General features: G+C 34.5%; 14 protein-coding genes, 1 long non-coding RNA gene, 2 other non-coding genes and 3 pseudogenes across 18 annotated transcripts; 8 read left to right on the top strand and 12 right to left on the bottom strand.

Annotated features, from left to right (window-relative positions):
* The first annotated feature begins 16457 nt into the window (after nt 1-16457).
* On the top strand, nt 16458-17518 carry LOC132602530 (E3 ubiquitin-protein ligase APD2). The gene is made up of 3 exons (XM_060315360.1): nt 16458-16779; nt 16904-17198; nt 17286-17518. The coding sequence occupies exons 1-3, from the start codon at nt 16692-16694 to the stop codon at nt 17362-17364; spliced, it is 462 nt and encodes a 153-aa protein (XP_060171343.1). The 5' UTR covers nt 16458-16691; the 3' UTR covers nt 17365-17518.
* Nucleotides 17519-18152: 634 nt separating this feature from the next.
* Nucleotides 18153-18224, bottom strand: TRNAG-UCC (transfer RNA glycine (anticodon UCC)). The gene has a single exon. It is a non-coding gene; the product is annotated as a tRNA-Gly (tRNA).
* Nucleotides 18225-19745: 1521 nt separating this feature from the next.
* LOC132604069 (cytochrome P450 81Q32-like) lies at nt 19746-21622 on the top strand. Its single transcript, XM_060317396.1, has one exon. It carries the CDS (start codon nt 20033-20035, stop codon nt 21557-21559), a length of 1527 nt encoding a protein of 508 aa, XP_060173379.1. The 5' UTR covers nt 19746-20032; the 3' UTR covers nt 21560-21622.
* Nucleotides 21623-22768: 1146 nt separating this feature from the next.
* LOC132604074 (cytochrome P450 81Q32-like) lies at nt 22769-23970 on the top strand (annotated as a pseudogene).
* A 945-nt stretch (nt 23971-24915) lies between these two features.
* LOC132604071 (cytochrome P450 81Q32-like) lies at nt 24916-27091 on the top strand (annotated as a pseudogene).
* Nucleotides 27092-27238: 147 nt separating this feature from the next.
* On the bottom strand, nt 27239-32320 carry LOC132604072 (uncharacterized). Its single transcript, XM_060317397.1, has 4 exons — nt 32171-32320; nt 31718-31812; nt 30312-30586; nt 27239-28384 (listed from the first exon to the last, which is right to left on the bottom strand). Exons 1-4 carry the CDS (start codon nt 32198-32200, stop codon nt 27576-27578), a joined length of 1209 nt encoding a protein of 402 aa, XP_060173380.1. The 5' UTR covers nt 32201-32320; the 3' UTR covers nt 27239-27575.
* Nucleotides 32321-34203: 1883 nt separating this feature from the next.
* On the bottom strand, nt 34204-40181 carry LOC132604073 (uncharacterized). Its single transcript, XM_060317398.1, has 5 exons — nt 39781-40181; nt 38814-38928; nt 38115-38720; nt 37338-37521; nt 34204-34818 (listed from the first exon to the last, which is right to left on the bottom strand). Exons 1-5 carry the CDS (start codon nt 39855-39857, stop codon nt 34796-34798), a joined length of 1005 nt encoding a protein of 334 aa, XP_060173381.1. The 5' UTR covers nt 39858-40181; the 3' UTR covers nt 34204-34795.
* Nucleotides 40182-42768: 2587 nt separating this feature from the next.
* TRNAD-GUC (transfer RNA aspartic acid (anticodon GUC)) lies at nt 42769-42840 on the bottom strand. The gene has a single exon. It is a non-coding gene; the product is annotated as a tRNA-Asp (tRNA).
* Nucleotides 42841-46995: 4155 nt separating this feature from the next.
* Nucleotides 46996-47556, bottom strand: LOC132602529 (uncharacterized). Its single transcript, XM_060315359.1, has one exon. It carries the CDS (start codon nt 47547-47549, stop codon nt 47109-47111), a length of 441 nt encoding a protein of 146 aa, XP_060171342.1. The 5' UTR covers nt 47550-47556; the 3' UTR covers nt 46996-47108.
* A 1539-nt stretch (nt 47557-49095) lies between these two features.
* LOC132602528 (uncharacterized) lies at nt 49096-51294 on the top strand. The gene is made up of 3 exons (XM_060315358.1): nt 49096-49676; nt 49748-50496; nt 50582-51294. Exons 1-3 carry the CDS (start codon nt 49643-49645, stop codon nt 50771-50773), a joined length of 975 nt encoding a protein of 324 aa, XP_060171341.1. The 5' UTR covers nt 49096-49642; the 3' UTR covers nt 50774-51294.
* A 6402-nt stretch (nt 51295-57696) lies between these two features.
* Nucleotides 57697-61790, top strand: LOC132604068 (uncharacterized). Its single transcript, XM_060317395.1, has 4 exons — nt 57697-58227; nt 59294-59522; nt 61084-61208; nt 61439-61790. The coding sequence occupies exons 1-4, from the start codon at nt 57907-57909 to the stop codon at nt 61520-61522; spliced, it is 759 nt and encodes a 252-aa protein (XP_060173378.1). The 5' UTR covers nt 57697-57906; the 3' UTR covers nt 61523-61790.
* Nucleotides 61791-76204: 14414 nt separating this feature from the next.
* On the top strand, nt 76205-80398 carry LOC132604067 (uncharacterized). Its single transcript, XM_060317394.1, has 3 exons — nt 76205-76659; nt 79657-79718; nt 79858-80398. The coding sequence occupies exons 1-3, from the start codon at nt 76578-76580 to the stop codon at nt 80050-80052; spliced, it is 339 nt and encodes a 112-aa protein (XP_060173377.1). The 5' UTR covers nt 76205-76577; the 3' UTR covers nt 80053-80398.
* A 3412-nt stretch (nt 80399-83810) lies between these two features.
* Nucleotides 83811-84410, top strand: LOC132601860 (E3 ubiquitin-protein ligase SGR9, amyloplastic-like). The gene has a single exon (XM_060314918.1). The coding sequence runs from the start codon at nt 83811-83813 to the stop codon at nt 84408-84410; it is 600 nt and encodes a 199-aa protein (XP_060170901.1).
* A 1412-nt stretch (nt 84411-85822) lies between these two features.
* On the bottom strand, nt 85823-86881 carry LOC132602527 (zinc finger protein ZAT10-like). The gene has a single exon (XM_060315357.1). The coding sequence runs from the start codon at nt 86727-86729 to the stop codon at nt 86058-86060; it is 672 nt and encodes a 223-aa protein (XP_060171340.1). The 5' UTR covers nt 86730-86881; the 3' UTR covers nt 85823-86057.
* Nucleotides 86882-88154: 1273 nt separating this feature from the next.
* On the bottom strand, nt 88155-92739 carry LOC132602526 (uncharacterized). 2 transcript variants are annotated; one of them, XR_009567813.1, is made up of 4 exons: nt 92423-92739; nt 91221-92321; nt 90615-90704; nt 88155-89738 (listed from the first exon to the last, which is right to left on the bottom strand). It is a non-coding gene; the product is annotated as an uncharacterized LOC132602526 (long non-coding RNA). The 2 variants fall into 2 exon arrangements; XR_009567812.1 differs by having other exon boundaries at nt 88155-90704.
* Nucleotides 92740-93426: 687 nt separating this feature from the next.
* LOC132601859 (zinc finger protein ZAT10-like) lies at nt 93427-95681 on the bottom strand (annotated as a pseudogene).
* Nucleotides 95682-96159: 478 nt separating this feature from the next.
* LOC132602525 (zinc finger protein ZAT10-like) lies at nt 96160-97770 on the bottom strand. The gene has a single exon (XM_060315355.1). It carries the CDS (start codon nt 96936-96938, stop codon nt 96246-96248), a length of 693 nt encoding a protein of 230 aa, XP_060171338.1. The 5' UTR covers nt 96939-97770; the 3' UTR covers nt 96160-96245.
* Nucleotides 97771-102008: 4238 nt separating this feature from the next.
* LOC132602524 (zinc finger protein ZAT10-like) lies at nt 102009-103060 on the bottom strand. The gene has a single exon (XM_060315354.1). It carries the CDS (start codon nt 102894-102896, stop codon nt 102204-102206), a length of 693 nt encoding a protein of 230 aa, XP_060171337.1. The 5' UTR covers nt 102897-103060; the 3' UTR covers nt 102009-102203.
* Nucleotides 103061-114736: 11676 nt separating this feature from the next.
* Nucleotides 114737-115792, bottom strand: LOC132602522 (zinc finger protein ZAT10-like). Its single transcript, XM_060315353.1, has one exon. It carries the CDS (start codon nt 115643-115645, stop codon nt 114962-114964), a length of 684 nt encoding a protein of 227 aa, XP_060171336.1. The 5' UTR covers nt 115646-115792; the 3' UTR covers nt 114737-114961.
* Nucleotides 115793-118221: 2429 nt separating this feature from the next.
* LOC132604066 (zinc finger protein ZAT10-like) lies at nt 118222-119284 on the bottom strand. Its single transcript, XM_060317393.1, has one exon. It carries the CDS (start codon nt 119134-119136, stop codon nt 118414-118416), a length of 723 nt encoding a protein of 240 aa, XP_060173376.1. The 5' UTR covers nt 119137-119284; the 3' UTR covers nt 118222-118413.
* Nucleotides 119285-132079: the final 12795 nt, after the last annotated feature.

Here is a 132079-nt window from a genome sequence, read left to right as displayed (position 1 = left end):
ATCCCATTTTCAATTAATATGGGGTTTTCAGGTTCTTCCTTCCTCCCTAAAAAAATTGAAACCTTTGTTATTTGGGGAGTCAAAATGGTCATCTTTGATTTAAACTATAAAAATTGTGAATTTGTGATATATATAGAGGTAACCTATGCTTCTTACAGTTCTCAACTCAAACTTCTTTCCTATGTTGAGAAAAGACCAAAAATCATACATTATCTTTGTCCCAAGACTCAAAAATAGTACATATTCTTTCACATGGAGCACTAATAGTCCTACTTCTTTAACAAAGTCGTGCACTTTTAGTCATAATGTTGTTAGTTTGTTAACAGATCTCTCCCACGTGTGTGTCACCTAAGCAAGTTTAATGCAAATTCTGGTTGTCCCTCCGACTAATTAACTGTAACTAAGCAACGAATAATGATGTGCTGAAATTTCAAAAGCTAAAAGGAGATCAAGCTAATAATAGAAAACATAATCATAACAATATTAGAGATTCGACATGCTATAGAAGAGAAAATAGTTAATCATGTGACTTTTAAGAGGATGTGGAAGTGGCAAATTTGTCGACACGAAACTACAAAAACGATTCTGCAGAGAAGTTTCATTCTTGTGGTAGTAATGGTATATTTATCGACACCGAACTGCAGAAAAAATGAGAGAAATCAAGAAAATAGCAATGTGTATTCCTTGAATATTCATTAACACCACCTCGGCAAAATCTCGAATTTTTAAAACGTCTACAACTTGGTTTTCAAACATTAAGGGAAAATAAATTATGTGACTGCCCAAAATAAATGTTGAAATCAAGGAACTCCCAATTGAAAAGATCTTCCTCATCCATGTAAATGAACTCAAAAACTTTCTTCAATACCCTATTGTTAAAAGTTCACGTACAATATTGCATTTTCTTGTCTTTCTTAACAAAATCAATTTGATTCAGCTGATTTCCCACTTGATCTCACAAATTTGTAAAGTAGGGTTAACAAATTTGGGAGAAGAAATTGGGTAGAGAAGGAAGAGAACGTCTCAAATATGTCGTAGAAATTTGTTTGGAACTAAAGAGATCGTATGCCACACACTTAGGAAGAGGTCTGTTAAAAAACTAATGGTGTTTAGGGTTATGACTAAAAGTGCACCGTTTTATCAAAGAAGTAGGACTATTAGTGCTCCATGTGAAAGAATATATACTATGTTGAGTCTAAGGACAAAGATAATGTATGATTTTGGGCCTTTTCTCAATTTACAACGGTTAGCTTTTTGAATTTGACAACGACTAAACTTTTGTTTTAGTTTAGCAATTCTATCATTAGATGTAAATGTTAATTTTATTAGTATTAGTAAATGTAAATGTCAATTTTAGTATTAGAACTTTTTGTTAAAAAAAAATTTATAAAATCCGGCCCGAACCACTAACTAAAACTCGACCCGGTTAGCCTGCAGTGTACCCCTTATCCAAGTAGGAGCTGGGCCGGACACCCTTTTCCCTCCTCAAGCTCAGCCCCCAGTCTTTCCCCTTAACTACGGCCCGACCCGGCCTTGAACTAGCCCTCGTATGACCCACGTTTAAATGGCCCAACCCTGCCCACTTGATAGGCTTACTTCGTGATTGTTACCTAGTGAAAATCATTTGACAAGGAAATTTATCATTGTTTTTTTCTTTCCTAAAATTGACTGTTGCAACTTTGTCTTGTTGTTGAATCTTTAAAATTCTGGCAACCCATTAGGATTTTTGGCGAAATCCTAAGGACCACCATAACTTGTTGTGTATAAATTCACCAATGCGTTGTTGCTTCAAAATCGATCCAAACCAACTCTATGTGACTCCAAATTCCATATACAACCTTCTAATATCAATTATAATAATTTTCAATTGCTAGATTCAACCTAAATCTTCAAAAACCTTAAGAATACATTTGTTCAAATGTTATTAAAAATGATATAAATTTGGATAATGCTAAAAGGATGGTTGCATTTCAATTAACGTTCTGAAAAGTGACTATTTGTCAATTTCTTCCGATGATTATACAAAAGATAATACACCTTTTTCAATCTTTCCTCGTAGAAGACCGATAAAATTTTAAAACAATAACTAAAGGAATAATTTAGATCGTGTAACATTCTTCCATTAAAATAGTATTGGCGAAAACATTATTCATTGGTACAATTGATGTAGCGATGTTCTTCGACTAGCAAATCGCCCCTTCTCAATTTCAAACATCGGCTTTGATTCATTTTTATTCAAATGCACATAGTGATACTCTCTTTTATATGCTGTAGGGAAATGTACCTTCTACTTTTTTATGTTATGGATGGCATAAATGGATATAAAAATTAGAAAAATAATTTGACATGTACAAATGCTCAGCTAATAACTTGCTAACACATGATATAATATTTACCCCCAGTATCAGGAACGTCATTAACTCACAAACCTAAAGTGACATTAGACTACTAAAACAAACTTCCTAGAAAAGATCATTTAACCACTGAAACATATACTTCAAAAAATTACAAGAAAATAAACCCAACTTTCATAGTTAAATTAGAAGTAAACCACATTTAAAGAAAGCTGTTGGTTTCAAAAAAATGAGACCTTGGACAAGGAAACTGAAAATCCCTACCCAAACTAATCCTCTAGAATGGATTCTGTGAAGTACAAACCGTCAATCTCCCAAAAGCGACGTAGCAACCCAGCAGCTACCTGTTAGGGTCTTGCCCTGATTTTCTACCATAATATTCCTTTCTTGGCGGAAAAGGTTTCCTAGTTGGAAAAGATCTCTTCCATATTTGACTAATACTTTCTTGGAGGAAAAGTTTAGTATTTCTATAAATTGAGGATTCTTTCTTCACGCAAAACACACAGAAAAGCATCCACAATGTAGTCATTAAAAGAGTTTCATTTAGGGGAGATTATTCTCTCATAGTTTTAATATTTTTCTTTTTATATTAGTTTTCCAATATGTAGGTCACTTGACTAAACCATATTAAGTATTTTGCTTCTTTTAGTAGAGTTTTCTTCGTCGTCTGATTTATTGTTGTTGAAGGTTTGCAATTGTAAGTTTTTGCATGACGCCCTGATTATTTCGATCTCAACAAGTGGTATTAGAGCCAATGGTCCAACAGGTTGAACACAAGTTCAAGGCGGCGGGTTCAAATAAAGAGCAACCAATTTGACAATAATCAAGATTTTTTGTCAAAAAATAAAAAATATGAAGTACTACATGATGTGGAGACAAAACTTTCATCCATATTATCAACAATCCTGTTGTTACATCTTTAAAAATAAAAATTAGTTTTAACCCATGCTTACTTTTAACGCATAGGGCTCCAATTTTAAACCATACTTGTTTTTAACCATGTCAAACAACAGTGATGAAGATTATATATATGAAGAAGGCGGATCAAGTTTTGTCAAGAAAATCTAGGCCAAAAGGGGAGATTTGTTAGGGTTTTGCCCTGATTTTCTACAATAATTAAAATTCCTTTCTTGAAGGAAAAAGTTTCCTAGGTGGAAAAGATTTCTTCCATATTTGACTAATACTTTCTTGGAGGAAAAGTTTTGTATTTCTATAAATTGATGATTCTTCCTTCACACAAAACACACAGAAAAACATCCACAATGTAGTCATTAAAAGAGTTTCATTTAGGGGGAGATTATTCTCTCATAGTTTTAATATTTTTCTTTTTATATTAGTTTTTCAATATGTAGGTTACTTGACCAAACCATATTAAATATTATGCTTCTTTTAGTAGAGTTTTCTTTGTTGTTTGATTTATCATCGTTCAAGGTTTGCAATTGTAAGTTTCCGCATGACGTCCTGATTATTTCTATCCCAACACGACCCTCAGGTATCCCAAGTGGCCATGCGAACGCCCCAATGACTCTTGATGATGTAGTAAAGGTTGTCGTTGACATCATGACCATAACCTACAACCAACACACAATGGCCTGAAGAATTAGCAACAACATAATCTTCTTCGACACCATACACGACCTGAAATAAGATTAAAATTAAGAATCATTAGTATTAGATGTCATTTTGATAACATACATTAATCATAAAAGGACAAGCACTATGCCAATGGTGGACATTACATAATTGGAGGCGGTAGATAATTTTATTGACAAGTGTGGAATTCCATGTACACCATATACCCAAAGAAGAGACCCTACACCAAAATATGGTTCTCAACAAAAGAGATCCAATCCACTATATTAATAGGGAAAAACGAAATTAGAGACAACATACTACTTTTTCGATCAGCAAAAATTCATTAATTTTCATTAGACATAGCAGAAAAAACAAAAAAACACACAAGTCCCAAAAAATTTCGATCAAAAATACACAAATAAAGCAGCATTGACGATTCTCAAGTAAAAAAACACACAAAATAGACACAAAATACTTCAAGAAAACATCAACTCTCAGAACTTTCATCAGATACACCAGAAAAAAACACAAACACCATAATTTTTAGACTAAAAACACTCAAAATAAATCAGCATTGATCCATTTTTAAACAAAAAAACACAATACTTCTAGAAAACGCCAAAGTTTGCTGAAAAATCACATAAACTTTCATCAGAAAAAACATAAGCCCTAAAATTTTCGACCAAAACCACTCAAAATAAAGCATCATTAACCGATTCCTAGGTAGGAAAATCTCAAAATCCACTTAAAATACGTCAAGGAAACACCAATATTTGCTGAAAAATCATATTAACTTTCATCAGAAAAAACAAAGAAAAATCACAAACCCCTGAATTTTTTGACCAAACTTACCCAAAACAAAGCAAGTGTTAACTGATTCTCAACCAGGAAAACACAAAATCCACATAGTAAACTCAAGAAAGCACCAAAATTTGCTGAAAATCATATTTCTGTAAAAACCCATAACTTTCATCAGACACAGCAAGAAAGCCACAAACCCCTGAATTTTTATACCAAAAACAGTCAATCTACAGCAGTAATCAATTCTATAATTTCCAAGAAATTGCTTACCGTCGGATCGGGATGAAACCAGATACTTTGAAGGCCGGCATGACGGGTAGAGGGTAAAATAGTATGTGAATTCACCGCCTTCAGGATAGCTTCTTGTCCGATCAATTGATTGCAACGGGCGAAAGATATTTTTCTTTTTTGGAGAAGCAAAATGAATGAAACTAAAAATACATAAAAAAAAATAGAGAAACAAAATACTAATATCTTCACTTACTCCGTTAACAACTCTGCAACCAAAATGCCCGGGAACATCATTAAAATCATAATCCTTTAGATGTTTCAATATATACAAAGTAATATCTTAAAAATATATTTGGTAAAATTGGGAAAAATGTCTTACATAATCTAATTGTAACAACTTCGTGAACGATATTACATGGAAGAGATAGTGGGTGTTAAATGAAATTCTACGTATTTTGGAGTCTAGCGGCACCAGATTCTCGGATGTTTGAATGTTTTTCATTCTCTGGTCCAACTGCATCGGTTGACCCTAGGTTGATTATAAGTTTTTCTACGCTTGCCACGTGTCCGGCATATTTATCTCCTTTACAATGTGCAAATTACCTTTGTACTTCCATTTCTAAGTCTACGACTAATTTAAACATAAAATATTTTAGCAACTCCCTTTACCTAATTTACTTAAGCTTTAGGTATAATAGTAATTTTTATATATTCAGATTTCAGAGTCAATCGTTGATATAAAAAATTTCTTAAGGCTCGAAGTTGAATCTGGCATACGTTAGAGAAGTATATTATATATCATACTTAACACATATAATAAATTTGAGAAGTCAAATCCAGTAATGACACAATTTTGTAGAAATCAAATCCAGCAATGGCACAATTTTGGAGAAGTCAAATCTATAGGTCATCAAACAATGACACAATTTTGGGATTTGTTTGGAAGCATCAGTTCTTTACTTTCCAAGTTTGAACTACAAAAAATTTTGACTCAAAGATTATCTCCAATTTTCCAATCTAATGACCCTAACTACTGTTATCCCTATATTCAAACGTATAAACTGTAAATCAGAAAATATAAGAATGAAAGAGTAGTTTCGAGCCCATAGAAAACTGTGCTTCCTTAAGGAATTTAATCCCCTCACAATTGCCCAAGGTTTGGATTAATTCCTCCCAGGATAGAACGAAATTCTATTTTGTAATACTGGCAATCGAAATTGCAAAACTTCAGCGAACTGAACTAACGAATGTAATCACACGACACTTACTGTCTTGAAAACAATGCAAGAAGAGGGGATGAATTTTTTCAGAGAGTAAAATTGCGTGCCTTTGAAAATTTATAGCCATTGAAAAGGTGCAAAGGCAGTTGTTCAGGAAGAAGGTGACCGATCAGTTAAGACAGAGGGGATTTAATATTAATTTCCGTGAATTAATTAATTAATTAAATAATGCGCGATTTTTTTTTTGGTAAACAGTTTCTTTCATTAATAACCAAAAAAGTGTTACATACAAAACAATAGCAGTATTTGGACTAACTGCTAACCTCTATTTACCCTATCTCTATCTACTATACTTACATCTCTATCAAACTAGTAGACCAAGATCACTACATTCATTACAATTAAAGTATCAAATTTTTCAAGACACTATGGATATGAATTCAGTCCCTCCAGTGCATCAAACCATCTTCTGTTAGCTCTGCCTCTAATGTGCAACTGCATCACAATGTCCTTCAGTACCTTAGTTGCCAATAGACTACCATTCAGAAACCTTATCTTGTTCCTCTCCCTCCATATAGCATCAACAATCATGGCTGGCATAAATGGATGGAAAAATCAGAAAAATAATTTGATATGTACAAATGCTCAGCTAATAACTTGCTAACACTTGATATAATATTTATCCCCAAGAGGGGCACAACTTGTCCAGTATTCAGGAACGTCATTAGCGCACAATACTAAAGTGACGTTAGACTACTGAAACAAACTTCCTAGAAAAGATCATTTAACCACTAAAGCAGATACTTCAAGAAATTACAAGAAAATAAACCCAACTTTCATAGTTAAATTAGAAGAAGTAAACCACATTTAAATAAAGTTGATGGTTTCCAAAAAATGAGATCTCGAACAAGGAAACTGAAAATCCCCACCCCAACTAAGCCTCTGTAAGGGATTCTTTCCAGTACAATCCGTCAATCTCTCAAAAGCGACGCAGCAACCTGGCAGCGACTCTCAAGTATCCCAAGTGGCCATACGAACGGCCCCAGTGACTCTTGATGATGTAGTAAAGGTTGTCATTGACATTGTGACCATAACCTACAACCACCAGACAATGGCCTGAAGAATTAGTAGCAGCATAATCATCTCTGACACCATACACGACCTGAAATAAGATTAACATTACGAATCATTAGTGTTAGATGTCATTTTGACAACATACATTAATCATAAAAGGACAAGCACTAAGCCAATGGTGGACATTACATAATTGGAGGCCCATGTTTTTTTCATAAGATAAATAATTTTGTTGACAAGTGTGGAATTCCATGTACACCTTATACCAAAAGAAGAAACCCTACACCAAAATATGGTTCTCAACAAAAGAGATCCAATCCACTATACTAATAGGGACCTCATAAGTGCACCAAAACGAAACTAGAGACAACATACTACTTTGCATACCAAAATAAGAGACCCTACACCAAAATATGGTTTTCAACAAAGGAGATCCAATCCACTATACTAATAGGGACCTCATAAGTGCACCAAAACGAAACTAGAGACAACATACTACTTTGCATTTTTATAATATCTTGTTCCATCTATACAAAATATAAATATAAATCGTGACATCTTCATATTTATGACATTCATCCTGACATTCGCATATTTCCCTCCTCAAGCCCGGCCCCCAGCCCGACCCCTTAACTACGGCCCGACCCGGTCCCGAACTGACCCCCATATGACCCACGTTTAAATGGCCCAGCACTGCCCACTTGATAGACTTACTTCGAGGTTGTTACCTAAGTGAAAATCATTTGACAAGAAAATTCATCGTTGTTTTTTTCTTTCCTAAAATTGACTGTTGCAACTTTGTCTTGTTGTTGAATCTTTAAAATTCTGGCAATCCATTAGGATTTTTGGCCTAATCCTAAGGACCACCATAACTTGTTGTGTATAAATTTACCAATGCATTGTTGCTTCCAAATCGACCCAAATCAACTCTAAGTGACTCCAAGTTTGATATACAAGCTTCTAATATCAATTATAATAATTTTCAATTGCTAGATTCAACCTAAATCTTCAAAAACCTTAAGAATACATTTGTTCAAATGTTATTAAAAACGATTGAAATTTGGATAATGTTAAAATGATGGTTGCATATCAATTAACGTTCTGAAAAGTGACTATTTGTCAATTTCTTCCGATGATTATACAAAAGATAAGATACCCTTTTCAATCTTTCCTCGTAGAAGGCCAATAAAATTTTGAAAAAAATAGTAAAACAATAACTAAAGGAATAATTTAGATCATGTAACATTCTTCCATTAAAATAGTATTGGTGAAAACATTATTCATTGCTACAATTGATATAGCGATGTTCGTCGACTAGCAAATCACCCCTTCTCAATTTCAAACATCGACTTTGATTCATTTTTATTCAAATGCACATGGTGATACTCTCTTTTATATGCTGTAGGGCAATGTACTTACTACTTTTTTATGTTATGGCTGGCATAAATGGATGGAAAAATCAGAAAAATAATTTGACATGTACAAATGCTCAGCTAATAACTTGCTAACACTTGATATAATATTTATCCCCAAGAGGGGCACAACTTGTCCAGTATTCAGGAACGTCATTAACGCACAATACTAAAGTGACGTTAGACTACTGAAACAAACTTCCTAGAAAAGATAATTTAACCACTAAAACAGATACTTCAAGAAATTACAAGAAAATAAACCCAACTTTCATAGTTAAATTAGAAGAAGTAAACCACATTTAAATAAAGTTGATGGTTTCCAAAAAATGAGATCTCGAACAAGGAAACTGAAAATCCCCACCCCAACTAAGCCTCTGTAAGGGATTCTTTCCAGTACAATCCGTCAATCTCCCAAAAGCGACGCAGCAACCCGGCAGCGACTCTCAAGTATCCCAAGTGGCCATACGAACGGCCCCAATGACTCTTGATGATGTAGTAAAGGTTGTCATTGACATCGTGACCATAACCTACAACCACCAGACACTGGCCTGAAGAATTAGCAGCAGCATAATCATCTCCGACACCATACACGACCTGAAATAAGATTAACATTACGAATCATTAGTATTAGATGTCATTTTGACAACATACATTAATCATAAAAGGACAAGCACTAAGCCAATGGTGGACATTACATAATTGGAGGCCCATGTTTTTTTCTTAAGGTAAATAATTTTGTTGACAAGTGTGGAATTCCATGTACACCATATACCAAAAGAAGAGACCCTACACCAAAATATGGTTCTCAACAAAAGAGATCCAATCCACTATACTAATAGGGACCTCATAAGTGCACTAAAATGAAACTAGAGACAACATACTACTTTGCATTTTTATAATATCTTGTTCCATCTGTACAAAATATAAATATAAATCCTGACATCCGCATATTTATGACATTTATCTTGTGGATACAGTAAGCCTCAGACACCACCTAACTCCCATATGACATTATTGGTCTCACAACAGTTGTATAAATTTGCATTTGATGGTGTTAGGAATCTTTTGGCCATATAGTAGTCCTTTGCTGAGTGGAAAATGTAGAGATTCACAAACAGAATAGCACAAGTATTTCTTAAAAAAAAAATCAAACTCCACAGATCAATCCATAATACACATATGTAAGCCGATAAAATCACAAACAGAGAGAAAACCTCTGATATTTCACCCTCAAAATCAAGCTTTGTTTTTTCTTCTCCTTTTCTTTTGAACAGTTTCTGGTTCAAAACATTTCAACAGAAATTCAAAGGGTCTAGAAACTTTTCATCAAACACGCTATAAACTACAAAAACTAGACCAAGAAAGAACAAAAATCAGAAAAATACTACAAATAACAAAAATCAGAAAACCCCAGTAACAATTCAACCAATATTTGCTGAAAAATCATATTTCAGAAAAATTCATTAACTTTCATCAGAAAAAACAAAGAAAAATCACAAACCCTGAAATTTTTGACCAAAAACTCATAGTAAACTCAAAAAAGCACCAAAAATTGCTGAAAATCATATTTCACTAAAAACCCATCAACTTTCATCAGACACAGCAAGAAAACCACAAACCCCTGAATTTTTAGACCTAAAGCAGTCAAACTAAAGCAGTAATCAATTCTATAATTTCTAAGAAATTGCTTACCGTCGGATCAGGATGAAACCAGACACCTTGAAGGCTGGCATGACGGGTAGAGGCTAAAATAGTATGTGAATTCAACGCCTTCAAGATAGCTTCTTGTCCGATCAATTGATTGCAACGGGCAAAAGATATTTTTCTTTTTTGGAGAAGCAAAATGAATGAAATTAAAAATACATTAAAAAAAACAGTAGAGAAATAAAATACAAATATCTTCAGTTACTCCGTTAACAATTCTGCAACCAAAACACCCCGGAACATCATTAAAATCATAATTCTTTAGACGTTTCAATATAAACCATCATTAAAATCATAATTCTTTAGACGTTTCAATATATACTAAGTAATATCTTAAGAATATATTTGGTAAAATCGGACAAAACGTCTTGCATAATCTAATTGTAACAGCTTCATGAATGTACAGATGTTACATGGAAGAGATAGTGGGTGTTAAATGAAATTCTAGGTATTTTGGAGCGTGGTTGTTGTTGGAAAGTTGATTGTCTGTCGGTGGTGGCATATGCAAAAAATTTTGTAAGCAGTGTTGATATTTTAACAAAGGAGACGCATCGTTGTCGCACCGGTTTCATATCAACTCAGTATTTAGACGTGAAACATAAATTTATGTGTAAAATTCTGCTAAATTGGCAACAATATGTACGGGGGCAATAGGTTAGAACCCTCCCCATTTGTTATTTTCTTAATGATTGAACATATAAAATTTAAATTATGCATCTACTTAATTGTGTATTTTTAAGTATTAAACAAACAGAACAAATCATTCAAACCACATCGTATCTAAAAAAAAAAAACAGTATTCAAATCAGATTAATTAAGCATAATGCAAATACAACCACAAATACACAGTAAAATCTCAGAAAGGGTCATCTAAACAAAGTCCTTGTTTTTTTAGACGTTTCCATAATAACTCATATGAATACCAATGATAAATAAATTATTTGTTGGAATAATGCAAGGCCAGAAGGTTTTGTTTGTAGTCACAGAAAGAGGTCAAGAGTTCAATGCCTATTGACCTCTACTTTTTAGAAAATGGAGGTCTAAGTTTTAAAAAGTAGGCAGAGCTATCAGGCTCGAACCTATGATTTGGGCATCCGGCAATGTAGTGCTCAAACCGCTGTAATAAAAAGTGAATATTGTTAATCAGTGTCATCTTTATGAAGTATATTAATATTTATTTTTTGCATAGGTATATTTAGTAAAAAGATTCAACCAAATGGTGTCGGATGACGCCCCTTGGCCAAGGTAAATCTGCCCTTGTGTCCGGTCGCATTGGACCTTTCGAACGCACCTTTCCGGATCATGCTATCCGGATTAGGTAAAGTAGATTGAGCGGCACCAGCTTCTCGAATATTTGAATGTTTTTCATTCTCTGGTCCAATTGCATCGGTTGACCCTAGGTTGATCATAGGTTTTTTCTGCACTTGCCACATGTTCGGCATATTTATCTCCATTACACTAATGCAAATTATCTTTGTACTTCCATTTCTAAGTCTACTACTAATTTAAACGTAAAATATTTTAGCAACTCCCTTTACCTAATTTACTTAAGCTTTAATTATAATAGTAATTTTTATATATTCAGATTTCAGAGTCAATAGTTGATTTAAAATTTTTCCTAAGGCTCGAAGTTGAATATGGCATACGTTAGATAAGTATATTATATATCATAATTAACACGTATAATAAATTGGAGAAGTCAAATCTAGTAATGACACGATTTTGTAGAAATCAAATCCAGCAACGCACAATTTTGGAGAAGTCAAATCTATAGGTCGTCAAATAATTACACAATTTTGGGATTTGTTTGGAAGCATCAGTTCTTTACTTTCCAAGTTTGAACTACAAAGAATTTTAACTCAAAGATTATCTCAAATTTTCCAATCTAATGACCCTAACTACCATAACAACAACAAAAAAAATTTGCCAACAGCCAAAAATTTACAGAAATCCTTTGAATTTACACCCAGGGCACATATTATATTCAAGATAAAAGGGATCTTTGGTCCTCTCCCTGTCCATGAATTGCTTGCAAGTCAACTTGTGTGTTTCTCGGGAAAGAAAATGGATGATCAAGAAACCTTACTTTTGCATTTGGTTTCCTAGGTACAATTAAGTAGTGAAGGACTGGACTGGACTGCAAACTATTGTTACCTTTTATGTCCCATTTTGAATGCAATGAACCAAACATTTACCAAAAAAATGGTACAACAACAACATACCCAGTGAAGTCCCGTGAGTAGGTCTGGGAGGGTAGAGTGTACATAGGTCTTACCCCTACCTTGGAGTTAGAGAGGCTGTTTCCGATAAACCCTTAGCTCATACCAGAAAAAGGTATATCCACTAAATAATCTCATCATTGTTTAATTCATGTTATTATAATCTCCACATAGTAATCTCGGGATAACTTGTTCACAAACCAAACAACCACTAAAGATTTTGGAATCAATTTCGAGCATGGAAATACTACGGTATCATAATTACGTAATTAGAATATTTGCAGTTGGACAACTAAAATTGTTATGACTTACAATAGTATAATCACAGCAACAAAAAATTCATTGCTGCAAGAATGGCATATAGCTGTTGCAGCTACCAAAGCCTACACCTAAGTCAATCCCATAATCCTCGGGTGTAAATAACTGGTCCCTACTTTGTAAATAATAAAAAACGCTCTTTCCTTTGGACACCAGAACCAAAATACCCCTAAAAAGTGGGATTGAACCAAAATACTCCAGAAAAAAATTGTGACAAAAGTACCTTTAATGTAGTATTAAAGTTTTTTTTTCTATAACACAGTATTTTACTGCGTTATAGAACCCAGTAAAAAAAATTGGTCAACTTTTTTTTTTTTTTGCAACACTTAGTGTTTTTCCATACTTTGACCAATGATTAGTCGTGTGTCAAGATTCTGAAACGTCAATATTTTATATAGAACCTGGTATTTGTTTCTGCATACAATAATGTAGGCTCAATACATCAAGGATACGTAAACGTTCGGAACGTCATTTTAGGGGTTGAAAAGGTGCCCGAAGTAAGTTTTGTTTGAAAACTTTAGGTTTAAGTGTTCTATTTTTGTAAGGTTATTTTAGTCAACTTCATATGTCGAGAAAATTAGTCAGCTTTAATTTCGAAAATTGAAACCACAAAAGTGAAATTGACATTCACAGCTACATTACCTCGGGATTTTTACATTGAAATCTATTGCGTATCATCATATTATAAGTGAAGAAAACTAAAAACTTCACGCCAATTTGGGGGAAAATTGAATTGGATAACAGGTGTTTTTTTAAAATCAACTCGGCCAAACCACCTCGCGGCTGTTTGCCTACATAGATCTCTAAAAAATACGCATAATAAAAAAAAAATCGCGTAAAACGGACATCCGAGCGCAAAGTTATGACCATTTAAAGTTTGACCACTTTACAACTAGCATTTCTCCCTATATTTTTTAAATACGTTTTTATCTAATTGAATTAGATTTATATTCAAAATAAAGTTATGTCTTGATTAAAAAATAACACACTTAAATCAAAACCTTAATAAATAAAACACTTAAACCTAAAGTTTCCAAACAAAACTTACTTCAGATACCTTTTTAGCCCCTAAAGCGATGATCCGATCATTTACGTATCCTTGATGTATTGAGCCTACATTATAGTACGCAGAAAAAATAGCAGGTTCTATATAAAATATTGACGTTTCGGAGTCTTGATACACGACTAATCGTTGGTCAAAATATGAAAAAATACAGTAAGTGTTACAAAAAAAAGGTTTATTAAAATAAGATGTTGCGATCTTTTTATGAAAAAAAAAACACTAGGTGTTCCTTAAGTGTGTTATTTTTTAATGCGTAACTTTATTTCGAATATGTTGCAAAAAAAAAAAATCGAGTAAATCGAACGTCCGAGCTGAAAAAATCGCATATATTCGAAATAAAGTTACTCATTAAAAAATAACACACTTAAATCTAAACCCTAAAAATAAAAAACTTTAAGCTAATGACAACAAGTCTTGAAACAAAAATGGACGTCTATATATAGAACACTTAAACCTAAAGTTTTCAAACAAAACTTACTTCGGGCACCTTTTCAACCCCTAAAATGACGATCCGAATGTTTGTTTACGTATCCTTGATGTATTGAGCCTAAATTATTGTACGCAAAAAAAAAATATCAATTTCTATATAAAATATTGACGTTTCGGAGTCTTGACACACGACTAATCATTGGTCAAAGTATGAAAAAAAAAACACTAAGTGTTGTAAAAAAAAAAAAAAAAGTTGACCAAATTTTTTTTTTACTGGGTTCTATAACGCAGTGAAATACTGCGCTATAGAAAAAAAAAAATCTTTAACACAATATTTTACTGCGTTAAAGATACTTTTGCCACAATTTTTTTTTGTGGGGTATTTTGGTTCAACCCCACTTTTTTAGGGGTATTTTGATTTTGGACTCTTTCCTCTGTTATCTTTTACCTTTCGGACGACTTAAATTGGATCCATTTGTTTAGTTATAAACTTGCTTATTGAGTAGTTTGAAGTTTAAGAGCCCGTTTGTGTTAGCTGATTGTAAGTTTTCAGTCTTTTTTTTTTTTTCAAAATGATGAAATTAAATTTATAAATAAATAGTTACATGTTTGGATAAAATTATCCGAACTGATGATATTCAGTTGACTATGAAAAAGTACTAGTAAGTTACTTTTTGAATTAAAATGACAAAAATAATCTTAAAGTTTTACAAATTTAAAAGTATCTTTCTAAAGAAGAGGAGAACGGAGGAATATAAAACAACTAGAAAGTTAAAAGGTTTTGTCTTGAAAAAGATATTTTGAGAATTTAAAAAGTAATATTAAAAATAAAAGGGAAAAGGGCCTGATTTACCCCTCTACTTTGGGAAAAGGTTCATATTTACCCCTCGTTATACTATCAGGCCATTTATACCCCTACCGTTACAATAGTTGAAATATTTGCCCCTATTTTTAACAGAGGGGTAAATATGAACCTTTTCCAAAGTAGAGGGGTAAATCAGGCCCTTTTCCCTTAAATTTTTCCAGAGTATGGAAAATAACACTAAGTGTTGCAAAAAATAAAGTTGGTCAATTTTTGTTTTTTATTCATACTTTGACCAATGATTAGTGGTGTGTCAAGACTCCGAAACGTCAATATTTTATATAGAACCTGATATTTTTTTCTGCGTACAATAATGTAGGCTCAATACATCAAGGATTCGTAGACGTTCGGATCGTCATTTTAGGGGTTGAAAAGGTACCCGAAGTAAGTTTTGGTTGAAAAAATTTAGTTTTTTTTTCATACTTTGACCAATGATTAGTGGTGTGTCAAGACTCCGAAACGTCAATATTTTATATAGAACCTGATATTTTTTCTGCGTACAATAATGTAGGCTCAATACATCAAGGATATGTAGACGTTCGGATAGTCATTTTAGGGGTTGAAAATGTACCCGAAGTAAGTTTTATTTGGAAACTTTAGGGTGTTTTATTTTTTAGGGCCTGATTTACCCCTCTACTTTGGAAAAGGTTCATATTTACCCCTCCGTTAAAAATAGGGGCAAATATTTCAACTATTATAACGGTAGGGGTATAAATGACCTGATAGTATAACGAGTGGTAAATATGAACCTTTTCCCAAAGTAGAGGGGTAGATTAGGCCCTTTTCCCAAAATAAAATGTACTAAAAAACCATAAGTTAGGGGTGACTAACTTATGACTTTTAATTTGTTTTGGCTGATAAGCACTTGAGTTAGAAGCATTTTAAACATTCACTAGATGCGTAGATAAATCAAAAAATGCTTATAAGTCAATTTGACCAGCTTTATAAGCTTAGGCAAACACCATCTAATAGTTTAATTCATGAGTATGAGATGTTGACCATGTCCTTTAAATATTTAAATGTAAACTGTAGCTCTCAACAAGAACTCTGAAAAAACTACTACGTACCTAACATTCATAATACCTGCCTTTCTTACCTATAACAGTTTGTTGCACAAAAAAAGGAAAGATGAAACAGTCATATTCATTACTTACATCTACAAACTTGCCATTTTTTTTCCTTTTCTAATATGGGATTTTTCAGCATTTTAATAATTCTGTTGTTGATGTGAACATTTCATCAACAATGTACTACGACGTAAAGAAAGCAAAGAGCATGTGTTCGGCAAAAAAATGGACCCTGTCGTCTAAATCTTGCATACCCTACTAATCAATATGTCGTTCGGGCAACACCTGATACTGTAAGTCCAGGCATTTTCTTGAAAAATCAAGAATGTCAGCATAGTTTAGTGAAATTTGCTTAACGATCGATGTGTCCACTGCAGCAAGCCCTGTCTGGAACGTCGTACGTTGAGATATCTTTCATCATCCGTTTTGTCTTTTATCTTGGAGTTTTAGGTAATCTCCCAGTTAATTCAAGTCCCAAGATGACTACCATTATGTTATTAGTTATATTGAAAGTTAGAAAGATCAAGAATTTGACTAGTTCTAAAAATGTTGGCCTTACCTAAAATTGCAACAGGAGTATTAGTAATAATCATTTGCCTTATACTGAAATCTTTGGGGGCTTGTGATGATGAGAGTTATCTAGAAGAAACACCTGTATCAAGAGAAATAACCGAGACCGATCCCATTTTTCCACAGAAGGAAGTAAGATCAACTTATGGAACATATGAAGAAGAGGGAAATTCTGGCAGATCAAGCTCTTCAGAGGATTTATATGATTGCAAAATATGTGTTATTTGCTATGACAATCCAAGAAACTGCTTTTTTGTTCCTTGTGGTCATTGTGTAACTTGTCAAGAATGTGCTCAGAGGTAAACTATGCTTTTCACAAAGTCTTAATTACTTTTTACAGATAATAAAAGTTCTCTGAAGATTCTCATAAGAGCAGTTTCCTGCAGGATCATGCATGTTGAAAGTAGGGTGTGCCCAGTGTGCAGAAGGCCAATTCATAAAGTTAGAAAGCTTATCATTCCTTAAATTGGAAAACTTGACCTTGTGAATTCCTTTTTTTTTCTCGGGAAATTTTAATAAAGTTGTGAAGATGTGTAATCAGTGTATGAACTTTTAGAAACTCCATATATAGTTTTTGAGAAGATGGAGAAGGACTAGTTAATTCAAACAAAAGATTGATTGAATTGTTTTACTAGGACAATTCATGGTTTATACACTTAGTCAGAAGGAGTAACCAATGGAGTCTATGAATTTGCTTATGGGCTAATCAATAAGCGACCTCTTTACCCCTCAAATTCAAATACGTTGGTGCAATATACTATCCTCATTTATGCTTGGGTGGCGCCTTTTGGCCTTCTCTTAGCTATGGACAGGAGCACTAGTGGACAACGGGAAGGAGCATGTGAAACATGTTGTTCGTAATAGAAAGAAAGCTACTACTACTTCGCCTCTTTGTTGAACAATCGAGAGAAAGTAGTCTCTGATCAAGACTAGGAACTAATTCGAATATGAATCTTGATATTTAGATGGTTTTTAAAAACCGTAGACATTTTGCCAACTTCTATTTCTAAACTAAGATTATCTCACTTCACCCTCCGACTTACAAGTAAGTTATTGGTGGACAAAGCTAGTTTGTTGTAGCTTTTGACAAGGGGATTCAAAAGGAAAAGAGAGTGTCTTTACAAAGACTCAAACCAACAATAATGGACTAAACATTATCCCTTCGGCAACTTAATATTTATACATAATTAAACGAATTGACCTTATATGACCTGTAGTTCCAACCCAAAAAAGAATAGAATAGCAGCAAAAAGTGCGTCTGCCGGGAGTCGAACCCGGGTCTATTGCTTGGAAGGCAATTATCCTAACCGTTGGACTACAAACGCTGTTGCTGTCACTGTGCGTTCTGTAATTACTAGTTTTATGCAGGAGATAGTTTTTCTAGTTTTCATTTAAAAAGGGGAATTAGCTAGAATTTCATCGCTAATCCGTATATTTTGTAGACAACAGAATTTTATGATAATCCGCACTAAATATGATTAGCTGATGTTATTAGAAAATTCCAGTACTAGCGATCCGTTTTAGAAAACTAATTAAGGGGTTGTTTAGTTGGTGGAACAAGAGATTATATTATATTGCATAGTTGGTACGACTGAAATGAGCCGGATTGTTTCTATTATAATTGTGATCATATTTTATACAACAGTCAATGAGGGATAACTTTGAATTAAAATAATAAATCACACATTTGCAATCTCCAAATTTTGTTCAAAAAGTTTTTAAAGAAAATACTTTGTGACACTGAACATGACGCCCATAACTCACACAGTGAAATTCAACACTAAAGTAAGGGTGGTAACCGGTTTGGTCTTACCGGTTTTAACCGGTAACCGGACCGGTTAAACCGGAACCGGAACCGGTTAACCGGTTCCGGTTAACCGTTTAATGGTTTACCGGTCCGGTTCCAATATTTTGGAAATCGGAACCGGTTAAACCGGTAAAAAATTAAAAAAAAAAAAAAAAACTAAAGTATATAAGTAAGTATATATAGTATATAGTACATATATATAAGTATATATAAGTATATATAGTATATATAGTATATAAATATATATAGTATATATATAAGTTATACATATATATAAGTATATATAGTATATATATAAGTTATACATATATATACATATATATAGTATATATATTAAGTTATACATATATTTAGTATATAGTACATATATATTAAATATATGTATAACTTAATATATATACTATATATACATATCTACTATATAGTATATATAGTAGATATGTATATATAGTATATATATTAAGTTATACATATATATAAGTATATGTAAGTTATACATATATATGTATACGAAAAACACTATTCTATATTGCTGACTTGCTGTTAGGCTGTTAGTCAGTAAATATTTAAACTTTAATTATAAAGTTGTATAACATATGAAAATATAACTACAATATACAAATAAATACTATAATATATATATATAATACAAAAAACAAAAAAAAAAAAAGATTTTAATCACTCCAAACCGGAACCGGTTAGGCGGTTCCGGTTTTGGAACCGGAACCGGCCGGTTTCCTAACCGGTTCCAACCGGTTAACACCTTTACACTAAAGGACAAAATATCACTGATTGCTCTGACAAGAAAGGTATCTCAATTGATGGAGTAAGATTGTTCCCCAGGCAACTGCAGGCGAGCATAATCAATAAAGGATTTATCTTGTTTATATACACGATCGATGTAAATAATTTTTTTTTGTCAATATTATACTTTAACATGTTATAACAAATGTTTTATTTTACTTTTTTGCATTACTAAATTTGGTTAACAGTAGAGTTATTTATTATTAGATCATCTTAATCTGATAGTGCAAAAAAAATTATACAGTGTCTGTGCACAGAAATCAAACTCAATCATACATTATCATCATAACAATTGTTTATAGATAAGTGGCTCTCCTTGCAGTCCAAAGATGATAAAGTCAAATGATGCTGATAGCTACACAAACATAGTATAAGCTAAGACCTTGCACCAAATTTGCACTCATCTGCGTAACTTTTGTCTAGCCAGAATCTAAGTTGGCCTAAGAAACCATTGAAGAAGGGCTCTAGTTATTTATAGTTACTGTAGAAAGTCTATTTTGATTGATCTGCATCAAGTCAACCATGGAAATTTCATACTACATCCTCATCTTCACTTTCCTTTACTTGCTAAAGAACCATTTCTACAGAAAATTCAAAAATCTCCCACCAAGTCCCTTTATCTCTTTTCCCATAATAGGCCATTTGTATCTGTTCAAGAAACCACTTCATAAAACATTAGCCAAGATCTCAGCAAAACATGGTCCTTTGCTTTTCCTCCGATTTGGATCGCGTCCTGTCCTGCTTGTCTCTTCCCCTTCTCTTGCAGAGGAATGTTTCACCAAAAACGACGTCGTTTTTGCCAACCGTCCAAGGTTGCTTGCTGGAAAACATCTTGGTTACAATTATGCCACCCTTGTTTGGGCTTCATACGGCCAACACTGGCGCAACCTAAGACGGATTGCTACTCTTGAAATCTTGTCCACTCTGAGAGTTCAAATGTTTGCTGATATCCGTAGAGATGAGGTTCGCACTTTGATCCGACGACTTGTAAGGGGCAAAACCAGTGTTGGAGATTCTAACACGAACGTGGTGGATATGAAAGAGGCTTTCTTTGAGATGACATTGAACATCTTGATGATGATGATTGCTGGGAAGCAGTACTATGGTGATTCTGGTGATAAATTGGAGGAATCTAGGAGGTTTAAAGAGATTGTGACAGAAACTTTCCAATTGAGTGGTGCAACAAATATAGGAGATTTTGTGCCAATGCTTAACTGGATTGGAGTAAACAAACTTGAAGATAAGTTGAAGTTACTGACCGAGAAGAGGGACAAATTCATGCAAGATTTGATTGAAGAGCACAAGAACAGCAGAAAGGGATCTTCTGTTGAGCAAAGGAACAATACCATGATTGATGTTCTTCTATCACTCCAAGATTCAGAACCTGAGTATTACACAGATGAAGTGATAAGGGGCATGGCAATAGTCATGTTAACAGCAGGGACTGATACTACAGCTGGCACATTGGAATGGGCATTATCACTTCTTCTAAACAATCCCAAGACCCTAAAGAAAGCTCAAAACGAAATCGACACTCACATTGGAGAGTCATCAAGATTACTTGATGATTCAGACCTTGCTGAACTCCCTTATCTCCATGGAATCATAAACGAAACTCTCCGAATGTGCCCAGCTGCTCCGATTCTTGTGCCACACGAGTCCTCGGATGAGTGTGTCGTTGGAGGTTTCCGTGTCCCAAGAGGTACAATGTTACTAGTGAATTTGTGGGCAATACAAAATGATGCTAAGTTGTGGGAAGATCCAAATGAATTCAAGCCTGAAAGGTTCATCGATTTTAAAGGGCAACGAGATGGGTTCAGGCTAATACCATTTGGATATGGCAGGAGAGGATGTCCAGGGGAGAATTTGGCAATGCATGTGGCTGGTTTGGCATTAGGATCACTTATTCAGTGCTTTGAATTGGAGAGAGTAAGTGAAGAGCTGGTTGACATGACTGGAGGACCTGGACTCACTATGCCTAAGGCTATACCATTGCTAGCAAAATGTAGGCCACGCCAAAATATTGTCAACCTTCTTGCTCATTTGTAATCACAATTCTTCCCTGCACTTTCGCTTTTCAGACATAATTAATAAACGCAGAAAGCAATACTACATTTGTCTATTAACACCTTGCTAAATAAACACTAAAGCAAAAGTAACATGTATTTTCAAGTAGCTTGCTAATTGTTCATAGCTTGCTAGGCAAAATCAGTAATTATTGGAGAGAGCAGGCTTCCTGTTCCAGCATCTCTTTTCTTTAGCTGCTAATACAACCAGGGTGGGTCCACCCTTTTGGGTGGGGGTGGCATGGCACTGTTGCTCCCAAACGCAAACGCAAGTATACGCGGTCGTACAAGTAATATAGGATTTAAAGTCCAGATATCGTACCCACATAGACTTATAATTAACTATTTACTAAATTAAACTAGTGCTAATTATCTAAATAAGAAATAAAATCCAAAATTATTTTTATAAACTAACTAAAATAAAATAAAACAAATAATGAACTTTAACCAAGAAAGAGCGGATTTTTATCGGAAAAGAGATAGATCTAGGGCTATGACCACTAACAATCCAGTTGCGTCTTCAAATCGTTATACCTATGGGTTACTAGTTGAAGGGTTAATTATAACTTTATGAGTATCTTCCGATTTGCTCACAAGCCTGTAGATGCTACTATAACGCCTATATTCCTATGGTCACCAGAGGTAACAGGAACGCATTTACTTCTCCGTATTCAACTAAGCAAGGCTAAAGGGTATATTTCTATCCTCATTAGCGAAACGATTATATCGAACAAGCCCTATTTATTCTTATTACGCATGCAAATTCCCTATCCCTAGTTCAATTCACAAGCCACAGATAGTGCTCAACTATTTCGTCAAATAATCAAACAATTAAGACCAAGAATAAATAAATAACCCAAAGATGAAAACCGTCCAAGGTTGCTCGCTGGAAAGCATCTTGGTTACAACTATACCACCCTTGTTTGGGCTTCATATGGCCAACATTGGCGCAACCTAAGACGGATTGCTGCTCTTGAAATCCTGTCCACTCAGACAGTGGCGGAGCCAGGATTTATGCTAAGGGGGTTCAAAAATATAAAGAAGCCATAAATGAAGAAGCTAAGGGGGTTCAACGTCTATTATATATACATAAAAAATAATTTTCACCTTGTATATACAGTGCAATTTTTCGCCGAAGGGGGTTCGGATGAACCCCCTGGGCTCTTACTAGGTCCGCCCCTGCACTCAGAGAATTCAAATGTTTGCTGATATCCGTAGAGTTGAGGTTCGCGCTCTGCTTCAACGTCTTGTAAGGGGCAAAACCAATGGTGGAGAAGTGGATATGAAAGCAGCTCTCTTTGAGATGACACTGAACATCATGATGATGATGATTGCTGGGAAACAATACTATGGTGATTCTGCTGAGAAATTCGAAGAATCCAGGAGTTTTAAAGAGATTGTTACAGAAAGTTTTCAATTGAGTGGTGCAACAAATATAGGGGATTTTGTGCCAATGCTTAACTGGATTGGAGTAAACAAACTTGAAGATAAGGTGAAGTTACTGAAGGAGAAGAGGGACAAATTCATGCAAGATTTGATTGAAGAGAACAGGATCAACAGAAAGGGATCTTCTGTTGAGCAAAAGAACAATACCATGATTGATGTTCTTCTATCACTACAATATTCAGAGCCAGATTATTACACAGATGAAGTGATAAGGGGCATGGCAATAGTCATGTTAACAGCAGGGACTGATACTACAGCTGGCACAATGGAATGTGCCTTGTTCAACTCCCTTATCTCCATGGCATCATAAATGAAACTCTCCGAATGTGCCCAGCTGCTCCGCTTCTTGTGCCACACGAGTCCTCGGATGAGTGTGACATTGGAGGTTTCCGTGTCCCTCGTGGTACAATGTTGCTAGTGAATTTGTGGGCGATACAAAATGATGCTAAGTTGTGGCAAGAGCCAAATGATTTCAAGCCAAAATCAGTAATTATTGGAGAGAGCAGGCTTCCTGTTCTAGCATCTCTCTTCTTTAGTTGCTAATACAACGATTACTACATCTCAATCCAATTTCTAGTCGCGTAACATATAGTTTATGTTACGCCTTTTGCTTTAGTTTGTGCAATACTTGAATACAATTATCGCTCAATTTATGCATTCGAGTTGAAGCTCAAGCATAAGCATGCATCAAATAAATGGAGTAAGAGGATAGAAGCATCTCTTTTCCGGGAAGTCAAGTCTTCTCATGAGAGGAATTGGTGTTCCAAACCTCCTCCCGTCGAATGGAAAAAGGGAATTGTGGTCTGATGAGGGGCTCTTGAAGGATCAATGTACTATCATTTACAGTTTGGTTTTAGATCAACAGTATCTGCTGGCTGATTGTTTTATTGATGGAGGTTGTAACTTCCATTTCAGAAGGGATTTTAATGATTGGGAGTTGGACGAGTAGCTTCTCTTTTTATAGAAATGAAGATTGTAGAGATTTAAGGAGTGAAGGAGGATACAGTACACAGATATGGCCTGCAAATAACTCAGGGAACTTTACTGTGAGGTTAGGCTATGAATGGCTGCAAGAACAGAATCATAGTTCTGAGATTCTGTGGCCCTGGAAAATACCTTCGAAACCAAGGTCCCAACCAAAAGTAGTATGTTTTGGGAGCATTGCTACCTTTGGAGCTTGTATGACTCAAGATAATTCACAAAAGAGGGGAATTAGCTTGTGTAACAGGTGTTTTCTATGTAAATGCTCTGAGGAAACTGTACTGCTTGTTGCACTATAAACAAAGATGGCTTGTTATTTTAAAACAATTTTGGTGTTTATGAGGGTGATGCCACAGAGCTTTAAAGATTATCTAAATTGTTGGCAAGGTCAGAGTGTGGAAAGAAAGTGGAAGAAGATTTGGAGATTAATTCATGCACCACCTGGAGTGGACAGTATGGCAGGAGAGAACAAGAGATGCTTTGAAGGAAAAATTGAGTTGATTGCCTGTGTGTTAAATTTAGATGCTTGTAGAACTTGTTTCGTTGGCATAAAGAAAATTTTATTTTTGGTATATCTCAGTTTTGGACTCTGTAGGTTAGGCTTGTAATAGAGTTATCAATTGTTAATAAGTTATCTTGACACGATAGTGTAAACTTTACACTACCGGTGCACATAAATCAAACTCAACAATAAATTATCATCAACCACAATTGTTTAAAGATATGTGGCACCTTGCTGTCCAAAGATGATAACTACACAACATAGTATACACTAAGACCTTGCTCCAGAGCTGCACATCATAAATTATCAGCCTAACTTTGGCCTAATTCAGTTCCTGGACAATGACTAAGCCTTAAACAAGATAATAAGTTGTTCTAAAAAACCATTCAAGAAGGGAATCCAGTGAGCAAAGTTGGAGAAATTCTAGTTATTTATAGTTACTGCATTAGTCTTTCTTTGATTGTATCTGCATAAACATGGACTTCTCATACTATATCCTCATCTTCACTTTCCTTTACTTGCTAAAGAACCAAATCCTTAGAAAATTCCAAAATCTCCCACCAAGTCCCTTTATCTCTTTACCCATAATAGACCATTTACTTATATACAAGAAACCACTCCATCAAACATTAGCCAAGATATAAGAGAAGGATGGTCCTTTGCTTTTCCTCCGATTTGGATCCCGTCCTGTCCTGCTTGTCTCTTCCCCTTCTCTTGCAGAGGAATGTTTCACCAAAAACGATGTTGTTTTTGCCAACTGCCCAAGGTTGCTTGCCGGAAAACATCTTGGTTGCAATTACACCATGCTTTTTTGGACTTCATATGGCCAACATTGGCGCAACCTAAGACGGATTGCTACTCTTGAAATCTTGTCCACTCAGAGAATTCAAATGTTTGCTGATATCCATAGAGATGAGGTTCCCGCTCTGCTTCAACGACTGGTAAGGGGCAAAACCAATGGTGGAGAAGTGGATATGAAAGCAGCTTTCTTTGAGATGACACTGAACATCATGATGATGATGATTGCTGGGAAACGGTACATGGTGATTCAGCTGAGGAATTGGAGAAATCTAGGAGATTTAAAGAGATTGTGACAGAAAGTTTCCAACTGAGTGGTGCAACAAATGTAGGAGATTTTGTGCCACTACTTGAATGGATAGGAGTAAACAAACTTGAGGATAAGGTGAAGTTATTGAAGGAGAAGAGGGATAAATTCATGCCAGATTTGATTGAAGAGCACAAGAACAGCAGAAAGGGATCTTCTGTTGAGCAAAGGAACAATACCATGATTGATGTTCTTCTATCACTCCAAGATTCAGAACCTGAGTATTACACAGATGAAGTGATATGAGGCGTGGCAATAGTCATGTTAACAACTGGGACTGATACTACAGCTAGCACAATGGAATGGGCATTATCACTTCTTCTAAACAATCCCAAGGCACTAAAGAAAGCTCAAAACAAAATAGTCAAAACGAAATAGACACTCACATTAGAGAGTCATCAAGATTACTTGATGATTCAGACCTAGCTCAACTCCCATATCTCCATGGAATCATAAACGAAACTCTCCGAATGTGCCCAGCTGGTCCATTTCTTGTGCCACATGAGTCCTTGGATGAGTGTGTTGTTGGAGGCTTTCGTGTACCACGTGGGACAATGTTGCTAGTCAATTTGTGGGCAATACAACATGATGTTAAGTTATGGGAAGATCCAAATGAGTTCAAGCCTGAAAGATTTATCGATTTCAAAGGGCAATGAGACGGGTTCAGGCTAATGCCATTTGGATATGGTAGGAGAGGATGTCCGGGAGAGAATTTGGCAATGCATGTGGCTGGTTTGGCATTAGGATCACTTATTCAGTGCTTTGAATTGGAGAGAGTAAGTGAAGAGCTGGTTGACATGACTGAAGGACCTGGACTCACAATGCCTAAGGCTATACCATTGCTAGCAAAATGTAGGCCTCACCAAAATATTGTCAACCTTCTCACTCATTTGTAATCACAATTCTCCCCTGTACTTTCTCTTTTCAGACAGAACCAAACAGAGACACAGAAAAACGACGCTACATTTCTCTATTAACACTTGCTACAGAAACAAAGGCAAAGTAATATCTATTTTCAAGTAGCTGCAGCTTGTAAGGCATGATCAGCAATTATTGGAGAGGGCAAGGCTTCCAGTTCTAGCATATCTCTTCCCTAGTTGCTAATACAACTATTATTTATTTTTATTTTTATTTTTTTATTTTTTTATTTTTAATAAGGTAACATTTAGTTGCTAATACAACTATTACTATTTCTCAATCCCAAACTTCTAGTTGCTAATAAATAGTAACATCTAATCTATGTTACGCCTTTTGCCTTAGTTTGTGTAATACTTGAAACAGATATCACTCAATTTATGCATTGAAGTGGATCCTCACGTATGAGCATGCATCAGCATTCATCAAACAAGAATAACTGCTACGGTGGTTATGACTCGCCATGTATGTCATTTGATATGTCATCGAAGCTGACCATGTTTTATCAATCATAAAAGGCGGAGAAGAATATGAAAATAAAACAAAATTCTTAGTGTATGCCAAAGTTTTGATGACTGCATCAAATCAACACTGCCTTCAATTTTTGTTGGCTGTAAAGTAGATTAGGGAATTATCAATTCTTAAGAAACATGTATAAACACAGGAAGCTGGAGTAATCATTCAATAATTTACCAGAAAATGAAGGCCTCGACTTTCATAAGCAATCAGAAATAACATTTTTTATTTTGTATAACAAGGATGGATTCCTTTTCCATTTGTTATGTAACTCATGTAAAAATAATTCACGGTTAGTTTAAAGCACAGTAGCTCTGTTGTCCAGCTCAGCAAATCATTTTTCTTAACAGGTTAACTTGGCCAGCCATAATTGCTACAAGCAAACCATTCAAAAAGATGGAAACCCAAAAGTGAACCAGATTATAGTCAGCAAAATAGATGTCCTCAATGTTTTCCTGGCATCGTAATACAGAATTGCAGTTGCGCGCTTTCATGGTTGGTACACTTCAACATGCACAATTCGTCATTATCATCTTAGCTCCACCTCCTTCGATCTTCTTCCTCATCTACTGGGGTGTACCATGATGGTCTTCGCTTTGAGTTGCTCAATCTGTAGTTCAGGAGAATTTCTTCATTACTAATTGCTCTAGTTGCCACAAGAACAAGCGTTTTCAAAGCAGGGACATCTGATCCATTCTTGCCGGACTTCCATTTGAACCAAAAGGTGCCAAACCTCTTCATGTTAGCTTCTTCACCATTTCCAAATGAAATATTTGGTATATAGGCTCTCATGTGCTTCTCTGAGATAGGAAAGTCATAAGGGCATACCATTACATTTGGGACCATGTCCTTTGCTGGGTGGTTGGCAAAGTGCGCAAAGGCTAGAGGGTTTCTCCTTTCCAGCACTTCATGGTTGCCTCCTAGACGTGTTCCATCCAATGGCTTACTGAGCATTTTCCAAATTCGCTCAGAACCCTTTCCATCATCTTGCATGTTGTGCTTGGGTTCAGGAAGAGACGACCCATCCCATATTTCACGAGATTCACCACCAGCACCCCAGGGCTGTGCATTTATCACAGTTCCATCATACCGGGTGATCAAATACGAATTTTGGGCGTCAACTCTTGGATATCCAGGAATATATCGGTAGTATGCAGGGGAGTAGATTACACCAGGATAGAATGCTAACACAGCACCAACATCAGCTTCACCATGTAAGAATAAACCTTGCCCAGCATCCTCATGTGGAATTTGAGACGGTTTGACCTCGAGAGTATAGCCCATAAGATCCTTTAAATTCTGTGTAACCTCTGTGCGCTTCAATGGCTTGGTTTCAGGTATAGCTGTGCTGAAAACAGAACAGTAATCAAAATCCACACTGCAGAGAAAAAGAAAAACTTTTGTCCAAGACGACTGGAAAGCTTGAACATAAGTAATCTATGTGAGACAACCAAAAAGATATTGGAACTATGATCTTATGTCATAGCCTGTTTTTCAAGGGTTTATGTACACAATTTATAAGACCTTTCCAACTACCTATGGATCCACATTTCCAGGAAATAGACTTTTATGTCCGAAGAAAATGTTTAGATGACAAATAATTAAGTTAATAATTTTCAGAAAGTCCTAAAAAAGCATAACTAGCATTATATTTGCTTCATTTCTACTTACAGTAAGCTCAGTACTTAAATACCAAACAACTACTTACAGTAAGCTCAGTACTTAAATACCAAACAACAACAAAAATAAAAGTATGTAATCCAAAATGATTAATCCGCACCCATAGCAGACACCCGCACCCGAGTCCGAATAACTTAGTTGGGAACAGCCTCTCTACCTCCCAAGGTAGGGGTAAGGTCTGCGTACATTCTACCCTCCCCAGACCCCACTTGTGAAATTACACTGGGTACGTTGTTGTTGTTGTATCATATTTCATTAATTAAAAATTAAAGAAGCTAATACTTTATTGATAAATTCATAAATAGTTGCACTGTACCTACAAAGAATTGAACTCTCTAAAGCACATACGTATTTTAAAATTGAGCACTAAAAAATTTCAAGTTCAATGGAAGAAATCGAAAATTGTAGCTTGTTTCATAGATTCCAATCTCTTCACGGAAATAACGCTTGAATTGGCGAAAATTTTCATCAACTGATAACCTTCCCTTCCGTCAATCAGAACTAACATCATTATAGTGAAAAGCAAATTCAATCAACATTTGAGTAAGGTTGTCATTTTTGAAGTAATTTTACAAAGATTGTAGCAGTATAATGATGGCCGTTGTTGTTTATAGGTTGAATGCTGCTATAGAGGCAAAATATAACGTAAATAATCGTTCCAAAGAAAACTCGAAATATAGTTATAGAGGATGGTTGTTATAAAGAGGTTTAAATGTATAAGGATGATCATAGGCTTAAATCAAGAATTCCTAGAAAAGAAAAACCAGGGAGCTATGCAGAAAATCAAAAGAACGAGTCACTAGCAAACTGAATCCCTACCAGATCAGACAGCTAACCAAGGGATGGAGATCCTCCTTTTTTTTCTTTTTTTTTTTAAAACTGATCAGACCTTGGGATGAAGATCCTCATAACAATCTTGAGAGCTTGAGAAGAGCAAATATTTTAGATCAAAAACCTTGCATTTAACAGCATTTTGCAAGTAGCTATTCATTAGTATTATACATATCCTGATAATAACTAGCCTGGGGATTGGTCGGATCTAGAGTATCTACTCAGAAGGGATGTTCAATTACTCTTTACTTAATTAATACGACGGCATTGGAAAACTATGAAAAGCTAACAAAGTAAACACCAGCTTACATTTAGACTGTAAACGGCAACAACTGCTTCAATCTTTAGCAATTTTCACCCAGCTCTGTTTGGTAAATTGACATCAGCATATATCAGGAAGGTAAAAAGGGGAACTTCCTTCATTTCTTAGTCATACATACAGCTTTGTTTGGTGAATCTAGTATGCTAAAAGGGTTGAGCTGAGAGTTAAATTTCATCCACCTAATCTAGTCGCAAATGATCACCATGAATTTAACATCTATTTTTGGGCGTTACATGCTTTGACCAGTCTAGCCCGAATTACATTGAGCCCATTTTTTGTTTTTATGGATAGGAGTTGAAATTCGTCTTCCTAATCTGACATAACATAGCAAAAGCTGGACAGCAAAGGGCTACCGCAGTCTATGCTAAAGTTGGGCCCTCGTGAACTTTGTAAACAAACTTAGAAAGTGCTTTGAAAATTCAGCTTAAGACTCTTACCTCCATGGACTTTTAATGGAGCAGTCCTACCAATAGCAAGACTGAGCCCACTGCGACGAGTAGAAGAATTATTTTCGGAAGATGACGTGTCCTGCTTGTCCTTGACCACAAGATCAGGTTGTAATATGTGATCCATGTACTTGCAAAAGTTTGTAACCTGGGAATGCACATTTTCTTGGACCTGCTTCTGTTGATCAGCTAAGGAGGCCTTGCCAGCCATGTCAATGATCTCCTCTGCATCAGCTTCAACGGCATCCTTTCCCAAACGTTTGTAACTGAAAGGTGGAAGTTTGTCATGCAAAGTTGAAACTGTAAGTTGTGAAACTTAAAGCATAAAAGATAGTATGCAATTTTACCATCATAGGTTTCATAAAAGCAATTCAAGTCAGAAAGAAATTAGTTACAGGCAAGAGCCACAGAGGTCAATAATTTATGGCGCCCCCCCCCCCCCCCCCCCCCCCGGAAACACCCCTCTTCCTTCTTCTGGATCAGTAAATATTGCAACTAGTGTTAAAGCAACAGTTCACTAAAGAAAAAACAAAAAAAACGAAAATGTGGAATAATGCTTGTTGGGTGATGACTCAAGCAAAATCCTAGCTCTTAAAAGAATTGAAAGCAGCAAAACATTCATCAATATTTCAACCAGCTCCATACATATTTATCAGCAAGGAGAAAAGACCATACTCAACTCAAAAATAATTTAAACTTCCATGATCAAACAAAATATGAGATAACCAGGGAAAAAAAATCCTAATAACACCTTTTCCCTTTCACGAATATCAAGGTAAGCTTTCATAGCTTCATCTAGTTATAATGGAAACCTATTTATGTAACCCCCTTCCCTTTGCCTTTCACTTGTTAAAACAAATCTTATAAGGTTGCATATTTATATCTTAAATGAAAAACTGAATAGCCTGTAGAATTGTATTACATGAAAAAGAGCACATCCTGGTTGGTCAAATTAATCATAGACAAAGACGAATCAAACAGACAAACTTTTCCTTCTGCGAAAATGGTTTTACGAGGAAAAGTACAAATAATACAGCCAATAATTCTTGGTACAAACATCAATTGTAAAGGCTGAAGCTATGTTTTTGGAGTAAATTTCAAAGAGTACAGATAAAACCCAGAGCTGATTGACTTATTATGAATAAAATGCAATTAACTTGTAGTGGTCTAACCCAGCGGCGCCGGAACCCCCTTTCACGAAAATTCCTCTGTATATACAAGGTTAAAATTATTTTTTATGTATATATAGTACATGTTGAACCCCCTTAGCTTCTTCATTTGTTTACTACTTTATATTTTTAAACTCCCTTAGTGAAAACCCTGGCTCCGCCACTAGTCTCGCCAACATCTTAGATAATAACATTACTTTTCCCTTCAATATGAATTTTGATCCTTACCTAGTGTAAAGGAAGAGGCGGTTTACATCAGCTTCAAACTGAAGACTCCTTGGATCTTTAGCAAATGTTGGGCTTTTAGCAAGAACTTTGACAGCCTAAAAATCACATCATAAAACAAAAAATACTTCAATATTCAATACAATACAATAAGTACATACCACTTTTTTTTTTTTTTTTGATAACCAAAGAGGCTGCTGGTTTGGCCAATTTTTAGTACATACCATATTTTTATAATCACAAACACCAGAAAAGGTATTATATATATCACAAAATTCACAATTGTTATAGTTAAAAGTGATCAAAGATAAACTTTTTGACTCTCCAAATACAAAGCTGTCATTCTTGAGGAAGAAAGAAACTGTATACAGTATATAAAGTAAAAATGGGATTTTTATATATGAATCTTGTTGTGCTTATTAAAATTACATGTACAAGTTTGAGGAACATGGTTACCTCTTGAAATTTCTGAAAAAGGGAGGCCATGGAGGAAACTGGCTAGCTGCAACCCTGAACTGAAATTTGCGGCGCTGGATTTGATTTGATGGAAGACTTGTTGGGAGGTTTGTGTAATATACTGAAACTTGCGGGGTCAATTTGGATTATTGACACTTCTTTATGTGATACAATTTTCTTTTTAATCTGTCCAAAAAATAATGATGAGGTATTATATTTTTATATTTAGAAATAATTTAACTCAAAATTTATCTTTTACCCTCAATGAAATGATTAACATCCATACAAATATTTATGACTTATTTTAGATCATAAGTTTCAAAAGTCTTCCTTTATTTTTTAAATTTCGTGTCTACTCAAATTATATCATATAAATCAAGATGGAGGGAATATATATTTTATCAAAACCATAAATAATATGATTGGATTAACCGCAGGAACTCTATAAGATAAGAGAATACATGCGCGATCTTCGTAAAATGCATATTAAATTTTTGAGAAGGTTTAACACCTTATTTATTTTTATTAAGATTAAAACTTTCGAATCTGAATACACATTTGAAAAATAAGATAGTTTATTAACATCTGAATACTAAATATTGTTTTTTCTACGTCTGAATGTATAAAACTTGTTTTCATTTAAAAATTATTAAATATAAAGTTTAATAATATACTAAATTAATCTAATATTATATCCTCAAAAGATATTTTTTTAAAAGTTATATAGCCGTTGGTGGTTGTAATGGCTAGCAATGGTGGTTGTGGGAGCTGATAAGGCAGTGTTAGTTAATAGTAGTTTTGTGGGTAGTAGCTAGTGGTGATGGTGATTGGCAGGAGTGGTTGATGGTGGCTAGCAGTAGTGGTTGATGGTGGTAGTTGATGGTCGTGGCTGGTAGTTATGATGGATGATTATGATAGCTAATGATTGTGGAAGATGATGACGGTGGTTGACGGTATATAGTGGTGATTGTCGGTAGAGTGATTGGTGATTGTTGTGGTAATAGTGGTTGGTGGTGATTATTGTAAATGGGATCAAAGTGGTGGCGACAGTTGATTGAAGTGATTGGCAACGGTAGTAGTTGCAGTTGAGGTTGGTGGATGTAGATGATGGATAGTGATAGTTGATAATGGTGGACGATAGCATTAGCAATGAATGAATGAAATTAGTGGACTTTCATATTTGCATAAAATCCTTAAATAGAGACTAATAATTATATAACTTAATCATTCAAATCTATTCAAGCCTGTAACTATCTTATTTGGACAAAATTTAAGGTGAAAAAAGAAGTTGTGGGAGTATTGTGCTTCGATAGTTTAGTTTATCCATTTTTTTTTATTATTATTTTTTTGGAGAAAAGTTTATGGAAGTTGAAAATATATAACTTTTCACTCGAACCACACCTTCAAACAACTATTTCATCATTTTTGTTGTACAAATATTATATATAAGGGAAAGGGGAACTGGAGATGGGGAGGGTAGTAGTTATAGGGTTTCAAATACTCATGTACACTGAATGCGTGGCTCATAAACAAACTTCAACTTGCAAGTAAAGTAACTTTATTTGCCAATGTAGTGAAACAAACATTAATTTTAGTTCAGATACTGCTTTCTTGTTGTCTCTCAATGTTACTAAGTCAAAAAATAACAAAATTTGAATTAGTTGATTAAAATTGGTTGATTGGTTGAAGCATTTACCCCCCTCGCTTCTTTTTGCACAGTGGTTGAAATGTTTTGAGTAACTAGCTTTGAATTCGAATTACGGTTCAATGATTATCTTCTCATCTTATACCATGTGTAAACAAGCTTCACTTTCACCAAAAATTCTTTCTCCAGTTTGCCAAAAGCATTAACTAGAAATTACATGAATGAAAAAACACAATAACAACAACTACGCCTCAGTCTCAAGCAAGTTGAACTCAGCTGCAATCCATACTCCTCACTGACTATGCTACTCCATTTAAAACTCATCTCTGGCCATGACTAAAGAAACAGCAACCAAAATTTTGGGTGTAATAAAGACTTAACTATAGAATAGCGAAAAAACACCGAATGGAAAATATATTATAATGATGATTACAACATAAAAAATGAACTTTAACAACCAAGTGAAAGACAGGAACACAAGGCCTAGGATTCGACTTGCGCTGACGTAAAACCGATCAAATTCCAGGGGCATAAAATTAAGAACGACTGGCATACCTAATCGTGTTATACATAAGCGTTACTGCAATTGACAAAAGAATGGTGAGGAGAAGCCTGAACAGGAAGAAGAAGCGGCAGCTTAGACTCACATCCAAACAATGAACTATAGCACACTATACAAGATTAGAGGGTCAAATAGAGCTGAAATGGTTCATTTCTGTTGGATGCAGATTTGGAACAACATTACCTGCAATCCATAAGATTCATCTTATAGTACAACAGTATTTAGCTACCCCTAGTGGCACTTATATTGGCAGGATAGAGGTTAAGGTATTACAGACACTATTCTAGTGCAATCAGTTCCAGCTTCATATGACTCCAACAAAATCACATGCCTGTATAAGATACAGTTGATAGGCAGTTGTTCGTTGATCTTTCAAACCCTGCAAGCTTCTTCGTTTGCAGGAACAGAGGCTCGTCACTCAAATATGGAACACCAATAAAACTGCAGAACAAGGAAAATAAACTTTTGAGTACGCCAATAAGTAGAGGAAACTCACGCACAATTTTGACTGAGCGCACAACACAAATGTCAACAAGCATAAGGCTAAACATTTCAAAATACACACAAAGAGAGCTCAACATACCACCACATCTAATGCAAGTGAATTTTATATAGCTTTACAGCTTCATATCCTACCTTAAAACCTATGAAATTTTAGAAAAGGATGTAAGTATGATAGACGGCTCTCAATCACTAAGAGGATTAATCTATCACCGACATTCATGCAAAGTAATATCCCGATACATTCCGATGTCTTCTGTGGGTTTCTCGCAATATCCTATGAGTCCACACCAGAGAACTGTAATGATAACTAGTCCAATAATATTCTCCATTTACAAAATACTCCCTCCATTACAATTTGTTTGCCTGGTTTTGACTTGGCACGGAGTTAAAGAAAATAAAGAAGACTTCTAAATCTTGTGGTCTTAAACTAAAGATAAGCAGAATGTACCAAAATGTCCTTTAATTTTGTGGTCTTAAACATGCCAGGTGGAAAGTTAGAATTAAAGAGTTGCCAAAAAAGAAAAGTGAGACAAACTGAAACGGAGGGAGTACAAAATAATGATATTCCCAAGATGCTCCCTCATGAGGATATTGCTCAACCCAGGGGAGCAAATAGGGAGGATGAATTAAGACCCAACCAGCGGGTGACCTCATTGTACAGTAGGAAGAGTTAAATGTACCACTTGTTGCTCTAAGTGCTTCAAACCATAACACCTCCACATCATGATGTGGTCTAAAAATACTAGCCTTAAGTTTACACTAAGGTTCACCAACTGACAATTTTCCTTATTTTTTTCCTGGGGTTGGGGGGAAGGTATCAAGAAAAATGTACTACTACACACCTGTGACAGCTAAAAGGGCAGCCCGGTGCACTAAGCTCCCGCTATGCGCGGGGTCCGGGGAAGGGCAGGACCACAAGGGTCTATTGTACGCAACCTTACCTTGCATTTCTGCAAGAGGCTGTTTCCACGGCTCGAACCCGTGACCTCCTGGTCACATGGCAGCAACTTTACCAGTTACGCCAAGAACTTTCCTGAGCAACCTCATAATGCATAGTGTTAACTGCTGACTCTTTCTACCGAGGTTACAAGGAGTAAATTACCTTGATACCTTCCTAGCATAAGATACATCCAGGACTTCATTATGATCCCCATTACTGTCTGGATGAGAGAAGGTGAATGACAGATTGGAACCAGATAAAGTACTCACCCCAAAAAAAGTGTATATAAAGTCTCTACTGCATCCCGACAAACAAAGATCTCAATTTGTCAGTTCCAATTAGAGAATATGTAAAACTCCTGATATTGCAAAGTTAACTCTACTGAATGTTTATTTCTTGCACAAAAAAAAAATCCCATTTGTAGTGAAAGGCAAGAGGAAATACACATTGAGCTCTTCCCCCCATCCTGACATCTTTCACTCAAATAATTGCAAACCAGAAAAAAGTTAAAACTGGTAAGGTCAGTATCATAGACAAGTAGTATTATTGGAAATAGAGGAGGAAGAACTAACTAATTGTTAATCTTTAACATTGATCACGAACATGGTAAGTCACTAAAAAGGGCAGCCCGATGCACTGAGCTCCTGCTATGTGCAATGGGCAGAACCGCATTGGGTCTATTGCATATCATTATTGTTGAGAAAAGTTCAATAAGTAACATTATATAAGTAAATTATTTCTATGTTTGGGCAAAGGCTGCTAGATGGAGTAAAGTTCTCAGAACACGTGTTATCACCTGACCAGAATTTTGCTGCAAACAATTATCCATTTCAATATATCATTTGAGGGGAATAACACTTTTCTGTGGCCAACCAACTGTATTCAGGTGCAACAAGTAATTTCTTTTACTTTTAGTATTTCCATATCTCATGTAACAAATTTCAATTTAGTAGAATAAAATAAGGAAGGAAATTTTAGAAGAATCATCACCCCAACCAAAAAGCATACATGGAACCAGATTTCTAAATTATGTGTCTCACAGGATAGATTATAAGGTTGTTAAAAGTTGCAAAATCGGCAATCCTTAGAGAATAACAAATGAAAGAAGACATCCCGATAGAGAAAGGAAGAGAGAGAGAGAGATAAAATCCGTGAGGTTAAACATAGGAAAAGAAAGCCTAAAACAAGAACAAAGAAAAGAAAACTAAAAGGCATCAATGGCACTGACAAAGCCTTATCTAGAGTCGCTACAGAAACACAATCCTACAATTAAGAAAACTCAACCGTGTCTATCAACAAATTTTCAAATTCGAAGAGATTAAAGAGAAAACCTCAACAGCGGTGAAACTATAGAATCAACAGAATGAACTCTGTCAAGCTATTATTGCTTATTTAATAAGGTAAGCTTTTCAATTTTCTTTCAAAATTGTAAAAGGTCAAAAAAATTAAATGCTTTAATACAAGTGAAAGATAAACGAAGATTACTATGGATAAACAAGCTTGAGTTAGCACTCACCAATGAAGAAAATTAGAAGAACCACAGAAGAAACCATTTGAACAAGTCGATTATATTTCATATAATACTGAGACCTCTGCAGCTGTCGTTGTACTGCTCCATACCAACCATAGAGTTGCTTCTCATAACTTTCATCACAACAATCAAGGCAACTCTTACTCCTCTCACAACATGTGTTGATGCCCTACATCAAAAAATCAAATTCAATAAGAATTAAGAACATCTTTAATTGATGAAGCAAATAAAGGAAGTAGTTTTAGGACAATTGTTAAATCAAATCCCTTTCTTCCAATTTATTTGACCTCAAAAGGTAAACCTATACTCCCGCCATCCCAATTTATGCGATGTTGTTTGACTGAGCACAAAGTTCAAAAAGGAAATGAAAACTTTTGAAACTTGTGGTTTACAACAAGTCATAGATATTTGTGTGGCTATAAATCATCTCATTAAGAGTAAAATGGAGAGTTTAAAGTTAAACAATTACTTCATATAGAAATGTGTCATTCTTTTTGGACTGACTAAAAAGGAAAGAGTGTTATATAAATTGGGGCAGAAGGAGTATGATTTTGATCATGATTCTTCAGAAATGTTCTATTATATAGTTTGACTATATTCATTATATCTAGTTTTTAATTGTTCAAGTTTTATTTTCGAACTTGAATTCATTAATGTAATATCAACAAGAATTGAAAAAACTTGAAAAAGAGTCAACTTGTGTCACATAAAATATGACAGAGGGAGTTATCAATGTCGGATACTTCAGAAACAAATACACACCCTAGTCAATGGCTGAGACTGCGGCAATGTACAATCAGCTTGTTGATGATCAACAGGGTTGAACTTCAACTTCCTGTAACCATTCTTTGACAACTTCAACTTTGCAGATTCCATGCAATTCAACAGCCCTTGGATACTGGGTATCTTGCGAGGGCATGGTGCAGGTTGTTTTCCGTAAATGTCATCAGCAACGGAAATCTTCCAAGCACCAATATCAGCAAAATCACTTGCTGTCTTCCGGTGGTTTGGAAACTTCTCATCCTTGGTGGTCTCAACTTGACTCCCGTCCACTAAGTTAGACGAACTCTTTGAATACTCTGGCATTCGTTGCTTACAATCCTCTTCGTCAACTTTTACAGAGGATTTGTCCAAAAACGAAGAAGAGGCCGACGGTCCTGAGAGAAAAACAGCTAGTTCATCGAGCTCCCTCTCATCCAAGCGCACCCATTGATTGCCTTGTGAAAAAGCTGATTCATTTAGACTCTTCTCTACTTTCTTAATCTGATTGTCGATCGCAGTAATAAATTCACCATGCCTTTCTTTAGCATCATCAGTTGAAGAAGTATTATTGTAGCTCGAACTAACTGCCTGTTCAAATTCCTCCAACTGCATTAACGTTCAAAAGTCAGCTTTTATTTTCTGTCTTTCTTCTTTTTTTTTTTTTTTTTGTTTTGTTGGGGGGGGGGTTGTAGGGTGTACCTGCCATTTAGCAGTGCCAAGGGTAGTCCTTAGGTCTCTGCATAGCTCATCGGAATCCCAACGACCAGAGGTATCCTTCAACGCATGAATCCATGTTCTGTAAGTTGATTCCATCCTTGAAAAGGAAATAAAACAAATATTTCAACAAAAAGGGCAAAACCCCACAAACCAAAGCCCAAAACCAATAAGAGCTTCAATCTTTGCACCACTATCATAGAAAAATCCACACAAAAACCTTATACTAATGACTAAAATCCAATAATAACTCTAACAAAACTAATTCAAACCTACCAAAAAAATCAATCAACCAATACCCATTCCACTCTAATAGAGCTCATTTCATTCCAATACCATTAAATAATTTGAGCTTTCAAGGCAAACTATTGGTTTAAAAACCCTACCAAAACAAATTAACAAAATCAAAAAAAAAAAAAAAAAAAAAAAAGGAATTACAAAGAAAATGTTATATTACTAAATATTCAACAAAAGGGCAAAACCCCACAAACCAAAACCAACAAAAGCTTCAAACTTTGCAATAAAATCAAATAATAACTCTAACTAAACTAATTCAAACCTACCAAAAAGAATCAATCAACATGTCAGCAGTAAATAATTTGAGCTTTCAACACAAACTATTGGTATAAAAACCTAAACAAATTAGCAAAATTAAAATTTTAAAAAAAAGGAATTACAAAGAAAATATTTAATTACCAAATATTTCAACAAAAGGGTAAAACCCCACAAACCAAAACTAACAAAACCTTCAAACTTTGCAATAAAATCCAATAATAAATCTAACTAAACTAATTCAAACCTACCAAAAAAATCCACTCTATTAGAGCTCATCTCATTCCAATACTAGTAAATAATTTGAGCTTTCAACACAAACAATTAATTAAAAAACTCCACCAAAACAAATTAGCAAAATTTCAAGAAAAATAAATTACTAAAAAAAATGTTAATTTACCTGTCAGCAGATTCTTGAACCTCTTCTGCAGCAAAAAAGAATGGATCTTTTTCCCACCTATCAAAATATGACCCCATGTCCTCAAAAAATGAAATTTACAAATTATAGCCAACAAATGGGAAACCCCAAAATATGGATTTTACAAATTTTGGCCAACAAATAGGAAAACCCCCAAAATTTATTCAACCAACAATTGTGACAGAAAAATCTGAAAAGAAATTAAAATTTTCTCATAGAATAAATCAAGAAACAATGAACTAATTTAAGGGTATGTACGATTTTAATTTGCTTGGATCAAATTTAAAGTAGAAGGATTTTATTTTTTTTAGGTAATGGGAATCTTACTTTTTATTATTAGTTGGTAAGGTGGGTATGGTTAGCAATTTGCGTCAAACACGTGATGTATTTAAATGAGTACTTTATTAGAAATTTTCTAAAAAATAATAATGTGGTGTTCTGACTAATAGAGCATATACATTATTTTATTGGACAACATATTATTTTACACCAACACAAATACGGAAATAATTCTGTTCACTAAAATTTAGATGGATGGGATTACTCATCATTTTTTTAAGTCGACCGGAATTTGAAATCATTAGAGCTAATATTTAATTTATTCTAACTTATTGAGGACTAGGTGTAATATTTCTTGTTGTCTTTTTTAACGGAGACCTTCTAAATGTTTCTTACCCTTATTATATAATTTTTTTGCAATTTAAGAATTTAATTTCCTTAAAATAATTAAATTTGAAACTTTAACATGATATTTCGCTATCAATTTAACTTTTCAATTAATACTTAAATAGTATTGTTTACTATGGTTAACTAGTCACTCAAGTTTTAAATTTATTTTTTTTAATTTCTCATCAAATGAGTGACATCTTCTTATGGAAATTCTAGCTATTCTTGAAAAATCTCATTGTTGTTACTCGAATATCATAACATAAAACATTATCTAATCAAATATCATAACATAAAACATTATGTATGAACAGTGGCGGAGCTAAGTAGTCTCCGGGGGTTTCATCCGAACCCCCTCGTCCAAAAAATTACACTGTATTTACAAGATTAAAATTATTTTTTATATGTATATAGTAGATGTTGAATCCTCTTGTCTTTTTCGTATATTTACTTCTTTATATATTTGAACTCCTAGGTGAAAATTCTGATTTCGCCACCGTGTACGAAGGGAGTAAATAAAAGTGTCATTTCAAAAATGTTTGAACATGTAAATGGGCTTTTCAACACAAATAATGTCAGACCAGATAAACGGATGAAGATCATAAATTAACTTTTGCTCATCTAATAAGTATTTTCACGTGTTTAGTTTAATAAATAAGATGTGATTGTATGTGACAAAATGTGTTGAAAATCTCAGACAAACAGATAAAATTTACTCCTTAATAATGTAAATTCTGTATAAGAGAATTCACACGTTTTAAATAGATTTAGCTAGCTTAAGACAATAAGTACCGTAGTTTGAACAACCACACGGTTGGGAAATTAGGCGTGCGGTCAAAACGAGCGTACAGAAAATAAATGTGTCTGAGTTAGTTGACTTTGTGAGATGTGAATGTGAATATCTTATTGTTTGATGTTTGGGCTAACATTAAAACAACGTGATTCTGACCTTTGTTGGCATTTCCTGGCTGTTACCTGGTGAAAATCATTTGACAAGAAAATCATTTTTTCTGCTTCTCTAAATTGACTGTTGGTACTTTGTCTTTTTGTTAATTATTTCACTTCAGAACATGGTGATGTCTTAGAAAGCCCTCCATATATAAGATGCCTTGTGCTCTAGCTTAGACATCGTAGATTAGTGTATTTTCATGGATGAAAGTTCGTGGTGGAGTGGTAAGTACTCGTTCATTCTTAATTATATATAGAGAGATCATTTGTTTGAGTTTTGAGTATAAAATCACATTTGTTAGGAAATGTTTTACTCCCAACGTGAGGACTTTTCGGCTCGAATTCTGATTTAATGGGGCCCAATGCGGGTGTTGAAAAATAAGTGAGAAACAAAAAATAGATCAATGTATTTTTAGCAACAAGGGCTCGTGGTAAGTACTCATTTATCCTTAATCATAGGTCTCACATTCAAGTCTTGAGTATGAAATCGCCTTTGTTAGAAAATGTTTAACCCTCAATATGGGATCTTTCGGCTCGAATCCGAATTTAGTCAAACCACAATACTATGTGAGAAACATAAAAAGATTAATATATTTTTATGTGTTCAAGATGTGAGTATTGACTTCCGATAGTTTATTTGAATAAGGTGCGTGTTAAGGACAAAATATATTGTGGTACAAAATAATATTCCTACTTTGGGAGTCAACTATTTGAGTTTGTTTGCTTTAACAAACAAAGCAGCCAGTTTGCTTGGCTTATCTAGCTAGTTAGTACATTTTTATATTTCATCAATGCGTTGCAAAATAAATGGTTGACATGTCATGATTAGACGATAAAAGGTATAGGACCAAATCAGTCGTTACATAAAATAGGACCTTTCCTCGTTACGTAACGATAGATTTAACGATACGATATAATAAAATTAAAGTAACAATCAAAGCAAACATTATATTTTCTATACTAGCATAATTACCAACGGCTTCAATGGGATACGGATCAATATCTCTCGAGTGTTTATTGCAGTCCAGAGACCTTAATTTAACATCAAGGCAGGGTCTATGCTGCCAAAATGCAGAAATTGAAGCATTAGGTAAACTTATATGGAAAGCATAAAGTAGATCCATTTCTTCTTGTATCTATTTCAGTGTTGTTTGAAATTACTTTGTGCTTAATTAATTAATAGCTACACAGCTACCTGAACTTGTCTGCAAGAGCTTTCCACCAGAAAAGAGAGAAAAAACATTGTAAAAAGGCAGACCATAAGGGGCTGTTTGTTAGTTGGTTAAGAGCTAAATTATTCATATATTAAATCCTAGTAGCTACTAAACAGCCTCTGAATGATTTAAAAATGAATAACGCCGCTGCCGGGGATCGAACCCGGGTCACCCGCGTGACAGGCGGGAATACTTACCACTATACTACAACGACTTGATGTTGGACACTTCATGAAGTCATATTAACTTAAGCTAAGAATGTTGAGCAGTTGAAAAACAGCTACGTAGCATATAGCTGCGGAATCTATACTTACTCGAATTTTATTGTATGCTACATATACATATTTCATAAATTAACAACATTTTTTTAACCAAAACACACATCGTCTAAATTAATTTTGAATCTGCCACTATCTAGATAATACGATTTTGTGGAAGCCAGAAACTGATCTGAAACGTTTACCGACAGCGACGCCGTGGCAGCAGATGCTACCTCGATTTCAGTTAAGATGAGATATTGTATGCGCACGGATATAGTGTATTCCACTGCGCTTTGAAATTAAAATGCTACTCCCTCTGTCTAGTGGCGGAGCCAGAAATCTGACTAAGGGAGTTCAAACTTATAAGTAAATAATTTTTTTCAACGAATGGGTGCACCAAATTTTTATCGAAATAAACAACGTTTAGCTTTGCCATGTTTTTCATAGTTTGTCCTCAGAGGATTATCCGGGCACTAAAATTTAAAATGTCCTTTTGAGTTTTCGCTGAAAGTTTTAGTTGAGCAAAGAAAATCACTCAAAGGGATTCAGTAAAGAAAATCACCGGACACCATTAAAAAGCAAAAAGTTGTAAGGTAACAAAAGAAGAACCAAAGAAGAGAAAACCATGCAACCATATTTGATGGCATCCGACAAGTTTAAATGTCCGTTTTTAAACAAATTTCTTGAGTAATTAAAAAATAAATAAAACTAGTAAACTTATCGGGTTCACAAGGTGTGAAAAACATCAATAAATTTAAAAATAATATTTTTATAAATTTAATCAAGCACTTTCAAGTATATACATATATATGAATAAAATCACAAATATATATATAAAAATATGTTTATTGGATTTAAAGTTTATTGCACTGCAATTTTCATTATCAAATTTTCTTATAAGAAATTCTTTTAAAAGCTATGAGTGAAATTTTTCTGAGTTAATATTTTGCTACTAAAACAAACATTTAGAAAGAATACTTAAAACAATAGAAAATAAAAGAGGTTATTGGGCCTATTGGCAAAATAAATTTGCAGCAGGAGTTGAACCCGTGATGCGAGATAGAAAATTGAATAACCTTAACCGCTGCGCTGCAACGCACAATTATTCTAAGGGTGTTCATTATATCAATATCGGCACAAACTGCAAAATCTCACCTATACGCAATTTTTCGGTGAAGGGTGTTCGGATGACCACCCTTGGTGTAGGGTGGCTCCGCCCCTGCCTCTGTCCCAATTTTTTTTGACATTTTTCACTTTTCGGGAGTTAAACTTCTTAATTTTGACTGTGTGTTTGAACATAAAATCTTTAAAGTTTTCGAACTAAAATTTACATATTTGAAAACTACGTGAAAAGTACTATAAGTCACCATAATTAGTTATTTAAAATATTTAAAAGACATATGAAAAGATTACGGTTAAAGAACAACTCGTTCGACTCTTGAAACGCGAAAAGTGTCAAACAAATTGGGACGGATGGAGTACTAGGTTTTGTAATACAGCAAAATCTCACTATATTTTGCAAAAATGGGCGCCATAAGCGCTACTTATGAAATTTTCCCTTATATTTTCAAGAGCTAAATTTGACGCCTTAGTCGAATCCTAACCTCGGCCGTAAACATAGTGGTTACTTCTTTCCAATCTGTTTATCAGTTGGTAAGCAGAAAAATATCAGTGTGTTCGAAGACTCTTATTTATGATTAGGGCTACAATATCTAACAGTTAATGACCAGAATTATGGACTGATAAAGACTGATAAACTCTATAGCAGTCCATTGATCAATAATAAAGCAAATCACAACTATAATTACCGACTACATTCAATTATATATAGCTGCAGGTGTTCGACATAACTCACAACTTTCTGCTCGAACTTCATATATGTGTATGTGTTGGGTGTGCGAACAAAGTACCACATTAGTAGCTGGAAAAAAAATAGAGTTACTTATACGGTTTTGGATACTCTTAATAATGTGAGGCCTTTTGGGGAAAACCGTGCGAGCTTAGCCCAAAGCGGATAATATCACTAGGGGTGCTTATTGGTCCGTTCGGTTCGGTTTTGTGAATTACCTGTTCAGTTTATCGGTTTGTAAATATGCTAAACCAAAACCAAACTGATAGGCTATTCGTTATCGGTTTTCGATTTTGATCCTCAACGGTTCGATTTTCGGTTTAACCAATAAGAAAATGCTTAGCTAATTTTTTTTTTTTACTATTCTCTTGTTTTCATTTGCCTTCATGCATAAAGTCTACATAAATTACAAGCCAAAAACTATAAAATGTACTGTAGCAATCTTTCAGAAACAAAATAAGACCAGGTCACATTTCATTTGTTCATAAACAATGCCAACCCCAACTTTTTCAAAAAGAAAACAGCAGCACCAAGACAAAAACTGCAAAACAAAAACTATATAAAATGCAAAAGAAAGCAGTAAGTAGCAGCAACACCAAGCCAACAACTTCAAAGATCAAAAAGGTTTGTATTAAAAATTAAAATATAAGGTCACTAATATATAATTAGGGATAAAAAGACAATTTTAATATAAGCTTATTGGGTTATCGGTTTAACCATTAATTAAATCATTAAATTCATCATTACGTAACAATAAAAAGTCTCATTTTGTGTAATCGTGTCGTTACTTTATTTTTTAAATTTTTTCTTTACTTATTATTTAATAATTATATTTTATCCTTTTATCCAATCTTTTTATACTAGCTCTACCCTATAAGCAGGGGCGGAGCCCGGTAATGGCAAGGGGTTCAACTAATCCCCTTCGGCAAAAATTACCCTGTATATATAAAGTTAAAATTATTTTATGTATATATTAGATGTTAAACCTCTTAGCTTCTTCGTTTATTTACCACTTTATATTTTTAATTTATTCTTCATATTGAAGATGTATGAAATCATGTAACAACTGAAACAATGAATTTTTATACATTGTTTCAAACAATTAACAAGAATAATACAATATTTTTAAAATTTATAGAAATAGAATAAACGTAGTTATGAGTAACATTTTAGGTAATATTTTATCAATAAAATTTAGCGGAAAAAGTTAGGGCGGACGGAATAACGAAAAAATAAAACGTAATTATGAGTAACGTTTTACAAGTATTTCGTTACTGAGAGTTACGACTCTCTGATTTTATTAATTACTCTCTGCTAAAGTAAAACTTATGGGTCCAACCATCCAAGTGATTTTCATTTCTCTCCTCCTTTTTTCTATGCTTCTTTTCTTACTTGTTTCTCCTATTTCTCTCTCTTTCTAACAAACTAGACAAAAAATGATGCACACCGAATTAAATGTGCACAAATAAAAAGTGGAGATTTAAGTTCCATAGAAGTCCCTCACTCGCTTTCCTTTTCCCAACCACACATTAATTCTTATTTACTTCTTCAACTGAAAAAAAAGGTTTATTTAGTATACATACTTGTGTCACTAAAGTTTATTTAATAAAATTTTATTTTCATTTTTTGAAATATCTATCTCTTTGTAATTAATAATACTTTTACAATCAAAGATGATATTTAAAATTACATTGTAATTATATTATGATGAACAAATATCTTTGCATACTTTTTCGAAATATGTAAGGACAATAATGCACTTCGGCCACAAGGAACAAAAAGACATAAAAAGAGCAGCTCAGATCAATCAAATTTCACAACCGAATAATTTTACATATGTTTATTTAAATTGAATGGTCTTCAATTTTATCTTTTATCTTAGAAAAATGTGTAGAAACTATAATATACATGGTAGTATAGGAGATTTCTCACCTTTGTAAGAAAAAGGTAAGAAAATAAGCATGGAAAAAAGGCGTTAGAGAAATGAAAATCATCTTGGACCCACATATTATATTTTAGCAGAGAATAATTAATAGAATCAGAGAGTCGTAACTCTCAGTAACGAAATACTTGTAAAACGTTACTCACAGTTACGTTTTATATTTTCGTTATTCCGTCTGTCCTAACTTTTTTTCCGTTAAAATATTAAATATTACCTAAAACGTTACTTACAACTACGTTTATTCTATTTCTGTAAATTTTAAAAGTGTTGTATTATTCTTGTTAATTGTTTTAAATAATGTATTATTTTGGTCAAAAATTCCGGAAACAATACATTCAATCTATCCAAAATTTTATTCATCAAAACAATACAGTACCTTATAATACGACACAATACAATCTAATATGATACGTTACGAAACAATACCATTTCTAGATACGATTTTGAGGTAGCCGGAACCGGACCTGAGACGCGGGAGAACTAACAGCAACACCGTGCCAGCAAATGCCACCTCGACAAAATTCATGATTTTGATGATGATCTGTATGATCACGATTCATAGCATTTCTAGTTTTTAGCCATATATCCCACGTTAGACTCACAATCAACACAACAACAACTGCAGCCGTTGAAAGAATGAGCACAAAACAACCACTAAAGTTTCGACCAGTAATTAAACCGTAAGCTTTCATTACACCAATCATTGCTAGGTACAATGTTGTTAAATTCCCTGTAACTTTGTCTGAAATCGCCATTTTTTTTTTTTTTATCTTTCTGTCAAATGGAAAAGTTTGTGTGTGTGGACTACTGTGGAGTGTGAATTTAGGGAAAATGGAGGTGAGCTGGTGAGGTGTGTCGGTGACAACTGGCATGTGTCAGATGAATGCTACATCTCTTGTAGCTTATCACCTAGCCTAGCTACTTTTATTTTATTTTCTTTAGTTTTGATTGATATTTTTACCGTCCAAAATAGGTTAATTTCACTTATAGTCGCTAGATTTATGTAAAATTATATAATAATAAATTCAGTGTAATCACGCAAGTAGGGTCTGCGAAAGATAATATATATAGTGTATGTAGATGTTACCCGTACTTTAAGAAGGTAGAGAGATTGTTCTTGATAGACCGCGAAAAATTTATGTAAAATTATATTTTAGAATAATAAAGCCACCAAATTAGTTATTTTAAAGGCAAGTCACAAAACTAATATTTTTAATCATAAATTACAAAATTGGTTTTTGTAATCATAAAGTCACTAAATTAAATTATGTGATAGTTGCATATAAGTCGCAAATCACTGAAAAATAATGTTAAGTTTTTTACGCCAGAAAAATGACATGTTATCACCCTTTGATGGGTCCGTGGCATTTTGCACCCTTAATGTGTGCTCTTTTTTTCAACTTGCACCCTATCCTATTTTTTTTTATGATTTAAACCCCAATCTCTTTATTTCCTTGCAAAACAATAAATTCACCCTTTTTATAAATTTACCACGAGGGCAAAATAGGAATACAAATAATATATCTTTTAATACTTCAATTTATTTATTTTATTAGGAGATTAGATGAAGTAAAACTCTTCCCGCCTTCTACCCTGATATCGTTGAAATTAGGTTAAGCCCTCCAAGCTTTCATCAAAGAAAGTCGCAGTTAAATAATTTACAAAAGACATTTTTCAATACCAGTAAACCGTTCATGGATAAAAGCAAGGAGAAACCGAAAGATCAATTGAAGGAGGATAAATTGAAAGGTAAGATATCTTGTATCTGCTTTTGCTCTTCTTGTTTTTATTTTCCCTTGTGAAAACTACAGATCACAAGTCACCGTTACATGTGAATTTCGTAAACATAATGATACCAAATGAAATTCCTTAAACTGAGTCAAGATGCAATACTTGAATTTCAAGTTGTGACAGTAAATTTCAAGCTCGTTTACATTTCTCAAGCTCAACTATAGAAAACTTCAATCCTGGAATTAGCTTATGTGAAAGCTCAACCACTGGAATTTTGCATTGTTCCTCTCTTAATCCTCCACCAGAAGTGGACCCAACTTATGATAATGATAATAATCTTGGATTTTTTTTAACCAAATTACAGAGGACTAATTTGAACTTACCATTCTCGTAAAGAAGAGGACCCAACTTATGATGAATGTAATAATCTTGGTGTGATGCAACCACAGTGGCTTTTCTCTCTATTGTTTGGCTTGCACTTGTTGCACAAAACTCTTGTGTATATCCTATTGTGATTTCACTATTCTCCTGCCTCTTTTTGTTGGAGTCTTTGCCTTTATACTCTGTTTTTGAGTGCAAAGTTGTGGGATGGTGCTTGTGTTCAACTTCACTTGGAGTTGTCTCTGCTTTAAACTGCTTCTCCCTTGTTAATACTCCTCTTGTTCATTCCCTCCTTCAATCTGCATTGAAACACACACAAGGAAGAAAAAACTCAAATCTTCTTGGAAAAAAAAAAGAATTTGCTTCAATACCCAAAAGAGAAAAGGAGTAAAGGAGGAAAAAAGCATCTGCTGCACATGGAATAGCCTCTCCATTGCAGGTTATTTTGGGTTAAACAAACATCCTAATTGTAAAATTTTATTGAAAATTCTGGTATCTAATGTAGTTCTTCAATTTGTTTGTTGTTTGATTTTATTTAGAAATTATTTGTTTGGTAAAATAGTCTTATATGTTGCATTGTAACAGGTAAGGATGACAGACTTTTTACACTGAAGATTCACCATGGAGGTGAATTTGTTAATGTACCAGAAAGGATTTATTTGGGAGGTTCTGTTGTTTATATTGACAAGTGTGATCCACATATATGGTCATTGCAAACCTTAAACTTGATTGGAACAACAAAATTAGGCTACAATAATATTCTTGGTTGGCACTTCAAACTACCTATGACGGACCCTGGTGCTGGTTATATTCAATGTTTGACTGATGTTGATTGTGATCTAATGGTAAAAGAATGAATCAAAAGAGGGAGGTGCTCCAGTACCAAGGTAATGTTACTGCAACTTGTCTGAAATACAAAATATTTAACATGAAAGTTAACAATTTCTTACTATAACAGGAAGTTTATGCCCTCGAATTCGGAAATTAGTAGAAGAAAAGAAAAAGGCAGCATCTGCATCAATTCCTACTTGGGCTGGACAATTTCTATTTCAAGTAAAAACTATGTATGGTGAACAATTTAGTGTTGACTTGAATGGGAGAACCTGTTCTTGTAGGGAATGGGACCTTACAGGAATCCCATGCGCACATGCAATAAGCTGCATATTCAGTATACGAGAGAATCCAGAAAATTTCATAAATGATTGTTACAAGAAGGCTACTCAAATGAGGATTTATGAGCCAGTCATTGCTCCTATGGACGGACCTGATATGTGGGAAACTACTGATCTACTTCCTGTTCAACCTCCTACTTATGAGCCAAAGAAAGGTAAGTTGAACAAAAATAGAAGAAAAGAACCTGATGAAATTGAAGCCTCCAAGAGAAAAGCTGTTGAGATGAAAAAACAGAGAAGAGAGAAAAAGAGAAAACAGTCTGCATCAAATGACTTGAATGCAGCAGCCACAAATGTTACCAAATTAAGTAAGAAAGGGAGGTTAGGGAGATGCAGCAAGTGCTTGCAAACTGGTCACAATAAAACAACTTGCAAGAAGAATAGCGATTCTCTGAATTCAATAGCTCCACCACAAGCTATTCCAACAACTCGAGTTTGGTCACAAAATGCTACAAGTCAATCCCACCCAAGTAAGCAAATCCATTTTGAGTCCACCAATTGGATTGGGCATATAAATGAACCTTCTAAACTCAATGTAAGCACGGAACCTTAAATATTAGTGATTTAATTCTTCGAAAGACAGTTACAGTTTTTATTTTTATTTTATTTTTTATTCACAGCCAAAAAGGCCAGCGGAGGACGGTTCATCTCAGATGCCTGCACAAGCTCAAGTTGGCAGTATTGTGATAAATGCTGAGAAGTACAAGTGGAATGGAAAAAATTGTATTAGCTTGCAAAGCCTTCAAAATACAAGTGTTTCAATGAAGTCCAACAATAAGAGCTTTGACAAGGAAGAGAATAGAAGCAATTAACAAATGAAGAACTGCAACAACAATAAATTTTATTTTCAAAGCTCTTTTTTTATTTTTTTATTTTAAGTGATATTTCTCTATCAATAGTTGCTAAACATTTGGAGTTCTTATTGTTACAAGTTTGTCGTTTTTCCTTTATAATTTAATTACTACTAATTTATGAAATACTTTATATGATATTCTATTGCTCGAACTCAATGAATATAGACATGTATAACTTCTCTAAATTCTTTTTGGCTTCAACAAATCCTAAAGAGTAAGTTGGTAAAAGAGCTGCTTTTCTAGATACAAGCATAATTCTAGCTTTACCAAATAAATTGTATGACCTAGTATAAGCATTTTAATTATTATAATAATGTTGTTTACCAGTTTCAGTTGGCCTATGAGCACATTTGTCTCTTAGATACCACTCAATGCTATGCACCAGAATTAGTCCCAAAGAAGCATAAAGCTGCCACATTTCTTAAGAAGACACAGCAATTCTATAATCAGAGCCAGTTTTAGCTTGTTTACTGACCATCAAATACCAACTCCTACTAAACTAAAATCCAGCAGCTGAATAAAGGATTTAGAGTGTGCATTCAGTTAAAATTACAGAGAGAAATATAGTTCGATTACCGGTCAACATGAAAGTACACGCACCCATCTACTTCTTCTATCCCAAAACAGAGAAGAACCACATCAATCTTTCAGAAAGAAAATTATGGAGCACATACATGAACCTCAAACATATTACCCAAAAAAATTATCTAAAATACACACTAAAGAAAGCAAAAGGAGGAGATAAAAAATGTGAATGTGTTGATAAGAAATAACCTGTTTGATAAGATGAGAAATTTTGTAGTTGTTAATTATTGCATCGTTTATTGCTTTTTTCGGCGAATGTGCTGATAAGCAAACTGATTGCTTCGTTTGAGCTGAAAATCAAGCATTAAAGAACCCAACTGAAATGGAAGAGAACCCGGTGTAACTTTGCCTATTTTCCATTACTAGTACACATGCACAGAGTATTAAAAGATATATTATTTGTATTCCTATTTTGCCCTCGTGGTAAATTTATAAAAAGGGTGAATTTATTGTTTTGCAAGGAAATAAAGAGATTGGGGTTTAAATCATAAAAAAAAATAGAATAGGGTGCAAGTTGAAAAAAAGAGCACACATTAAGGGTGCAAAATGCCACGGACTCCCCTTTGATCATGGGTTTCTTGTATCTAAACACAACAGGCCCCACGAGTAGTTGAATAAATGAGAAATTATTGTCAAAGGTTGTGCAAGACCTTTTCGACATCGCTCGGTCACCTACCTGACTCACTTCCCGACTATAACCAAAGTTATCACAATCATTTTAATTATAATTATGCGTCTTTCTTTCTGATACCCATTCTGCGGTGAAGTATAAACACTCAACGACTTACGTTTGATCCAATCTTCAGGAACATGAAATTGAACATTTTGACACTTATTTTTCATTGTGTACATGCCATATGAGAAAAATATTATCGCAAATATTTACCAATTCATAACTTATATTTTAAGCATGAACAATTAAAAAACATAAAACTAAAATAACAAAAGGGAAAAACGAGTTGTTGTAAATCATGTACAAAAGAGAATTTCCGTCTTTCAACTTTGTTGGATAAACAAAATTACTAGGGCATTCGATTTGCCAAAGTATTATTAAGGTTGCAATCGAAATATGACACAATTACCGAAATCATCTCAACAAAATATCTTCAAATATTATATGAAAGATCAAACTTGTAACCTTAGTATAATCTCACAGATCTTAGTCTGACATTCCGAAAAGTTGGCTGGAACGAGATTGAAAATCTCATGTAGGCCTTTGATTTGATTATGCGATAAATGTCTCATAAAATGCTGTAAAAGCACGACACACCATTGATGATCACCAAGAGTTATTCACTAATCTGGAAGAGTTTTTATCATTTCGTTTCTTTTAATTTTATTGTTTTATTAATTATGTTTAAAATATAGATTATGAAAATATGAATTTTTGTGCATAGTGGAAATATCACCTATTTTTGTTTTTGTCTTTTAATTATATTCCAACGAAGCAGTGTCACACGACATTTCTCGGCATAAGGTAAATTCACTATTTTCTATGCAACTAACACATAGTTTAATGAATTATGACTTTACTATAAGAAGACTAGTTTTTTGACGGTTACAAATAGTTAATTTAATAACTTACTGTTGCTACAAAAATAACCTAAATAAAGGCTTCTTGATCATTGGTGAAATTAATCCTTCCAAAATTAGGAATATAATATTTATTAGTATGTATCGCACCTCCAGGCAAAAGCATATTATATACGGAGGACACTGATACTATGACGAAAATGTATACGGAGGAAAAATATTGGAAAGCCTAAAACTTATATTTGGTTCAATTTGATTTATAAACCTACAGTTCGACATAGTTAAATTAATTTTACCTGACCATCCGAATCACAAAAAGAAAATGCTATTAATGACTCGTCTCTAAAAATTTCACGAGAAATCATGTAGAAATGGTTGGTGGATAATGTCACAGTACACTAGTTCCATTACTCCATATCATGCGTCAACTTCGCATTAAGTGGCAGTGGTACCAATTAATTCATCACTTGTCCTTTAAGTTACTCAAAGTATTCAAAATGTACATTTATGGTGTGTTTTGTACGAAGGAAAAATGTTTCTGGAAGTCTTTTATTTTAATTTTATGAAAGAATAAGTTTTTTAATGTTTGATAGAGTAAATAAAAAATGTCTATGACATCAAATGCGCAAATATACCCCTTAACTTTGCAATTTAGAGCAGATATACTCTTCGTTAAAAAACTGGTGCATATACCCCTGCCGTTAGACAAATGATGCAAAATATACCCTTTTCGCTGATAAAATTATTTTTAAAGATAATTTAGCTTATTTTTTAATTAAAAAAAATTAGGTGGTTTTAGAAAATAAGTCTACCCATCTTTTTAGTAGACTTATTATTTTTTATAGCCACATGGATATTTTTGTTTTTTAGTGGGGCGGGTCTGATTTGCTTAGAAAATGGGTAGACTTATTTTGTTTAACGTCAAGGAGATATTCTGTTTAAACGAACCATACAACCCATTAGAAAAATTGTCTCGTGACTTTAAAAAATAAGTCTACTAAAAAAACTCAAGTAAACTTATTTTTTAAAGCCACGTGACATTTTTTTAATTAAAAAAATAAGATAAATGATTTTCCAAAAAAAATGTGTCAGCGAAAGAGTATATATGTGCACCATTTGTATATGTAACGACCCGTCCGGTCGTTATTTAATATTCCGCGAACCCATGCCCAATCTAGATCTAGGGTCGTAAATAACAAGCTCTATGGTGCGATTTAAGGGTTAAGAGTGGAAAAAATCAAATTCGGGAAGAATTAGGAACTGTGGGCCAGGGAAGGACGTGGACCGCTATAGCGGCTGTTAGACTGCCTCAGCGGTCTACGCGAAATAGTGATCGTGTTTTTGGTCACTTAGTTTATTTTCTCTCTTTTTTCAATAAAAGACTCCCAAAGGCTGCTCCTAGGGTTCCATATGAAAGAAAAACCTTTGACCTAAGAAAAAGAAACCCTTCTAATTTCTTCCCCACCATTCCCTACGACTGTTACCTCTCAAGGATTCGGATGAAAGCTAGGAAGACGAGCAATTCATGGAAATTTAATTAGTTGTTCGTCAACGAGGTAGGTTATGGTTTACTTGAGTTAGACTTTAGTTAGCGAATCGTATATACTCTTAGAGTTGACGGGAGACTGCATGATTAGGTTTTCGGACATGGAGTTGGGTTGGACATATTCTATAACGTAACTAAAACCTTGTGTAAATAGTAGCTAGGGTAACAATGAATGGTTATTAATGTGAGTACTATTATCACGGAAGGGGTATCTCGTGTTTAATTTATGCATCTCTAGGAGAGGGTGAGTTCCGTCTTACTTCCCGGTTGTATTGGATTATTCACATGGCTATCTTTTTTGTAAATAAGAAATTGTATTGAGAGGTCCGAGTAAGTCGGACTAGCATAGCGCCCATCAAGGGCATGGTTTATGACTTGTTGACTTATTGCATCATAGCATTGCATTGCATGAGTTTTGAGGAAATACAGGTAGCCGGCAAGGCTGAGTATGGGAAATTGAGTTGTCTGGTCTTTTGGCCGTTGAGCTAGATATGAGTATTATTCCTTATGATGTGGATCCGCGACCGAGGTTCTCTCTGGGGCGGAGGATTTATGACTCGGGTTCGAGGAGTGGATCCAGAACGAGTGATACATGGACATCAAGGGTCCGCTGCAGGTCATGACTACTGAGCAATGACATCAGATAGCATGTATGTACAGTGTGGTTGGGCCCTTAGATCGCATTTTGCATTGTACTACATCTCACATTTCTATGTTATACATGCGTGTACTTTGATATTGCATATTCATCTTTATGTTTTCGTGAGAGTCTGGGTGGAGAGGAGATTAATATACGAAGTAAATTGAGTAGGTGAACTTCACGAACAGTTAAGGGTAGGAATTAGAGAGTATGATAAGCGTGGAGACGAGAGTCAACAGGTTGAATGAAAAGAAGAGAGCGGTTGTGATTAAGTCGAACACCTGTAATTCTTGGAGATAAAAGGAGCGAGCAGTTGAGAGAGGAAAGGTAAGTGGTGAGGGGGTAATAATCTCTAGCGAGAATCTTCAGGTTCATTGACCTATTTGTTTATCTTATTGACTTTATATTGTGTTGCGTGAACTAACCTTAGTTGACCTATGATGCTTACTAGTACGTGTGGTGTACTGACACTACTCTTGCTACGCCCTTTTTGGGGTGTAGATATGTTGCAGGTTTTAGTTGAAGTTTAGTGGATTTATCAGGCATTCTCTTACAACCTCGCTCATCTCACTTCAGGCAGAGGCTGTGTCATTTATCTTGTCTTCCTGTACAGTAGGAGCTCTTGTAATTGTCTAGACTAGATCCCGGGAATTTCTTTTCAGTCTTATTGTATTTCAAAACAGAGTCTGTACGGAGCTTTTACTATAATTTTGTGATTTTTGAAAGATTTTTGTCGCAACTGTTTAAATGTTGGGTTTAGTTGGTAAGGGTTCGCCTGCTAGTGTAGTAATATGGTAGGTGCCCGCACGACCTGTGGAAAGGGTCGTGACAGTATAACTGCAGGGGTATATTTGTACTATTTGTGTAACGTCAGCAGGGGTGGACCCACATACTGTATTAAGGTGCTCGAGCACCCATTGACCCATACACGAACTATATGTATTATTACAGAAACTTCTTTAAAAATAGATATATTAGTTGAGTAGCACCCATTAGCCAAAAGTTGTGCTGGGTGCTTTGGTTGAGAGCCTGAATTGGATAGTCGTCACAGGCCTAGCCTGGGATCGATTCCCAGCTTACACAAAATTAAGAATTTCCTGTCTACTCTTTCTTATTGTTGACTTTTCCTTTTTTTTTTTTTTTTTCCATACAGCTTTGTTCTTTCTTTATTGGTTTTCTTTTGTTTTAACTCAGAAATTGTTAAGTTTGTTAGTTGTCCCTCATGACTTCTTCCGTTTCCCCAATATAGATTCTTCTCTTCTTCCTTTTCTTTGATATTTTTTTGTTCACCTTTTTTGTTTATAACTTTTTTTTGTTCACGTTTCTCATTATTGTGTTCAAACAAATCTACGCTTATACTTTATGATCGCTAGCAACTTTACTTTAAAGGGAGGTCAGCACCCACGACCTTAAAATCCTGGGTCCGCCACTGAACGTCAGAGATATATATGCATCACTTTTTTAACGAGAAGTATATCTGCTCTAAATCACAAAGTTGAGGGGTATATTTACACCATTTGTGTAACGACAAAAATATATATGCATCACTTTTTTAACGAAAAGTATATCAACTCTAAATCGCAAAGTTGACGGGTATATTTGTAGCCACTTAAATATAGAATTAACTTTACAACAGAAAAAGACAATTAATTCAAGTTGTGCTAACATGAGAATTTCTTTATGATTATTGTTAACCAACTCTAATGTTGCTTCATTCGCGACTGTGTTTTGATTCTCAAAATTCGAGTAGTCATTAGAGCAGAAAGATGACCAACATACCCTAAAAAGAGCAGTTTGAATTCCATGACAATATCTCGATGTCCAGATTCCATAATTCGAATTTCAGTATATTAATATATAATTGAAATTTCACAATTTAAATTTAAAACACTGTCATGGATGAAGTTCGAACATCAAGATATATTCTGATGTTCAATTTGCCTTAAGAGACAAATATTTAGGGGTGTTTGATTCTGAGTTAGGAGTTAAGTTATTCATGTATTAAATTCTCCATAAGTAATATCGTGTTTGGTAGTATTATTTGCTATGTACAAAATTCCACACATCTAATATAATGTTTGGTTTACAATTCCGCATAATTAAGAGCCCGTTTGGATTGACTTATAAGTTGCTTATAAGCTGTTTTCAGCTTTTTTGAGTGTTTGACTGGTCAGCTTAAAGTCATTTTGTGCTTAAAATAAGCTCAAAAAAATAATTGCGCCCATTTAACTTAGCTTATCTAAAACAGCTTATAAGCTGAAAACAGCTTATAAGCCAAAAAAAAAAAAGTTAGACTACCCAACTTATTTTTTTTTTAGCTTATAAGCTATTTGCAGCTTATAGACATAAGCCCATCCAAACAGGCTCTAATATGTATACAAGTTATGAGAGAATTTATGTATTATTTTATATAGAATAAAAGATTAAACAAAAAATAAATAAATAACTAATTAAATCATGCATAACTAATCATTACATAAAATAATACATAGATTTTTTAATAACTAATCCCTAGTTATCTTTATAGTAACGCACAGATAGAAAAAGTGAAATATTCAAAGTCAGACGGTCGACGAGACGACGACTAAGGAAAAGGAACAACAAAAGAAGAAAACGTAACCGGAAATTAGTGACCTATGTGTAATTTCACTAATGTTGTGGAACTAATCGCCTCTTCAAGAGTCAAAAAACCCTAAAAACATCATTAAAACCCCTGTATTTTGATCCTCAAAACCCCAAAATCATACAAACACAAAAATCTCAATTTATTCATCAAAACCCAAAAAAATGGGACTAAATTTTCTAACAACCTTAGCTAAACGCACCACAATTCAACATTCAAAACACTATTTCAGTTCCAAGAATTCAATTTCAAGAATATATACAGACTCTACTAAATCTTGTACTAACAATTTCAATACAAATACAGTACTTAAAACCCCTTGTTTCTCATTTTTATTTTCTCTTAGAAAATCATATTCATCATCTTCAAAAAAGACTCAAGTTGGATTTTTGGGATGGTATTTAGGAGCACTAGACTCTCGTCCAATTATTACTAAAAGTATTTCCTCTGCTATTATTTATGCTGCTTCTGATGTTACTTCCCAGGTATATTTCCCATTTCATTGTTATAATTTTTTATTTTAAGTATGTGTTTGGTATACATAAAATATGTTGGGAAAATTATGCTCTATGTCTGCTGGGAGAAAATATTCACGCCGCGTAGTCCATAGTTTGAGTTTGTTACCTGGTTTAGCTCATATTTGTGTATAAACACGTTTTATACACTATTATGCACTTTTATAAAAGGTTGATATATTATATATAATGTTCCAGCCCCCCACAATTATAATGTTGTATAATATTGTATATTGGGCTACGTGGTGTAATGTTTTATGTTGGGCTGTATATTTTTGAAAATTTCCCAAAAATGTTTCCCAATATTTTCAGTGGAAATTGGTTTATGTTATGATGTAATTTCTGGGTCATTTTTGTTTGTTGGATATCTAAGCAGGTAAAATATGATTATGGTACAAAGTGAAAGTTATGATATCAAGATAGTTTTTTGGTGAAATTTTGTGTTCTAAGTTGACGAAAACGTTTAAGTGTTGATTGAAGCAAACGAGATACATTAAGGGGTCGTTTGGGTGCTAGTTAGATTTATGCAGGTATAATGTAGGTATTAATTATGTAGGGATTAGTTATGCAGGGTTTAGTTATTCATGTATTAGTTATTCCATTTTCTACCTTGCATGAAATAATTAATAGATTTCCTCATAAATTGGTAACCAACACCGTACTTAGTGTGTTTACTTTTATAAATAGCTACTAAAATGCCACCAAACATAGTATTACTAGTTATGCTGGTTTTAATACATGAATAATTCAATTCCTAATCAGCAACCAAGCGACAAGAGATACTTATATTTTTAATGAATGACTTCCATTTTCTGTTTTTCGGGAGAAAATATTTTCTACAATTCAAAATAATAACCAAATTGGAAAATGATTTCATCAGGGAAACAGTTTCCCGAAAAGCATTTTCCGCCATACCAAACACAACATATACTGATGATTTTATTTGATTAGGTGAACGGACTGACAAGTTTGAATTTTTTGATGGAATAAAATTGATTAAACATGATTTATGAGTTATGTGGTTTGCATTTGCCAGATGATTACGATGTCACCTTCAGATTCTTTAGATATAATTAGGACTCTGCGAATGGCTGGCTTTGGACTTTTAATTTTAGGAACAGCACAACACCATTGGTTTGGCTTTGTGGCAAGGGTATTGCCAAAGAGGGATATCATTAGTACGTTGAAGAAGCTGTTGATGGGACAGCTTTTATTTGGGCCTGTTATTAATTCGATTTTCTTCTCTTTCAATGCTGCTCTACAAGGTACACATTAGGTTCTTCTCTCTTTCATTTGTTTTCTGCCTAGTCTAGTACTAAAGTCAATAATTAGTTTCTCAATTATGCTATTTGTCACAAATTACACTAAAAGGCACATGACTTTTACATCCCGAGTATGACTATGCATCTCAAATTTGGAAAGTTGGTGACTTTTGTAGCACTTTTAGTAGATAGCACAAGGGAAAATAATAGAGGCGAAATAAGGTACTTTAATATGTAAAATACATCTTTAGTAGTAAAATACTCCCCCAATTTCGTAGGGCAGCACTTCGTGCACGACATAAGCCTTTTTTACTCTTTATTTTATTTGGTTGTTAATCCTGGTCTTTGGTTCAAGCATTTACGAATGACGTTTAACTCCTCTCACTTCATGCATTATGGTATATATAGTCTCTCTTGTGACAGAGATTGTAGGCCTAGTTGAAATCTGATGTTGATGTTGACAACAACTTTTAAAGGACTCTAATTTTATCATTTACCTTGCTATCTACATGGATAAACAAAAGCTAGAATATAGGTAAGTACATAATCTAAAGAGCATCTTTTTTGATAAGTACAAGGAAGAATTACTCTATAAGTTATGGCGGTTGAGTAGGAAAATTGTTCATTCTGTATTTTGTGGTTGTCGGTCTTGATTCATGGAGTGTTGATTGAAATGTTAACAATCAATCAAATAGGTTGGTTGACAGACAGAAGCTATCCCAATCAGTCTAAAAGTCCATTGGAAAATCAAAGGACCTTTGACTGGAGTATATCTATTTCTTGCCGTTGAGTTACTAATACTAAAGCATTGACTGGATATTCAGTTATTGTCCATTCAATATCAGTTTGTGCTGAGGGTCTACAGGAAATAGCCTCTCTACCTCCCAAGGCAGGGGTAAGGTATGTGTACACTCTAACCTCCCCAGACCCCACTTTGTGGGATTTCACTGGGTATGTTGTTGTCCATTCAATATGAGTCAACACGAATTTTCTGTAATCAGATTTGATCTCTTGAGAAACTTAAGAAGATACATTATTATGGCCTAAAACTAGATTACATTATTATGGCCTAAAACTAGATTGGCACAGTTGGGCTGTTAGATTCTAGTTGTTATTTCTTTTCTGCTATTGTTGGCATGTCTTTCTACCAGACCTCAGAAACATGGTTTTTTACGAGTTGATGCCTGTAGAATACTTGAAACGGTCTTCTTAACTACTACATGCAATGTTTTTCTATCAAGATGTTTAAATTGGTTGTGGACTGGTTAAATGATATAGTTGAATATTTACCACATTCAATGGCTGAGGTTCTGAATATTACTTTAAGGGATATTTTCCTCTTAGGTTTTTGTCTGCCAATATTGCCAGTATAATTGTCAATACAATTGAAGAGTTTCATGACTATGCAATCATTATCCAGGGAGCCTTTTTTATTTCCTCGTAGAGTTAGAAGTTCTCTATAAGATATCTGCTTGTGTGGTGTAAGATTATTTGTCAGCTTCGCTAGGTCTGATGATTGCCTTTGCCTTTTGATTCTTTGACTCTTTCTTATTGTCACATTCAGGTGAGAATGGGGAGGAAATCGTTGCAAGGTTGAAGCGTGACCTGCTCCCAACAATGATGAATGGCCTAATGTACTGGCCGCTGTGTGATTTCTTGACATATAAAGTAATCCCCGTCCATTTGCAGGTGCTGTGTAACACTTGTCTTTTTTCTAACAACTAGTGCATTATGTTAATAAGATGATCCACAACTTCTGAGTCTGACTACGAGCCCTTACCGGAAGCATCTGTTGCTCTAATTTTCATCAATCTCAAATTTATTTAAATTGCTCAATTTGACTCCTCCAATTATTATTCTGAACCTCTGGTATTTTAAGCACTCGTGAGGTTAATGTTTTTGGTAATGCTCTTTTGCAGCCATTGGCCAATAGTGCATTTGCATATGCCTGGACAATATATTTGACGTATGTGGCAAGTTCACAGAAAGCTGTTGCTGTTTAGTTTGTATGCCCTGCTCTGGAAGCCTCCAAACTGCGCAAGGATAGGATTGGGATAAAATTATTGTTGATAGTCCTGCATATTTAGGAGATCAACAATGATCACAAGATGTAGAATAGGTCAAGGGTCACAATTTGATTCATTCTTCCATTGATTTTCCTTATTTTAAATTTGCTCTGTATCAATGAATTAAAGGCATTAAGAATATGTTGTACTTTTCATAGTGCTCGCATTACACAGTAATATTATTTGACATAACTATTTCAATTTCTGCTATGGACTCGGCAGTTTGTAGGACTGTTAATATCTAAGTATTTATTTTCTGTGGTCTATTAGCCATGCTAACTTACAGAGTTGTCTATTTCTTTTCTAATTTCACTTGTCAGGAGAAGCCACTGACCAGAAGACTAGCAATAAATTGTGTTGCCATGAATTTAACTAAAGGTATACCTCACTTTGCCACTTGAAGGTAAGCCCGTTAACCGGTTGAAAACCGGACTGGACCGGCAATCGGTTAGAAAACCGGCCGATTTTCCGTCAAAAAATGGGAACCGGCCGCCGGTTATTGGTTAACCGGTTTCAAAATTGGAAACCGGAACCGGCCAGTTTTAAATGTTAAAAAAATCCTTTTTTTTATTTTTCTGTATAGTATATGTATATTATAGTATTTCTTAGTATATTGTAGATATATTTATATATGTTATATAAGTTTATAATTAAAGTTTATATATTTACTAACTAACAACATATATATATATATATATATATATATATATATATATATATATATATATTAAGTTATAACTTTTTATTTATAACTTAAGTATATTTATACTAGATATACCTAAAATATATTAAGAATATACTTATAATATAAATATGCTTAAGTTATAAAATAGAAATTTATAAACTTAAAAAAAAACTTAACTTATATGCTTAGCTACTATATATGTGTGTGTGTCTAAGTTATATGTATTATAACATGTATTATAACTTAAGTTATTTTCCAATTATATAACATTCTATTTTTTAACTTAAGTATATATATATATATATATATATATATATATATATATATTAGATATACCTAAAATATACTTATAATATAAATATACTTAAGTTAAAAATATACTTATAATATAAATATACTTAAGTTATAAAATAGAAATTTATAAACTTAGAAAAAACTCAACTCATATGCTTAACTTATACATATATATATATATGTATAAGTTATATGTATTATAACTTAAGTTATTTTTCAAGTATATAACTTTCTATTTTTTAATTTAAGTAGATGTATATTATAAGTATATTGTTAGTATATTTTAGGTATATTCCTAACTTAATATAAGTAAAAATATGAACACAAGTAAATAGAAGAAAGTTCAATGAGTCATACATTTTATTCATTCATGGATAACATTTATTTGTAAGTTGTATTTTTTTTAACTTGCAAATAATACATGAGTTGCAAAAAAGTAATACAAGAATAAAATCAAAAAGTGTCAACCATTTGGGTAATATTCACAATATTATATTTGGTCATTGAGATATCTTCAAAGTCTTCCATTTGGTCTATTCCACTTGCTATCAAATCTTCAATCTCTTCTTCTTCGCCTTTCACAGCTTCTGAGTTTTGGTTGCGTCGCTCCGATCTAATCCAATCGCGAATGCTAACTAGTACTTGCAAGCTAAATCCGGATAATGAGTGTCTATGGTCTCCAATTTGTTGTCTTCCTTGGCTAAATGCACTTTCCGAAGCCACGGTTGATATTTGAACCGTAAGAATATCTCGAGCCATTCTTGAAAGTACCGGATGACTCGTCTTGTATTTCTTCCACCATGCTAAGATGTCCAAATCATCTAGTTGGTTGATGTCCACATTTGGCCGCATCAAATAAAGGTGATATTCATCAAAATTTGCATTATGAGTAGGAGTTGGATGTGAATGTAAAACTTTTAAATTCGACAAACCCGACAAGCCCTTTTGCTACTTTGAGAAGTAGTAGGGCGTGGAGCAACGGGTGTAGCACTTTCTTCCAAAGTAGAATAATGACTAAAAAATTTTCTAAACTTGGCATCAATCGCGAGCTCGGCGTCATGTAAAGATGGTTCAACTCCCTCGTCAATTTCTAAATAGTTATAAATTTGACCAACCAATGCTTTAGTATAAGACATTTTAAAACAAGGATTTAAAAGAGAACCCAATATAAATAAAGTTGAGATGAGAAAAAAATACTTCTTAAATTTTGCTGTCATATTAAAAATAGCCGCTTGATAATCGGATTTATCTTTATACTCATATAAAACTCTAGCTATTTCCGCTAAGTAGGCTAAAATTCCGGTTATCATGGGATAGAATTGTCTAGAAAAAGCAAGAGTTGCATTATAAATTTTTTGTAAAAGTTTAATACATTCGTTAACATCTTCCCAATCGGTAATATTTAACCAATCATCACTATCCGTATTAAAATGGTTGTGAACTTGTTTTATGGGAATTCTATAATCAAATGCTTGTTGTAACATAACGTAAGTGTAGTTCCACTTAGTGTCAGCTTCTGCTTGAATTATTTTAGGTCTAAGGCCATTTTGCACACAAGAATTCTTAAAATCTCTCACTTTTTGCTTATCAGCATTATAAAAAAGAAAAGCAACCGCATTTCTAACTTTTTGAATAGAATCTTCAAAATAGTCAAGACCATCTCAAACAATCAAGTTTAAAATGTGATAACTACATCTCACATAAAAAATATTTTTTAGCGGAGGATTTAATTCCCTTTTTAAAAGACCAACCCAATGACATGTAATAGCAAAAAAAATCTAACTTGTTAAGATTAAAACCCAAATCGACGGTAAGAGAAACACTACAATTTAAAGAATTAAATACATGGCGCAAATAAAATCTATATTTTTTTATATAAATCTATAATATCCGCTTTACAAGTGCTTCTAGGAATACCCTCAAACAACGGATTGTAACAACATTGAATATAAGTAACAAACCTCAAACCCGAAGGAAAGGAAAATGGTAGAGCATCAAAAGCAACCATTTTAGCTATTTCTATACGATCTTTTTTCTTGTCATAGCTAAAATTTCTACCGGTTCGTGGGTCTATTGTTTGTTGAATACCCCCCACATTTGAACCCGTTTTCTCTCTCCAAACATCCCTATGTTTAGATCTCATATGACCCGTTAGTGAACCCGTTCCACCATCCTTACTAGTTTCTTGCCTAAAAATAAATTCTTGTTTACATATACCACATGTAGCTGTTTGTCTTTCCTTATCTTTAGTCATAAATTTCCAAATTCTAGCGGTTGGCCTACGAGTTCTTGGCGGTTTGTCTTGTGTATGTGATTGTGCAGGACCTGTATCTCCTATGGGATTTTCGGGGGCTTGTGTTTCATCATCATCAATTTCATTAAAAGTGCCAGTATAGTGTTGCATTTGTTACACCTTGGAAATTTCCCCGTTAGCGTACCGCGAATAGACCCACGAATGGTATGACATATACGATATGTTGACGAGTAAGAAGTAATATTTAATGATTCTAAATGAGATTTCAAAGACATTTGAGGTAGGAGACGAAAGTTGTTAAGGAAAGCAAGGTATATGTTGTGTGTCGGGCAAGAATTACGAGTATCGAATTAATGATGGCTTAATGACATTTTGGAGAAGAGTTATAATGTCCCTTATGTATTCATGCCTCACGTTTCACGTTCAAGTTCATGTATTCTCTATTCATGTCTCACGTTTTAGCACTCATGTTTTCATGAAATTATGCCATGTCAGCTTTCCATGTTCCATGTCATGTTTCTTCACGTTCATGTATTCAAGCCATGTCCAGCCATATCCTTAACCATGACCCATCATTCGAGGACGAATGATCCCAAGGGGGGGATATTGTAACACCCCGTACCTTTAACGAAAGTTTTGACCACGATCCTAGACTTAGAAAATCAGATAAAGAATGTGGGAATTGAAATTTTTCTGTTCAGTTGTGATATGGTGGTTTACGCCCATGAACAGTGGTCGTATTTCAATTTACGACCATGAACAGTGCTCGTAAACTGAAACCAAGAATTTCTGAACATTCTGGAATTTGACATTTTGAGGTCATATGGTTAAATACGGACCGTATTTTACTTTACGGCCCGTATTTCAAAACGTGTTTGGAATTTGGGAAAACTTCCTTGATTAAAGTTGTAGATCATTGAAATACCTTTCCAACGGTATCTTACGGGGGTCAAACGGACATCTGTCCAAAGAGTTATGGCCATTTTACTGAAGAGACGCAGTGCAGTCCGTATTGCAAAATACGGCCCGTATTGCAGTTTACGACCCGTAAACTGAAAATACGACCAGCACTGTTCAGGTCGTAAATTGCAATTTCACAGGACAATATATATTCATCCATACCAGTTCAACTCATTATTTTTCATTCCTTCAAACCCTAGAACGACTTCCTACTCTCCTCCAACATCAAGAACACCAAGGTAAGTCCATTATAATTATTCCAACTCAATTCTAACATATATCCTTGTAATCTAAACAAGAAATCATCATTCCTAATCTAGGGTTTTCAAGAAAACCCATCTCAAGATTCAAGAATCAAGATTTAGGAAATCTTCTCCAAAATTCAAGTCTTTAATTCAAGTTTTGGAGCAATTAAGGTATGTAGAACTTCCATCCACATGAGGGAATCTCTATGTTCTTCCCCATGCTTCGTTTCCTTGATATCCATGAAGTTCAAATCTTAGGGCATTAAACCCAACATATTGGTAGCCCGTATTTAAGTATTTATGTACATGAAGTTTGTATCTATATTCGTTGTTGTATTCCTAATCTTCCATTATGGTTATTAGGAACCCTAGCTCAATTCATGAATCATGAATTCTTCCTCATGTGTTCTCATTATGTTCATATGAAAATTTATGATTTTATTTTGCAAGTTACAATCATGTTTTCAAGTCAATTACATATATATGATTACGAACTATTTTTATTACTCATGAATCAAGAATATGTTACAAGCTATTTCATGAAACCATGTTTACAAGTTATTTCGTGAAATCATTATTACAAGACAAGTACAAGTAAATTCACGAAACTTATGGGCTTCTTAGCCAACTATATTATGTTAATGTTTTTGGAAGTTGCACAAATTACCGAGAAGGTTCAGATAGCCTAAAACTACGTAGCCACCGTAGGACAAGGATCGCTCTGCCCAGATAAGACGATACCTTAATTTTACACTGAATGGGTCCATCAGGCATGATACCACTTTATATCCTGGCAAGGTATGAGGGCTCTGCTGGTCCGGCGAGGTACCAGACTCCACGTACCCACGTGGTGACATCACATGTCGGTTTATGAAATGCTCTCCCTACTTATCATGTTTTTACTTATGTTATATATATATACATATGTACTAATGCTCATGTTCATGTCCAGGTTTTTAGTTTCAGTTCCTATCATGTTATTCCATGTCCCATGTTGTTTCTTTCGGTTGCTTTACATACCAGTACATTCAATGTGCTGACGTCCCCTTTTATTGCCCGGGGCCTGCATTTCACGATGCAGGTACTGATATACAGGACGACACATCTGCTCAGTAGGACAACATTCGTATCAGCTTATTGGTAAGTCCCATCTCATTCGGGGTTTAGTCAACTTTTGTTTTATGATTAGTTATGCATTAAAGGTATGCTGGGGGCCTTGTCCCAGTAAGTATGTTTTCCAGTCAGACTCATGATAGAGGTTTCATAGACTAGACAAGTCAGTTATGTCATGTCAGACATTTGGAGTCGTATAGTCATTTTGGCTCACTCATGTTTAAACAAGTATTTTATTAAGTATTATGACGTACTACGTTTTATAAAGGTTCATCATGCATTCATGTTATATTCCGCTTATGTTATGTATCATGACGATTCAGCAAGCCATGTGGTTCGCTCGGTCACATGCAGTCAGGCACCGAGTGCCGTGTTACGTCCAGGCCATGGTTCGGGGCGTGACAAAACTTGGTATCAGAGCCTAGGTTCAAGTGTCTTAGGGAGTCTATGAAACCATGTCCAGTAGGGTCACTTTTATATGTGTGTGCGCGCCACACATATAAATAGTTGACCACCAAGACATTTAAGTTTGTCTCACTTCTTTCAACTCTAGATCGTGCAATAGAGCTGTGTTCTCAGAAATCACTCAAACTCATGTGTTGTTTCCCAATCTACCAAATACGCCTCATCTCTGTGGATGAGAAAGATGTGAAACTAATCATTATCAGTGTGTTTCTTTCAGATAGAGTTATCAGGAGTTATTCTGACTCATGCGCATTGCATTCTTTCAGAAAATGTCTACTAAGAGAAAGGCAACTTCAGGCCCGAGGGCTACCATTGATGGGACACCAGAGACGAACTCTCAGACTCCGAGAGTTCTAATTTTTCAATTCTGCGACTGTAAGTCATCAGGACCTGCTTCAAGTACCACTAAAGTCCCAGCTCAGACCAATGTGAGGAAGAGGGTTTTTCATAATCTTATTTGCTGCAAGTGTAATAAGAGACATCAAGGGGTGTGCCGCTATGGCACCCATAGATGTTTTGGGTGTGGCCGACAGGGACACTATTTGAAAGACTGCCCACCAGTGAAACAGGATAACAAAAGTTTTTCGCACCCCATTTGCAGTAGGTGTGGAAAAAGACATGCAGGAGTGTGTAGGAAGGGTTCGGATGTGTGCTATAATTGTGGTGTCCGAGGCCACATGAAAAGAGAATGCCCTTCAGTCAAGTACAATAGTAAGACTAAGGGTGGTGGTGCAATTCGTTCCCCCAGACCAGGCATAACCAATTCAACAACGTCGTTCGCAGCCCGTAGTACTCGGGCACTAGCAGACCAAGGCACTGATCGGGATGAAGTATTAGGATTAAGTGGGGATCAAGCACATTATAATGATATGGTAAATCGCCAGGATTCCGATGTGCCGGTCACATGTGTCATAGGTATGCCAATAATTTTCCCTCCTTGTCACATATGAGATATTATGCCCTAGATCTATTATGTCTTTATGTGGTTATTGTGCAGTTGATAGTTCAGATTTAAGACCCCACGAGGTAGCATGTTACGAAGTTAACCGCAACAAGCATAAATTGTCCACGGTAGTTTTGAGCAGGGTAATAGCCTAAAAGCCAACCACTTGTAATACTAGAAAGTCTCGACTTTTCAAGGATATATATATATTTTGCCATATGATATATGTACATGACTAGGAAGGGACTGATGTGATAAGAACACCATGAGCAGACGATATTGATTTTTTTTTTATTAGTTTCAAATCCTTTCAGCTTATTCAGATCAGACCTAGAGAGTATGACATGAGTAAGTTACTACGAGAAACAGATATTACTTTGAGATGAAAGATATGATAATTCCCTCTTAGGTTATGTGATTAAGTATTTATACCTGATGTGTATAGTATGATATAATTTTGAAGCATATAGGGAGTTTGGGGTTAGTTGTTCCAATTCCTTGTATGAGACAAATCAAATTTCCCTAAATGTGATCCATGTCTATAGTACAGAAATATAGTATACAACCCCAGAATAGAGTCAGATAAGGAGGAAAAGTTAGAAATAACCTTATGCTTCACTTTATTACTCAGAGAATAATTTGAGAATATGATGCTAACAAGTGGTTAACAGAAGCATAGTAAGTAATTTTGAATAGATACAGTAAATTAGAAATTTTTCAGCAGAGTTAGTAGAAGTACGATTTGAGTTACTTAGTCAAGTTAACACTCTTAAGTGGGTGACAGTTTGGATACATCCGAATGTGTGTTAGAAACCAAGGCCTTAAGTTAAGTTCAGAGTAGAGTGATTACTGGAAGAAGAAATCAGCTAAGCCGTAAGAGAGCAAGCTACAGAAGAATAACCTTTAAGAGTTGTCAAAAGGAGTTGTCCTAAGATTTACAATGTGACCAGAGTTAAATCATTAAGATGGAGTATGCCAGTTATGAATACAGTAGCAATCTGTTCATGTAAGTAAATTTAGTTTTTCCCCATGAGGAATTGCTCAGATGTGAGTCAAAAAAAAAATAAAGTCATCAGTGTTGTAGAGTACAAAGGAATTACAGAAGATAAGGAATGTTAATTGAAATCCCATCAAAAGAGAATAATTTATAAGTATATGATGTTAGCCTTGGTCTAAGGGGGAGATGTATAAATCGCCAGTAAGTCCAGCGAGATAATTGAAGACCCGAATGGTTAGTATGAGATATGAAGAACCTCAGTTCAGTTAGGTTGGCATAATGAGATAGTCTCCATAAGGAATATGCCTCAACTTATAGGAAACCCGAAGTGAGTAGAATGATCATCGAACGAATCGTGCCAAGTTCAATTACTATCGATCAGGCGATCACAGAAAGGCTATAAGATTATGCCCAGTTATGTGTCACAAGGGTAGTGCCATTGCACAAGACTATAATCTTTAAGGTGCTCGTGAAAGACTTAGCGCACAACCGTACTATGAGTATTTTAGGAAGTATCTAAAATCAAGTATGGGAAGTATGGCTCATGATTTAGACAGACAAGAGAAATATGGTGAAAGAAGTTCATCGCTTATCCAAGCTAGGAATTTGACTTTCAGGTTTCGAAGTGGGTGGAGTTGTTGCCCAGAACGTGGCTTATTCCTCCTTAGTCATCGAAGTTAGAGAGAAGCAGTTTGGTGATTCCTACTTGCTGCAGATGAAAGAGAGGATTCACGAATAGAAAGCCTTAGCTTTTGAACAAGGGGGAGATAATGGTACCTTGAGATACCGAGGAAGATTATGCGTTCCCGATGTAGATGGACTCAAAAAGCTAATTATGTCAGAAGCTCACCATTCTAGGTCTACCTCGTTCAGCTAAGAGGCATGATTTAATTTGGGTGATTGTGGACAGACTTACGAAGTCAGCACACTTCTTGCCATTTAAGACCACAGATTGAACAGAAGATTATGCCAAGTCATATGTTAATGAAATTGCCGGATTGTATGGGACCCTAGTGTCCATTATTTCAGATTTTGGTGCTCAGTTCACAGCGAACTTCTGAAAATCCTTTCAGAAAGGATTGGGTTCAGAGGTGAACCTTAGCACAACTTTTCATCCCCAGACAAATGGTCAGACAAATACATTATTCAGATCTCATGTTATAATATTCATGTTAGTTCAATACTCATATATCAGTCCAGTACTCACGTATTCATGCCAGTTTAGTATTCAGCTAATCCCGTATTCAGTCAGCTCAGTATTCAGCTAATCCAGTATTCAATTAGCTCAGTATTCAATCAGCCCAGTCTTCAGTCAGTACAATAGACATTCAGTTTAGTAATCTTGAATTCATTCAGTTCAGTAACCATGTGTCCTTGATTTCAATAGTAATTGGGATGACCACCTGTCTCTTATTGAGTTTACTTACAAAAATAATTACCGTGCTAGTATTGGGATGGCACTGTTTGAAACCCTTTTGAGCGAAGGTGTAGATTACCAATTGGTTGGTTCGAAGTTGGTGAAGCAGAGTTGTTAGGACCAGATTTGGTTTATCAGGCTATGGAGAAAGTCAAGTTAATACAAGAGCGTTTGAAAATGGCTCAGAGTTGCCAGAAGTCTTATACAAATGTGAAGCGAAGGGACTTAGAATTTTCAGTTGATGATTGGGTGTTCCTTAAAGTCTCACCTATGAAGGGTGTTATGAGATTTGGCAAGAAAGGGAAGCTCAGTCCCAGATATATTGGACCTTACATAATTCTACGAAAGGTCGGTCTAGTGGCCTATGAACTTGAGTTGCCACAAGACTTGGCTGCTGTACATCCCGTACTTCATGTGTCCATGTTGAGGACGTGTGTAGGAGACCCATCGTTGGTTTTTCATACTGATACTATAACAGTTAAGGATGGGTTGACTTATGAGGAGATCCCCGTAGCCATTCTTGATCGTCAAGTTCGCAAGTTGAGAACTAAGGAAGTAGCCTCAGTGAAAGTCCTGTGGAGGAGTCAGAAAGTTGAGGAAGCTACATGGGAAGCCGAGGAGGATATGAAATCCAAGTACCCACACTTGTTTTAGCCCGCAGAAGATATTTATGATGAAGCACCAAGATTTTGAGGTATGTAAGTTTCTTTTCATGCTTTTGGTCATGTGTGGCCAATTTATAGTGCTATTGTGATGTAGCCCTGTGAGACAATGATATTATGGGCTGTTGTGACAGGTTGGTAGTGCCATATTATAGGGGAAACTCTGGCGAAATTTTTGCAGAATCCCGAATGTCAACATTCGAGGACGAATGTTCCAAAATAGGGGGAGAATGTTACACCTTGGAAATTTCCCCGTTAGCGTACCGCGAATAGACCCATGAATGGTATGACGTATACGATATGTTGACGAGTAAGAAGTAATATTTAATGATTCTAAATGAGATTTCAAAGACATTTGAGGTAGGAGACGAAAGTTGTTAAGGAAAGCAAGGTATATGTTGTGTGTCGGGCAAGAATTACGAGTATCGAATTAATGATGGCTTAATGACATTTTGGAGAAGAGTTATAATGTCCCTTATGTATTCATGCCTCACGTTTCACGTTCAAGTTCATGTATTCTCTATTCATGTCTCACGTTTTAGCACTCATGTTTTCATGAAATTATGTCATGTCAGCTTTCCATGTTCCATGTCATGTTTCTTCACGTTCATGTATTCAAGCCATGTCCATCCATATCCTTAACCATGACCCATCATTCGAGTACGAATGATCCCAAGGGGGGGATATTGTAACACCCCGTACCTTTAACGAAAGTTTTGACCACGATCCTAGACTTAGAAAATCAGATAAAGAATGTGGGAATTGAAATTTTTCTGTTCAGTTGTGATATGGTGGTTTACGCCCATGAACAGTGGTCGTATTTCAATTTACGACCATGAACAGTGCTCGTAAACTGAAACCAAGAATTTCTGAACATTCTGGAATTTGACATTTTGAGGTCATATGGTTAAATACGGACCGTATTTTACTTTACGGCCCGTATTTCAAAACGTGTTTGGAACTTGGGAAAACTTCCTTGATTAAAGTTGTAGATCATTGAAATAACTTTCCAACGGTATCTTACGGGGGTCAAACGGACATCTGTCCAAAGAGTTATGGCCATTTTACTGAAGAGACGCAGTGCAGTCCGTATTGCAAAATACGGCCCGTATTGCAGTTTACGACCCGTAAACTGAAAATACGACCAGCACTGTTGAGGTCGTAAATTTCAATTTCACAGGACAGTATATATTCATCCATACCAGTTCAACTCATTATTTTTCATTCCTTCAAACCCTAGAACGACTTCCTATTCTCTTCCAACATCAAGAACACCAAGGTAAGTCCATTATAATTATTCCAACTCAATTCTAACATATATCATTGTAATCTAAACAAGAAATCATCATTCCTAATCTAGGGTTTTCAAGAAAACCCATCTCAAGATTCAAGAATCAAGATTTAGGAAATCTTCTCCAAAATTCAAGTCTTTAATTCAAGTTTTGGAGCAATTAAGGTATGTAGAACTTCCATCCACATGAGGGAATCTCTATGTTCTTCCCCATGCTTCGTTTCCTTGATATCCATGAAGTTCAAATCTTAGGGCATTAAACCCAACATATTGGTAGCCCGTATTTAAATATTTATGTACATGAAGTTTGTATCTATATTCGTTGTTGTATTCCTAATCTTCCATTATGGTTATTAGGAACCCTAGCTCAATTCATGAATCATGAATTCTTCCTCATGTGTTCTCATTATGTTCATATGAAAATTTATGATTTTATTTTGCAAGTTACAATCATGTTTTCAAGTCAATTACATATATATGATTACGAACTATTTTTATTACTCATGAATCAAGAATATGTTACAAGCTATTTCATGAAACCATGTTTACAAGTTATTTCGTGAAATCATTATTACAAGACAAGTACAAGTTAATTCACGAAACTTATGGGCTTCTTAGCCATCTATATTATGTTAATGTTTTTGGGAGTTGCACAAATTACCGAGAAGGCTCAGATAGCCTGAAACTACGTAGCCACCGTAGGACAAGGATCGCTCCGCCCAGATAAGACGATACCTTAATTTTACACTGAATTGGTCCATCAGGGCTCTGCTGGTCCGGCGAGGTACCAGACTCCACGTACCCACGTGGTGACATCACATGTCGGTTTATGAAATGCTCTCCCTACTTATCATGTTTTTACTTATGTTATATATATATACATATGTACTCATGCTTATGTTCATGTCCAGGTTTTTAGTTTCAGTTCCTATCATGTTATTCCATGTCCCATGCTGTTTCTTTCGGTTGCTTTACATACCAGTACATTCAATGTGCTGACGTCTCCTTTTATTGCCCGGGGCCTGCATTTCACGATGCAGGTACTGATATACAGGACGACACATCTGCTCTGTAGGACAACATTCGTATCAGCTTATTGGTGAGCCCCATCTCATTCGGGGTTTAGTCAACTTTTGTTTTATGATTAGTTATGCATTATGCTGGGGGCCTTGTCCCAGTAAGTATATTTCCAGTCAGACTCATGATAGAGGTTTCATAGACTAGACAAGTCAGTTATGTCATGTCAGACATTTTGAGTCGTATAGTCATTTTGGCTCACTCATGTTTAAACAAGTATTTTATTAAGTATTATGACGTACTACGTTTTATAAAGGTTCATCATGCATTCATGTTATATTCCGCTTATTTTATGTATCATGACGATTCAGCAAGCCATGTGGTTCGCTCGGTCACATGCAGTCAGGCACCGAGTGCCGTGTTACGTCCAGGCCATGGTTCAGGGCGTGACAACATTACATCATGATCTAAAAGTGAATTATTTCCACCAATATCAATATCTAAATTAGGTATTTCGTTCACAAATGTTTCCTCATTAAGCCTACCCCTAACAATACCACTACTGCCGACACCACGTCTCAATCTCTTCGACATTATTAAATAGAATTAATTTAAATCACACTCAAATAAATCACACTCAAATAAATTACAAGAAAATAAATTGCAACAAATTAAATTACTAGAATTAAATTGTGGAAAATAAAGATAGAGTTGGAACGAAGGTACCAAATTGCTGGACTAATTTCCACCAAAGTGCAGGTGGCTAGAATTGCAAATCCACCAAAGCTTTGGAGCTATTTCGGATTGTTGCAAAATCACCAACTCCACCAACAATTTTTTTTATAATTGTAAAATTAATAATTGAAACTAGAATAAAACTTTATAATATTTAATTGAAAGAAATTTAAAGAAGCTAATTGTTGCAAAGTAGCTATAATTGAGAGAAAGAGAAGAGTGAATTGGTGTGGATTAAAATTGAAAATGGAGAGGGGTTTATATAGAGGTGGAGGATGAGTTAAAGTGTATAAAAAATAAGTTTGGGGGTTGGGAGGCCAAAATGGCCGTTTGAAGACGTTGGCAACGACCATTTTTGCAAAATGGACCGTTGCCTAATGGTCCAGTCCACAACTGCCTTTTAATTTTTTTTGACCTGTTAATCGGTTTTAACCGCTGGTTCCGGTTAACCTGTCCCAAATTTTTAAAACCGGACCGGTAGACAAGCGACCGGTAAACCGGTCCACTGGTTCCGGTTTAACCGGTCCGGTTATCCATTTTAACTAGTCCAACCGGAACGGTTAACAGGCTTACTTGAAGGTAGTACTTGTCTCATATACTACATCATCCACTTTTGCCCTTGTCATTCCCTACATTGAGTTTTAGCTTTCTAACAACTCTCCACAATCCCAAACAACTCGAAGTCAGATATATAAATTTTCAATATCTATCTCGATCTTACATAAATGTATCCTTCGGTCATCTAGTTTATCGAACATAAACATGGCCGAAGTACACATTGCCTACACACGTAGGTGGATAGAGCACTTTTTAATGAGTTAACTGAATCTATCATTCTCGACATGAAGCATGAATATTTGTGAAAAATTTACTATTAGAACTTAAAAGAAGTACTTGGGACCCGTTTGGCTATGAGAATTATTCACTTTTATTTTCGGAATTTTTTTCATTTTTTTCAAATATTGGTGTTTGGCCATAAAAATTTCAAATACAACTTGAAGTTGTATTTGGAATTTGAAAAACAACCAAAACCTTGTTTTTCATTTTTTTCACTTTATCCATTTGCTGTTTTGGACTGTTACTTTTATTTTTCTGTTTTCAATTTTACCCTAAAAGTTTTTATTTTTATAAAAAGGACCCTCAAAGTGTTTATTTTTACAACTATTTTTATAAAAGTTTTTCAAAATGTTTATTTTTATAGCTACTTGGTTTAGTTCTTGTTTGGTCTTGTATGCAGTACAAGTGCAAGGTGGGGTTGATGACAGTGTTTATGCACCAGTTATGTTTATTAATTGCTTTGGGTGGTTTTGCTAGTTGTTAGAAATTAGAGGCATAAATCATATTTCATGTCTTTTAGAAAAAGTCATTTCAACAACCAAATATTATTTACAAAAACTATGACCAAACACAAATTCAACTTCAAAAATTCAAAAAAACGGTGAATATTTTTTTTGGTTTCTATGGCCAAACGCCTACTAATTTTTTTTTTCTCTTTATCCCAAATGTTACAACTTAGAAGAAGCCAAAAAAAGCTCTCTTTAGCGGTGATTTGAAAAAGACCAATGTTCAAGACTGAACAGGCTCATTTCCCCCCATGTTAAGCATTCAATTCGCTTCATTCCCCACTGTTTCTGCATACTCTAAAAAACCAAAGTGCAATAACTCTCTCATTTACTCTTACCTTTACACATTGCACTGTACTACTTCACCTTCTCCATGACTCATCCTCACTAAATCATTAAAATACTTCTCCTTAATATATACTCTAACATGGGCTAAAATGAGTTCTTGCGGTTCTTGAACAAATATTTCAAATGGGTTGAGTTTTATTTCTTTTCTTGAAAAGGGCGTGAAGAAAACTTTAAAAAAATTCAAATCTTTTCTTTTTTTGTCAGTTGTATTTGTCGTTGCAGTATGAAGGCTTTTGAGTTCACTGTTCTGTTTTTGGTGATGGGGATTACAGCTTTTGTGACCTTTAGTTGCTTCAGCACTGGAGGTAAGAAGTTCTTACTTTGTCATATTTGTACTCAAGTTTTTACTCTTAAGTGACATTTACTTTTATCATATTGGAACTCAAGTTTTTATTGTATGCTTTTCTGAATACCTGATGTGGCACTATATCAAGTTTATTGAAGATATTTCACAATCTTGATCCGTAAACTAGCTCAGAGGAGGAGCCTTGATTTTTAGTATATGGATCATGGACCACAATTCTTTTTGTTTAATGAATATATTATTTATACATATTAAATGGATTTTTTAAACACAAATACAAGTTTGAACAAAGCTATTGAGTTCTGCCTAATAGCTAGTATTGTGGGCCGCCACTCAACTAGCTCATGCCTGTGCCAATTGGCGTAGTTTGTTCCTTTTGGAGTTACTACTAGCTTTCAAAAATGTTAGTACTTATTAAGTTTGTTCAGTCCTTTTGTATAGTGTACCAAGTGATGGAAACATGAAAGGGCTAGTTAAATTATTGAGTATTTGAAAGAATGGGTCGGTATAGAGCTGAACTTATATAGATGTTTCATATAACCAATCCTAACTAGTTTGAGACTAAGGAATAGTTGATTGATTGACTTGTCGGAGAATTTTATTAATACAAAAATGAAGTTCCTTTTTTATATCTCAAATGGATGGATTTAAAAAAAATTCACTAGTATTCAATATTTTGACCCGACCCTTCATTTTACACCAAAAAAATGAACATATTTAAGCGAGAATCACAGGTTGAATGATCAACTGATATCTTTCTTATCGCCTGATATCCTTCTTTCGTAGTCTTCCATTATATAGGCAATATCATTATATCAAGTGAGCATGAATGCATGATGAAAAAAATATTATCTCCATGTAGACTCCTCTATTCCCCATCCTCCTTCTCTTCCTCAATCTAGAACTCCACAAAGATGATTGGTACTTTGATGGTATTTGGTCCTCTGCAGGCACTTAAAAGTCTTAAGGATTTTGCTAAATGACCTGGTTGGAAAACATACGGCTAGAAGTAACTTCTATAGTGTGGCATTTACTAGTTCTATGTATATTTCATATCGTAATGTGTACGAATTTTACTGTTTGAGAAGGGAAAGAAGGTACAGGAGTGCTGAAGTGGTTAATCTCCATAAGGAATGTGGTCAGAATGGCTGTGGCCAGAATGAGGACAATTAAAACGTTTCACATGGGCATCGGGGGCATTATGGACACTTATCACTTTTTTTGTTCCTGTTATATCCTTCATGTTAAGAACTAAAGTTAACGTTTAGTTTGCTTCTCTCATCAGTATAATTATGAGTTATTTTTTCAATGCATGGAAAAAAGAAAAAGTAAGCACATCTAAGCATGGAAAAATTGGTGTAATTACTTGTGCTTGCACGCTTTGAAAAATTTAAGCATGATCTATACACCTCCATACTATTTTCCTCTACCATATAGCATATAAGTACACATCTTATCCTATAAAAACTTACGCCATTACTGGTAGAGCCGATACAACATCTTCTTCTTCTCACTGTCCAAATACACCTTCCATTTGTAATTTTCTTTTCCTTATTTCAATAATGCCGAAATCCCACAAGGTGTATGGTGGTAGAAGACCCGATATATACCGGACATGGGCCGAGTGTTCATATATGACTAATTGGGTGAGGGGAAGTTACTTCGAGTCGTACGAATCTTATGAGCAAGCGTTGAAGCTTACAACGACTTCCAGAACCATTGTACAAGTGTAGGGCAGGCGGCAACATTTGGGAAGTATGGATTATGCTTGGAATAACACAAACAGAACACGGTAGAGGAAAACAGTATGGGAGGTGTATATTCAGAGGTGTATAGATTATGCTTGGAATTTTCAAAGCATGTAAGCACAAGTAATTACGCCATTTCTCTGTGCTTAGCTGTGCTTCTTTGTTCTTTTTTCCATGCATTGAAAAGACAACTCATAATTACATTGATGAGAGAAGAAGCAAACTAAGTTAACTTTAGTTGTTAACGTGAAGGATATAACGGAAACAAAAAAAAGTGGTAAGTGCCGGCCATAATGCCCCCAACACCCATGTGAAATGTCTTAATTGTCCTCATTCTGGCCACTTTGATTTGGAATACATTAGTTTGATTCCAATATGGCTGCATTTTACGAAAAAGACAAGATAGATGAACATTTTTCATTTCCGGGTGTAGGTGGCCTGTATATCACAAGTACAAAACAAGCACTTTACAACATAGTAAATTCGAAACCTAATTCCTACCTATGAGAAAATCTCATGTTTGGTATACTGCGTTGTGTAGTGCTTTGCTTGCCTTTTTGGGATCATGATGTGGATGGAAGGGGACCAGTTATCAAATTGCGTATGCCTCGCCGTGTTCTGTTTGAGTTATTCCAAATCCATTTAGTATATCTTCTACCATAGAAGAGCCTCTACTGATGTAAATGTCAGTAGAGTTGATAATGACTTGAGGAAAAACCCGTAAGCGCTAACCAACTCTTTACAATTTGTTGGTATTCTGATACGATCTACAGTGTTAAGTTGTACAACAATGAATCTTCCTAGATGAATATATGATTTACAGCACAAAGATTACGAGTTGTTCTGATTTGTTTAAAGTTATTACATGAGATTTTAATGCTCAAAATATACAGTTGAGCAGTAAACTAACCGTTAGAAGAGAAGCCTGCCTATTTAACTCTTTTTATGTTTCATGTTTGTATATGATGATGCATCATACTGTTTTTGAGCTACTTAATTTATTGATCAAAGTTGTTTCTTGGATGGTTTTCAAACGTCTGCTGAGGATCATCATGAAGTCAATGTCAGAACCTTTTGTGCTCAGCTTCTTTTTGTGGTAAATTCATTTCAGTTTGTTAATATGCACTGTGCTGCTGTTCGAGCAACCATAGGAGAGATATACCTACCTCTGTTTGCCAGACACTGAGGCTAAAACTACAGAATTGAGCAGATAGTTGTATTTACGTAGCCTTCTTATAAATGAACTGCAGGAATGTCCTTCAAATGGCAAAATAACGATATGCCGATGACCATAAAGAGCAGAAAGCTGCAGGTACTTTAGGGACTGTTACTTGTAGTTATCTTTTAGGTGATTTGAGGGTGTAGAAATTCTTTACATTGACAGTGTATAGAAGTTAAACTGTGTATGGATTACTAAGAACCTCTTTTTCTCCACTATTTCCCATCCTCAGGACAATGGCTACGGTTCAAGCACCAATGGGGGCGACTCAAGCAACTTAGGTCTGGAAGATTATCGTCCCATAGATCCAGTTCCTAGCTGGAAAGCTTCTATAAGACCAGGGCCTATCGAGCATGGTACTCCTCTTATGCCTTATATTCCCAAGCCTTCACCTCCCCCTATTAGCACCAATGATGGGCTCCCATAAGCTCATCTTTAGTCCACTTCCACTGCTTTTCTGAAAGTTGGGCAAATGTAGTTTTTTCCCCTAATAGTTGGACGAATGTACGTAGTAGCTTCAGAAAAGCCATGTCTCAACGAATTTTGTGTTTTTCCTGTAAATTTTTTGTCGAAACACTGTATTACCATGGCATGTAACTTATAGTACGCCTCTAGGCGATACTCGCACAAGTAATCAGTTATTTATGTAGTTGAATTACATAACTGATAATTCTTCGCCAGATGTTGCAAGAGCAGGAGTAATTGTTAAACCACTCCTTGCCTCTATTTAATCGCGCAGTTATATGTAATTGAAGGAGCTGCCTATTACAGTATGTTTTGGCCCATAAAACATTGCATTTTCTTTTCTATATCTTTTTATTTTTCGCTTTTCTTAAACTTAAGCAGAGTTTTCTGTTAGATTTTCTTGATCAGTAATTGCTAGCCTTGACAATGGTAAGATTTGTTGTCGTGTGGTCAGGGGGTTATAGGTTCAAGTCGTGAAAACAACTTTTTGCAGAAATATAAGGTAAGGTTGTGCATAGTAGATTTATGGTTCGACCTTTCTATAGACCTTGCACATGACAAAAGCTCAGTGCATTGGACTGGTCAATCTAGGTTAGAAGAGAGGAAAAAAGACAAAAAAGGCATAAATTGCAAATTATTTTGAAACTCAGTGATTGATTAACAATTTGGCGGTAACATAGTTTTCTAATCAAAAAATAAATATCGTAGTGGTAGGGGGGTAGGTGTGAAGATAATCAAAAACTTTTTGGTGGATATGAACAGTTTATATTTTTCATTTAACAATTTTCGATAGTCGACATACATAAAACGTAATACTTGAAAAACCGCATTCTATTAAAATTCAAAAAAACCATATTTGTCTTCTTGATTCACAATAACTTGGAAACTATACCATCTCCTACTTGAATAAGGATTCTCGCAGTAACCTTAGAGTGAATTATTTTCACAGTTGAATTAGGAATTCAGATAATTCAGGAAACTAGTTAAGCTATAAAGAGACAAAAGCAAAAATATATCCGCATTCAGTGATTACACCAATGTATACTGTTTTTAATTCATCGACGCCAGTGGAGTTCCAATTCTCCACCAAAATCGTACACCGATGGATTGAAACTAACAACAACAACAACAGAAGACAAGGTAACGGTGTCCACCAAGAAGAAGAAGAACTATAACAAGGTATCAGTGTACGTCTAAGCGACGATGTAAAAGAGTTCTGCGATTCCGCTAATGAATAGTGATGAGAATTGTTGTTGTGTGATTTGTTTGGGGGATTTAGCGGTGGGAGCCCAAGTTAGTTGCATGCCTTGTTCGCATTACTTTCATATTCGTTGCTTGTGGAATTGGCTTGAAAGAAGGGGCAATTGTCCTGTTTGTCGCTATGAGATGCCAACTCAATCAGGGGCGGATCTAGAGTAACGTCTACGAGTTCACGTCAATTTAGTAGTTTTTGTTCAGTTTCTATTTATGTATTAAGAAATTTGTTAAATATGTATTGAATATTGAATCAAATTATTATTGTGGAAACCTTTAGATTTTAAATCTTGAATCCATCTCTGGACTCAATAGATCAATACTGTTTTACTAGGAGTTAAACACAATTAGTGGGTTTTTTAATTTTGGCCGAGCAGATTCATTAACTTGTTATATTTACTTACCTTTTTTTAAAAAAAAAAAAATTTCAGACGGTGAACTATGCAGGAACGGACCTAGTTTGAAAGTTATGTGTCCACGTGGATTCAATAACTTTTGTTCAAATTTTACATATGTATTAATAAAATTTACTAAATTTTTATACATAGTTGACAGGAACCCAATTATTATTATTATTATTATTATTATTATTATTATTATTATTATTATTATTATTATTATTATTATTATTATTGTTGTTGTTGTTGTTGTTGTTATATTAATTTGATGTTACTATATGACACAATAAACTTCAAATCCCGTAAAACTTACAAGACAGTCAATTACTAAGCTTTTGAAAATAATTAACTTTAATTTTTTTCCTCTAAAATTACCCCTAATAAGAAGCTTTTATAGCCAGAAAAATATCATGACATGTTAAATTTACAAGTTTCAAATTTTTATAGCAATTCAAATATTATGGTGCGTCTAATACGGCATATTGTAGAAGTATTCATTTCCTTTTTAATGTCATATCGAATCAAACTATATCAAACAAATTGAAACGTTTGAAATTATTACTTTATTCAGATCAGTCTCTCATTGTCAAATATTTTGCCTTTAAATACTGTTTTTCAGTTTTAACTTTCTTTTTTTTTTTTTTTTCAGAATCCAGGGGATCAAGAGTAATTTTCTACATTTTCTAACATGACTTGATCTCCACTAATAGGACCACTTTCGCATTACTGGCCTAATTTTCATCTTTTCTATTTAATTAAATTAATTTGGAAGGAAGAGAGGGATTCTAAAATATATATTTTTCACACCCTTAAGCTAATTTACCGTTTATTTTTTTTATTCCATTTAAAAACTTTACTTAGTAAAATATGGGTTTATATGGTACTGAAATCAAAATTAAGAACTTGATATGCGGATGAAAGAATTTTCAAAGACATGATTGTGCAGTTTTTTTTTTTTTTTTAACATAGCTTAACCTCTTTTTAAATTTTAGAGCTTGCGGTAACAGTCTCATCTACTTGAAATTACATACCTCTAGCAACATGCGTAGAGAGCAAAATCATAGCAGTACCAATTTCTTTAAAATAAATTGAATCAATTAAATAATCACTTTCACAAAGTGTATTCGATATTTACAAAAATAAAAATAAAAATAGTCCTATGTTTTTCCATCCACCGGAAGATATGTAACTGCTAATTAATAAAAAAAAAAAACACTTTTAAACTTCAAGGAATAATTCAAGTCCGGTCGACAAAAATTGTCGCAATTTCTTTGTTGGATGAGGACTTTCCACCTCATCCTCTCCGGAGCCAAAAACCCGGCCAAAATTCCGGCAAGGCGGGAACATTCAAGTCAAAGCCACGCTGGATGTTTGAAGAAGCTTTTCGAAGCTTGCTTCAGATTTTCTGAGTATGGGTATGAGTCTTTTAATTGGATATCGGGTATGAGTCGATTTTTTAATTAATTAGGAAATATTAGGCCAATAGGATGATAACAGGTGTCCCTCGTTGAAATGAGGGGTATATCTATGGCAAATTACGATGACAAGGGTAAATTTGAAGCGAAAGTATAACGACGGCTATATTTTAACCATTTCTAATAATAGAGGGGTATAACTGACCCTTTTCCAAAAAAATAAATATCTTAGTGGTATGGTAGATGTGAAGATCATCAAAAACTTGGTGGTGGGTATGAACAGTTTTTTTTAAAAAATTTTTTATTCAACAATTTTTGATAGTCGAATACATAAAACGTAACATATAAAAAGCATTCCATTAAAATAAAAACGAATCATATTTATCTTCTTGATTCACAGTAACTTGGAAACTAGACCATCTCCTACTTGAATAAGGATTCCTTTTTTTTGTTAAATATATAATTTTTAGAGTGAATTCTTTTCATAGTTGAATTAGGAAAACAAAATAAATAATTTGGGAAACTAATCACGCTATATAACATCCTCCGTGAATTCTTTTTTGTTGTTTCTCTCCAATTGCCTAGACTATCATCAAGCAAATAAAAGAAGACAAAAGGTAAAAACTAATTACCTGCACTCGATGTTTACACCGATGAATAATGTTGTTGATTATTCATCGACGCCAGTGGAGATCCAATTCTCCACCAAAACCATACACCGATGGATTGAAATTGACAATAGCAACGGAACACAAGATGATCGACGGTTGTGTGTTGTCCACCAAGAAGAAGAGGAAGAAATAGAACAGGATTTCAGTTTACATCTAAGTGCCGATGTTTCCATTGAAAATTATGGTGAATTAATCTCATCGAAACTATGTAGCAACTTGCCTAGTCTTGATTTGGAAAAAGTAGGCGCTGACTATCGTTTCATAGAAAAGACAAAAGAGATCATTCGCGTGTCATTTGTTGTCCTCTTGTACCAAAATTATGTCTGTGACAAGACGAGGTTTGAACGTCAAGCTAGTTTGTCCTTGATTAAGTCGCTGAAGAAGAAGAAGATGATGAATAGTGATGAGAATGGTTGTTGTGCGATTTGTCTGGGGGATTTAGGTGTGGGAACACAAGTTAATTGCATGCCTTGTTCGCATTACTTCCATATTCGTTGCTTGGGGAATTGGCTTGAGAGAAGGGGCAATTGTCCTATTTGTCGCTATGAGATGTCAACTCAATCAGGGACGGATCTAGAGTAACGTTTACGAGTTCACGTGAATTTAATAGCTTTTGTTCAATTCTTATTTATGTATTAAAATTTATTAGATATTTATAAATATTTAATTGTGAACCAAGTTATTATTGCACATTAATTTAATATCGCTATAGAAGCCCATTTATGTCAAATCTTGAATCCGTTTTTAAACTCAATAGAATAATACTATTTGTTTACTAGGATTTGAACACAATTAATGGATTCTTTAATTTTGGCCTAGCACATTCATTTACTTGTTTATTATTTATTTATTTTAATTTGGAGAAGGTTGTTGTTGTTGTTGTTTAGTTTGAAGGTTTTTATGCAGGGATGGACATAGTTTAGAAGTTATATATTCACGTGAAGCAATATATGTGTTAAGAAAATTCAAATTCTTATAATAGTTGACTGAAAACTCAATTATTATTATTATTATTTTTGGTAACAACTGTGAATATTATCATTGATAACACTAAAAGAAAAAATACACCTAAGAAAGCACCTATGTAATGACCCAAAATAAATGAGTCATGTGAGAGGCACGTGAAAGAGACACTAGACGATCTCCACCTCATATAAATACAACAAAGTATCACTTGGAGTGATTATGAATATGTATGGTATGTTTACCCCTTTCCTTCTCTCTCTTATTTTTCCTAATTCGGAATTCACTTACTCTTCTCTTCTCTAATCTCTTCTAAATATTTCTTCCATCTTCAATTCTTCTTCCTCTCATAATTCTGGATAAGTAATTAGCTCCATTTGAAAAATATTAAAGTTACATGAAAGAAAGCAATGAAGATTAATTAGATCTTAAACTGAAAAAATAGTATAAAAAGAAGTAGGACATGTATACCTTTCTTCTGGTGGAGTGAAAATGAATGATGCTATCTCCATATTGTCAGTAGTTCTTAAAAGTAACCACTTCATAATGTGAAATTAAACATGAAAGAAATAATATGTATAAGAGTTCAGATACTACGATACACGCAAGTTTATGTAAATTAAAACAGTAAAAACACTCACTTATATTGAAACTCTATTTCTCTGGATTATGCTAACTTTTACCGGAGGACCTGCATTTGTTTCATCAGAATATAGGACATTGGGAAAGATATAAATAACATGAAGCAAAAGAAAATAGGAAGCAATTGAACACGATGGGATTCTCAATAAATGGGATTGGAAACACTAAATTGGAATGTACTACATTTCAGCACCATCTTAGTTGGTATTTATAATAGAACACTAAATGTGTGAATTTATGAGCATATGAAAAAGTGGGGAGGTGAAAAGGTATTTAACTGATATTCAATCATAATGGTCATTGAAATGCAATAAATTGGTTTAAACGTGGATGGGTGAGGCTCTTTATAATTCAATTAGTAAATGGAGGGAAAATGTTAAAAAAAAATATAGATAAAAACGGTGGCCATAGAGATGCCACCTCACGCCTATCTTTATTATATATAGATTCTTTCTTCTATCAACATACTTATTAGAGAACAAATCATAGCCATAGCCATTACTTCCAAAAAATAAATTGAATCAATTCAATAATCAAATAATCACTCTCACCAAGTGAATTCGATATTTACAAGAAGGGATATTTTTTTCACCAAATAACTACGTTCAAATTTCTCGAAATAATTCAAAGTTTAGTCGACAGAAATTGTCTCGATTTCTTAGCTGGATGAGGACTTTCCACCTCATCCTCGATGGAGCCAAAACCCGGCCAAAATTCCAGCAAAGCCGGAATGTTCAAGTCAAAGGCACGTTGGCTATTAGTGGACCCCACACCGTCCGATGATAATGACGTCAGCTTCCCCTCGTAGTGACGCCTTTTATGACCACCCAAAGCTTGTCCAGTTGGAAAAGTCTTGTGACAAATGGAACACTCATGAGTCTTTCCACTAACGCAGTTAGCTGACATGGCACTAGTCGTGGTTGTAACGGAGTGTTCGTTGACTTCTCCGTTAAAGAGTGGTTTACGATGACTAGCTTTATGTCCTCCTAAAGCTTGATAAGAACCAAAAGACTTACCACACACTGAACACTTGTACAAATTAATTGATATAATGGGTGTTGTTGAATTATTGGTTGTAGTAGTAGTAGTAAAATTATTATTACCACTACGTGCTAGCATGAGAAGACAAAAAGCTAAGTATTCTTCTTCAGTTGGTTGTTGCTCCATGATGCTACGAGGTCGCTTTGATCTCTTGCCTTTTGTCCAAGATTCAAGGTAACTTGGAGTTGTATTTTCAAATTGAAATAGTGATGGTGGGGTTATGGTAGTTGGTGAGCTCAAAGCTTCAAGTGCCATTGCTATTTGTGAAAGAATAATTTGGGAGTGGAAAGAAGAGAGAAGATTTGTAATTGAGCTTGGTGATTGAGTGAGTGAAGTTGTTAGTGGGTTGTATATAAAGGGGTATGGTGAGAAAGAGGAGGAAGTTGCTGGACAAGGAGTAGGAAGGTAGTAATTAGGTGGTTGCTTAAGTAAGTAATAAAGAAAATGGAAGGGGAGTGGAGCACGCTTGCGAAAGAGATTGCTTGAGGACGAAGAGGATTTTTTTTTGGGTTACCCATTCGGTGTCCGGTACCCGTCTTGGGGCCGACAATATCTAGATTCGTGCGTTTATAAGGGGAGCGCTTCTAACATAGTAATTCTTTTTAATTCCGAAGAGCTCGAACCAAAATCTCTAATTAAGAGTGGAGTACTGATCCAGAACCATCCCACCATAACTCATATCAGTAGGCTAGGGCCTAAGTGCAACTTGTTTAGTACGAGTAGGTGACTGAATTAAGTCTCAAGAAGGGCGGCTACAAGCCCACAAGCTAGGATGAAAGGATTGGGGTCGGTTGCTAGTATTTTATTAGTGCAAAAAGGGGAATATGCCCAATGCAAGTGGTATAGACTCTATATGGACTCCATCAAAAGTCAAACATCTCACCCTACTGTTTAACATAAGATCTAGTTATTAAGTCAAGTAATTAAACTTGCAAAATCAGGGCCACAGGAAATATAATTAAACCAAATGCAATTTGATAATGTAAACATAATGAAAACAACGTAATAAATTAAATAATCAAGCATAAACAATGTAATAAAGAGAGAAGAAATAATTCTTATTAATTGATCAGGCTGATTATTTACAAACAATAGTAATAAAAACTTGATGAGTCTGGTTGTGCGCCCCAAGAGTTTTTGTATATTCGAAGAATTACCTCTCTTTAATTTATTGTTTTTGCTTGATTATTTACTTTGTTATTGTTATTACATTATTTTCATTATTTTACATTATCAAATAATCGACCGAATTTGGTTTAATCATATTGCTTGTGGCTCTTATCTCACAAATTTAATTGATTGACCTAATAGGTTAAACACCCAAAAGCAGAAGCGTACATAGCTAGGGAGATGCAACGGGTTCATTCAAATCTTTCAACCGAAAATTATTATGTATATATAACGTCGTCAAAATTAACTTTTTATGCATATATGCTAGATGCCGAATTCCTTAACTTCTTGTTGTGTTTACTTCTAAATATTTTGAATTTTCTTAATGAAAACTTTGACTCCTCCATTACCTACAAGATATTAAAAACTAAATATAATTAATTGAAAAAAAAGAAGAAGTTATAATTCTGATAAATGTAATATTTCTTATGGCGCCATTTGTAGTTTACCATATGATAACACAGGTTAGTTATCATATTTAGCTTATTAGAGTACTAATTAAATTTTTTTATAAGAAAATATTTATAATTAGCTTATAAGCTAGTGATCTGATTGTGTAAATACTTTTATATTGCTAAAGCATAGAACATACAGTCACTTGAAAAATATAAGGGTTTTTTTTAACCGCATCCATTATTACAGGAACAGTAGTTTCAGTGTTATTTCGCACTATTGACTTCATCAGCAGCCAGCAGCCGTGTTAACTACTTGCCAATGTTGACTGTGATTCACTTTCCTTATTACGAGTTTGGCTACTATATATTGTTGACTGTATGCAAATGCATGAATATAATTAGTCAATGGACCTTATGCTCATGACTAATCCGTGTATGTAACCAATGATTCTGGGTTATTGTAGGGATGACGTTGTTTAACATTATATTGTTCTTATCTTTTCGACTATTCATATGTAGTTGCATGACTACTAAAGAAAAGTTGATTAGCTTGCAATTATAGGGCCAATTTCCCATTGTGGCTCCAATTATTCTTCATGTACATAAATAAGAGCCGAAAACAAAGGGCATTACACAATCTAATGAAACCTCCAATTATTCTTCATGTATGTCTCCCCTCGAATAAAAATAATTGTTGTCTATAGCTACATCATCTTTAACCTAAGAAATGCAATGGAGATGCTCCTTAAGAAGCATTTAATTGAAAATATCAAAGTAATCATGTAGTCACAATAGAGCAAAAAGGAAAAACATATAAAGGAGTTGGTAAAAGAAATTAAAAATAAATATAGCCTTGGGGGAAAAAGATAGATGAAAAGAAACCGATAAGATGAGACCTCTCTGAAAAATTGAAAGAGACGGCAGTTCAACAGAGAAGCTGGAATAATAGGTCGTCCATACATTAAAACTAAAGTAAAATGATAAAGAAAAGAGAAGTTACCGTGGTCTCTAGTTTGTGTTGTTCATATGCAGCATATACTTCTTTAATATATTCCCCAAAACCTGCACTACACCAGTATCTTCTTGTCAAACATGAGGGCAGAAACCCTATGCTTACCGGGATGAAGAAGAAAAAAAAAAGGAGTTAAGTTTATCTGGACGAGTTTAGTCATTGTAAATACTTGTGCTTACTCGGATAAAGAAGAAAAAAGAAAGAGTTTGTTTAGTTTTATCCCAACAAAGAGACGACTCAAACTTCTTATTCCTGATTGTATTAGAATTACGAAGGTTTATACTAGTACTAGAGGGCAAAGGCCCGTGCTGGCATATTGAATTTAAAAATTCCATTTTCTTTTTGGGAGGGGTGTAGAGCTACTGTTAAATTATAGTATAGGATATCAATTAGGAATAATGAATTTGTATTCCCGTATTCACATCACTTATTCCATGATGAAGTGGTTCCTACTATAGATACACGTTCTCCACCACTGGAGCACATACACCATATTACACAGCTTGACAATAATACAAATGATTTTCTGCTATGGGAAGACTGAAGCACAACCTCTCCATATGCAATGAAAAAATTGTATGTGCAGTGTGACGCCAATTGTTTGCATCATTTATCAGGGCAATAATTTGAAAACTCCTCGCAACCTTCCAAAAATGGACGACATCTAGTTGATCCCATTGAATACGACTGCAATGGCCTCTAGAATTTAAACTCAAATTTTGATACGAAGTACTTATCTCTAGCAACAACAATGTCAGTTGCAAAATTCGTCATCATAATCCTACAAGTTTAAATTCACAAACAGAAAATGCCTCGTGTATATATATATATATATATATTACATGAGCGAAAAAAGGTTCTAACTATAGTCTCTTAGCTGAGGAAACAACCAATCTAGACAAAAACAAGTTACAAAACAAGTTATGTGGAAGAACTCCCAAATTCGAATCAAAACTAACAGTGGTTAGGGTAGAGTAGAAACTCATAAATCACAAGAAAACCGCTAGAATGAGAAATAATACAGGAAAATTTTACCCTGAACGACATAAGTTGATAGACAAACTGGAACCGCCGCCGCCATAGCATTTGTAAAATGAAAATTAAGGACGATGTAAAACGTTATAGAGGAAGGTTGAAAGAGAGAGGGAAAGTGAAACAATTGATGTGGTGGTAGTTTATTTCTACTTTTCTAGGGTTGAAGAACATTTTGCTTAGATCTGCTGTGTAAAGATTGTAATGTCCTCAACTTGGTTTTGTGTTGACATCAAGCAGAGATGTTGAAACCAGCGTTTCTATAGTATAAAAATATGATACTACGGGGAGAACATTAAAATGAGGAGAAATTTCTATGAGTAGGAAATTACCCAGCTGCTGAACCTGTTAAACAGTCTAAAAGATGTTACAGTGACCCCCGGAGTAGGGTAAAAGTAGATGGATGCCATAGTAACAGGGCTGATTTTACAGTGGATAGTTACTATGAAAAGTACAGAAAGTATTATTTTAGAGCCAGACACTAAGTAAGGGAAATTAAATAAAATTTAAGAAGATGAGTAGTAATTGTACCTTGAAGATGCTATATCAGATGTAATCTCGAGGGCTGCTCTAATAACGAAAATGATAGGCTGAAACTAATATCAAATGTAATCTCGTGGGCTGCAATAAATCAGTGTTTTAATGACAAACAATACAATAACGGAAATGATAGGCTGCTATAATAGCAAGAAGGTCAGATTTAAGATAGAATCAATAATAGAAAGAAACAAATTGCAGCTGGACTTAAACATGAGCAGTACATTCTGTAGCAATAATTTGACCAGATAAATAACAGAAAGAATAAGAACATTATATTTCAGGAAGGACTGAAACTAATATCAAGTTAGAGGTGCTATATCTGTTCAAGATAGTGAACCCACCTGGAATTCCAAACATAAGAAAAATGAGGCAGATAGAAAGAACAAATATAGCATAGCAATCTAAAACTAATTTTGTGCAGGCTTTGACTTTTCATTATTTGTGATCACAAGCCTGAACCTCGTATTTAACATAGAAACTTTACAAGTAAGATTCAAGAAACCTACATATTAAACCAACCCAGCATAATGTTAATAGTTTTGTAACTCTTCAAACTTTAAAAATACTTAAGGTTCTAAAATTAAAATCACAAGTTACCTATTGAGCGTCATAGTTCAGACCTTAATACTGAACTTGTGTGAACACGTTCAACTTTCTCTGTCAGGTCTCGCTGCAAAAGAAGTAAATCTCTTAAGGCTACATAAGTTAAAGTCAGCTTACTAAAAATACAGTGAGAAATTACCTGAACTCTGCGAATTCCACTCAGATTTTCGATACACACCAGCTCCAACGATAGACATAATAGTTTCGTGTCATAAATTTTGCGCTTCGGGACAACAAAATCCAAAAACATGATAGAAAATCATTTATTTGGAGGCATTATTACCAATTTTGATTACAAAAACGACATGGCAGGTCGTTACATCACATCATCTACCACAGATAACAACAAAAAAATTAAAAAGACTCAATGCTTAGAAAACTATTTATTGGGTATTTCTTTATGCAAGAGGCATGATTCTTGATAACATGTGAGCTTAAAAATAAGGCTTATGAAGTCAAAAGCATGAGGTTAACGTGTATAGCTCCTATATTTTTTCACTGACAATTTTATATAAGCTTAAACACCACATGAGAAACTCCTAGCATGATTGCAATACTATTGCAATTTATATTTCATTTAGATGTTTGTCTGAAAGTGTTTAATTAACTTTTTGGAAAGAAAATGTGGCATTCTTATTTTTTTTATTTTTTATAATCCATTTGTTGCAGAATAGTATTTCAGTCCCTAGTTTGACTTGAATCAACTGATATAGGTGGATGATACCAACAGAGATACCTTATGCGAGACATTTTGTAAGTACATAAGTCAAATCTGAATAGACTGCAATCCCAAAGATAATATCTTATACCCAACAAAGTTCAACAAAAATGAAATTTTTAAGAAAAATTGCACAATTAGTATCATCAATTGATGGGTATAAACATACCAAAAAAAAAAAAAAAAGACCTGACTATTCTCAACTTTCCCAAACCATATAAGCTAAATTGTCTTAGCACAAACTTGTCATTCTTGAATTTGTCACCACATAAGTAAGGAAAATCTCAGAATTTGAAGATAAATGGAAGGGAAAACATTAACGCTTGTTCATGTAGTGAAAGAAAGAGTTCATAGACATACCCACGAAACCATCAGAGCTGCAAAAATAAATACCCGAAATCAGAAGAAATAGGTAAAGCATTCATCTGCCAAAAACAATTAAGAGAAAATAGCTAAAGAAGCACTGAAAATCACACACGGCGTCCAGCTGCAGCATACACATCGTTCCTTATACTCTCCTCCTCGACACCACCGTTAAGCGATGTCGAAGACGATGATGATTCACCAGGGTTTATCTAGAAAGGGGAGGAAGAGGGTTGACCCAGTATTTTTGAGGAAACAACAAATCACCAATAGCAAGAGCAAATTGCCAGGGAGATGAACTATTAGGATTTGGATTTCCCTAAAGTGATGAAGGAAATATTGGAGTGTGAGTTTTTATTTCTATAATTTTAGGTGTCTTATTTTATTATTTTCTGATATTATATATAAGAGATAAAAATAAGTGGTGCCTTTTGTCCCGGCTAAAGTAAGATTATTAGGGACTGGATATTCATATATTTAGGGACAAGATGTAGGCTCTTCGTTAAATATTGGGGACTTAGAAACCAGGAAAATTTCTCGTCCCTATACATGTACTTTTAAGGACGGGATTTATAACCCGACGTTAATTGTTGGTCGCAGATAAGCCTTTTCTATCTTATTTGTTAAAAATCTTAATTAAATTGTGCATTCGCAGTATTTTTTTAATTTTCTTAAATAATTAATTCGTCATACTTTTTAGAGGTAATTAAAAAATCAAACTTTTCAAATTCACTCGCAATTTGACATTCTTAGCTCACATCACACTCCTTGTGGGAGAGACTCCAACCTTTGTTGGATTTATTATCGCAAGCGATCATACAACTTTCAAATTAAAAATAGGATTAGAGGTGACCTCTAAATATCAAATTATAAATTGGGAGTATACTTTCTACGCGCTAACGAAATATACAGACTACCTGCTCTTTGTACAGTTTAAGACATTAAAACCATCTCATATATATAAAGCAGAAGTATTAATCTTCTAACAACATGCTTGGAGAACAAAATCACAGCGATAGAAATTTCTTTTAAAAAAAAAATTAAATCAATTCAATAATCAAATAATCACTTTCATCAAGTGCATTCCATATTTACAAAAAAATAATATTTTTATCCGCCCTCCCAATTAAGACATTCAACAAACTAATCAAATAACTACTTTTGAACTCCTCAACCAAAATTGTATAGCTTTGTTCAAGTCTTCAAGTCTTACTGTTGTTGGAATAATTCAAGTTTAGTTCGCAGCAAGTGTCGCGATTTCTTAGCTGGATGAGGACTTTCCGCCTCATTCTCGCCCGAGCCAAAACCCGGTCAAAATTCCGGCAAAGCCGTAACGTTCAAGTCAAAGCCACGTTGGCTATTAGTGGACCCCACACCGTCCGATGATGATGACGTCACCTTCCCCTCGTAGTGACGCCTTTTGTGACCACCCAAAGCTTGCCGAGTTGGAAAAGTCTTGTGTCAAATGGAACACTCGTGAATCTTTCCACTAGCGCCGTTAGCTGACGTGGCACTGGTCGTGCTTGTAACAGAGTGTTCGTTGACTTTATCTCCGTTAAGGAGTAGTTTAGTACGGTGACTAGCTTTGTGTCCTCCTAAAGTTTGATAAGAACCAAAAGACTTGCCACACACTGAACACTTGTACAAATTCTTTGATATAATTGGTGTTGTTGAATTGGTTGTAGTAGTAGTAAAATTATTATTATTACTGCTACGTGCGAGCATGAGAAGGCAAAAAGCTAAGTACTCTTCTTCATTTATTGGGGGTTGTTCCATGATGCTGCGAGGTCGTTTTGATCTCTTGCCTTTTGTCCAAGATTCAAGGTAGTTTTGAGTTGTATATTGAAATGATGGTGGGGCTGTGGTAATTGGAGAGTTCAAAGCTTCAAGTGCCACTCTTGGTTGTTTTTTTCTTGAACGTAACAAAGATGTACTTTTAACAATTTTGAACTCAGAGTAGTGAGAGTAATTTAAGAATCTTTGTGTGGAGAGAATAGAGAATATTTGATTGAATTGAGTGAAGTGATGAGTGGGATATATAAAGGGGTGTTTGGCAGTTGGGGGAAAGAGAAGGAAGTTGCGAGACAAGGAGTAAGAAGGTAGTAGCAACTACTCCGTAGAAATTAGGTAGTTACTTAAGTAATTGAATGAACTAAAAAAAGGGGAAGAAGAGTGACGGACTACTTGAGGAAGAGATTGCTTGAGGGCCAAGTGGAAGTTTGTTTAGTGCCAGTGACTGACTATTGAAGTCTCAAGAAGGGCGGCTACAAGGATGTAAGGGATAGGGGTCGGTTGCCTAATTAGGGACTAGGGAGTATTCAGTTAGTGCCAAGAGGGGAAAATATGCCTAATGCAATTAGTGAGACCATGAACTCCTTCAAAGTCAAAACATCTCTCACCAAAAAGCAATGGCATAGCTAGGAAGGCACAAGAGATTCATTCCATTGGAAAATCACTAAGGTCAAAATTATTTTCTACGTAATGCTGAAATCTTTTTTTTTTTTTTTTTTTTTTTAATATTTTGAATATCTTTAGTAAAAATTTTAACTCATCATTACTTGGAAGATACAAAAAACTAAATATAATTGAAAAAGATTTAAGTTATAATGCTGATAAATGTAATATTTCTTACACCATTTGTAGTTTAACATGTGATAACACGTGTTAGTTATGATGATATTTATCATATAATAATTTTTTAATTCATAATTATACTAAATATAAGTGAAAAAGATCTAAAAATATTGTACGGTTGTTGAGAGTTTTCCTGACAGATAAAAGTGGTATCACGGATTCTCAATCTTTTCTCTTCCTCAGCATCTATGATTTTTTTTTAATGTATTTGGAATTGTTACTGTATCTAGCTAAACACATTAGCTAGGATTGTGAATTCGAAGTGTTCCTGTGTTTATTGGGTATTATTAATATAGATCTCCGTTTTCAGCAAATATTGTGTTATCTAATCGATCCATGCTTTCTCTTACCATTTAGTGGTTACAAATACTAAATCAATGCCTATCACGCCTAGTTTTGACTTGAAAAAGTGAATCGGGTTTAGGTGTACATAAAGTGGTTAGCAAGAATTTGAGAAGATTGAGGAATTGGTCTTTTCTCAATTAATAAAATCAAATTAGGAATAAGGAGATTCTTATGTGGACATTATGATAATTGCGCATTGAACCCTAATTGGCTTGGAAAAGCTTTTTGTGGGTAAAAATCTCTTAGTATTAGAAATAATAAGTCGGTATAACAGGAATTGTTGCCATAACACGTGTAAGATTGAATTGAATCCAAACATATATACCCATAGCATCACTACATATTGTAGTGGAGGAGCAATCTTATTTGTTACAAACCTCAATTAAATTGTGCATTCGCAGTATTTGTATTATTTTTTTAAATAATTAATTCTTCATTTGTCATAATAGAGGTAATTGAAAAGGTAAACTTTTCAAAGTCACACGCAATTTAACATTCTTAGCTCACATCACACTCCTCGTGGGAGAGTCTCCAACCTTTGTTGAATTTATTATTGCAAGCGGCCATACAACTTTCAAATTAAAAATAGCATTAGAGGTGACCACCAAATATCAAATTGTATATTAGGAGTATACTTTCAACGCGCGCGCTAACGAAATATACAGACTACTTGCTTGTTGTACAGTTTAAGACATTGAAACCGACTCATATATAGAGCAGGAGTATTAATCTTCTAACAACATGCTTAGAGAACAATATCATAGCCATACCAATTTCTTAATACAAATTAATTAAATCAATTATATAATCAAATAATCACTTTCACCACGTGTATTTGATATTTACAAAAAAATAATATTTTTATCCGCCCTCCCCATTAAGACATGTAACAACTAATCAAATAACTACTTTTGAACTCCTCAACTAAAATTGTATAGCCTTGTTCAAGTCCTCAAGTCCTATTGTTGTTGGAACAATTCAAGTTTACTTGGCAGAAATTGTCGCGATTTTTTAGCTGGATGAGGACTTTCCACCTCCTCCTCGCTTGAGCCAAAACCCGGCCAAAATTCTGGCAAAGCCGGAACGCTCAAGTCAAAGCTGTCACGCTGGCTGTTTGCGGACCCCACACCATCCGATGACGTGGAAGTCACCTTACCCTCGTAATGACGCCTTTTGTGACCACCCAAAGCTTGTCCACTTGGAAAAGCCCTGTGGCATATGGAACACTCGTGAGTCTTTCCACTAAAGTTGTTAGCTGACGTGGCACTGGTCGTGGTTGTAACGGAGTGCTCGTTGACTTCACCGTTAAGGAGTTGTTTAGTACGATGACTAGCTTTGTGTCCTCCTAAAGCTTGATAAGAACAAAAAGACTTACCACACACTGAACACTTGTACAAATTCTTTGATATAAGTGGTGTTGTTGAATTGGTTGTAGTAGTAGTAAAATTATTATTACCGCCACGTGCTAGCATGAGAAGACAAAAAGTTAAGTATTCTTCTTCACTGATTTGTTGTTGCTCCATGATGTTACGAGGTCGTTTTGATCTCTTTTCCTTAGTCCAAGCCTCAAGGTAAGTTTGAGTATTTTTAGTGTCAAATTTAAATGATGGTGGAGTTGTGCTAGTTGGAGGGTTCAAAGCTTCAAGTGCCATTACTAGTTGGTATTTTCTTGAAAGAAACAAAGAGGTAAAAAATTGTGAACTCAAAGTAGTGAGTAAATTAAGAATCTATGAATGGAGAGGAGAGAAGATTTTTGAAAGCTTGGTGATTGAGTGAGTGAAGTGGTGAAAGGGAATATATATATATATATATATATATATATATAAAGGGTGTACGGGGAGAAAGAGGAGGAAGTTACGAGACAAGGAGTAGGAAGGCAGTAATTAGGTGGTTGCTTAAGTAAGGTAAAGAAAAGGTAAGGTGAGTGGAGGACGTTTGAGAAAGAGATTGCTTGAGGGCCAAGTGGAGCCATTTTTTTCTGGGTACCAACTCGGTGTATGGTACCAGCTTTAGGGTCAGATAATATTAGGATTCACACTTTGCAAAGCCCATTTTTAGGACAGCGTTCGCAACAAAATTCTTTTTCATTCCCAAAAATTCGAATCAGAAATCTCTAATTAAGAGTGAAGGAATTCCGAACCATCCCATCAAAACCCGCGTCGGTTGCCCAAGTGGAACTGGTTAAGTATTAGTTGCTGACTGAATCAAGTCTCAAGAAGGGCGGCTAAGATGCCTACAAGCTAAGGATGAAGGGATTGGGGTAGGTTGCCTAAGAGAGTATTATATAGTGCAAGAGGGGGACTATGCGTAATGCAAGTGGTATAGACTATGGGCTCCTTCAATAGTCAAAATATCTCTCCTCACAAGATATATAAAAATTACTCAAAATATCTCTCCTCTTCTCCTCTTCTCCTTATTTAGTAATAATATTAGTACTATTCGCATAGTATTTTATTTTTCAATTTTCAATAGTATATGTTGCTTTATTTGTTTTGTTATATCTGTCACACCCCATTTTAACCCGGAGTCAAAATTAGGAAGTATGACGTATTGGTGATTTCTATTTCTTTTGTTTTTAAGGAGTCGCCACCTAATTAATTTAACGGTGAATTAGGGCACTTAAATGTTAACTAAGGTAAAGTTAAAACTAAATCTCCGTTAATAGTCTGCTTAACCAGTGTGATTCTAGGTAAGGGCTCTATATTATCCTAAAGGGAAGGGGTTAGGCATCCTTTAGAATCCGTTAACTTACGGTTATCCAACCAAACTTAGGTTAATTAATCAAAAGGTCAGCTGTGATTAGTTTTAAAGAAAGTTAGACACTTAGCTAAATTCAAAACTTACAAGTGATAAAAATTTTTTTGTAAAGTAAAATAAATAGATCTAAGTTTATGAAACAAGTTGGGACCGCATCCGATGTGGTAAGAAGATCAGTACGCGGACCAAAGAACGATTTAGATTAAAAAGAAAAAAGAAAAAAGGGTATTTTAAGGAAGGTATTTCAAGGAAGAAAGCTCTTAGTTAGTGAAACTTAATTAAGTCTGAAACTGATTTCTTAAATCACCGAAAGTACTCTCTTTGACGCGATTTAAAAAAAATACTCCTACTGTAAAGATAGAGGAAAGACTCAAAACGATTTAAAAAAAAAAAATACTAATTCTATGTTAAGTGTGAGTCTCAACTAACAATCCCAAAAATTGGAATGAACCCCAAATAACATCCCTCGATAATTAGACATGAAGGGTTAAACAAAATAAATGGTAGAGAAAATGAAGAAAGACGCCATAGGCGCTCCCAAGCTAATCCGCTCGTTTCTTGCCGTCGAATATGATTAAAGAAGATGAGATGTGATGACTCTATGTTGGTATGAGGAGTCTTGTATCAAGACTCCATGTTGCTCCAAACGTGTACATGTAAAGAAAGATAAAAAAAGAAAATAAGGATTAGGAAAATAATTAAATTGTTAACCAGCGAGAAAACTGTAAACTTAAGGCAAATCTGAACTAGAAAAATTTCAATTACCACGTACATACTTTTAACATAACGGTAGCTACAAATGTGAGTTAAAGCAAATCTTAAAGCATTTAAACATTTAACACATACTACTTTTAAAGAGCCATAATGTTAGTATTTGACAACATATATATATATATATATATATATATATATATATATATATATATATATATATATATATATATGAATATACAAGAAAGAAATGCACACAATTAGCGGAGAAACTCATCATCACAATATATCAACGTATGCAGCCAAATAGAACAACAAAAAGGCGTAACCGGATTCGTTTTATAATCTCAAATAAAATATCTTTTGGCACATATACGCATGAATTAGAAATCTGGAAATTAATATGTGTGTTTTTCTATCAAAACATATTTCATCAAGCACCAAAATATGTTTTTTTTATATATATAATTTTAGTTTAAGGAATAAAAAAAAATGAAAATAAGTACTACTCCATTAAAAGAGATGCACGTAGTAATAAAGGTTGATAAATAAAAAACCATCAGTGAATTCAAATGTCTTAATATTAAATTATAACTACCTTTATAAAATCAACATTAAAGAAATATATTCTTTTTCTAATTATTAGATGTCACTAGTCTTGAATCTAATAACAAAAGCAATGGAAAGTTGAAACACATAGGTTTACTTAGCACCACTTCAGACATTTTTTTTTTTTTGACCCAGTAGCCATGAGGTGAAGATCATACGTATAAGATGAAGAACATATATTGAAAACTAAATTTAATAATATCATGTTGTACACAAACTAATGGTTAAGCTTTGATCTTTAACCCTCACAGAAGAAAAGAAGGCTATATATTTCAACAGGAGGCCTACGGACAAAATTTTAACATGCTTACACATCACCTTCAAGTGTCCCAATAGATTCCAGCCATTAAAATAACACCATTAGATTTCAAGAACGCCTAAAACTCATAATTTTTGCATGTCTTTATACAACAACAAAAAAAAGGTAAAAATAAGAAGGAAAAGAAAAGGTGAAGATATTACCTTTCCACGGTGCAGTGAATATGGAGCTCGAGGCTTCAGATCTACTTCCCTTTTTTATTAAGGTTTGTCGAACAAAGAGAGAAAAAAAAATAGTAGTATAGTTGAGAAAATTACAAGCAAAATGAAACAGAAAGGTAAAAGTCTTCGATCGATTCTCCCCCCCTTCCTCAGTTCTTAAAGGTGGTATTTATAGTTGAGGAACTAGGGTTTTAATTCTCACATTTTGGGCGGGATTTGAAACACCAGTTTGAATTCGAAACAGCTCAATTTGGATTAATACAAAATGTGACAGAAAAGAAGATTATCCAAATCGTCCTTTTTTCCCAAAATTGCGGCAACTTGGTCAATATAATGGCGAAAATTTCGGCTTTTGGGTGAGAGAATTCAAAAAATATGAGAGAGAGTGGACAAAATTTGCATTAAAAAAATGGTGAAAAACCCCTTTCTGCAATAGAGAAATGAAGGTCAAATGTTTTCCAAATGGGTAGGAAAGAGAATGGGTGGCTGTTTTGGCTAGAATGAGATTAGGTTTAAGGTATTGAATTGGACTAGTTTATTGGGTGTTCCAGATGTATTAAATGGGCCAGTGGGGAGGAAGAAATGGGCTACTGTGACATTAAATTGGGCCACATTTGTTGGGAATTTTCTTCTTCTATTTAATTTGCTTTGAGGCTTCTTTATTTCAATACTTTAAGCATGACATAATAATCATCTCACATCATATAGACAAATTAAAATATCAACCATAAAATAAAATATTAATGGAGTACCAAATATAAATATTACTAGCTATAAAACAAAATACTAGTGGAGTAATAATAATATTAACATAAAGGATAACTGCAGCAACTAGTAAAATGACAATAATAGTACTAACATCACTAAATAGAAATTATATACAGTAAGAGTTATGAGTAGTGTATCTATGGTAATAACACTAATTTTTTAATATTAATAAGCAATAATAATAGTACTATCAATAGAATAGTAATAATAAATATAATAATAGGTAAAATATTATATTATTATTAACTAAGAAGCGCAAAGAAATAGAGAAAAAAAGTGGAACAAAATTGGGTGTCAACAATATCTTCCTATTTCGTTGCTGTTATTTTCTTTTCAATCATGCTTTGATTATACTTCTTTTGAGCTGAGGGCCTATCGGAAACAACCTTACTAAACCCACAAAGATAGGATAAGGTTTGCGTACATCCTACTCTCCCCAAATTACACCGTGTATGTTGTTGTTGTTGTTAGTTTATTTGACCAAGTTATTGGAAATTCAGAAGTATTTTTTATATATATAAAAAAAAGTACTTATTTTAGAGAGTTAAAGTATTTAGCTAAGTTTTGAGAACAAAATTATCTTTTTTGGGGTCGTAGAAAAAATTAATTACAAAGCTAAAAGAATAATTTTTCCTAGAAGCATTTTTAAAATTTTGGCCAAATATAAATTGATGGTCTAATTTGTAAAAATATTTTTCATATTGATTAATCAAGCATAAATTGCTATCCTCCAAAAATATATAATGATGTGATTATATAAATATATATGTACATTATTAGCGCATACAAATTAGAGTCAACTGAAAATTATGACCTTTTAAGTTCTACCACATCCATTATTCCAACAGTAGTAGATTCCAACAGTGTATAATTTCGCACTATTTGACTTAAATCTTGTGTGACTTTATCAGCAGCCAGCTGCAGCCGCGTGCTAACAACTTGCCAACGTTGACTGTGTTTCACTTTCCTTATACTCTTCATAGGGTTTTGATTACAAGTTGGCTACTATAAATTGTTGACGTATGTAAATGCATGAATTTGTCAATGGACCCTATGTTGATGACTAATTAAATTAAAGATAAAGGTTTTTGTAGGGATGACGTAAATTGTTTAACATTGTTCTTATCTTTTTGACTATCCATATTGCATGACTGCTGCGGAAAGTTAAAATGATTAGCTAGCAATCATAAGGCAAACTTCCCACTGTAGACAGCTATAAGAAAAAGAAAGAAACATTCGTTATGCATATTTTGCCACTTGAGTGTGGACATGGTATCGAATCTTTCTTTGGCAAGGAGCATTTTGTTTCTAAAATGAAATTGGCTAACACGAACCTGAATTAACCGGACCTAAAACGAATAGCGAATATCGGGTAAAAACAAAAAGAAAAAGAAAAATTGAATGTGAACATAGTCATTTCTTGAAAATATAAATTAAATCAATTAAATAATCAAATAATCCCTTTCACCAAGTGTATTCCATATTTACAAAAAAAAATAAAAAATATCCACCCTCCCATGAAACATGTAACAACTAATTGAAGAACCAACTCATCAACTAAATTTGTATAGCTTTGTTCAAGTCCTCAAATCCTATTGTTGTTGGAACAATTCAAGTTTACTTGGCAGAAATTGTCGCGATTTTTTAGCTGGATGAGGACTTTCCGCCTCATCCTCGCCCGAGCCAAAACCCGGCCAAAATTCTGGCAAAGCCGGAATATTCAAGTCAAAGCCGCCACGCTGGCTGCTCGTGGACCCCACACCGCTCGATGATGATGATGTCATCTTCCCCTCATAGTGACACCTTTTATGACCACCCAAAGCTTGTCCAGTTGGAAAAGTTTTGTGACAAATGGAACACTCGTGAGTCCTTCCACTAACCGCGTTAGCTGACGTGGCACTATTCGTGGTTGTAACGGAGTGTTTGTTGACTTCCCCGTTAAGGAGTAGTTTAGTACGGTGACTAGCTTTGTGTCCTCCTAAAGCTTGATAAGAACCAAAAGACTTACCACACACCGAACACTTGTACAAATTATTTGATATAGTTGGTGTTGTTGAACTAATTGTAGCAGTAAAATTATTATTACCGCTACGTGCGAGCATGAGAAGACAAAAAGCTAAGTATTCTTCTTCCGTACTAATTGGTTGTTGCTCCATGATGCTACGAGGTCGTTTTGATCTCTTGCCCTTAGTCCAAGACTCAAGGTAATTTTGAGTACTGGTAGTTTCAAATTTAAATGATGGTGGAGTTGTGGTAGTTGGAGAGTTCAAAGCTTCAAGTGCCATTGATAGTTGGTTTTTCTTGAAAGAAACAAAGATGTAAAATATTGTTAACTCAAAGTAGTGAGTAAACTAAGAATCTATGAATGGAGAGAAGAGAGAAGATTTTTGAAATCTTGGTGATTGAGTGAGTGAAGTTAGTGGGTTGTATATAAAGGGGTAGGGTGAGAAAGAGGAGGAAGTTGCGGGACAAGGAGTAGGAAGGTAGTAATTAGGTGGTTGCTTAAGTACTTAATAAAGAAAAGGGGAGGAGAGTGGAGCACGTTTGAGAAAGAGATTGCTTGAGGGCCAAGTGGATTTTTTTTCCTCGATATCCACTCCGTGTTCGGTATTCACTTTTGGATTGGATAATATTAGGATTCGCACATTGAAGTGCCCAATTTTGAGGGCTCCGCAACAGAATTCTTTTCATTTTCAAAAATTCAAACTAGAAATCTCTAATTATAATTAAAGAAGAAGGGATCTTGAACCATTCCACCATGACCATACCCACGTCGGTTGGCTCAAGTGGAACTTGTTAAGTATTAGTTGCTGACTGAATTAAGTCTCAAGAGCGGCTATACAAGCCTACAAACTAGGATGAAGGGATTGGGGTCGGTTGCCTAAGCGAGTATTATATTAGTGAAGAGGGGGAATATGCCCAATGCAAGTGGTATAGAACTATAGATTATGGACTCCTTCAAAAGTCAAAATATCTCTCCTCACAAGATATAAAAAAATTACTCAAATAGTTTGTGGGAGAGATGGGAGTTAGTCTCCTCTTCTCATGTTCTCCTAATTTAGTACTTTCTTTGTCCCAAAGAGATTGATACTTTACGTTTTTCGAGAGTCAAACCTTTTTTGATCATGTATTTAAATATAAATTTTTTAATTTTTTCGAAATAAAATTTGCATATTTGAAAATTACGTAAAACGTACTAATAAGTCACAATAATTAATAATTTAAAATATATAAAAGACATATTTAAAAATTACAATCAAAGTACAACTCGTTTGACTATCAAAAAGCGAAAAGTGTCAATCTTTTTGAGACGGAGAGAGTAATAGTATTAGTAGTATTCACTTAGTATTTTATTTTTCAATTTTCAATAGTATCTGTTGCTTTATTTGTTTTGTTTATCTTCCTATTTTGTTGTCGTTATTTTCTTTTCAACCATGTTTTGATTACACTTCTTTTGAGCTGAGGGTCTATTGGAAATAACCTTACTTATCCACAAAGTTAGGATAAGGTTTGCGTACATCCTACTTTCCCCAAGTTCCACTTATGGAATTACACCGGTTATGTTGTTGTTGTTGTTAGTGAGTTAAAGTGTTTAGCTAAGTTTTGAGAGCAAAATTATCTTTTTTGGGGTCGTAGAAAAAAATTAATTACAAAGCTAAAAGAATAATTTTTTCCAGAAGCATTTTTAAAATTTTGGTCAAATATAAATTGGTGGTTTAATATCGTAAAAATATTTTTCATATTGATTAATCAAACATAAATTACTATTCTCCAAAAATATATAATGACTAGCAATACATGCCCGTGCAATGCATGGGCCGAACATGTCAATTCATTTTAATTAGCCAGTCTATAAGGTTTGTATTTTGAAAATAACTTTTAAAAATATTGTAAATGTTATTATATGTAGCAACATATACAAAATGTATTTTATGTACCATCACTTTAATTATAATTAAAAAAATGGAGTTGATGGAATTAAGTCTTTGAGATGGAAAGAGTCAGACTTTTTTCTCATTATCATGACAATGAAAGTTGTTCATCGATATAAAATAAAATTACTAAGAATATGAGGGAAAATTAATATTTTGATTCTAAATTTTTTCTTTTAAATTCTTTAATATTTTATATGTATACCGACAGGTTGATATCCATTTTAATTAAGTAACCGTTCAGATCCAAACATAAGAACTATTGTTGTATATATTGGATTTTTTAAAAGCAAAACTAATAAAATATTTTTATTAAATTAATTAAAAAATATATTATAATTTTTTGTGTTAACAATTATAGATAAAAAAAAATTGTTACAAAGAAATCAAAATTAGAAAGATATATGTTATATCATTAATCACCAAATTTTAATTCTGAAATGAAAATATAAAGAAAACAATAACCAGAGACTGCAAAGGAGAGTAAATAAGTAAAGTATTGACAATGAAGGAAAATGGGGATAAAAGTCACTCCCTCCCTTCACTTTTACTTGTCGACGTTATTCACGCTTCACATTAATTATTCATTTTCAAATCATTTTCAGAGGCTATCGAGACTATACACCAATAAATATGGACATTATGATAAAATATAGTATACTTTATTTATTAATTCTCAAAGAACGTGAAAAGTCAAAGGTGAACAAGTTATGTGTAGGAGAATTAAAATAACTTTTGGTACAAATTTGAATTGCTATTGTTCGTCATCTCCACATTTAAAGTATTGACAAAGAAGAAAAACAGAGATAAAAGTCACTTCCTCTGTTTATTTTTACTTGTCCACGTTAACATATCAAGAGAAAGAAACTAATATGATAATTATTAATTAGTATGAAACTTCAATTATGTTGATTGTGTATAAATATTACGACTGCGCATATATTATAGGCATATATATTTGCGTACATGTCATCCTTTTTCTTATATTCTTTTATTTATCATGGCGACCATCAAGCTAGGCAACGCAAGAAGAGTGAGGAGAATCATGCAGAAGGGGCTGGCCATTAATTTCCATGGAATTAATGAGTGAATATTTGTGTGTTCTTATTATTAATTTTACCCTTTAATTACTCATTTTCAAATTATTTTCGAAGGCTATTGAGACTTACACCAATAAATATGAATATTATGGTAAAATATATACTTTCTCTGTCCCATATTACTTGTCACTTTCCCTTTTGCACGCCCGTTAAGAAATCAGAAGTAAAAGATGTATTTTACTATCTTACCCCAATCTCTCTCCAATAAATACATTCTAATCAAAATTGACTATGGGAAAGATTTAATTAATTGTATCTTGGTTTTGTAAATGAACAAGTAATTTGGACATATATTTTTAGTAATGTGGCTAAGTAATATGGGACGGAGAGGATAAGATGTAAAACATTTAATAAATTTTATTTTGGTTCTGTAAATGAACAAGTAATTTGGACATATATTTTTAGTAATATTGAGTACTTCATTTATGAACAAGTAAAAGTGCACGGACGAAATAAATATATGTCGGACAATTAAAATTGAAATGCATACTTATATACATGAGCAGAGAATAAATATTCAGTAAAAAAATAGTTTAGTAATGTGGCCAAGTAATATGGAATGGAGGGAGTACTTCATTTATTAATTCTTAAAGAAGTTGAAAAGTCAAAGTCAATAAGTATAAGTGCACGGAGGAAATAAATGTGTCGGAGAATTAAATTTGAAGTGCATATGTGTATACATGAGAGGAGATAAATATTCAATACTATGACATATGACCACGTGAGATAAAAAAGTAATTGGTTAAAATGTACAATTTATATAGCTTGTGGTACAAATTTATATTGCTGTGTTAGTCCTCTCTTCACACTTAGATATATTAGAAATAGAAATGAAGAAAAATATATAATAGAAAAATAGACATATATTTTTAGTAATGTGGCCAAGTAATATGGACGAAGGGAGTGCTTCATTTTTATTAATTCTTAAAGAACGTGAAAAGTCAAGTATAGTAATGTGACCAAGTAATATGAAACGAAGAGAGTACTTCATTTATTAATTCTTAAAGAACGTGAAAAGTCAAGTAATGTGGCCAAGAAATATGAGACGGAAGGAGTACTTCATTTATTAACTCTTAAATAACGTGAAAAGTCAAAAGTGAACAAGTAAAAGTGCATGGAGAAAATAAATATGTGTCGGATAATTAAAATTGAAGTGCATACATGTATACATAGGAAGAAAATAAATTTTTAGCAAAAAACGTGAAAAGTCAAAAGGAAACAAGTAAAAGTGCACAGAGGAAATAAATATGTGTCGAAAAATTAAATTTGAAGTGCACACATGTACACATGAGAAGAGAATAAATATTCAATACTATGACATATATCCACGTGGGATTTATTAATTCTTAAAGAATGTGAAAAGTCAAAAGTGAACAAATTAAAGTGCACAGAGGAAATAAATTTGTGTAGGAGAATTAAAATTGAACTGCATATATCTATATATGAGAAGAGAATAAATATTCAGCTAGAACACGAAAAGTCAAAAGTGAACAAGTAAAAGTGCACGGAGGAAATAACTGTGTCGGAGAATTAAATTTGAAGTATATACGTCTATACATGAGAAAGGAATAAATATTAAGTACTATGACATATGTCTACATGGGATATAAAAATAGTTGGTTAAATTGTACAATTTATATAACTTATGGTACAAGCATTCATTGCGTGTATAATTTTAAAGCCCATGGTACAACCATGGGAAGCTATGTTCGTCCCTTTACCACATTTATATATAATAGAAAAATGTGATTATATAAATATATATTTACATTATTAGTGCATAAAACAACTGAAAACTATAACCTTTTAAGTTCTGCCACATCCATTATTCCAACAGTAGTAGAATATTCCAACAGTGTTATTTTGCACTATTTGACTTAAACCTTGTGTGGCTTTATCAGCCGCCAGCAGCCGTGCTAATAACTTGCCAACGAGTCCGGCACTTTTATAATCCAGAAAAAAAATTGAAACCAAATTAATTCATTAAAAAAAAAAGAACCAAACTAGACTTCGGGCCAAACTGTACATTTACATTTTGTTCCTTTCACGCACAGAATATGTGCGTGAAACCCTTACCTAAAACCCGACCCAAACTTTATTCTTTCTCTTATCTTTCATTTTCTCCATCTTCACCCTTTCAACACACTTTTGCACTTCCAAAAATATGTCTCAAAGTTTTGAAACTTCATTGTTTGCTATACAACCCGATATTTGCGAATGCAGTTATTACTGTAAACTAAAAATATCAAAGACCCAAGATAATTCGGGTCGCTGTTTTTGGCGTTGTAAAGTGCCCGAAGTAAGTGTTTTTACATTTTTTAGTGTTTTTTTTTCACGTTGTCCATATATTTTACTTTAAAAAACTGATTTTCTTGTAATGTTTATAGGATATGGGCGGTTGCAAATACTTTCGGTGGGAAGATAGCATTCACGTGGATAAAACGGTGGCGGCGAAGTTTAAAAATCCAATTTTGGATAGAGATACCGTGACTTCACGTATCTCTAGAGATACCGCTAAGTTGGACTCGCAATTTAAGTTTGTGGAAGATGAAGAAAAAAATGAAGGTTTGGAGGTGTTGCTCACCGATTCCGAAAAAAAACGAAATTTGCTGAAGGCTAAACTTAGAGAGGCTCAACATGAGAAAATAGCTTTGAAAGAAAAACTTAAATTGTGGAAGATTATTTGTGCTATGTTGTACGTTGTTGTTCATTAAGTTTAATATTTCTATGGATTATGTTTTTTACTAGTTGTACATTTTCCTCTATAATGTAATCCGCACCCTTTGTGTACTAATTTAGTTGTGTTTCTTTGTTAAATTATCAATTAATAATAGACTTTAACAATAAAAGCAAATTAAAAACATGCCAAACTAATTCAAATTGATTACTTCATCATAAAATAAAAATACAAATTAACAGCCTTAGTCTGAAACTTCAATGACCCATAATCTAAGACAGTGAGCCTAAATAGACCCTAATCGTCATCAGAATAGAAGACCTCGATATCGTCCTCAGAACGATATTGGCGATTTCTTAACACACATCTTTTTTCAGGAGATGTTAGTTCTCTACCGGTTGATGATGCTTGTTCTTCAGCCAACTTTAGCATGTAAAATCTACAACGTCTTGCCAGCATTCTGTTGTTTTCTTTTCTAATCCTTTGTACGGCCATGTCGCAAGTTGCTGGACCTACTCGAGGCATGGTTAGTGAGTACCTTGTTGGGATTAGAGCGTTGAGATTTTCCAAGTCACAAACAAGACGTTCTGATTCGGCAATCCGATGTGACCATTCTCGGCGTAAACCGCAATAATATTCTCGCGGATCTGAATATTTCACATTGCAGAAATCATCATTACACTCTACAAGAAGGTGCGGATTTAGCTCGTCTAGTTTGAAATCACTGGTATCACTCAAAAAACTGCTATGATTTGAACTCTCATCATCACTGCTATTTGGTTCTTTTGGAAGGAGTAAAGACCAAGCTGAGTTTCTACTACTCGACATTGAATATGGTGTAGTCTAATAATAAAAGAAAGGGCTACTTATATAGTTGCAAACCCGGGGGGGGGGAGGGGGGAGGCCCTTTATGACCCTACCTACTTACCTTATTATAAGAAAATATTAATCTTCATCGGATATTTCACAGTCCGAATCCCACTTGGATCTAAATCTCTTGCTACCATGTATACCATATTCTACCCTATGGTAGCGTATTTGCATCCGATTGTTCTATTCGCGAAAACGATTAAGAGCAAAATTAAACTCTTGTGGAGTTCCGCGAGGCATTGACATAGCACGTTTTTTTAAGCGTTTAAGCCCTATTGAAGCTAACTTTTGCTCCAGTGCTTCAGCCGCCCTAACACGCCAATTCCACTCCTCTCTCATTGTTTTATTGTATTCTTGATTGAATATTTTGTTAGGGTTATTTGAGTAATGAAAATCATCATCATCTAGTTCCCATGTCCTACCCATTGCTTCAAATATTTTTGTTGGGGTAAAACATGTAATAGAATCAAGATTTCCAAATTGGTTGTAGAATGTCATGATAACTCGTTTTAAAGTGAATACTAGTTGTTTGTCAATCATGTTATATATAGTACTGCATTTTTTGACGGTTTATTTGAATTAAATTCATTACGCAATGTTCTTGTGCGCAATAGGACATGATTTGACAACACATCATGCATGCTAATTTCAGCTTTTTTATGACACCTAAAGGACCGATTGAACAACACAATGCTGAATTTTTGACTGTTTATTTGAATTAAATTCATATTACGCAATGTCCTTGTGCGCAATAGGACATGATTTGACAACACATCCTGCATGCCAATTTCAGCTTTTTTATGACACCTAAAGGACCGATTGGACAACACAATGCTGAATTTTTTATCGTTTATTTAAATTAAATTCATATTATGCAATGTTCTTGTGCGCAATAGGACATGATTTGACAACACATCATGCATGCCAATTTCAGTTTTTTTATGACACCTAAAGGACCGATTGGACAACACAATGCTGAATTTTTGACCGTTTATTTGAATCAAATTCATATTACGCAATGTTCTTGTGCGCAATAGGACATGATTTGACAACACATCATGCATGCCAATTTCAGCTTTTTTATGACACCTAAAGGACCGATTGGACTACACAAGGCTGAATTTTTTACCGTTTATTTGAATTAAATTCATATTACGCAATGTTCTTGTGCGCAATAGGGGTGAATATGAATCTATTTAAGAAGAATGTTGGACTAGGTAAAAACTCATCCATTTCATAACTTTAAGTCTCTTAAGTCATTCAAAAAAACCTATCCTAAGTCTTACAAAAAATGGCTCAAGATATTCCACCAGTTAAGGTTTCAATACATTGGGATGGTATTATCCTTGATGAAAATAGTACAGTTCGTTACAATAAAAGACCAAACGTTCATGTTAAATGTCCACTTGAAATGTCTTATGAATCACTAATCACTTACATATGTGAAAAAAATGAAGATTAGTCCAGATGAGTATGAAATCTCCATAACAGGCAGATATCCACAATCAGTTTCCAATGGTATCGTGCTTTATGGTAGGCATTATGTCAATGATGATGATTCTTTAAGGGATTATTTGAATGCGCTAGAAGAATTAAAACATTTAGTCGCCCTTAATGTTCTGGAGATGTATGTTGAAAAGATACCCAGAGAGGTCCCGCAACAATAGCCCAGTCAAGCTAACACGTATGGAGATTTTAGTTCTTACGGGGGTATTTTGAGTGGTCAGGTGCCGCTGAAAAATCTTACCCAACAATTTAATCAAACTTGGTAAATATGCATTCTTATATTATTATTTTTTACAGTAGCACGTGTTTATTGTATGTATTGATAAATAACCATTTTTAAATCTTTGTAGGGGTTATAGACTTGATACGAGTAATATTGGGCAGTCATCTCAATTTAGTGGAGCAAGTCATTATTATCAGAACTCTCAGTCCAGTGGAGCGGATTATTACAATAATTCTCAGTTCAGCGGAGCTTATTATTATAATAATTCCCAGTTCGGTGCAGCTGATTATTATCAAAACTCGCCAGTGGTACTAACTGTGGATGAAAGGCAGTCCTCTCAGTTTGGTGGAGTTGATCATTCTCCACACCATGCTCATAATCAACATGTGTAAGTTCATCACCTAGATGCTAAATAATATATATATATATATATATATATTTGTGAATTTGGAATTTGGAATTTAACATATGCTTTTTATCGTGTAGGAGGGGGCCTTTCTTAGATGACGCTGATTGTCCAAGTTATATGGATACATCAGAGAGTGATGGCGATGAAACAGCTAATAATGCAGAGGTAACTGATGATGAAGATAGTGAAGGGGATGAAGATACGCATTGTAGTCCCCTAAACCAACTAGAACCAACTCAACATCACGTACCACCTCCGATGGCCGAAAACCCAATTCCTGACAGCTCAATGCAATGGCATTCTGACTATATTCCATATCTTGACAGTCTCCAAGGTCGTGAGGATGCATTTGTCTTCACAAGAGATGATTATCAAAGTCACCAAAAAACGTGGATTGAACCAAAAAATCCCATGACTGATGAATGCGTCATTGCAAAGGGAATGCAGTTCACATAAAAAAAGATGTTGCAACGGGTTGTCAGAATGTATTGTGTAAAAGGTATGAGGGAGTTTAAGGTTGATGACTCAAATAGATCGATATGGAGGCTAATTTGTAGGCGACATACTCAAGGCTATCGGTGGTTGCTTCGGGGAATTGCTAAGCCAGATGGTCTGTGGGAAATTACAAAATTCCACCCGAAGCACACTTGTGATATGGGACAAAGTCGAGCAGATCATTGTAATCTAGATATAAACATGATTACTCATGTGTTACTTAAACACATTGAGGAAACTCCAAGGTAATTTATCTGACCGTTTACATTATATATCTTATAGCAATTAAAATATCATTGTTAAATGTTGTTTGTCTAAACTTATGCAGGATGCCTATCAAAACTTGTATTGGCATGGTCCACTCAAAATATGGTAAAATCATAAGCTAGAGAGAGGGATTTCTCGGGCATCGACGTGCTTTTGAAACTATCTTTGGAACTTGGGAATCTTCTTTTCAGGCGTTGCCGGGGTATATGGCGGCTCTACAACATGCTAATCCTGGCACTGTTGTACAGTGGCGGCCTTTAGAGGGCAGAATTTTTGACTTTGTCTTTTGGGCATTCAAACCAAGTATTGATGGTTTTGGTCACTGTAAGAATGTGATATCGATAGATGGGACCCATGTGTGTGGCAGATATGACATTAAGCTCCTAATTGCAGTAGGTAGGGATGCTAATGGGTCAATATTCCCTCTTGCTTTCGCAATTACCGCCAACGAGAGCAACGAGACATGAGGGATGTTCTTGACTCATCTACAAACTCATGTTATTAAGGGTCGTCAAGGCATATGTGTCCTATCGGATCGTCATAAAGACATATTGCACAATATGCGTACTCTGGAAGGGTGGCAGCCTCCACATGCTTACCATCGATATTGCTTAAGGCACTTAAAGTCTAGTTTACAAACAAAGTTTGGAAATGGCACTGTAAATAAATTGATATGGGGGGCTGCGATGCAGCATCGACAAAGAAAATGGGCTGCAAAAATGGAGCTGCTAAGGGAAGTGAGTGAAGAGGCATGTGTTTGGTTGATGAAATTAGAAGTTGAAAAATGGACTCTTTATGCTGATTGAGGAAGGAGATGGGGCATGCTCACAATGAACAGCTCGGAGTCTTTCAATGGACTCCTCAAATCTGCTCGAGGACTACCTGTCACCGCAATGGTAAGACTAACTTTCAGGCAGGTCGTGGAGCGATTTGCGGATAGGACAAGGCAGGCCATAGCTATATTAGCCGACGAGGGAACATGGATGCCAAAGCCCTACAAAAAAATGAAGCACTATAGAAGAAAGGCAGAGGGTCACCAAATGACCGAGTATGACGTCGTTCAACGAGTGTATGAAGTTAGAACGGGTTATTGTGACGGAAAAGGAGGAAACAAACATATCGTTACTGAGCGTACACAATCATGCACTTGTGGTAAGTGGCAAACGTACCACATGTCATGTTCTCATTCAGTCAAATGCTTTGAGAGAATGGCCAGAAATGTAACTGATTATGTGGCGGGGGAATATAAGGCCGTAAAATACCTTAAAGCATATTCCGGCCAATTCCGGCCCCTTGGTGATCAAGCTTATTGGCCAGTCGCGCCGTTTTCTATGATTGCGAACAAGAACCATATTTGTAAATTGGGAAAAAACAAGCTAACCCGTTATCATAATCAAATGGATATTAGCGAAAAGACTTACTCTCGCAAGTGCTTGACATGAAAGCAATTTGGGCATGATAAGCGTTCATGTGGGCAAAACTCTCGTGGTGGCAGCACATCTGGAAGTAGAAGAGTGTCTAGAACTTGTTTTTTTTTTTTTAGTCTATTGTAATTTAATGATGTGTTTCGTTGCTAATGGAATGAAATATTTTTCAATTATTATGAACCTCTCATATTGGATGAATTATTTTTAAATATTATATTTATTTTTGCACATTCAAAAAGTGCGGATTACACAATACAATAACAAAATAAAAAAGACATAAAAGATCCGCACCCTATAAAATATGATACTTAAACCTAAATATAACAAGTTTTCAAACGTACTTCGGAGCACTTTACAACCCCTAAAACGACAATCCAAATGTATATGTATACTTGATGTAATGAGCCGATATTATTGTATACTAAAAAAAATATTAAGTTCTATATAAAATATTTATATTCCGGTGTTTTGAAACATGACTAATCTTCGGTCAAAGTACGCAAAAAACCTTAATTTTTGAGTTTGATAAGAGAAAGAATAAAGGTTGGGTCGGGTTTTAGGTAAGGGTTTCACGCACAGAATCTGTGCGTGAAGCCTAGTTTTATTTTTTTAATTTTTAATGGGTTAGTTTGATTTCAAAAAATTTTTCTGAGTTACAAAAGTGCCGGACTCCTTGCCAACGTGGACTGTGATTCACTTTCCTTATACTATTCATAGGGTTTTGATTACAAGTTGGCTACTATATATTGTTGACGTATGTTATGTAAATGCTTGAATTTGTCAACGGACCCTATGCTAATGACTAAATTAAAGATTATGGTTTTTGTAGGGATGACGTAAGTTGTTTAACATTGTTCTTATTATTTTTTTTTTTTTTACTATTCATAATTGCATGACTACTAAGGAAAAGTAAAGTGATTAGCTTGCAATAATAAGGCAAACTTCCAACTGTAGACAGCTATAAGGGAAAGAAAGAAACAGTCGTTATGCATACTTTGCCACTTGAGCGTGGACATGGTCACCTTAAAATCGAATCTTTTTTGGGTGAGGAGCATTTTGTTTCTAAAATGAAATTGGCTAATACAACCTGGATTAACGAGACCTAAAATGGATAACGAACCTCGGGTAAAAACAAAAAAGAAAAATTGGGTGTGAACATAGTCATTTCTTGAAAATACAAATTAATTAAATAATTAAATAATCACTTTTACCAAGTGTATTCGATATTTACAAAAAATAAAAAAATAATAAAAAAAATTATCCACCCTCCCATGAAACATGTAACAACTAATTGAAGAACTAACTCATCAACTAAATTTGTTATTTACAAAAAATAAAAAAAAATAAAAAAAAATTATCCACCCTCCCATGAAACATGTAACAACTAATTGAAGAACTAACTCATCAACTAAATTTGTATAGCTTTGTTCAAGTCTTCCAAGTCCTACTGTAGGCGGAATAATTCAAGTTTAGTTGGCAGCAAGTGTTGCGATTTCTTAGCTGGATGAGGACTTTCCACCTCATCCTCGCCCAAGTCAAAACCTGGCCAAAATTCTGGCAAAGCCGGAATATTCAAGTCAAAGCCGCCACGCTGGCTGCTTGTGGACCCCACACCGCTCGATGACGATGACGTCACTTTCCCCTCGTAGTGACACCTTTTATGACCGCCCAAAGCTTGTCCAGTTGAAAAAGTCCTGTGGCATATGGAACACTCGTGAGTCTTTCCGCTAACGTTGTTAGCTGACGTGGCACTGGTCGTGGTTGTAACGGAGTGTTCGTTGACTTCACCGTTAAGGAGTTGTTTAGTACGATGACTAGCTTTGTGTCCTCCTAAAGCTTGATAAGAACCAAAAGACTTACCACACACAGAACACTTGTACAAATTCTTTGATATAACGGGTGTCGTTGAATTGGTTGTGAAATTATTATTACCGCTACGTGCTAGCATGAGAAGACAAAAAGCTAAGTATTCTTCTTCATTTATTGGATGTTGCTCCATGATACTACGAGGTCGTTTTGATCTCTTGCCTTTAGTCCAAGACTCAAGGTAATTTTGAGTACTTGTAGTTTCAAATTTAAATGATGGTGGAGTTGTGGTAGTAGGAGAGTTCAAAGCTTCAAGTGCCATTGCTAGTCGGTTTTTCTTGAAAGAAACAAAGATGTAAAAGATTGTGGAACTCAAAGTAGTGAGTAAATTAAGAATCTATGAATGGAGAGAAGAGAGAAGATTTTTGAAAGCTTGGTGAGTGAAGTTGTTAGTGGGTTGTATATAAAGGGGTGTGGTGAGAAAGAGGAGGAAGTTGCGGGACAAGGAGTAGGAAGGTAGTAATTAAGTGGTCGCTTAAGTACTTGATAAAGATAAGGGAAGAATAGTGGAGCATGTTTGAGAAAGAGATTGCTTGAGGGCCATGTGGAACTTTTTTTTTCCGAGTACTCATTCGGTGTTCGATACCCACTTTAGGGTCGGATAATGAGCCTGTTTGGATCTCAATATATATTTTTTTTTGGCTTATAATCTATTTTTTCAGCCTATAAGCTGCTTTAGATAAGTTAAGTTAAACGGGTCCAATTATTTTATTGGACTTATTTTAAGCACAGAATGACTTTAAATTGGCCAGTCAAATACCCAAAAAAGCTAAAAATAGCTTATAAGCAACTTATAAGTCAATCCAAACGGGCTCAATATTAGGATTCGTACATTGAAGAGCCCATTTTTAGGACAACGCTTCCAACAAAAAAAAATTATTCCCAAAATTTAAATCCAAAACTTTTAATTAGGGTGAAGAGATCTCCAACCACCCCATCACAAACCCACTTCAATTGGGCCAAGTGGTGACTGAATTAAGTCTCAAGAAGGGCGGCTACAAGCCTACAAGCTAGGATGAAGGGAATGGGGTCGGTTGTCCAAGCGAGTATTCTTATTAGTGCTAAAAGGCCGGGGAATATGCCTAATGCATGTGGTGTAGACTATGGACTCCTTCAAAAGTCAAAATATCTCTCCTCACAAGATATAAAAAAATTATTTCCTCCGTCTCATAATAAGTGTCACCTTAATCAATTTTTTTATCTCATAATAAGTATTACCTTAGGAAATCAAGACATAAATTGATTAGTTTTTTTCAATTCTACCCTTAGACAATAAAGTAACATCTAAATGATGATTGGAAAGTCACGTAGTAACTTGGTATTGTTGGATTCCCAATGTCAAAAGATTTATTTTTGGGCATGCTCTAATCAAAAGGAAAAATTAATTTTTTTTATTATATAGAGGTAATTTGGTAAACTCAGCATTGCATTATTAGTTTCTTAATATGCGTGTTTTTAGCTAAGGTGACACTTTTTATGGGACAGAGGGAGTACTTAAATAGTTTATGTTGGAGAGGTGGGGGGGTTAGTCTCCTCTTTTCATCTTCTCTTTATTTAGTACTCTCTCTGTTCTAAAAAGATTAACACTTTTCGTTTTTCGATAGTCAAATTTTTAATTTTGATCATGTGTTTGAACATAAAATCTTTAATTTTTTTGAGATAAAATTTATATATTTGAAAATTACGTAACAAGTACTAATAAGTCACCATAATTAATAATTTAAAATATTTAAAAGACATATTACAAAATTACAGGCAAAGTACAACTCGTTTGACTACTAAAAAGCGAAAAGTGTTAATCTTTTTGGGACGGAGGGAATAATAGTATTAGTAGTATTCACGTAGTATTTTATTTTGCAATTTTCAATAGTATATGTTGCTTTATTTGTTTTGTTTATCTTCCTATTTTGTTGTCGTTATTTTCTTTTCAACCATGTTTTGATTACACTTCTTTTGAGCTAAGGGCCTATCGGAAATAACCTCACTAATCCACAAAGGTAGGATAAGGTTTGCCTACATCCTACTCTCCCCAGGTTCTCCTTATGGAATTACACTGGTTATGTTGTTGTTGTTGTTAGTTTATTTGACCAAGTTTTTGGAAATTCAATGGTATTTCTTTTATATACAAAAATACTTGTTTTAGAGAGTTAAAGTGTTTTAGCTAATTTTTGAGAACAAAATTATCTTTTTTGGGGTTGTAGAAAAATTAATTACAAAGCTAAAAGAATAATTTTTCCCAGAAGCATTTTTAAAATTTTGGCAAAATATAAATTGGTGGTCTAATATTGTAAAAATATTTTTCATATTGATTAATCAATCATAAATTGCTATTCTCCAAATATATATAATGATGTGATTATATAAATATATATGTACATTATTAGTGCATAAAAATTAGAGTCAACTGAAAACTATAAAACCTTTTAAGTTCTACCGCATCCATAATCCAACAGTAGTAATCAGCGTTATTTCGCACTATTTGACCTAAATCTTGTCTGACTTTATCAGCAGCCCGCAGCCGTGCTAACAACTAGCCAACGTTGACTGTGTTTCCCTTTCCTTATACTCTTCATAGGGTTTTATTACAAGTTGGCTACTATAAATTGTAGACGTATGTAAATGTATGAATTTGTCAATGGACCCTGTGTTAATGACTAATTAAATTAAAGATAATGGTTCTTGTAGGGATGACGTAAGTTGTTTAACATTGTTCTTATCTTTTTGACTATTCATTATTGCATGACTACTAAGGAAAGTTAAAATGATTAGCTAGCAATTATAAGGCAAACTTCCCACCGTAGACAGCTATAAGAAAAAGAAAGAAAGAAACATTCGTTATGCACATTTTTCCAGTTGAGCGTGGACATGGTCACCTTAAAATCTAATCTTTTTTGGTAAGGAACATTTTGTTTCTAAAATGAAATAATCAAATAACCACTTTTACCAAGTGTACTCGATATTTACAAAAAAAATAAATTATCCACCCTCCCATGAATCATATAACAACTAATTGAAGAACTAACTCATCAACTAAATTTGTATAGTTTTGTTCAAGTCTTCAAGCCCTACTGTTGTTGGAATAATTCCAAGTTTAGTTGGCAGCAAGTGTCGCGATTTCTTAGCTGGATGAGGACTTTCCACCTCCTCCTCGCCTGAGCCAAAACCCGGCCAAAATTCTGGCAAAGCCGGAATATTCAAGTCAAAGCAGCCACGTTGGCTGCTCGTGGACCCCACACCGCTCGATGACGATGACGTCACCTTCCACTCGTAGTGACACCTTTTATGACCACCCAAAGCTTGTCCAGTTGGAAAAGTCTTGTGACAAATGGAACACTCGTGAGTCTTTCCGCTAACGTTGTTAGCTGACGTGGCACTGGTCGCGGTTGTAACGGCGTTTTCGTTGACTTTATCTCCGTTAAGGAGTACTTTAGTACGGTGACTAGCTTTGTGTCCTCCTAAAGCTTGATAAGAACCAAAAGACTTACCACACACTGAACACTTGTACAAATTGTTTGATATAACGGGTGTTATTGAATTGGTTGTAGTAGTAAAATTATTATTACCGCTACGTGCGAGCATGAGAAGACAGAAAGCTAAGTATTCTTCTTCAGTTGGTTGTTGCTCCATGATGCTACGAGGTCGTTTTGATCTCTTGCCTTTTGTCCAAGATTCAAGGTAGCTTTGAGTGGTTTTCTCAAATTGAAATGAGGGTGGGGTTGTGGTAGTTGGAGAATTCAAAGCTTCAAGTGCCATTGCTAGTTGATTTTTCTTGAAAGAAACAAAGATGTAAACAATTGTGAACTCAAAGTAGTGAGTAAATTAAGAATCTATGAATGGAGAGAAGAGAGAAGATATTTGAAAGCTTGGTGATTGAGTGAGTGAAGTGGTGATTTTGGATATATATAAAGGGTGGGGTGTGTGGGGAGAAATTAGAGAAGGAAGTTGCGAGACAAGGAGTAGGAAGGTAGTAATTAGGTGGTTGCTTAAGTAATGTAAAGAAAATGGAAGGTTAGTGGAGCACGTTTGAGAAAGAGATTATGTTGCTTGAGGGCCAAGTGGAACTTGTTAAGTATTAGTTGGTGGACTGAATTAAGTATCAAGAAGGGCGGCCATACAAGCCTACAAGCTAGGATGAAGGGATTGGGGTCGGTTGCCTAAGCGAGTATTTTTATTAGTGAAGAGGGGGTATATGCCCAATGCAAGTGGATAGATTATAGACTCCTTCAAAAGTCAAAACATCTCTCAACAACAATAACATAATAACATAACCGGTGTACACACATTTTATTCTTACCTCGTAGAGCTGTAGATAGGTTGTTCCCAATAAATCATCGCCTCAAATAAAGCATATCAAAGCAGTTTAAAAAGAAAATACAATAGTAAATCAGACATAGCAAATGGGGAAAGCATTACATAGCATTAAAAAAGAAACAGTAACATCAGAAATAATGCGATAATCGAAGTATAAGAAACAACATGTAGTAACAAAAATCGAAGTCCAAGGAACTATGAGAAAAAACAAGATAAAGAAAATTAGTAAATAGTTTAGTTGACCTAGTTTTTGGGAAGTCAAAGGTATTTTTTTTAAAAATGCTTATTTCATAGAGTTAAAGTATTTGACTAAGCTTTCAGAACGAAATAAGTGCTTTTGAGTCGTAGAAAAAATAATTTTCAAACCTAAAAAGTACAATCATTTTTTTCCAGAAGCACTTTTAAATTTTTCAATAATGTACAATCAAGTATAAGAAATTACATCCACATAGCCATATTTTTAATTTACATCCACGTAGCCACTTTTCCACACGTTATACAACATTATACAGCAATATGCAACTTTATATACCTATTGTAGACAATGTATCAACCTTGTATAAAAGTATATAATAATATTATTTCAAACGACAAAAAAAGTAAAAAAAAAAAAAAGAAGAAGAGAAAACTGAAAAAATAAAGAAGCAACGTCAAAGAAGAATACGTTACATGTATTAATTACTGTGCAACCACATACAAGCAACGAATAGCATCTAGCAGTTTGTATGGGTGGCCTAGCTCGGGTAAAAAAAAATATGAACTAAAACGGGTAATTATTTCGCCTTAATTGGCATAGAGTAGAAAAATCCCAATATAAATTAGTACTCTAAAATTACAAAAAGTATTTTCATATTGATTAATCAAACATAAACGACCACTCTTCAAAAATAATTACCTTATAAAAAATGTATAATGATCTGATTATATAATTAGTACATAAAAATTAGAGTCAATTGACAAACATAACCTACAGGATCCATTATTCCAACAGTGAAATTTCGCACTATTTGACTTAAATCTTGTTTGACTTTATCAGCAGCCAGCAGCCGTGCTAACAACCTGCCAACGTTGACTGTGATTCATTTTCCTTATACTCTTCATAGGGTTTGATTACAAGTTGGCTACTATAAATTGTTGGCATATGTAAATACGTGAATTTGTCAATGGACCCTATGCTAATGACTAATCCATGTATGTAATTTAGGATTATGGATTTTTTTAGGGATGTAAGTTATTTGACATTGATCTTATCTTTTTGACTATTTGTAATTGCATGACTACTAAGGAAAGTTAAAATGCTTAGCTAGCAATTATAAGGCAAACTTCCCACTCGTTTTGCATATTTTGCCACTTGAGTGTGAACATGGTCACCTGAAAACCGAATCTATTTTTTATAAGGAGCATGTTATTTTTAGAAGTAGAATTGGCTGACGCAAAAATCCGGATTAATAGGACCTAAAATTGACAACGAATTTTGGGTAAAACCCAAAAAATGAAAAATTGAGTGAGGTAATGGAATGTATTACGTGAAATGGGCCTAAACGGCAAACATTCTGAAACATCCTTCATCTATTTAAGAGGGGGCAATTTGCAGGATTGTCCTTCGCTGGGGTGGTCTTTAATTTTTGTCCCTTAAATTGGTGGTCTTTAATTTTTTCCCTTCGTAAAAAATTCCTTGTTTCACGTTCTAACCCTCGCTCAGTCAAAAATTTTCAAAAAATTCGCAAGGTAGAGTTTGGATTCGCAAGGCAGAGTTTTGCCTTCAGACCAAAAATCTGTCTTAAGGCAGAGTTTTGAAGGCAAAATTTTGTCTTGCGAATCCAAACATCCGCCTTGCGAAAATTCCTTCTTTTTTTTACTGAGCTGGGGTTCGAACGCAGAACCTCGGGATATTAGGCGAAGGACAAAAATTAAATACCACCCCAAATGAAGGACGATCCGCGCAAAAAAAAGTTTGAGAGGGGTCATTTGGACTTTTGTCCCTATTTTCTGCTAGTCTTTAATTTTTGTCCATAAATACGAACAACTTTTTTGCGGGACATAAGTTTATATTTCGCATTATAATGTCCCACAAGTTATGCCCACATCCTTATAGAACTTATGCTTCGCTAGGCATAAGTTCGATTTTAAAGGACAAAATTAAAGACCAGCCCATTTGGAGGACAGACAGTGCAATTTCTTCATTTGAGAGCTCCATCAACAAAGTGGGCTAATATATGTAAACAAATAGGCCGGGAGGCCATATGATAATACTAGACACCCCATCTAAAAGCCGATTCCAGCAAAGATTTAATATGTAATGCCATTGAAAAATATTTATACTATGACATAGCTTTAACATAATGTCTTAGGTTACTTCACCTATTTTTGAAATTCACTCTTATTGAGTGACCTGTTGGCATAAAAAATTAGTTTATGTAAGCTTAAATTATTTGACTATCAGAAGCGGGTTCAAAATTTATATTTATGGGATCAACCTTTGCATCCCCCTCTTACTAGGGGTGTACATGGACCGGGTTGGTTCGGATTTTTTACAAACCAAACCAAACCATTTGTGTCGGGTTATTAAATCTATAAACCAAACCAAACCAATAAAAGTCGGGTTTTTCGATATCAATTTTTCTCGGGTTTTTCGGGTTTTTTGGGTTTTTTCGGGTTTCTCGGGTTTTTCACAGTATCTAATGAAAAGCACAGAGCAGTGCTTCTTAAAAAGAGTTCTAGTACAAAATATCAACATATAAGATGGAGGCAAAACACTATTTGAAGTTTTAACTTTATAATATAACTAAAATGTCAAATGGCCATAAAATGTCAGATGTAGCAAAAACAAAAATCCAAATCAGTGCAATATACTACAGCAACTGAAAGGAATAACTGCAGCTTGAAGATTGGGCAAAAATCCAAATCACTGCAGCTTGAAGATTGGGCAAAAATCCAAATCAGTGCACTATACTACAGCAACTGGGCAAAAATAAACAAAGGCTGCAGCCTGCAAGATACATACAACAGTCAGCAACTGAAAGGAATCACTGCAGCTTGAAGATTGAGCAAGTACTGCTGTTTACACCAGCTAGAAAAAGCAGGGCAATATACTGGATATTAGTGCAAAACCATTCCCCATGGACCAAGTAATTAAAAATATAGCACTGAAAAGTAAAGGGGGGAATAATGTCATTCTTCAGATGGTCTTCAAAGTATGAATAAGTATTTCATGTTTTGGCATTCCTTAAATGGTAAATCCGATCTCAGATGCATAACAAAACATTAATAATTGATTTATCTAAAGTTTATGCTATTAAGTACCAAATATTAAAAAACAAAAGGGAAGCAAATTGTCTACTTTAACCTTGAGTACTATGTCTTTTGGTCCTAGTTCTGCAAGTCTCAGTTACCAAAGAAACTCAAAGCATGAACCACGGATAACATGAAAACAAACATCATATAAGATGTTAGAGCTGAAGCTATGCAAGTAATTAGACATGCAAAATAAGAAGATATGAGAGACTTGACCCATAATGTCATAGTGTTGAAGATGCATGCAGAGAATCAACACTTGCAAATAGCAACTGTTTAGAGAAAGTATCTACTATCTCCATTCTCCTATCTTGTACTTGATGATTAACAGCATGCTCTTTTTGGTGTTTTTTCTTTTAATTCACGATTCAATTAATTCTGAGAAGACCATAATCATTTATGAGGAATAACTTTTGTCTTAAAAAGTTGTGCAGTTCTGCAGATGTACTGGTTACTCTAACAGAAGTGAGTGAGGTATATCTAGGATTAGCTTTATTATCAACCTGGTATTCAAGACCATCGGCGGCAAAATATAAATATGGCTGATGCTCACTCTTCTTTCCAGACATTGACCTATCAAGTAATAATCCAAATACAAAGGAACTTGCAACTCTTCTGATATACAAACACTGTTGCAACCTTCTTTGATTTTAACTTATAAAAGAAAATAGCTTCTCTCATTATATCTTGGTTATCAGGCATTCAACTCACCCTCTGAATAAATTGCAAATCTTTGCAAAATAACTTATAAAAGAAAATAGCTTCTCTCATTATATCTTGGTTATCAGGCATTCAACTCACCCTCTGAATAAATTGCAAATCTTTGCAAAATCAGTGACTGCATTTTCTTGTCTTTTCAAGTACAAAATTCATCCTTTCGAGTATAAGACTTTGTAGAACAAATCATCATTTTAAACAAAAATTAAAGAAGTATTATAACTCATAAGGTCAACGTCAGGAAGAAATGTAAGTTAAGTGGTAGACCAACAAAAGCTATCAAACACATAGTCTTAGCAGACTTAGTCTCCAGCTGCTTAACAACCTCTTGCAGGAACTGTTATAATATAGGAGAATAAGTGTTAGCCAATTCATAACTATTAAAGAAAATGAGCTATACAAAACAACTTTTTGTAGAAGAAGCCTGTAACTTTTGTAAAAGAATAGTGTAATCAATTAACATACCAATTCTCACACAGATAGTGCATCGTGAACGAAACTGGCTAATCAATGCTCAAAGGTGAGTCTCCATACTCTGAAAGAAAAAATAATAAATTAATAATTAAAACTGGTTAATCAATGCTATATGCCCATCATAAAAGAAAACCAACAGCTCTTTGAGAAATAAGTAAAAGAAACAATATATGCATTTAGGTATAGATTCCAAATTATTGTTTGCTTCTGCTACTACTGTAGGCCTGCGACTGATTTTCTCAAATATCCACTTTTTAAGCAAGTATTACATGGTATTGGACTATTGGTGCAATTCAGTTTCTGCATGGAAGAAGGAAGCCAAAGCAGAATTGCATATCTGCTGACTGTTGCAGTTCATAAGTACCATCAGGACATGAGCAGGATAAAACAATAGGGTCATGCATGCAAATATTCATCAGATGCTATTTGACAATACCTTCATAAACTTGCTCAATGTTCTGGACTTCTTCCAAACTGTCATGAAAATTGTATTCTTTAGAAGGTGATCGTAGCCATTGTTGAGTACAAATTAGAGCTTCTACTGTTTTTGGCGATAAAGAACTCCGGTAAGAATCAAGAATTCGACCACCTGTACTAAATGCCGACTCAGATGCAACAGTAGAAATAGGAATAGAAAGAACATCTCTGGCAATTTTTGAAACAACTGGATATTTACTAGACGAAACTTTCCACCAAGACAAGATATCAAAATCTTTATTCTTCACCACATCATCCATCAAGTATATCTGAAGATCAGTTTTTTTTGCAATATTTCCCTCGTCTGCCAAATGTTTCTCCCATTCAGATTCCAACAAATCATCGGTTTCACTCATGCTAGTATCACCTCCAATATTGTCATTAGAAGAAGCATCAACGACAGAGTTATTGTAAGAATCATACAAACGCGTTAAAACACTTGCCACATCTTCCGACTTTAATCTTCCCAACAAAGGACCATATGCTTTGGAAAGACTGAAGTTTACATACTTCATCTTATATCTGGGATCTAACACAACAGCAACAAGCAATAACATATTCATATTCTCAAAAGTTCCCCAATACTTCTCAAATTTACTTTTCATCCTGTCTGCCATATCAACCAAAATAAGATCTTCGCATGTAGAATACTTTTTAATAGAACTTCGAAGAGTAAAAAATTCACCGAAGAAACAGTTGGAAGTAACATACAAAGTCCCTGAAAATTTTAAAGTGGTCTGGTAGAAAAGATCAAGAAACTTGACAAAAGCTCTCACATTCTTCCAGTCATTTGCTGATGGATTTCCTCTTAATGCACTTATTTCTCGACAATACTTTTGGTATTTATGGTCATCCAAATACATTCTTGTAAAGGCTTTTTCAAATTTTATAGTTGTATCTAACATTGTATATGTCGAGTTCCATCTAGTTTCAACATCAAGACTCACAAGACCATGAGTGTCTATCTTAGTTTTTTCAACAAATGACTTAAAAGAAGCAAACCTTGAAGGAGAAGATCTAACATATTTTACCGCATTCCTTACACGAGAAATGGGTTCAATTTGTTCATCTAACCCTTCTTTTACAATCAAGTTCAATATGTGAGCACTACACCTAACATGTAAAAATTCATTTCCAAGTATTGCCCCATTCCAATCATCCATAGCACCTTCAAATGCTTAATGGCAGTATCATTAGCAGTCGCATTGTCTAAGGTTACTGTAAACAAGTTATCAATGCCCCAACCCAATAAGCATTCCTCAATTCCCTTAGCAATAGTCTCGCCTTTGTGATCTGGTGTTGGAAAAAAGTTCAGAATTTTCTTTTGTAAATTCCATCGGTCATCAATCCAATGTGCGGTGACAACCATATAACTCAAATTTTGGAGTGATGTCCACGTGTCACTAGTAAGGCAGACATGTTGGTCCTTGATAAGATATTTAAGCTTATCTTTCTGTTCTTGATAAATCCTCAAGCAATGCCTTGCAACAGTAACACGAGAAGGTAGTTCAAAATTTGGTAAGGCTTTAGCCATCAATTTCCTAAAGCCTTCTCCCTCTACAACTCTAAATGGCTGCTCATCAATAATTACAAATTCCGCAATGGTCCTCCTAATTTCATCCACATTATACACTACCCTTTCATTAGAACCCGATAGACCTTCTGTCCACCCTTCTTTAATAGGTTTTAATGGTGTTTGTCTCTTATCAGCGATTCTAAAGGGATATTTGTTACATTTAATAGTTATATGTGACCATAATGTAGTAGTCCCATTCTTGCTTTCGGCAGCAAACGTTTTTGGACAGTAATTGCATTTCGCCCTAATTTTACCTCCTTTAGCTTTAAATTTGGTGAAGTGATCCCAAATCTCGGAAGTCTCTCTACCACTATTCCCAGATTTAAAAGGTTCTTTAGGAGTTGTTCTTTTTTGTTTTTTAGGAGGAGTGCGTCGATGAGGAATGTTTTTACCTTGTTGTTGTTGAGATTCTGTTGGCGCAATCGGAGGGTTGTTGTCAATCACTAGCGATTTAGTTCCAGAAGTTGTAGCTTCCATCGCGAAATACAATTTCTGTATATAATAAAAAAGTTGTAATTTGTAATAAATCAACAAATTGATAGCAATATAAATAAATTTGTAAAATGTTAAAGCTAATTAGGAAAAATAAAAGGCTTACAGTGTAAAGTTGAGAGGAAAACCTAAGGTGCAAAAAAAAAAAAAAAGAGGTCAACTCACTCACACAAAACCTAAAATGCTTCACAGCTATTCCAAACATAGACAGAATTCATTTACTTCACTCAAAAACATTAGAATTCATAATCACAAGAAAAAACTCAGAATTCAAACTGATAAATCACAAATGAAAAAAATAGAAAAAAAGAGCGAAACGAATAAATGAATGATAAAGGAAGAATTCATTTACTTCACTCAAACATAACAATTCATAATCACAAGTGAAAAAATGAAGAGAATAAACTTGAAATACAGGCTGATAAATCACAAACGAAAAACAAATAAAATAGATACAAAACCTAAATGCTTCACAACTATTCAAAACATAACAGAATTCATTTACTTCACTCAAAAATGAAGAAAAAAAAATTCGACATTCAAACTGATAAATCACAAATAAAGAAGAAAAAAACAGATAAATAACAAAACAAAAGGCTTACAGTGTAGTCTGTAGGGTTGCTGATTTGAGAGGAAAGCAAAAGAGGGATCTAAAATGAGAAAAGGAGAAGTGGAGAACGACGGCTTTTGTGAAATGAGAAAGGAATATGAAGATCTGATTTTGGGAGAAGGGTTGGTAGGTGAATATGGGCTTTTTAGATACATATCATATGCTGATATGCATTACGTTTTGGATATCTGATGTCCATTTCCTTATGGGCCATTTTTGTATATTATTTACATGGGCTTCTTAAGTCCAAATCTAAATGTTAGAAAGAAAATAAAAATTATGAAAAAATTTAAGAAAAAATTTATAAATTACATTTTAATAAATATTTTTATGTATAACATAATTTAAAACTAGTATATCTATAATCGGGTCGGTTTGGGTTCGGTTTGACTTTTTTTAGTTAAAACCAAACCAATCCTATAATGGTCGGGTTTTTTTTTCAAACATCAAACCAAATCGAACCAAACCACTAGTCGAATTTGTTTTTCGGTTTGGTTCGGTTTGTCGGTTTGGTTCGGTTTTTCGGTTTGCCCTGTACAGCCCTACCTCTTACTATGATGAAATAAGTGTATCAATGCAACATGGATATTTCAGGATTATATTTCAAGACTTGTTCTGTGGAAGATGTTTAAGGAGAAAAAGTAACAAAGTAAGTTTTAAACAGGGAAAGAAAACAAGTCGCTTAGACAGATTCATTTTCTAGGCTTGGCAACTTTTTGAGAAAAACCAATGCCTTTAGCATCACAAAGAGGAAGAAGTATCGAAAGTGGGTAGAGATGTCGAGCCAAGATCAAAGACAGAGGCCAGCTTAAACAATGACTCTTGACGGATATCGTCACATAGGTTACCAGAATAACTATAAAAATAGGAGGGAATTATAATTTTCTATGACATTTGGATTTGTCTTGCTGACAAGGCATTTCTCCTTTACATCTGATTCAATAACACTCCTCCAATACCATCAACCGCGCGAATATACTATATATAGATGATTTTATGCCATCCTCCCCCCCCCCCCCCCCCCCTTTTTTTTTTGTCTATCTCTTCTCGATCAAATAATTTTGCTCCTGCTGACACTATCTGAATTAGTTGGCAAAACCAGCCCGAGATTAGGGTCATCCCTTTCATTTTAAGCTCATCCTAGATGGATTGGCTTCCTATGAGAACTCTTGAAATGGAATTGATAGAGCAAAACCAGCTGTATTTTAGATTAACTATTCAGTAACAAAAGAAAGGTGACTGCTTCTCCAAGATGGCCATGGAAATTATCTTGAACTTTTGACCCCCGCTTGCCTCATGGACAAACCTTCAAGCAGAACTTATTAAACTTGAAGTTTTGTCCATGAGGCAAGCGCAGGTCAAAATTCAAGACCACCCATAGTTAGATGAATTTATGCCAAAATTACCATGAATTTTTTTAATTTAAATTTGAGTATTTCAATTAACATTATTCCTACTAGTATTTAAATTTGAGTATAGATTATATTTGAATGGTTTTACATTCTTTTCCCATCTCCACTGGACGGCAGCCATGACAAGTTGAAGAACAACCTATTAACAAGAAAAAAGAAATTGAAAAGTTAAAGTAGCTCATTAAACCTAAAAATTGTAGAGCGGAGAAGAAATTACTCGCAATTCAAAGAAGGCTAGGTAATAATGCACTAGGCTAACATCATACGGACCAAAAATTTTACTTTAAAAATCACAAATCAAAGTGCAACTCCCTGTTGACACCCAATTTTGTCCCTCTCCTATTTCATTTACCCGGGTTTCTAAATTTACTAACGAGCTAAATACTTTATTTTCACTACTATTATTTTCACTACTCTTATTTTTTTAAAACATTACGAGCATTACTTTATCACAAATTTTAAACGGTTAGTCATCGTTTCATTTTCGGGTCCGGAATCGTTAAATTAATTACAAGACAGCACTTTGTAAAATCCTTACTTTCTATATACTAATTACTATTTATCTTCACATAATAAATATGGTACTAGTTATTAAATTAGAAGCCCGAAAATAATTAAAATAGCGGAGGAAGGATCAACAATTTTCAGCCAATTAATGGTTTAAAATACAAATACAATATTATTTTCATACCCAAATAAATAACCCACACTTTTTATACCCAACCCACATTTTAAACCCACATTTTCAGCCCATGTTTAAATTAATGGGCCAGCCCAAACGGACCAGCCCATTACCCGCGACCCGACCCATTCTTAATTTCCTAATCCCTAATCCCTCTTCCTCTTCTCCCTTTCAATCTTCTTCCGCCTCCTCTCTCTCTCTTTCTCTTTTACCTCATCTCCGCCGCTCCTCTGTCTCCTCTTCTCCTTCGCCTCCCATCGCCGCCCCCCCTCATCTCCACGCTTCTGCACCTCCACTATCCCGTGTCCCCCACGTTTCCCGTTCTCCCACCTTCATCTCTGCCATCTCCACCTTTTTTTTGTTCCCCACGCCTCACGTTCCTCCCCATTCACCCACGCCTCTGTCGCTTCTGTCGCCCTTGTCCCCCACTCCGTCTCTCTCTTACGCTCCTCTATTTTTTTTTTTACCAAACAAAGTCCTATAAAGCGGGGGAATTCAGTGTTTAGAGAGGGGGGATGGAAGATCGTTTTAGAAAAAAGGAGGGATTTGACGAGCAAGAAAGAGGAGAAAACAGAAAAAACGAAGGATTTGAAACTCAAAATCCCCCCACAAAAAACATCAATTTTAACCAACAAAAAACAGTCAACAATTACTCTATTTGGCTTTCCTTGTTTTTGTTTTAAAACTCTAGTTATTTTTCTTATCAAGTTCGAGTTCGTCGCGTTCGAGTATAGATTCGAGACATCGATACCCGCTTCACTGCGCACAAAACAGGTAAACTTCGCTATAATTGTCACTTGTGATCTTTAATTTCTGCTTGTTCAAGATTTTTAGTTTATGCCGCTATATGTTAGTGGTTATGGAATTTCTCTGTCGCTGCGTTGTTTGTTTGACGTTTGGGTGCTGTTAGGATAGGATGTTTGATTACTAAAAATGGATTTGAAAGAGGTACATCGTAGTTTTGGATACCTAAACTGATTTTCCAGAACTTAGAATCTATTTGAGGTCAATTATGTATAGGGTATACAATTGTTTATTAAGATAAGGAGAAGATATACATTCGATATACAGATAATATACATACCGTGATGTGTATATCTTAAGCATGTCGTGTATATGATTTAAACAGATCGATACTAGACCACCTTCATAATTGCCTCTTCATCTGTAAGTCTAAGTTTTCTGTCTTGATTAATGCTAATGGGAAACGTATATGTCTTTCAATACTTTGATTAAGTTTACAAGCCTTTTAAGATGGAAAGTGCATTCATTTTCTCCTGTGACATGTCGTGGTGAATGTGTGTATGTATTTATATATGTATAAGGTGACCAAGACTATTTCTATCCCTTGTTTATTCATCTGTTTCGAGTTTTATGTGAGAAATAAACATAAGTAGTGTTTTAGTTAAACACGAATCTATATGCTAGTTCAATCGAATTTCGAGTATACCAGTCCCTAGAGCTGTACTTTGAGTTTGTTATACCTGTGGTTGAAACTGCTACTATGCAAAAAATAGAACTCAAACACTTGGGGCTTCGAAGTCTTTCAAGGCCTTTAATTTGTTGGGTTCAAGGTTAAGATTCAAACTTGATTTTGTTTTGTGTGGCTGAGTCTGCTGAAAACTGAGCTTGGAGGGGCATGTTGAGTCTTTTCCAAGTCCATTCTTATACGGCTGCATTTGAAAAAGGAAATATCCTCTTATTTTTGCTATGTCCTTTCAATTCCTGTGCCTTTATTTTCTATTTGTATGTTAAGCTCAAGTCTTCATTTGTTTAATCTTAACGTCATCTTTCGGTGTCCGGGCATCAGAATATTTTGGAAGATTACCCTTCCATGTTTAGCTGAATCTCCTGGAATGATTTTGGTGTATCTGTTTGACATTTATCGGTTCCTTGTATGATTGCCTATATGTAAACATGTCTTTAAAACATAATCAGCTTATCAAATTGTCCAATTTCAGTCTGTTTTTGTGGGATTATAGGTTGTCTAGACTTTAATGAATGCTGTAATGACCTTTTTTGTTGCCAAGACTTAAGCATTGATAGGGTGCCCTGGTCTTGAGCTTATCATAGCTGCAATTTCTGAGTTTGCCTCTTGTTTGTCACTTGTTTTTTTTTAGCTCCACTGTGGCCTGTTAAGTGTCTAAGTCCAAGCATGACATTCATGTCCTATTTCTATAGATAATACTACTTGCTGCTTGCTGTTAATCTTGAGCTTATTTGCTTCTTGAAACTGCCTACACTCTATGCAAAGTTTAAATGATTATCATACATGTCTCCCAAATCGCATGGAATCTGGTCTTATCACCTCCAAACTGTCTACTTTTGAGTAATGAAAAATCTGTGTGAGTTTGTGTCTTTTCTTGTTGTCTGTTTGGCCTAGCATGGCTCTGTATAAACATGTACCATCTGGTTCTCTTTCTGTTGGTTTAAACTGATTCTGAGTTTTTTTTTTCGAAACCCACCTTATCTGTTTGCCTATAATAGATGTTATTATAGCATGGTGATATTGCTTACTTGTTGTGATCTTTAGAAATTTTGTTGGGTATTTATTGGAGTATGGGACTCTGGATTAATATAGTTGCGAAAACATGTTTTCTAAATGTGTGCTATACTAGTTGCTTCTATAGTTATTTATTTGAATCCAATAT

This window comes from Lycium barbarum, chromosome 7 (genome assembly GCF_019175385.1).
Source record: "Lycium barbarum isolate Lr01 chromosome 7, ASM1917538v2, whole genome shotgun sequence".
NCBI classification, from domain to species: Eukaryota; Viridiplantae; Streptophyta; class Magnoliopsida; order Solanales; family Solanaceae; genus Lycium; species Lycium barbarum.
The sequence above is the reverse complement of the archived record's forward strand: the minus strand, read 5'-3'. Positions and strand labels throughout refer to the sequence as shown.

What these genes read in the sequence shown, in the direction of transcription:
- LOC132602530 (XM_060315360.1), top strand. Translation starts at nt 16,692, where the DNA reads ATGTGTCCACTGCAGCAAGCCCTGTCTGGAACGTCGTACGTTGAGATA. An exon ending in CTTTTATCTTGGAGTTTTAG is followed by an intron (nt 16,780 to 16,903) that starts GTAATCTCCCAG and finishes AAATTGCAACAG; the next exon opens with GAGTATTAGTAATAATCATT. An exon ending in TGTCAAGAATGTGCTCAGAG is followed by an intron (nt 17,199 to 17,285) that starts GTAAACTATGCT and finishes AGTTTCCTGCAG; the next exon opens with GATCATGCATGTTGAAAGTA.
- LOC132604069 (XM_060317396.1), top strand. Translation starts at nt 20,033, where the DNA reads ATGGAAATTTCATACTACATCCTCATCTTCACTTTCCTTTACTTGCTA.
- LOC132602528 (XM_060315358.1), top strand. Translation starts at nt 49,643, where the DNA reads ATGAATCAAAAGAGGGAGGTGCTCCAGTACCAAG. An exon ending in GGAGGTGCTCCAGTACCAAG is followed by an intron (nt 49,677 to 49,747) that starts GTAATGTTACTG and finishes TTACTATAACAG; the next exon opens with GAAGTTTATGCCCTCGAATT. An exon ending in ATGAACCTTCTAAACTCAAT is followed by an intron (nt 50,497 to 50,581) that starts GTAAGCACGGAA and finishes TTTTATTCACAG; the next exon opens with CCAAAAAGGCCAGCGGAGGA.
- LOC132604068 (XM_060317395.1), top strand. Translation starts at nt 57,907, where the DNA reads ATGGGACTAAATTTTCTAACAACCTTAGCTAAACGCACCACAATTCAA. An exon ending in TTTCAATGCTGCTCTACAAG is followed by an intron (nt 59,523 to 61,083) that starts GTACACATTAGG and finishes TGTCACATTCAG; the next exon opens with GTGAGAATGGGGAGGAAATC. An exon ending in TAATCCCCGTCCATTTGCAG is followed by an intron (nt 61,209 to 61,438) that starts GTGCTGTGTAAC and finishes GCTCTTTTGCAG; the next exon opens with CCATTGGCCAATAGTGCATT.
- LOC132602527 (XM_060315357.1), bottom strand. Translation starts at nt 86,729, where the DNA reads ATGGCACTTGAAGCTTTGAGCTCACCAACTACCATAACCCCACCATCA.
- LOC132604073 (XM_060317398.1), bottom strand. Translation starts at nt 39,857, where the DNA reads ATGGGGTCATATTTTGATAGGTGGGAAAAAGATCCATTCTTTTTTGCT. An exon ending in GTTCAAGAATCTGCTGACAG is followed by an intron (nt 38,929 to 39,780) that starts GTAAATTAACAT and finishes TTCCTTTTCAAG; the next exon opens with GATGGAATCAACTTACAGAA. An exon ending in TTGGCACTGCTAAATGGCAG is followed by an intron (nt 38,721 to 38,813) that starts GTACACCCTACA and finishes ACGTTAATGCAG; the next exon opens with TTGGAGGAATTTGAACAGGC.
- LOC132602529 (XM_060315359.1), bottom strand. Translation starts at nt 47,549, where the DNA reads ATGCCAGTTGTCACCGACACACCTCACCAGCTCACCTCCATTTTCCCT.
- LOC132601860 (XM_060314918.1), top strand. Translation starts at nt 83,811, where the DNA reads ATGAATAATGTTGTTGATTATTCATCGACGCCAGTGGAGATCCAATTC.
- LOC132604066 (XM_060317393.1), bottom strand. Translation starts at nt 119,136, where the DNA reads ATGGCACTTGAAGCTTTGAATTCTCCAACTACCACAACCCCACCCTCA.
- LOC132602524 (XM_060315354.1), bottom strand. Translation starts at nt 102,896, where the DNA reads ATGGCACTTGAAGCTTTGAACTCTCCAACTACCACAACTCCACCATCA.
- LOC132602525 (XM_060315355.1), bottom strand. Translation starts at nt 96,938, where the DNA reads ATGGCACTTGAAGCTTTGAACCCTCCAACTAGCACAACTCCACCATCA.
- LOC132604067 (XM_060317394.1), top strand. Translation starts at nt 76,578, where the DNA reads ATGAAGGCTTTTGAGTTCACTGTTCTGTTTTTGGTGATGGGGATTACA. An exon ending in TAGTTGCTTCAGCACTGGAG is followed by an intron (nt 76,660 to 79,656) that starts GTAAGAAGTTCT and finishes AATGAACTGCAG; the next exon opens with GAATGTCCTTCAAATGGCAA. An exon ending in TAAAGAGCAGAAAGCTGCAG is followed by an intron (nt 79,719 to 79,857) that starts GTACTTTAGGGA and finishes TCCCATCCTCAG; the next exon opens with GACAATGGCTACGGTTCAAG.
- LOC132604072 (XM_060317397.1), bottom strand. Translation starts at nt 32,200, where the DNA reads ATGGCCTCCCTTTTTCAGAAATTTCAAGAG. An exon ending in TTTTTCAGAAATTTCAAGAG is followed by an intron (nt 31,813 to 32,170) that starts GTAACCATGTTC and finishes TGTGATTTTTAG; the next exon opens with GCTGTCAAAGTTCTTGCTAA. An exon ending in TCCATTAAAAGTCCATGGAG is followed by an intron (nt 28,385 to 30,311) that starts GTAAGAGTCTTA and finishes TTTTCAGCACAG; the next exon opens with CTATACCTGAAACCAAGCCA.
- LOC132602522 (XM_060315353.1), bottom strand. Translation starts at nt 115,645, where the DNA reads ATGGCACTTGAAGCTTTGAACTCTCCTACTACCACAACTCCACCATCA.